This window comes from Quercus robur, chromosome 8 (genome assembly GCF_932294415.1).
Source record: "Quercus robur chromosome 8, dhQueRobu3.1, whole genome shotgun sequence".
NCBI classification, from domain to species: domain Eukaryota; kingdom Viridiplantae; phylum Streptophyta; class Magnoliopsida; order Fagales; family Fagaceae; genus Quercus; species Quercus robur.
In genome coordinates this window covers 19,404,317-19,540,000 of record NC_065541.1, presented here as the reverse complement: position 1 = coordinate 19,540,000, position 135,684 = coordinate 19,404,317, and the positions used below count along the sequence as shown (strand labels likewise).

Here is a 135,684-nt window from a genome sequence, read left to right as displayed (position 1 = left end):
CAGGATGGTTATTAAGAAACTTAAATTAAAAAAATAAAAATAAAAATCTAATAAAAAGATAATTTTATATATTGACCAAAAAAAAAAAAAAAAAAAAAAAACCCCTCACAAATACATAAAGTCTTACAATTTTCTTCCACGAATTTTCTTATTTTGAAATTGTAACATGATAGTTTCATTATCAAGCTACATCTCTTTCAAAATTTTATTTAAATAAAATTTCCTTGGGCCTTTTCTTTTTACTTGTAAAGACCTAATATGTTGTTTAGGAGACCAAAATTTGACTACAAACTTAGCTATAGTCTAAGACTACAACTTTCACTAAGCAAATTAACATAACTACATATTTTGAAAATCTAACTATTGAATTGCATGTCCTTTATATTCTTAAAACACATGTCAAATTTCATGCCACCTGGATGTTATTTAATATTTAATTCATAAACTTATGTTTCAGGTATAACTTTAGACTATAAAAACTTGAAATTTAAATATTTGATTGATAATATAACTATTGAACTTTGATCTTCTTGAAATTTTGCAAGTATGAAGAATATAAGAAAAAAAAAATAATGTAATCCAATAGTGAATTTGTCAAAATTCACATTAAAATATAAATAAATAAATAAAATATATATATATATATATATATTAAATAGAGTTGTAACTTTAGTTTACAAGACTACAATCGAGTTTGTTACCAAATTTTGTCCAAAGTTTAATTATGTTGGGTATAAAAAAAAAAATTTAGGGTGGTCACAAATTTTTTTTAAGGATAAAAAAATAATAAAATTTTAAAATTTATATATAATAATTATTTTTTTTCCAATTCAGGGTGGCCTTAGATGCAATGTAGAGTCGCCCCTGACAGGAGGGGGTAAAATGTTACACAGGTTTTAGTTTAATAGGCCAATTGTGCATTCTTATAGTTCAAGGGTGTTGGGGACGTTTTTGAAACAAGGGCCAAAAATGCGAAAACAGCCAAATCTCCCCTTGAGTTCTTTAGAAGTGTTTATTTGTAGAGAATCAAGCCCAAAATTCACAATATATAAAAAACAAAGGTTAATGGTGTTCTGACAAGAGAGAATCAAAATGCTAATAACAAAAGTGCAGAAAAAGCATAAAAGCATAACAAGTCTGAAACTTCGACCCACAGTTACGAGAAGAGGAAATTGAGAGAGGTTGTGAGGAAAAGAGGAAAGGTTCCCCTGTACCCATATTTCCACCCCTAAGGTTCAAAATTGTGAGAATGTTGACTAGTTGAATGAGTTTTTGCTCTGAAGTTTCAAGTATGTGGGTAGAACGTGATAGGTCCCTTTTGAATCTGATTGGGGCTTTTGTATCGAACTCGGGGTGCTCTAAGTGACTGTTTTTGGTCAATAGAAAAGGTTTTGAACCCTAAGGTATCAATCAAAGAAGCTATGGTCAAATTTGATTTAATTGGGTAAGAGGGATGCCTTGCTTTTTGCATAATTTGGGAAATAAAGTAGCCTAAATTCATGAGCTGATGTTACCTAGACATGGCAAGTCCTTGGAGATTGCATTTGATTGTTGTAGCAGACAAAGCCAGCCACTTAGGGTCATCTTTGTGTTTTAGGCAAAAAAATGGTAGAGCAGAAAAGTTGGGCCACAGTCACCCAGAGCATAAAAGCTGTTTTGGGGTGGAAATTTTGGATACAAGACCTCCTCTATGAGCCTAAGGTGCTACCAATGTCCCTTGCCCACTTGGTAGCATGCATGGGCTAGGCTCATGCAAAAGATCCGAAAGGAATCAACCGATACTCTCCAAACCACACTTCCTTAATTTCCTCCAATAAGTCACATGGGCTTGGACCATACTTAAAATAATAAAATATAATATAATACATGAATTGAGCCCATAAGGAAGTCGTGCTTGTACAAAATGTGTTACGAAAATGGGGTATCAACAAAGGGTAAGCATAAAATGAGGTATAATTTATGGGAAAAAAAGTGTAATTTCCCCCGTAAATTTAACATCTTAAGTAAATCTTCAAATGTTTGAATGTTTTTCTCTTAATTAACCCGGATACAATCACATTTATTTGGTTTTCTCTACATGAAATTGTAATGTTACAAGGAAATTAATAGGCAATAGAGTGACATTACTCAACTGCATTACACGAAAAGGGGAATCAAATACACTGTCAAATCATATTTGTTAAACTATTTACACAAAAGGAAATCATGACAATGAATAAAGGTTAAGAAACTCATTATCTATTTCTATCCACAGATGATGCTCATTTCTCACTGTCATACGCACACAAATCTTTAACCACAACTCAGATTTAATGACATGAAAAACAAGTAAAAAATAATCAAAATGGTTAGCATTGCCAACTTGGGAATTCAAACAATTGTTTAGTTGACATAATAAGAGGAAGGTTACAAATTTGGGAATTCACGAGATAGAGAAAAAAGAAGAAAAAAATGAAATTAATATATGGGCTACCTATCCAAGTTAAGTATAGAACTGTTAGTTTGGATCAAATTACTGAATTAGAGCCCAAAATTTATGGGCCTACTTTTATCATTTTCATGAATTTAACACCATTAGCTAAACTTGCTAGTCCCAACTCGTTGCTTGAAGATGATGATGTGGGTCTTATCCTGCGCCTCTACTGGTTATCCTACTCACTCTCTTCGAGCTTCTTTCAAAACCAAAGCTAAAGTTCGTTCAAGCTCTCAAGTCTCGGTCTCTTTGAGCACGCATCATCATCATCAACAACAACAACAGCAACAACTTCTTCTTCATCATCATCAAGACCATCCCTTTGTACCAGAGGTACTTTTTGCTTTCATTTGCGTTAAATCAAAACCCAGATTTTTATTTTGCTTAATGCTCTGTTTGGTACTTTGGTTTATGCAAATTGTAAAAAACTAACCTTTGAAGCTATGAAACATTGGCTCAGTTTTGTCTTGCTTGTCTTAAACTCTTAAAAAACCATACAAGAATATAATCTCAGTTTTCATGGGCTGTTATTTTCACTCTCAAAACCCAATGCTGTATAGCAAATAGTTTTCTGTTTGGTTGGTTAGAAAATGTAGGAAATGGAGAGAAAACCAAAAGTTTGTTATTTATTTGTATGTGGAGTTTTAAGTGTGTGTGTGTGTGTGTATATATATTCTGGGTGAGTGGGACTAATACCATGAATCATGATTGAATCAGTTTAATAGTTTTTGCAATTTTCGTGCCCTTTTGGCGAAACATTGCTGTAATTTATTCAACGAATCGTTTGGTTTTCGAGAAAATGCACGAAGTAGAGACAAACCCCATTTCTAGATTTTATCTATCTTGTATAAATATATTGGACTGGATAAACATATTTTTTCTTTTAAATGAGATCAACTATAACGGTTTCTTTTGGTTCTGGTGGCTTTTTAATTGTTTGGGATTCAAAACAAACTTAACACCTTTGCATTTTGAGTTTTCTTTTCATTCTTTTAGATGTATATCTTCAAACATGTCTTCTAATTTTGATCGGGTCATTTAAGCATTCATAAATACTTTTAAGTACTAATCATACATTTTACTTTTGGTTGCGGTGAATATGAAGCCTACTGTTTGTTTTCACGTGCTGAAAACTTTGATGCTTAGACCTTTGTACAAATTCCTTGAGTGCTTTTATTTGCAATGCAGGTTGTGAAAGCAGTGGACTCCTTATATTCAGAATTCAGAGCTGTGGATAATTTGGTGGCATGCAATACCGCCCGTGTTCTAAAAGCTTTCCAGAATGCTCGAGTTGGATCTCATGTAAGTTTGTTCTTGATTCAAGTATAATGTCCAAATTGATACATGACTAGTTTACTTGGATGTCCTTTAGATGTCAGGCAACATGTCTTGGTCTCAAGGCTTCTGGTATGTTCCCTACAATGGCAAAACACTTGAATTGCCTGCATGTTTTGTTAGATGCAGATATATATGCATCTTATGCCATTGTATGTGTTCATGCACACTCAAACATTTATGTGTGTGCTGTAAGTAACCACTAACAAAAGAAACCAAGATATTTCTGTTTCAGTGTTATGGGATATTCCCATTAGAATCATGAATATACGGAGTTGGCATGTACAAGCTCAGGATTAATCAAACGTTGAATCAGGATTTAGCTTCATCATAGCTTAAGTGCTCAATGTTGACTGAACAATCTCAGTACATAAAGCTTAGACTTGTTTGAGCCTGTCCCTGGCAGAATTTTTTTATTGTCCTAACATTCATATCCTTCTCAACAGGCAACCCTGCCTCATTCTGAGGTCTCTGTTAGATATTATAGGCTCGCAAAATTTATTGAATATTCTATCTATCTTTTGGACCTAAAATTACAGAACAAATTTTCTTGTATGTTATGTCTTCCTCGGGAAATTTGCACAAGGAAATTATGGCAGTATGCTGCTAACCTTAATCATCCACAACAATAATGGCACCTTGCAAGGTTATGCCAAGCTGGAGCTGTCATGTGGTTTTGCTTAAAAATAGGGTTGGCATTACTTGTGGCTAGACTCGAAAAAATTTGATATTGACTTCAGTAGATTTTATTTGTTTTCCAGCATTAGTTGTCAACAATCCTGCAAGTATGAAACATACATTAAATAAATGTAGGATTCACAGAAGCCTATAATTTAAGCCCTCATAGTCCTCCAATCTCCTCTCACAGACCAAGAAAAAGTGGGAGCTTTGTGCATTGAGTTCAACCTTTTTATATTATTATTGTTATAGTAGTCCTCCAAACTCTATAACACCAATATTTACAACCTTTTGTTTCACTTGTCTACTCTACGAGGTAAAGCTATTTGGGGGGTTTAAAAATGATACCGGTGAAATTTTGTTATAAGACGACCAGAAACCTCATAAATCTGTGATTCAAATGTCATAGTCAAGCATGAAAGCAAGAATTTTGCCGTTAGGTGCAAACTCTGCTGTGAAGGAATAATTTTTTTTTTACATAGAATGAGACATAGATACAGACTTATAATTGTTGAATTAAAGAGGGATGAAGGCAGCAAAGAAATGCATAATAGCCAATTATTATGAGCTTGAAGCTTGTAACAAATAGAACCGTAAGACAGTTATAAGGTTAGCAACGACTTGCAGTTTTTTATATTGATTTTGTGGTTTCTGTGTTCTAGCCAATTTTAAATTGTTGAGTTTGTGAGAAGAAAGACTGAAAAAATAATAATGATAATAATAATTTCTAACATATTAAGAAGAAAGCTTGCTGCCAAATTTTATTTTCTTGTGCTTTTTTCTTTCAAGCGAGGGAACCTTTTCTAATTTATATCTGCTTTTCAAGCTAGGAAAAATTAGAAAAATAACATGTTTCCAGTTTGAAAATAAATTAATTCCAGTTAATGAAATCTTGATGCATTCAACTTTAGTTTTGTGGATGCTGATTCTCATGCCCATAAGTTTTTGTTTATCTTTATTTTGATTAATTTTCTCCCTCAAATATTTGTAAGTACAGTATTCTGCAATTATGTTCTAACTTCCGTAGTTAGAACTAATGTAAATAATGCTAAATTTCTCTATTCAAACATCTCTTTAAGTTAAGCGGTGGTCATCTTCAGTACTACTCCTTAAGAGTAAATTTGTCATTGATTAAATCAGCACTTTGGCGGATGCACTGGCTATGGCCATGATGAAGCTGGGGGACGTGAAGCACTTGACCAAGCTTTTGCAGAAATTTTTGGAGCTGAATCTGCGATAGTTCGCTCACAGGTTTGTGAAATATAGTTGTTCTTATCTTCAATTACCAGTATTTTAATTAATTTTTAAATCATGGCTCCTCTGTGATCAGTTTTTTTCAGGTACTCATGCGATCACTTGTGCATTGTTCGCCTTTTTAAGGCCAGGGGATGAGGTGAGCTATTGTCTTGATGTTATCTGTACTTCAATCTCTTTTACAAATTTATATCTATAATATCATTTGGACTAATACGATTGTCAGCTTTTGGCAGTCGCTGGTGCTCCCTATGACACATTAGAGGAAGTTATTGGAAAGAGGGACTCCCACGGACTGGGTTCTCTGAAAGATTTTGGAGTGAACTACAGAGAAGTTCCAGTATGTTACTGATAGAAATTGAACACAAGTTTGCAGACTTCTCATTGTGACTTGTTATCTTTGTTTAACATTATTCTTTCAGCTTGCTGGGGATGGTGGACTTGACTGGGATGCACTTGTGGGTGCTGTTAAACCTCAAACAAGATGTGCACTCATACAGAGGTCATGTGGTTATTCATGGCGTCAGAGTTTAAGCGTAAATGAAATTGGAAGGGCAATTATGGCAATTAAGGTACGCCTTCAGAATGAGCGATAAAAGTGATTTGAGCTGTATATACTGGGAGTCGGTCAGTAAATGTTGGTCAATGCAACCCTTAAGGGTTTGATATTTAGTGGATGCATCATCCTCTGGCATTGATAATTTTCCCTGGCAGAAAGGATAGAAACTTGATGGAAGTGGCTACAACTGAAACCTTTAAATTAAGTTGGTGTTCATCCAAATTAAGTGTTTTCATGAGTTTTAACCCAATCATATGCTATGTATTTCATGTTTTACCTTTCAAATATATGTATATACACATATTTAATGTTTAGGAGGAACTACTACATTTCTCACCCCATCACCCCTAAGGATAAGTATTACTAGGACAAATCTATAGTTTTTTCAAGACTTTGTAAAATTTAATTGCTTAAAGCAGGCACTTTATTATTAGCAATTACTTTGAGTTGTCCTATAACTTCTGTACTCTTAGATTTTCATCCTGTTAATCTCCCCTGGCGTTTATGTTTACAGATGCAGAATCCTAATTGCTTGGTCATGGTGGATAATTGCTATGGTGAATTTGTGGAAAGCATTGAACCCCCAATGGTGGTATGTGACATTTTCTGCATACCTGGTTCTTTAGAAGGGCAATTTAATATTATCAATGCCTGCACAGGGTGCAGATTTGATTGCAGGCAGTTTGATAAAAAATCCTGGTGGAACCATTGCACCATGCGGTGGATATGTTGCAGGGAAGGAAAGATGGGTAAAAGCAGCTGCTGCTCGTCTCTCTGCTCCAGGGCTTGGGGTTGATTGTGGCTCAACTCCCGGTGATATTATGAGAGCTTTTTTCCAGGGGTTATTCCTTTCGCCTCAAATGGTTGGTGAGGCAATCAAGGTACTGGTTTCTGCATGTCAAGTTAATGTATTTTTGTTTCTTTTATGTTGCAGTAAATATTATTTGTATTCTGCAATAAAGGGAACCTTTCTGGTTGCTGAAGTTATGTCATCGAAAGGGTATAAGGTTCAGCCACTTCCTCGTGTCCAACGCCATGATATAGTTCAGGTTTGTCCTACTGTACTCATTTTACGTCCTCCCAAATGAACCTTAAATTATAATCATGGGTTGGTGAGATTTGTTCACATGGTGCAACCCACAACGAGTTTCTTCAGTTACTGACGACCTGTACTTTGAAAACTGATCTCCCCTTTTTGAACAAGTCTAAGGTTGATAATGTTATTGACTTTACAATTCTGCTTCGCCCTTTGGTAACTTGGGAAAAGTTATGCAGAAAGAAAAATCAAGATATAACACAAAAGCATTCTGTAATGATTTTCAGGCTGTACAGCTCGGAAGCCGTGAGTGTCTTCTTGCTTTCTGTGAGGCTGTTCAGAGAAGCTCTCCAGTTGGCTCATTTACTAAACCAGTCGCTGGTACAACTCCTGGATATGCATCAGAGGTCTGGCCATTTTTTAAAAATATTTTTGCACTCAATTGCATATTGTCTTGGGGATTCAATTCTGAAATTGTTTCACTTGCAAGATTTATGATGCTTTAGTGTGTGAAAGAGCTGAACTCTGTAACAAACTGAGTCCTCTTGATAATGTTAGACATCACATGCTCCTTTAGGCTTCTATTAGCATCAGGTGGTTTAAATTCAATTCATGTAAAGGAGTAGATTGTTATTCATATATTGTTTTCCGAGCAGCATATATGCAGGATGATGTGTGGTGTCACGGGTGGTGTCTAGTTTGCAGCTGCATTCCTATGGGGACATTAGTCAAGGGAATGATTTCAATTTCAAGTCCTAAATTATTACATAATATGGAGAATGGTTTATAATTTGATGAAATTGACACCCATTCTTAGCTTAACTATGTTGATTTGTTATCTAAAATATATAGCCAAAAAGGTGTTAATTTTCACATTATACCAGCTTTTTTTACAGATGATTTAGTTATAAGACGTCCTCATATTTGCAATGATGTTTATGAAACCCTTATTTCTATTAACCTGACTCAGATATTTTATTTGTTATTTTTCAGGTGATCTTTGCTGATGGAACCTTCATTGATGGGAGTACAAGTGAGCTCTCATGTGATGGACCATTAAGAGAGCCATTTGCTGTTTACTGCCAGGTATGTGCTTGTTTCATGATGGTTCTTTTTTCCACTTGAAATCTCTTGCATGCTCGCATATTCTGGTATTTTAATATTGAGTTGCCCAGGACTTGTCATCAGATAGTGGTTGACTACTTAATGCAATTATTGTATCCTTAATTTCTTATTTGCTTGGATTTTTCGATGCAGGGTGGCACCCATTGGACGCAATGGGGACTAGTTCTAGGAGAGATTTTGAAATCCATCTAAGCTAAAACCAGTTTCGGGTTGCGAGAGAAACAAGGTCTCACAATGATAGACTATTAGAGACAATGGCTTTTTTTGACCTAACTGACAGAATTTCAGTTGAGCTATAAAGTTGTAGCACTCTCTAGATTTTTTTGGCAAAATAGCTATCTTGACACAGAGGAGGTGATGTCTAACGCACGTCAATTTGTATCAGTATGGAGTTTCACACATAATTAGCGTAGGTCTATTCTTGAAGAACACTTCTACTTGAAATTGAATATCCTAAGTTATGGAACTGTTCTTTTCTGGGTCAGCTGTTAAGAACATTCACATCCCATTTTGTATACTTTCTCTATATTTGCTCTTTAAAAGGTTACATTTTTTGCTTTAGTTAGCTAACTACTTTAAGGAAGCGGCTATTTGAACTTTAAAGCATAGGCATAGAGTTAAGCACACTACTGCATAGGAGGCATGCAACTTTTCAAATTCTCTTGTTGTTTACGAGAGAATTTGATGTTTTACATTCATTATGTATGACATTTGTCTCTGACTAGTTAAGTTTCTTATATCTAGTGTTTCTTTGGATTTGATGTTTTACATTTTATCTTGAATGATCTGATACAGTAAACAAGGTTTTTTTTTTTAGATTGAAAATGTTAACCCAGAAAGTAGCAATGATGGTAATACTTAGAAACCAAAAATAAATAAATAAATCCCCCCCCCCCCCCCCCCCCCCCCACCAAAAAAAAAAAAAAAAAGAAAACCAAAAACAGAAAAGAAATCTTGCTGAGGACTCCATCTAAGAGGGGAAGATTTCAATTCACAACCGTGTTTACATTTTTTTTTTTTTTTTTTTTCCAGATCATTTGATTATCCTAATTTTTTAGATGCTTAATTAAGAACAATCAATTAATAATATAATTGTCTTGATTTAAAGTTAACATATAGAACATAGCAAATAATTTGAAATTTGAAAAAAGAAAACATTAAACGATCTTCAATATGATAATTGACTGTCTAAAACCAAAAGATTATAATTTATCACACACAGAAAATCATAATTTATAGTTGTAGACTTAATCAGGAAAACTCACATTGCTTGCTGTTTTTTAGTTTGGATCATATTCAGCAAATTTGGGTTGCTTTCAAGAATATCCTTGTCTTGTTGATGTTAGGCCTTAAGTGCCCTAATCTTCTCTTATTTAACCAAGATACAATGATATTTATTCTTTTTTCTCTGCATGAAACTAAGTGTTATGTGAAAATTAATAGAAAAAAGAGTGACATTACTCAACTGCATTACACAAGAAGGTGAATCATATACGTGGTTGACTCATATTTGTTAAACAACTGGTTATATAGAAAGAAATCATAATAATGAACAAAGATTAAGAAACTCATTTTCAATTCTTATCCATGTATGATGCCCACCTCTCCTTGTCATACGCACGCATATCTTTGATCATAACTCAAATTGAGGTTCGGCTTTAAGTATCCTAGTCTATCAATTTCTTTTTCTCTCTTTGTCCTTAATGCTTGACCCTTGGATTCTCAAAAAACAAAATGCTTGACCCTTGGATTCTCACAATACTCAAGATATGAGTGAAGAGAAGAACTAAAATCTTGAATAAAACTAACAATAAATTCTTACATATCCAGTAAATCTTCAAGGTTTGAATAGTATTTCTTTAAAGCAAACAAGTAAACAAGAATCGAATTAATTAGCATTGCCCTCTCAGGAATTCAAAAAATTGTTTTATTGGCATAAAAAGAGGGAGGTCATAAATTTGAGTATTCATGAAAAACAAATGACCTGTTTGGCAGAGAAGTTTAAATAATGTCGTTTGTATTTTTTTATTATATACGTGATGAAAAAATATATAAAAATACGTGTAATATTATTTAAAAATTAAAAATATGTGTTTGAGTATACTTATCAAACAGCCCAAAATGATAATAGGGGCTAGCTATCCTAGTTAGCATGGAACTTTTAGTTGTGTTCAAATTATAGCCCAAAATTTTATGGGCCTACTTTTACCATTTTTCATAAAAGTCCCAACTCGTATCGCACGCATTCACTGCTTATCCTACGCACTTCTCTTCGACATTCTTTTACGGTTCGTTCAAGCTCTCAAGTCTCAGTCTCTATGAGTACTCATCATCATCAATAACAACAGAAACAACTTCATCATCATCATCAAGGCCATCCTTTTGTACCAGAGGTACTTTTTGCTTTCATTCCTCTTTCATTTCAATAACCCAGAATTTTTTTTTTTTTTTTTTTTTCCCGATAAGCAAGAACCCAGAATTTTATTTTGCTTAATGCTCTGTTTGGTTATGGAATTGTGGGAAACTTTTAAAAATATAATCTTTTAAGCCTATCATACATTGGCTCAGTTTTGTCTTGCTTGTCTTAAAAAACCATGAAGTAAAGAAATGCAGTTTTCAATGTTGTATTTTGGATAGTTTTCTGCTTGTTAGGTGAGAAAAATGTAGTATGTGAAGAGAAAATCAAAAGCGTTTTTATATTTTTTAGGTGAATGAGGTGAGCTATTACTTTGATTTTATTTTATGTGCACTTCAATCTCTATTTCAAACGTGTATCTTCAATATATAGTATGATTTGGACTAATGTGATTATCAGCTTTTGGCAGTTGCTACTTGCTGGTGCTCCCTATGAAACATTAGAGGAAGTTATAGGAAAGAGGGACTCTCATGGACTGGGTTTCTTGAAAGATTTTGTAGTGAACTGTTGAGAAGCTCTGTCTCAACTATGAAATTTCTGAATTTCAAAATTCCTCATTCTTTGTCTCTGTTATCCCCTAGAAGAACCTACTCATTTTCCTCTCAAAAGACCCAGCTAAACAAACACCCTCTTTCTCACAAAACCTTCTTCCAATCCAATACCAAGGACTCACTCATATCCCACTTATGTGACCAAAAGCGCTTAAGAGAAGCTGTACAGTTGCTTAGTCAAATAGACCAACCGCCCTCTGCTTCGATATATTCGAATCTCATTCAACTTTGTGCCCAGCATCGTGCTCTTGAAGAGGGCAAGAAGGTTCATGCTCACACTAAAGCTTCCGGGTTTGTTCCCGGGGTTTTCATTTGTAATCGTTTTCTTGATATGTATGTGAAATGTGGGAGTTTGAGGGATGCCCAGAAAGTGTTTGATGAAATGCATGAAAGGGATTTGTGTTCTTGGAACACTATGATATCTGGGTATGCAAAAGTGGGGAAGCTTGATGAAGCTAGAAACTTGTTTGATGAAATGCCAGAAAGAGATAATTTTTCGTGGACTGCTATGATATCGGGGTATGTTCACCATGCTCGACCTAAAGAGGCTTTGGAATTGTATAGAATGATGTTAAGACATGAGAATTCAAAATCAAATAAGTTCACGGTAACTAGTGCTCTTGCGGCCTCAGCAGCGATTCCGAATTTACGTATGGGAAAAGAGATTCATGGAAATATAGTGCGGATTGGATTGGACTCGGATGAAGTGGTTTGGAGTGCTTTATCAGATATGTATGGGAAATGCGGGAGTATTGAGGAGGCTAGGCACATTTTTGACAAGATGGTAGATAAGGATGTTGTTTCTTGGACAGCAATGATTGATAAATATTTTGAGGATGGGAGGAGGGAAAAGGGATTTGATTTGTTCTCAGAGTTTATGAGATCGGGGATTAGGCCTAATGATTTTACGTTTGCTGGGGTTTTAAATGCTTGTGCTGATCATGCTGCAGAGGACCTGGGCAAGCAGGTTCATGGTTACATGACTCGGATAGGGTTTGATCCCTTTTCATTTGCAGCAAGTGCTCTTGTTCATATGTATTCAAAGTGTGGGAACATTGAGGATGCAAAAAGGGTATTTAAAGGGATGCCTCGACCAGATTTAGTTTCATGGACTTCCTTGATTGTTGGATATGCTCAAAATGGTCAACCAAATGAGGCTCTTAAATTGTTTGAATTGCTTCTCAAATCAGGTACTCAGCCTGACCACATTACTTTTGTTGGGGTTCTTTCTGCTTGTACCCATGCTGGATTAGTTGATAAAGGACTTGAATATTTCCACTCAATAAAGGAAAAACATGGATTAAAACATACAGCAGATCATTATGCTTGTATAATTGATTTATTGGCCCGAGCTGGCCGGTTTGGAGAAGCTGAGAATATTATTGACAAAATGCCCATGAAGCCTGATAAATTCTTGTGGGCTTCCTTACTTGGTGGTTGTAGAATTCATAGAAACCTTGAGTTGGCAAAGCGAGCAGCAGAAGCATTATTTGAGATAGAGCCTGAGAATCCAGCTACCTATGTTACCCTGGCCAACATTTATGCTACTGCTGGTATGTGGGGTGAGGTGGCAAAGGTTAGAAAAGCTATGGATGACAAAGGGGTGGTAAAGAAACCAGGTTTGAGTTGGATTGAGATTAAGAGAGAAAAACATGAATTCTTAGTTGGGGATAAGTCCCACCCAAAATCATATGATATACATAACTTTTTAGGGGAGTTGTCAAAGCAGATGAAGGAAAAAGGATATGTCCCTGACACAAATTTTGTATTACATGATGTTGAGGAGGAGCAAAAAGAACAAAATCTCTCCTACCACAGTGAGAAGCTTGCAGTTGCATTTGGAATCATTTCAACTCCACCAGGAACGACAATCAGGGTTTTCAAGAATTTAAGAACTTGTGTAGATTGCCACACTGCCATTAAATTTATTTCAAAGATTGTTCAAAGGAAAATAATAGTAAGGGATTCAAATCGGTTCCATTATTTTGAGGATGGGAGTTGTTCGTGTGGAGACTATTGGTAATTTCAGCCACCTAAAGATCCATGGCACATTTATAGATGATAAGAGGAACAATGTTCCTATGATCTGTGTATCTTCCAGAAATAATGCTGGATTCATTTATTAGGGGTGTTTGTGATATATCTCTTCCCACACCGCCCCGTCACTCCTTTTTTTTAAAAAAAAAAATTTGCGGCATCATGATAGTGTTGGAAGTTGTCCATTGCTGGACGTTTTGAGTGTTTAGATCAATGGATCAAGGGACCCATTTGTATGTGTGTATTAAATGTTTAGATCAAGGAAAAACATTTGTACTGTTCTCCTTTTCTTTTTTCCCCCTCCTCAATATAGATTAAAAGAACAGGAAAAAAGAATGCAATAGCTGCTTTACCTTACTTTTTCTTAAGTTCAGATTGATAATTGGATAGTTGCTCAATTACTGGAGGGTTTGATTTAATACTTAATGTTCTGCTTTTGCATGAACAGTTAGCTGCAGGAGTTGTTGAAGAACTCAAGCAAGGATAGGCATTTTGTCTTGATAATTGTAGATGCTTGCATCAACTGGCTTCTGCTGGTACTTTATTCTTCAGTTTTCAGTATTATTACAGGTTTTTGTTAAAATTTTTGTGGCTTGCTTCTGTTCAATATTGGATTGTATACAGTTTAACCCTGCAAGCTTGTCATGTACACGGCATGGGATATTAACACTTGCATTGCTGCCATATTTCATTAAATGTGGATATCTGTGCATCTAATGCCTCTATATAGTTGCGTGCACACACAAGCATTTATGTAGGGCTGTAAGTGAGCTAAGCCAATCGTGAATAACTCGAACTCGGTTCAATAAAAAATTCATTCATATTTGTTTGTTTATAAATAAACCAAGCTGGAGCCTTAGTTTTAGGCTCATTTAATAAACAAGTAGAACCCAAGCAAAAATATTTGTTCACGAACAAGCTCGTGAGTTATTAGGCGCGATACAAAACAATTCAAGCATGGGCTTATTTATAAGTTTATACGTGTTACGTGAATATACTTATTACACATATCTTAATAATGACATGACTAACATGGGACCATTACCCATTGCCTTAATTTTTTCATTTCCTCTAAACTGATCAAAAACCATTTTAGACTCTAGTTATATTTAAAAATAAGTAAGTTAATTAAATGGGCCACATATGATCATTTCCTATCAATCATCTAAAGTAAAATTATGAAACATGTTAGACTCTACCCGTTGCCTTGATTTTTTCCTTTCCTCTAAATTGATCAAGAACAATTTTAGACTCTTGTTACATTTAAAAATAAATTAGTGAATTAAATGGGCCACATATGATCATTTCCTATCAATCATCTAAAGTAAAGTTATGAAACATATATTTTTTCATTCATAATAGTTACAAGCAAGTGCTTTTCTAGTTTTTCACCATCTAATGTGAATGTAAAAATTGTGTTTTGAACAATTGCTAAAACTATAAACAACAAATGACGAATGGATGAATTTAATTATGTAAAATTTTAATTTAAATAATGGCTAATCATACGTAGAATTAGATGCATGATAAAATGAGTATACTATTTTTTTGCTCTTAATTTTAGAGATTTAAAGATTTAATAATGTAATTTTTTTAGATCTCAACCTCAAAAGCTTAATTTGAACACAAGTTTGAGCTTAATATTAAACTTGAACTTGGCTTGACTAAGTAATCAAGCCAAGTCAAGCTCAACTCAAGTTTTTTGGCTTTCTCACAAGCTCAAGCTCAAACACTATTTCTAGGCTTGTCACAAGCTTGAGCCAAGCTTGAGCTTTTGAATTTTCCTGATGAGCCAAGCTTGAACATGCACTACTTGACAAAACTCGGCTCATTTATAACCCTACATTTATGTACGTGTATATATGTTTTTGCCTGGGAATATTCCTATTAGAACCATGATTAGGGGTATACTGTCACGTATGGGCTCAAGCACTCAGGGTTAGTTGAACTTGGGATTGAGCTTTAGCTTATCCTAGCTTATTCAAGTTAGCTAAATTTCGGACAATCCAACCGGTTCTAGCATATATTTCTTAGTTGAGGCTGATGGTTTTTAGCTTTGAAAGGGATCATCATAAGATATTAGGTGCACCCTTTTTTTTTTTTTCTTTTTTTTTAGGAACATATTAGGTGCACCTGGAGAAGAACTACTATGCACATCTAGTAAACTATACTAAATTAACTGATAAAGTAACGAAAACTCTTTTTTCTTTTTCTTTTTTTTTTTGAGAAACCCCTATCAATGGGGAGTGTTATTGAGTAGTAAAACGAAGATCAAAATTGTAAACATCAGTCGTGTCTAGAGGAACAGACTCCATCCAAACATCCAAAGGATTAGTTACAGCTCGTCTAACTAGTCTATGAGCCACACAATTCCCTTGCCTCTTGATATGATGAAAAGATACATGACTAAAAAAAGAACAAAGAAAAGTAATGTCTTGTAAGATATGCCCAGACTCAGACTGAGTCATATTGCCACCATTGATTGAGTTAATAATGACTTCGGAATCACCTTCAACTATCAATCTTTGAAAACCCAACTCCTTTGCAAACCAAAGAGCTCGGTGCGCTGTTAGCACTTCCACCATCTCTATTGAAGCAAGTAGTGGAATCTGTTGTGTTAAAGCAGCCAGAACAAATCCATCATCGTTACAGATTATAATACCAAGGCCAGCCTTGTTTTCTTCTGCCTAATGCCCCATCAAAGTTAACTTTAAGTAGACCTGATGGTGGAGGGCGCCATCTGACTGACCTCGCTATGCGTGGGATCTTGGTATGGATTGGACGCAGTTGCTGATACTACTGAAGACCTTCACAAGCCATAAAGTTGATCTTCTCCAATGGGATTGTATCTTCCTCTAATCGAAGCTTGTTTCGACGCATCCAAATCAGCGAAGCCGTCCATGTAAATAGAGCAAAACGGGACCTATCCTGTTGTGCACACTGGAATAGGGATGGTCATAGATAGGGTATGGGTAGGGTATACCCATACCCAACCCAATTAATTTATTCATGGATATCCAATTACCTTACCCAATTAGTATCCATACCCAATTGTTACCCAGTTTGTTTACCTATGGATATCCATACCCTACCCAAACCCAATTTTTATAAAATTACCAAATATGCTCAAAAACCACTAAAAAGACCAAAATATCCTCAAAATCTCTAAAATGAGCAAAATACCCATGAAACCTCTAAAATGGCCAAAATACCCGTGATATCTCTAAAATCACCAATTATGCTAAAAAACCACTAAAATGACCAAAATATCTCAAAATCTCTAAAATGAGCAAAATGACCAAAATATCCCCGAAACCTAAAAACTTACTAAAACACCCCTGAAACTTGAAAATTACCAAAATACCCCTGAAACCTAAAAATTGACCGAAATACCCCGTAAACCTGAAAAATGACCAAAATACCCCCGAAATCTATAAAATGACAAAAATGCCCCTAAAACCTATAAAATGTCTAAAATACCCTCAAACCTATAAAATGACCAAAATAAGCCCTAAACCTGTAAAATGACCAAATACGCCCAAAACCTCTAAAATGACCAAAAATAACCCCAAACCTCTAAAATTACCAAAAACACCCCAAAACCTATAAATCGACCAAAATAACCCTAAACCTCTAAAACAACCAAATACCCCCAGAAAATAGCTAAAATGACCAAAACACCCTTGAAACCTTGAAAGTGACTAAAGTACCCCTAAACCTGAAAGATGACTAAAATACATTTGTAACCTCTTAAATTACAAAAATAGAGGTTCGGGGTATTTTGGATGTTTTGAGGGTATTTTTGTCAAGATAAAAGGTTCTAAGAATATTTTAGTCATTTTGTAGGTTTTGAGGGAATTTTGGTAATTTTTTTGGTTTCGGGGTTATTTTGGTCATTTTTTTAGATTCTAAGGGTATTTTAGTCATTTTTTAGATTACGGGGGCATTTTTGTCATTTTTTAGGTTTTAGGGGTATTTCGGTAATTTTTATATTTTGGGGCTATTTTGGTAATTTTATAGGTTTCGGAGGTATTTTGGTAATTTCAAGGTTTTAGGGGTAAATTTTTTATGTTTTAGGGGTATTTTAGTCATTTTTTAGGTTTGGGGGTATTTTGGTTATTCTTTAAGCTTTGGGGGTATTTCGGTTATTTTTTAGGTTTTGGGATCTTTTGGTCATTTTTTAGGATTGGGTGTATTTTTATCATCTTATAGGTTTTAGGGGCATTTTTGTCATTTTATAGGTTTCGGGGTATTTTGGTCATTTTTTAGATTTAGGGGGGTATTTCAGTAATTTATAGCTTTCGGGGGTATTCTTGTTATTTTATATGTTTATGGGGTATTTTGGTAATTTTAAGATTTTAGGGGTATTTCAGCATTTTTTAGGTTTAGAGGGTATTTTGGTAATTTTAAGTTTATAGGGGGTATTTTGGTCATTTTTAATTTTCAGGGGTATTTTGGTCATTTTTAAGGTTTCAGTGGTCTTTTGATCATTTTTTAAGTTTAGGGGTTATTTTGGTCATTTTTAGTTCCAGGGGTATTTTGGTCATTTTTTTAGGTTTTAGAGGTATTTTGGTCATTTTTAGGTTTCATGGGTGTTTCAATAATATTTTTTAATGTTTCGGCGGTTTTTTGCTAATTTTTAAGTTTTGGGGGTATTTCGTTCATTTTTTAGGTTTAGAAGGTATTTCGGTAATTTTAAGTTTATGGGGGTATTTTAGTTATTTTTAGGTTTCAAGGGGTATTTCGGTCATTTTTTAGGTTTAGAGGGTATTTTGGTAATTTTTAGGTTTCGGTGGTCTTTCGGTCATTTTTTAGGTTTATGGGGTATTTTGGTAATTTTTAGTTTTCGGGGGTATTTTGGTCATATTTTAGGTTTTGGGGGGTGTTTCGGTCATTTTTTAAGTTTCAGGGATATTTTGGTAATTTTTAGATTTTTGGGTATTTTGGTCTTTTTTTAGGTTTAGAGTGCATTTCGGCAATTTTAGAGGATTTTAGGAATAATTTGGTCATTTTCAAGTTTTAGGGGCAATTTGGTAATTTTGATTATTGGGTAATTGGGTGGGTTGAGGTTTACCCATAATAATTTGGTTGAGTTGGGTTTGAGTTAGATCTAATTAGTTAAATAGGTAATAATGGGTAAATGGGTAATATCCAAATCCTGCCCAAAATATTTGGAGTAATATCCAAACCCTACCCAATTACCTTCTATCCATTAAGAACTGGGTATTACCCAAAATAATTGGTTCGGATAGGGTTGGATATCCATTACCCAATAGGTATGGCCATCCTGGATAATGTCCAAAAAAACTCATAACTACCGCAATGAACCAAAACTAAAAATGAAAAAAGTCACTCACTGAGTACATACTTATTAAAGAAGACTGAGTTAGTTCTAAAGCCGAAAACCAAAAAGGCGAGGAAAGAAGAAGACTAACCAGTAGTTTGAAGAACAAATGGATAAATATGATTGAGACAAAAAACCAATTTGATCTTTCTTTCTTTTTATTTTATTTATATTTATTTATTTAAGCGGCAGTAATTTTATTCAAAGAAAAACAAACAATACACCAAGATGGAGGGAGACTCAACTGAAACAAAATGTCTAAGACGTATGCTCTAGTTCTAGAGCGAGTCCAAATCTCATGTACCAATCTTCCAGCTTTATTATATACTCCATAAATAAAAACATGCCACATATCCATCTATTTTATTAAATACTAAATTTATACCTTCTATTATTTCAATTACATAAATATGATGGGTTATTTATTTATTTATTCATATTTAGGAAATTGAAATAATAGAAGCCATAAATTTAGCATTTAATAAAATAGATGGATATGTGACATGTTTTTATTTATAAAGTATATGATAGAGCAGGAAGAGTGGAACAAAAAATTTAGACTACGCAACTACAAGTACAACAACAAATTTTAATAAATCAGATCTAAGTGAAATTAATTTGTAGATCCAAATGAACTTAGAAGGTTGGCACAAAAAATCAAGTGGAACACACTAGAGTCATATAATAATGACAAATCAAGAATCTCCAAAAACAAAACAATGACAAATCAAGTGGGGGCCATTCCCATCTCTCAAGTTTGTTTGATCAGAAGCTAGAGATGGTGGTGGGTTAGGTCCCAAGCCTTCGAATTGTTCTCAATAAAATGCATCATAATAAAATTATCAAATATACATTTAATAATCGTAATTATAAAAAATTAAGAATTCATGCGGTGAGCGTGGATCGAACACGCGACCTTCAGATCTTCAGTCTGACGCTCTCCCAACTGAGCTATCCCCGCTTGCTGATTTTTATAATCATTTACTTATATTATCCTTAAAGAATCCGAACCGTGCCTCGTATTGTAATTAATAATAAGACGAAATCATACCAAAAACAGCATCAATACAATCTTGAAAAACCATTCCTTATTAATTCCTATAAAACACCCGTGCTGATACAGTACTTTAGCAACCACATAGTCTTACTATAAGCCCTCCCACTGCCAATCCTTTCTTACCTTCCAATAATTGCATTTCGTTCAATACTCCTTTTACACAAATAAATTCAGCATCGACCCATCACAACTAAGGAATCCCCACCCCCACCCAAGTGTGATCTTTTTATACTTTGATTAATTCTCACAAAATAAATAAAACCCATTCCAATTCCAAATTGGTGTGTTATTAGTCAGTCAGTCCAACCTCTTTGAAATATAAATCTACAGAGTAAGTTTGTTTACTTAAGAGTTATTAGCTTTGTACTCAAAATCTCAATATTCCCAGGTGCTACAGCATTACTGCACATAATAATAAGTTTCTTTCTTTTCTTTCATTTCAACCCATATTGATTTCTTTCTTTGATGGGGAGTGAGTGTACATTTAGATATAAAGCTTTAGAGGATTGCTTTTTATTAAGATTTTGTTCTATGTTTGTTTGATGCACTTTACTGCTTATAGATCATTGATCAAGATGATTTATATTTCTGGTAATGGCATCCACAAGACACTGAATTAGCCTAGAAATTGATGCATCTTTTCGCTATGTCTCATGACCTTTTGGTGCCCGGTTTCGCTGAAAAATTGGAAGGGACTCACAAACCGCCCTCTATAGTCTCATGACCGGTGACGATGAAACTATGTGTAATTGTTTTGTACTCCAAGAGCAATGCTGCCTTCTCTCACATAATAGTGGGTTCCGTTTTATGTGAGAGTAGGAAGCATTGCTCCTGTAATATTGAATAATTTTCTTTTGAAACTATTATCAATCAATTTTGGACTAAATATGTGATTTGTAAAACTTTTGAGGAGCAGGCTTAGATGCGTTGTGGTTATAAAGATCTGGATATATTATAAGCTAATGTTTATGTTCTGTGTATTAGAATGTCCTTGCATTAGTGAAAGATCTCTTTTTCTAAATGTTTATGTAAGGCATTAGACTCTTAGGCCTTTGGTTTATATCCTAAAAACATTTTGGCTCTCTTCTGCAGGTCCTATATCTATCTTACCTCTGTGGTTAACGACAGATATAGATACAATGAATCCTGGACAAGTCATCCTGATAGGATCAACAATATGTGTGATGCTTACTGCGCATTTCTCAGTGCAACTTATCTCGGAACATCTTTTCCATTGGAAGAAGCCGAAGGAGCAAAAAGCCATAGTAATTATCACACTTATGGCCCCCATATATGCTATTGACTCCTTTGTTGGTTTGTTAGATTTTCAAGGGAGCAAAGCGTTCTTTATGTTCTTGGACTCGGTTAAGGAATGCTATGAGGCTCTGGTAAGATTTTGATATATGGAGGGAAATGAGATTTTTTTTTTATTTTTCTTGTTTTGCTTGGTAGTGAAGATTTGTTGGCATTGGTAATTCAAGACATATGTATCAGTTTCTCTGTTTGTTATGTGCAGGTGATAGCCAAGTTCTTGGCATTGATGTACAGCTACTTGAACATATCCATAAGCAAAAATATAGTGCCAGATGAGATCAAAGGAAGACAGATTCATCATTCATTTCCAATGACACTTTTTCAGGTGAATCACTAATTTCATCACTTAAGGGGCTTCTCTCTCTCTCCAAATAATATCTGACATTGGGACTTTGCTGTAGACTAATGAAACTCAAAATTTCTGATCCTTGCATTCGCAGGTTCTGTTAAGCAATATTTAGGGTAATGATCCTTTTCTTTTTAGAACAATAGGATTTAAATCTAAGAGTTAAGAACCTGTGGCATCAAGGTGATGATCCACAAAATAAACTAAGGGATCATACTCTGCATTAATTAAACTGGTTACCATTTCATGCTTTTCAGTTTTTCTCTTTTGCATGATTTATTTTATGCTTTAGAAATTACTGCTTTCTGCAAAGGTGATGTTTCATTTTGCCTCCGTCACCAAAGGGACTTCTGGTTGTATCCCTGTGACCAATGACGGGTCTTAGGTTATATACAAAGTAGTAATGGGGACCATTAAACAACAATCACAGCTGATGCCTAAAATCATATCAGGGTTTATCACCCCCTTTACAGCGATGACACCTTGTTTTTGAATTGGGGAACCCTTAGGAAGGGTATTGCCATATTGATGTGTTACAAAACCAGAATATTTAAGTTGCATCCATGATGGAATCAATAGGTCGCATATCAGTGCAACCAAAAAATATCTAGAAACCAATGAATATAGCTTTTGGAATTAATTATGCTATGCCCTTATTATATTGACACCAATTGGGTATGTTGCCCCATTTCTTAATTAAGTTGCTGAAGCTCACCTAATGACTTTATCAGGTTAACAAGTAGAGTACACCTCTTTAACTTATCTGTATTAAGCACTTCTTTTATTATTAAAGAACTCAAAGTTAGTTGCACATCAATCAACTGTTTTTTTTTGTTATGAATGGGACCCACCAGCTATTCAAATGCTTACTATTTCTCACAAGTAGCAGAGTGCTGGTGAAACTAGGCAGTGCCTTAAAACAGTTTTGTTAACTTGGCTATGTTAGGGTACATATTTGACTTTCTGATCATGGTATCTACCAATTGCAGCCTCACACTGCTCATTTGAACCACAATACATTGAAGCTTCTTAAGTACTGGACATGGCAGTTTGTTGTGATTCGCCCTGTGTGTTCCATCTTGATGATAACTCTTCAACTTGTTGGAGCATATCCCAGTTGGGTCAGCTGGACATTCACAATCATTCTTAACATTTCAGTATCATTGGCTTTGTACTCTCTCGTTGTTTTCTACCATGTGTTTGCTAAGGAGCTGGCACCACACAATCCTCTTGCCAAGTTTCTATGCATTAAAGGGATTGTCTTCTTCTGCTTTTGGCAGGTAATTTCTCACGCTTTCCCATAATTCAGATCATATTTTGAAATCAATTTGATCACATTAAACTATAAAGTTTCAAGCTCATGCTTCTATCAAATGTGTACTGTGGAGTGACTAGTGACTGAAAGCCATTTCTGATCAAGGTTCTTTGGAAAACCATTTTTTTGAAAGATTTTGTTTTACCTTCTGGCCATTCAAAATGTTTACCATTTTAACATATTCTTCTAAAAACCTTTCCAAATTATTTTATTTTATTTTTAAATGTCAGTTATTTTAAAAAATAAATACTTGCATATGGGAAGTTTCATCAAAGAGTGCTTTACATGAGTGATTGATTCTCACTGTTAATTAAAATATGTTCCCATCTAGAATTTCATAAAGCAGTATTGATCACATATGGAGGACAATATATTCTTCCATGTAATCCTTTTTCTGTATGTTCAGTCACTAGGAAGATATTGCATGTTTCTTCATGTTAATGTCTCTGATCTTATCAGCTCCCTTGTTTTCTACAATAAGCCAAGAGTTAGCCATTTAAGGACATCTTATATTGTCTTTTTTGGTACATGTTGGACACTTCATTGAGGCTCTTAACAGCAGCACGATGTGTGACAGATGCTGCATATTTGATTTTTGTTTCTTGAGATTATTAAAACGTAGAGAGTGAATTGTCCTTGTGCTAGCCTAGTGATACACATAGAGTTTACTTTGTGATGCGTAACTCATTTAGTGGTTTTGGTTCCACTTCGGGGGATGTCTCCATCAATGCATCAAGTTCCCCCTCGCTCATGCAGAAAGGCATTACGCAATGGGGGATCAGTTCTTGGCATTTCATCGATCATTTAGATCACCTGATTGGCCTCGAGAATTCCAGTTTTGTATTAGTAAACCTCGCATTTAAGCCCCAAACTCCATTTCTATTCTATTGCCAGTTCCTTGTTTCAAAATATTGATAGTTTTATGTTTTATCAATTGGTTTATGAAATCTTATATCTATTTTTCCTGAGAATTTTGAGCGTGCATATACTTGGTTGAATCAAGAACAGGGTTGCTTACACGATGTTCAAGTGTTTACAAAGCTGTTTCTTGGTTCTAATTTGCAGGGTATTGTGCTGGATATTCTTGTAGCATTAGGTATAATCCGATCTCATCATGTCTGGCTAGATGTGGAGCATATTGAGGAAGCCCTCCAAAATTTATTGGTGTGTGTGGAGATGGTTTTCTTTGCTGCTTTTCAGCAATATGCATACAATGTTGCACCATACAGAGACAATGACACATCAAGCGTGAAATTAGATAAAAAGAAAGAGTGATTGGAAGTTGGAACCCGCACCAATGTGGATGAGAACTTTGATGTACTGATAGAAATGAATGATGCTCGTTATAGCTGTTTCATGAGGAATGATGATATTTATTAACGAGACTAAACTTTTTTTTTTTTTGGAGAAACAAAGAGACTAAACTTAGTTGTTGTTGTTATACAATATGGTGCATGTTGCACCTTTATCAAAATGATTTAGAATTTTATTCTTTGAGAATAAATAATTAGGCAGCCTATGTGGCTATGTGTTGATTTCCCCAAATTTCAAGGAAGGGAAGTGTCATTTTTTTAAAGGTTTGAGACTCAGTGTCATTCTCCCAAACCTTAAGAGAGGTTTTTTGTAATTTAGCCAAAAAAATAAATGAAATACATGGAAGTTTATATAAATCTTAACAGTCAATCACACTGGAGAAATGTTAATGTGCTCATTATCATGGGACACCATGTAGCACACTAAAAGACACCTAAATGCCTAACATAAAAAGTAACTCACAAAATATAGTCAACCATGAATATCTTATTTTGGTTTATAGATCCCAATCCAATTTGATCAGCTCTTCCTTGTTTTGCATTAGTTTTTCCTCTCCTGAATAGGAACGGGACAAAGAGGGATTTTGCCTCTTCCAAGTGTGTGTATAAATAATTTATAAATATAGTGTTGTTCATATCAGACAATTCATTTCTAAATAAAGCAACATTACTAGAGTATGTGTGCGATATTTGCAATCCCATTAATGGTCAACGCATGACTCAACATATTTGCCCTAAACTGTTGCCTCAACACACTCCACGACCCAAATCATGGGATTAGGGATGGCAATGGGGCGGGACGAGTCCAAAGGATGGGGTCTTCACTGCTGCCCCGCATGGTTTTGTCTTACTCCATTCCCACCCCATCGCGCATGATGAGGAAAATTTTCTTGCCCCATCCCCGTCCTTTGGGGCCCCGCAAAGCCCTGTCCCACCCCGTAAAACTCTACTTCTTGTTAATTTGCCCACAACTATTGCAATTATTCTTAATAAAACCTGTTTCATTAATAAAAATATACTTAAAATTAAAAATAAATTTATCCCATCAAATCAAACTAATTTTTAGCAAAAATTGAATAATATTATTAAAGTATTTAACAAGACAATATCACAATAAAAACAAAAATCTCATAATACAAAATCAATGATTTAATAGTATATAAATTTATTTATAATAAAAACAAAAGAAAATGTTAAAATTGGTACCTTATTTCCAACCTTGCTAGAGAAAAAAAAAGAAAGGCAGAAATCTTTGTTGGGTAGAATAAAATAAGTTGATGATATGTTTGTTTAAATAATAGAGTTTTAGGGTATGAAAATTTTACAATTTAACCCTTATCAATGCGGGGTGGGGATGGGGTGGTACGGGGCGAGTTGAGTCTAAAAAGTTTAAACCAATCCTCACTCCGCCCCATAGTGCAGGACTAAAATCTCGCTCCATCCCCGCCCCCCACCTTTGCGGGGCAGGGAAAACCCTCGTGGGGCAAAGCGGGGAGGTATTCCTCATGCCAAGGCATGAAATTCCCAAACACACTCCATATATTTATTAAAAGTGCTAACTTTGGCATTAAAAAAGTTTTGTTAGGCATCACACACACTAGTGTCACTCTAGTCTCTATATGTGATTTTGTCCTCTTGCAAGTCCTATAATTCCATCTTTTTTTAAATAAACTTCTTATTACAAATTTACAAAACACTCATCTTTTTTAATATTCTCACTATTGTCCTCATTTCTCTCTTATTTCTCTTACTCTTAATCTGTTTGACTCACAACCTGATTGAGCCGACCTGTAACCCAAACGGACTCGCCCATTTTCCATATTTAGTGACTCATTCCTATTTAGATCTTGCATGTATTGATCCTTTAATGGATAAAGAGTTCTTATGAACATTTTATTACCTTTAAATGATCAACATTTACTCATTGTTTTGGATAAAAAATATTAAATGCTATTTACAATTTTGGATCCGACCCTAAACATCTTGGGAATGGGTTATGGGACCCATTTATTTGTCGTTCTGCCTAAACGTTAGTCGTTTAATTGGAGAGAAAAATTGAACAAATCATCTCATCCAAACTACAAACTGGCCACTTGAATCACACGTGTTACCTTCACAGAGGATAATACTAATGCATATGTCCATAGAGAGACAGAGAGGTAACTGTGTCTAGAGACTAGAATGTACAAGCGTTACCAAAGGAAATAAAGGCTGACAAGAAAAAATCTATTCCATAATTTCCATTTTAAGCTACATTGAAATTCCCAATAGTCTACCCCATCCAAAACCAGTGATATAGTTTTTATGGTTAACATATATTTTTGGATATTTTGCCATGACACCCCTTTTGCAAATCTCTCTTAATATTTCAGCCGTCAAGTTTGAATCTTTACTGAAGTATGAGATACGCAAGAAAAAACCCAGTAATTGTTACTCTCTATCAAGAGCAAAGCTTGGTTCTTTGCATGACAACAGGTTCAAGTTGAAGGCTTATGGGGAGAGGTGGTCTTTGTTGGGCGGGAGTAAGTGTGGGGATGGTATTTTGGTGAGAGAGGATGGCTGGAAGAGGAAGAAAAGAGTGGTTGTGGTGAGGTTTAATCAGGGGTTTGGGTTTAATGGTGGTGGTGGTGGAGGTGGGAGAGATGATGGTGCCACTGCTAGACTTCTGGGTAATCTTGCTTTGGCTATTGGACTGACTTATCTTTCATTTACTGGCCAGCTTGGTTGGGTTCTGGATGCAATTGTTTCCGTTTGGGTATTACTCTCTCTCTGTCTCTCTCTTTCTATATGTGTGTGTGTGGGTAGATTTAGTTCAACTAAAATATGAGTGTGTTGTGTACAATTTATTCAACTGATATATGGACTCCTTTATAGCATCCTATTCACTCATTTAGTTGTTTTAGCGTTACATAGTGTGATGGTTTGCTCTATATCCTGATGTTGTTGTTGGTGTTTGTTCAATTTATTATTCTTTGTTGCAACTGTTTAATAATAAGTCTCTATACCCGACTTGACTTTTCCAGTTCATGGAATTATGTGAAGTTTGAGTTGTCTGTTCTATTATGTTGTTGTACATGATTGTCTATTCATCAAGAATTACCTACTTTTTTTCCCAGCTTCTTTCACCTGGTAGATTTTGGTGTGTGTGTGTGTGTGTGTGTATTGACTGTATTCTCTACTTGTATGAATCTAATAGCATAACTGTCTTGCAAGGCCACTTTATAGATTCATGTTGACTGTGACATCAGTATATGTGGTTAAATCTAATTAGCTGATGCATTTTCACAAACAGCTCTTTGCAGTGCTTGTACCAATCGTTGGCTTGGGTGCTTTTCTCTGGTGGGCTGGACGGGATATAGTTCAAGGCACTGTGAGGCTTCAATTTTCTGCTTCTTCCTTTCTTGAAAATATTTGGTTTCTTCAACTGGCTATTTATGAGTTGTACAAAGCAGTTATTATCTTCATAAAATTGTAACTCAAAATTGTTACTTAATTTTTTTCTTTAATAGTTCGTGAACCTGTAGCTCATAACATTGGTTCAAGTACTGAAGATTATTTTTTACAACTGTTGGTTGAGCTGTGTTCAAATTTATCATTAAGGCCTTAGCATGTTGTATAAATATGCATTTGAGTGGATGGTTATATACTATGGGATTAATTAATTACGTGGCAACTGGCAAGTCATCACCCCTATTGAATAAACTAAGTTTACACTGCTTAATTCATTAGGGGCTTCTATTCATTAGGGATCCTAAACACATGGAGGATTGACTGTTTGTTCATCAGCTTTGTTTGATTTGTTTTGCTTGGAAATGAATAGCATATGTATTAGTTAGATGATCAGGATTTCTAATTTCTATATAATAGTTGCACCATTGACTGGATGATCTAGCTGGATAAACAGGATGCAGTGCTGGTTAATTTTGTTTCTCTATGGATGATGTCTAGCACGAACCAAATGTTTGATGCTCAAACCTTTCTTTCCATATCAGAAATTGTGTTAAAAATAAATAATGACCTATTTACTGAATACAAAATATATATATATATATATATATATATGTTCTTACAATGTGGAGTATGTAGTTACTTGTCATCTAATATTTTACAAACAATTTCCTGTGGGTATTTTTAGAAGGTAAAGGAATAATTATTCTTCTTCCATCTCATGACTTCTTTGATTTATTTTCCCCCTTTTTTTTGTGGTATATTTGCAGTGCCCAAACTGTGGAAATGATTTTCAAGTTTTCAAGTAAGAGTTGTTGAGACATTTAATGATGTCAAACTAGCTTGCAGAGACTTGGTTTTGCACTATTGTTGATGACACTGCAATATGAGTTGTCTGACATTACAGTGATATTATCCATTGCAGATCCTCCCTAAATGATGATTTACAGTTTTGCCCCTTCTGCACTCAACCTTTCTCTGGTAAAGTTAAATATGAATTTCCTGAATTCCTTTTATCAATTTGTTCCAGTAGTAGGGTGTAGGCATTTAACTTGCAGTGATACTTCTAATCATAATTTGGCAAAATTTCACTAAGTTGGTCATTAGTTGTGTATAATCATTGAGCTTTAACTTTTAGCAAGGCTTTAGAGTTGTCAAGTGGAACATTTGTATTTTACTGTTTGATATTGAAAATTGTCCTTTCATTCCTAGTGGCAGCTTTGACAAACTTAGTCAGGTGACTTTGCTGTTATCTTTTATTTTATTATTATTTTTTTAATTTACATATTTTTTAAATCCAGATCATGTAACTTTGATTTTCTGTTTTTATGTTATCCATATGTCATTATATGTAATATAGACTAATATTGTCATACTCATACATAATGATGTGATCAGAAGGGAGTTAGTTGACAATATTTTGTTGTGCTCCATTTGGTATGTTGATCAACTTCCAGTGCACTTGAAAGCGATTCAAACTAATTCCACTTCTCTGGCTCTCACTACTAATAATTAGGCTTCACCTTCTGGATTGTGGACTGGAGTTTATACTTATAGTTGTTCCCTTGATTGATAAAGCCAAGTCTAAGCTATAATCAGTCATACCTTTGCAGTTTGTCGAGTGACCTATATTAACACCCCCCCCCCCCCCCCCCCCCCTCCTCCCTCCCTCTCCCACCCCGTTCCTTTTTCTCCCCTTACCTCTCTGCCTACGGATAGAAAGGATTTTGCACTGATCATTGTGTTGTATAAAATTTCAAGGTGGCCCAAAACTGGAACAAACTAGGGAAGCTCTAAAGATGCATCAAACACAGAGCCCTGAAATATTCTTCTTTTAGACAAAAAAAAAAGTCCTTTATTGATATATGAAGATGATCAACAACAGTTAAGATATCTAAAAAATCTATTTAGACCCTTATGTGATTAATACGGTGGAATTATGGATTTATTGTTCAATTGCATGTTAAGTAATCCACAAGGTAGTACAGTTTCACCACAGATATCAATACCAAATCTATAAGCAATAAATAAATATGAAAGCAAATAAAAGCATGACACAAGATTTGGTAACGAAGTGGAAAACCAAATAAGAACCTCTTTGATGGAAAAACAACTTTGGGAACCCAATCTTTATAAAATTCACTAAGAAAAAATAGTTACAATAGTCTACTTAGAAAACCTTTCTATGGCTAGACTCTCTATTGCCACCTCTGCAAACACCTTGCTTGCTTTTCTAGCCTAGAACCTTTGGAATCTTCCTCAACAAATCTCCTCCACAAACTCCTCATCCACACAAACTAGAACCCCTGGCTCTCCAAAGAACCTCATTGAAATTTTTTCTGCAGTGATCCTTATTGGGAAAAGAACCAAGTGGTTTCAATCTCTCGAGCACTCTTTAGCTCACTAGATGAGTGAGTAAACAACTAAGGTTTTCGTAGTTTGACTTAATTGAAAAGAGGCACAAAGTATTCTCTCCATAACAGTGTGGCTGCCTCTACTCACTGGAAGAAGCGTGCAAATGTAGCTTTATATAGGTGCAAATTTAAGGTTTAAGAGATGGCACAAAACTAGTTCAAAAGTCAAAACAGAACCAGGGAAATGAATTTGGGCATTTTTGCTTGAGTGAGCCTTGAGCAAGGAACGGGCGAAGTCTCGGGTTCATTTTATCATTTCATTCAAATGAGATTATCTCTTTATTGAGCAAGTTACCTCATTCGCTTGAGCGAGATCCTTACCTTTGCTCACAAGAAATTCTCCAAATGAACTTCTTCAGGCAGCTTCAAGACAGCTTATAATAGACTTTTTACCATAATCGAATTACACCTACTTGAAATTTGATTACAACCAAAGTCATGGAAGTGAATGACACTAAAATCCTAACAAGTCTTATCAATGGCTCTATTTAGCAGTGTTATGGATTTTCTAGCCAACATCCTAGTTGTTGCAATTCATTTGTTTCTCATAGATTCGAATAAATTTGTTCTGGTAACTTATAGTATATGTATGTATGTCTTCATTTTTCTCATTTTGACAGTTGGCTTTATTTTCAGTGGTGGACAATAAGTTTGTAAGGGACTCTGTGCAGTTCTCCAACGAATCTACAACATTTGGGCAGGCTTTCAATGATTTTTCCCGTTCCAAGAAAGGTATTCTCTACAAAGCTTGCTGCTTTTTTTTCATTGAGGATTTATGCAATCAAATATGTAAGTTTTATATGTTATATTTTTATAATAATACTGCATTTTATGGATATCAGCACCCGCATATTTATATTCCTGAACATGTGTCTTTTCCAGGAAAAGATTCTTCTAAAGCAGTTGTTGATGTTGAAGCAGAAATAAAAGATGCAGACTGAGGCCTCGTAGCCATTATAGCCTGGTATGCAGTAAAGATCCTTGTGATGGTCTTTTCAAATTATTGATTTAATGTGATGATAATATAGGCTTTGTAGAAATATAATTATTGATTTAATGTGATGATAATATAGGCTTTGTAGAAATATTCTTGGTTGCCTTGTTTGAAAAAAAAGGGTTCTATTTTCATCTTGGAAAATTTTGTACTGTCACCTATTTTGTCTTTAAGTCCACTTTGTTTTGATTTGTGTCAGCATGTCTAATAGAATTGATATTTTAAAAACTAAAATAGGACTTAAACTATATTTTAGGAACAAAACAAAAAAAGAAAAAGTTGAGGTTCTATTGTTGTCTTTGACATATCATCCAAGTTTTTATCTTTGTCCTTGAAACTTTAGGAGCGGACAGAACGACAAAATGTTAACATTTTTAATTTTAAGGATGAATACAGAGCCTAGCTCTGGGATATATTTCAGGAACGAAAAGATTTATTTATTTCTTTTTTAACGCCAGCGGACATTTCTCCTTGCTCTTCAAGATAACTCTTCAGAAATTCCATGTCGGGGCCTCTTATGCAGGTATGATAGTGAACTGGAGACACCCTGAACGGACAGGGCCAACAATACTAGGGAGGAACGGTTAGCTAAGTGACATCACAAACTGTAATATAAGTTTTGACATTGATGTTTCTTGTGTTATATTTTTTTTGTAAATCATTTATTGTAACAAGTTTGTTGAGATAGAAACTAGTAGAATTGTAAAAAGGCTGTGTTATTGTTTACTTAATAGACGGACTCTCAGACGAGCTTGAAGTAAATTGTCTCACTTCCATCCAATGCTAACTCACACTTGCTTGAACTAGAATGACAACGTGCAAGGCATGTGCTAATCTTTCATTAGAAATGTATTTACTCTGTATAAGTGGTCATGCATGTTGTTTTGGTAAAAATTCTGTTCTAGGCATCTTCAGTGGAAAAAATAATTGTTACAATTTAAGGTTCGATTAGATATAACTTATTTTGCTGAAACTGAAAACTGAAAATACTGTAGCAAAATAATTTTTAAATGTGTGAATAATGCCATGAGACCTATTTTTAATGAAAAAATTGCTGAAAAATGAAGTTTGTAGATCTATAAACAGTGTATGGGTATACTGTTCATTGTTAAAAAGTCAAAACATGCTGCTTAAAAAAAAAAGAAAAAAAAGAAAAAGGAAAGAAACGCAAACCGGACCCAAACGGATGCTTACAAGTCAATTGTTGAAAAATGGGCCATCCTTTGTCATGGATGATCAGGGATTCAGGGTGGACTACTCCAGGGTGTGATCCAAATTTGGGTGGGCTAAGAGTTGGTTTTTTTTTTTTTTCTTTTCTTTTCCTTTTTCATCATAGGATGATCAGGGTGGACTCCCACACCTAATAGAGTTGGGATATCATAATTCTCTTTTGAACTTTCACTAAGAAGTTTGAGTTTGTTTCCACATAAATGTGTTCCAGAAAATTTTCCCTGATCTCGGATATTTGATTCGGTCAAAAATGTTGGTCAACCTAAAAATATTTTCAAACTTTAATGTTGGTCAGCCTAAAAATATTTTCAAACTTCTTTTTGGAAAGAGAAAAATATTTTCAAACTCGACTGTAAGATAAAGGGCATAAATTGTTTTGCGCCTCAGAAGTCACCCTCTGTGACCACTGACCAATGAAGAACCCATTGGAACATGTTAAATCGGAAACTGCAACTTTGAACTTTCAATGAATTCTGGTTATGTGTAGTGAAATCAATTGATTTTGGTATTGTGAATGCGTCCATTATATTAGATTTTGTGGAATTTTGCCTTCATAACCTTTTTATTTTCCACGTCTACTTTCCTCCGCTGGGCCCAAATTGTACGAGTTGAGCACATCTCCCAAATCTTAAACATAATAAATCTTCTTGAATATGAAGGTCTAAAAATGCATCAATCTACAAAAATTCCTGTGGTCCAGTGATAGAACTCAAGAAAAGGTGTATTAGATGAATCATAGTATCTAAACGACCATATCTGAGAGAGAGAGAGAGAGAGAGTGAGTGAGGGTGATAGCATTCAAAATCCATCATTTTTAGTATTCATGTACAACTAAAGCAGAACTCAAAACAAGCATGTCTCATTACACAACAAGGCCAAACATCCTCATTCAATAGATCGTTAAGCCAAGCAAGGATTTTATTTGCATGCAGAACTGCCATAGAAAATCTAGTGTGATGGTTCTTCAACCTTCTGCAAACAGGCATGTTAAGTCAGAGTCAACACAAAATAAAAAACGTTGATTTTTTAGACGCATAAAATTGTCCAGGAAAAAAATGAACAGCTAAACAAGTGTTTGTGGTTCATGAAGAATACCATTAAAAAATACACATTGTATAAGGAATGAAAACTGTATAGCAAGTGCTAAATGCCCTAGTTAATCAAATTGGTGGAATGCATAAACAATCATGAGATCCATGATAATCTTAACAAACAAATAATCTTTTATTATGGCCAAGTTTTAAGCTCCAGATTGAGCTCCTAGAATACAGAGTATCACAAGGAAAAAAGTTGGATACAAGGAAACTAAAACTTCATCCGGAAATTTGGATTAAAGGAATAAAGTTAACAAAAATCTCCCAACATCCCTAACAAAGTTCCTTTTTTTTTTTTTTTTTTTTAATTTATAATTTCAGAAAACAAAATCATTGTAATAGAGATGTAAGTCTCATGGCCAGTCCCAAAAGGTAATAGCAGCAACGCTACTCCACAAGGTGACGAAATATGAGACCACTTGTTGATGGAGGAGCTCCCCCAATAAAGGAAGAGGACCATCAACGTCAGCAAGCATTTATATGTGGCATTAACTTAGGAATTTGCAAACACTAAATAAAGTTTGCTCCTATCTCAAGTAAGGGATCTGATCTAAAAATCCCGTCATGTTATTATTATATAATTCTAATTCATTAACAGCATCAATACATACATACACATTCACACGGAAAAGAAATCCACATACAAACACATATTCACAGAAAAACAAATTAGGATTACAAAAATCAAAATTTGCTAACGTCATGATGTGCCCCATCAGAGCCAGGAAGATAGAGCAAACCAAAAACTTCATGAGTATGATTATTATGACATATACATACATACATACATACATACATACATATATATATATATATATATATATATAAACACCCTTTATCTTTGGGACATCTAAGAGCACTCATTTGTAAATCTGAACCAGACCAAAATTACTAACTCACATGGTAGAGCACCATGTTTCTTAACCGACAGGTGCCCAGAAAATCCCTAAAGTAAAATTTTTCTACATTAGTTGCAAAGTATGAGCAACTAATGTAACAATATTTTCGTTCATTTGCTACAAAATTCATTTTTGATTAGAAAGGATAATGTGATAAGCAAAATCATATCATAAATATGAAACAAACAAAGGTCATAAATCAAAAGGTAGAACACGATACCTCTTCCTTCTTGCCGTTTTTGCCTTTAGTGAAAAATTTGTAACCTCCATAGAAAAGTAACCCCCATCCAGTCAAAGAGGCAATCACAAACTGCAAAAAGTATTTAAAAAAAAAAAAATTGGTGAAACATTTCATTAACGATAAACAAAGTAATTCTTCAATCAGCTTGACCCTCCGTAGTAAGACTGTTACTGAAATGATCCCATTTTCTAATTCATTTCATGGTTGAATATATATCCTCTCTCACTACATTCTCCCTTGATCCCAAGCTCAAATTTGTACTACACCCATTATTATTAAAACTGAAAAGCTTTCTTTTCTTGGAGGCTAAAAGGATCCAGGACATCTCTCCCCCCTAAATGCTTAAGACAGCCTAGCATCGGTGATTTAGTCCCAGAAATCAGAGTGGCTCTCAGTTATGTCACAAGTCTTTCCAATGACCAACATAGTTATGAACACAAAATGTAGAAGAGATGATTCTCTTTCTTATGAGAAGTCAAAATATAGAGGAGAGATAACTCATTCTTTTTTTAATTGATAATTTGCATACGAACTCCTTTTTTTCTAGAAGCCCGCCCTTAACCTCCAACCAACCCGTTCGGATGAGAGAAGATGTGCCGTTTGAGGTAGACCTCAACCATAACATATAAAAAAATGAATAAAAAAAAGTAACCAACCATTACAATATGTATAGCATTTTTGTTTTAGTAAGTAATGGTGCATAACATTACTTTTTTAAAAAAATACTTATATTTTCAATAGAACCACAACTAAGTGTCTAGTGACATACATATGATACATGGTTACTTCTCCAGCACCATGAAAAAGTAATGTATAATCTTAATCTCACTGGGTCAGCAAGCAATCCCATCATAAGAAGAACACACATTGTAAAAAATTCCAAAAAAGAAAAGGACTTACATGTTCTTCTTTCCATTTAGATGGGCTCAATGGGTCTTGCCAAATGTTCACCTTTGGAGGTTCATGATGATCTGCAATATGCTCAAACTAAATATTGTTTGTAAAAGCATTGAGCCTAAATGCAAAGAACAAAGCACAAGCGTGCACATGACTAAAATAAAGCATACATTTTTGAAATATAAAATATAAAATAACCTTTGAAAGCAAGATTCAGTACATATTTTTATAATAAGTACAATAATTTTATTCAATCACCTCTTCCAGATCTCACAAAAATAGGAGTTTTGTGCACACTATGCATGACCTTTTAATAGAGGAAGTACATCAAATACACAAATTGTGCATCTGCTTACTACGAAACAATGCAAGATTCATAACTTATAATTTAAAAAAAAAAAAAAGTTATTAAATTTAAAATAAGAATATGTTTTGCCTTTTAGCTCAAATGGTTGGTTCAATGACACAAAAGTTAATTCAATTTCTTAATATTTTTATATTGCAAATTTGAAAACAATTGTCAATAATAATCTAGTCATATGAAGTTTGAACATAACATTTTATATAAATCTTTTACGCTTTATAAAAACATATAACGGTAATAGCTATGATTAAGAATATGGTTAAAACACAAAGATAAAAAATCATAAGAATAGTAAATTATTCCTGTTCATTCCATTTGATATGTGAACAAAAAATTGTATGTGTATACAACACCTTATATATATATGTGTGTGTGTGTGTGTGTGTGTGTACAATGGCTCATGTCAGTCTCTTCAAGATTGATTTCAAAGATTCTTATATTTTTAAGCAGAAATAAAAAAGCCCACCTAGGTGTGCTTTGTGCTTAATCAAAAAGCACCATATGCATGTTTTATAAAACCAGCTTTTGCTTCGGCCAAGCAAAGAGCTTAATCCTTGGGACTTCGAGCATTGAGCTTTTTAAAGCGCGCTTAAACATTCACAAATATAAACAAATAAAGATAAAAACTTAAAAAAAAAAAAAAAAAACGTTAGTAGAGCAATCTGATAATTGAATACCACAAGGGTCACATTCAACAACTCAAAAGCCCAAACGAAAGTTTCTCAAACAAACATTCCATCACACACAAACGTAAGAACCAAACAAAACCCAAGTACACGAATGAAATGACATACCAAAGTCTGAATTAGTTTTAAGAAAATTTACATTCTTTAATTTTTTTTTTTCTCAGCAACCAAACAAGGAGTAAAGAAAGTAAAAAGGAATGAATGAGAGATTACCGCCACCACCGGCGAGACCACGCCGATGGATGAGGGAGGCGGCCTGAGCAGTTGAAGGCGTTTTTGGGGAGGAAAGCCGAGCGAGATTCACGGCTTGGCGAGCCGCGCCTGTCCACGCCGCCATAAGAAGATGTTCGGTGTTCTTTAGTTTTGTTTTGTGTAGTCTTTGTTACATTGTTCCAGACACTGACTCAGTGTGTGTATCTGTGCTGTGTGTGGAAGTTGAGAGAAAGTGAGTTGTGTTGACACTTGACTGTTGAGTTTGAGTGTAATACGGTAAAAAATAACAAAACAAAACAAAAGGAAAAAAAAGGAAATCGTTTTTCCAAATTGTTTTTCTTTTTGGGAAGAGCTAGAGATGTACCAACTAAACAAGCGTCCAAGCCTATGTCTAAGTGTTTATTTTATTTATTTATTAAAAAAGTGGTATCAATATTTTCTAAAATGGTTTATTAACAAAAAAGAACAATTTTTACAAATTTTATAGAAAATATGTTTGGAAAACAACAGCTTAGGGATGATTTTAAAAAAATAAAAAATAAAAGATCATAAACGAATTGAGTGCAAGTCCAAGAATGTCTATTTATTTATTTTTCATATTTAAGTTGAATTGAGTTTTAAAAAATTTTATATATCAAGGTTTGATTCATTTAATTATCGAATACGAACACTAACCCATGCATCAGGGGTCGCACATGGATGTTTTTCTTTGTTAGAAAAATAAACTTTCATTAGAAACTAGTAATGATTGAGTTTTAATTAGTTTTATTGATAAAATATCTTATTGTCAAATAAAATACTTAAGTTCAAATCCAACTTACCAAAAAAAAAAAAAAAAAAAACCTATTAATCTCTTGGCTTAAAGGTATAAAGTAAATAGACCTATTTCTCAAGGAGTGAACACTATTTTGTACATAGCTCTAACCATTAATAACACCTAAATCATCATAAAATAAACCAAGAATAGAGAAACATCAGGATGATTTAAATAGACAATAAACTCTACAACCTGAGTCGTGAACACAGCAATATAGTGTTCTGTGTTAGATAGACTAATACAGAATCCACTTCTTTTTTTGAACACAGTACCATGCAACAAGATTGGAAACGAGTGCCTGAATTCATATGTTCCATATTTTAGCTTTGAATATATGAGGAGTCTTGTACTTGAGTTTTGCCAAACAGTTCAGATAATATCTGAACAACAAAACGTATGTACATCCAAGGTATTGCAAAATGCACAAACACACTTGTAAGAGAGGCAAGTGAATTCACAAGAGAGTTCTTCTATGTACAATTGGATACAGGGATGGACCCAAAATTTTAAGCTAATGGGGGCCAGAGTAAAAAAAAAAAAAAACAAATAGAAGTACATATAGTATTAAAAATTATAAATACTCAAAATTTTTGCTTCTAAATACATTTAGATGCAATCATTTATCAATAAAGATAGAAACAAAACCAAAATAATGTTTTTCTTTAATGCTAGGCTGGCTAGTATGTATATATATATATATATATATATATATAATTTCCTTTTTTGTTGAAGTTAAAGCATTTACAATGGCAGTGCTAAAACTTTAGCTTTTGGTACCTTAAAAAACTACTTTATCTATTTTACTATCTCACTTTACAATATATCCAATATTAAATGTTTTATTTTTTTTAATCGCTTCATTTGAAATAATATAAACAACTCATTAAAATAATAAAGGAAGTGAGATAATTTGAGTTTTTTAATTAAAGGAAGAGATAATCTTAATAAAATATTATCTTTTATTTTTAACAATTTGCTACAGTCAACTAGTATTTATACTAGTTTACTATAGTTGTGAAAAAAAAAAGTTTTAATTTCTCCAATAACATATAATTTTTTGGTTCTTTGGTGGTAAAATAGTTTTTTTTTTTTTTTTTTGGCTAAAATACAATCACCATTGTGAATGTTTTCATTGTTTTTGTTAAGTTTTGGGATTGGATAGTTGCCATTTGGGTGAGTCTAATTAGGCTTATTGAGGGGAAGAGGGGCCTAAGATTTTGAAAGGCGGCCCAATTACAAAAAAAAAATATATAACTATAAAAAAAAATGGATCTAAGGGTGGCCCAAGCCCTCCTGGGCCTGTCCCTGGTTGGATACTTGGGCCCCACTTGGGTTCACTTGGGTTCGTCCCTGATTAGATACATATTTTTGCACACACTTTGATACAACTTTCACATTTATTAATATATGATTAGATTACATCACTTACACTTAGAAACCCCACTAAAACTTGTGAAAATTAATCCAATCTCCACTTAGACGTGAACTTTTTGTAGTAAAGTGTGTGCAAAAGTGTCTTTAGAATTTTTGATTCACAAGGTTATCAACAATTCAAACTTATACTGAACAAGCACTTGATAGAGCAGAATGCATAAATACAAATCCTCAACATATTATTCTGATTCTATTACAATTACATGTTGACAGTACAATTAGTGATATTTCAGGCATAAGGTAGAGCAGAATGCATATACAGATCCTCAACATATTATTCTGATTCTATTACATTACATTTTGACAGTACAATTTGCAATATTTCAGGCATAAGGTAGAGCAGAATGCATATACAAATCCTCAACATGTTATTCTAAGTCTACTACCATTACATGTCGACAATATGATCTGCGATATTTCAGGCATCAAGGTCGTTAAACTCGTCCCATTTTAAAGCCGAGAACGAATAAAAACTCTTTTCTTATCCATTTTTGGAAGATGCAATTCCTTGTTGCCTTCGTTTGGTGTCTTCTTCTGAGGCTCTGGATTCTCTGATGTACTGACAGATTTGGCTGATATCTTATTTCCTTGCTTTGCTTTATGCATGTCTTCTTGCGTTTCCTCCATCACAGCTTGCAGCTCCTCCATTACTAATTTAAGATCTTCAGACTTCTTCTCATCATTTAAAGAGGGTGAAGGAGGTTGATGCTTGAACCCTTCCTGCACAATCTGATGCACCTGCTTCCTACCTGCAATACTCAAGTGTGAGAAGAGAGATTTTAAAGGTTGGGAAACAGAAATAATGGTGTATGACAATATACATCCTTATTAATTTTAAAGCTAAAGATGCAGTTAATCAAGATGACAGAGAAGATCTATTTACAAAAGACAGTATTGATAGTTACAAATTCAATAAAATGACTCTCAGACATTAAACCAAACATAACCCAAGATGGAGTCATAGCTCTACAAGAACAAAAGAACCAAAATGATAATTGTAAAGTTCAACTTGATTTGGACCATTAGCATATCCAAGTTGACAACCTGTTGTCTAATCAAAAGATGTGATCTTGCATTGTGTACTTTCCAAAGTTGAACCCATAACCCATGCTAAGAAAAGAGTGAAATCTACCCATAACCCATTAGGCCATAAAGGTATGAAATCTACACAGCTCAATAAAATTTATTCCAGCTGATCAGGTTTCACGACATAAACCTTTCGCTTGGTCAAATAATGGGTTAACACATGGACACCTTGGAATCACTAACAAGCATTATCATTTGGATAGTCAATAACTTCTTAATAATGCAACTGGAAAGAAAGCAATATCGTCAAATAAACACAGAAAATAACAGCTTCATGTAAAAAAAAAAAAACTGCATTTAATGTAGGACAAAGTTTGGCTACAACTAATAATAGGAAAGATGACATATGTTCTCGTCATATGCAATGCACATGACTTACTAAACCACATTTAAGTGATTGTATACAATCATTTTAAGCGAGTCATGTGCATTGCACATGTCATCTTCCTATTGTTAGTTGTAGCCTAGCCAAACCTTGTCCTTTAATGTAGAAGTAGCAGTCTTCTCATTGTTTTGAAGGCACCCATATGGGTATGGGATAGGCTATGTTCTAAGCTTGAAATGCTGCAGCATGTCCCATTTTTAGGTTTAACAAAAATTGGGCATCTCTCAACGATGCAATGTGCAGTGTCTGAGAGGAGCTCCAGAATCTTATAATTTTTCAAAAGTTATGTCATAAGGAACCCAGGATTTCTCGAGATGATGACTATGACTAAAGAATTACTACTGCATAAGACTGGCATTTTAAAACTAGTTTCAGCAAAGAAGCAGATATTCAATGAGAAACCATCAAAGATTGCCTGGGATATACCAACATCTTGGGAATTTGCACTTTACAGAAATTCATAGCAAATCATTAGGCTTATGCATCTCTAAAGAAGTTTATGGGGCAAAGGATTCACATCAGGCGGAGTAAATTCTTAGCCAAATTGTAGCTAAAAATCCTACTCTTTTTTTTAACTTCTTCTATATTTTAGCTTCCCACTTTTTCAACTACACCCCTATTGGACTCTCTATTCATTCTCTGTTCCATTCATTAATTTTTCTGTAAATGAATATGATTTTAGAACAGGTTCATACCAACACATGTATGCCTCCGATTTCCCTCCTTAGAAGTTCGCCTCCTTCTCGCATTTTATTTTATTCAACCCCTTTCACCACCACCTCTCCCTTTCCATTTCTATCTCAGTCTCTCTCATCCTTGGATGTAGCTACTTTCTAGCAATGGATCATCACCAGCACAGATGTGAGTCCCAAGCCTGAGACCAATCAAACAAAGAGCCCATAAACAAGGCCAAAAGCTAATTACCCAAACTCTCCACATCTTCAAATTTGCGATTATTAAGCTCCCTCCAAATGCACCACATCAAACATAATAGAGCTACAGAAGATCATCACTGACACATATTTAATTAGCTGGGACTATTGCAATTTGGCGGCATGGTGATTTCCTTTGATGGCTTGCTTAAGGAAATCTCTATATCTTAAATTGTCTTATTGGTGATCGTTGTTAGAGAGTTTGAAAATTTTCAATAAAGAATCAAAAAAGCAATGGAACACATCAAAACTAGTGTCAAATTTAACCAATTCCTAGGAGGTCAAAAAATTGCACAGTGAATAGCCAATAGCCTTGTAGCTTAGTGGCATAACCTAGTCTTCCTTATAAGAAGAACCGGGGTTCAAATCTGTCTTCTCCCACTTGTTGTAACAATATAATTATCAAAAAATTGCAGAGTGAAAGAAATGCATAGTATCATTATAAGACTAACCCAACCACTAAACAAGTTAAATAAATAAATGACGAAATTTACTCAATTTTACGTCGGTGAATCTAATTTGAACCGTATATTCTTCCAGTATCAAGCTCCTCTAGCTTTCTAAGGCTTAAAGCACCCAAAAAAAAAAAAATGACACTTACTAAAAAGTAGAATCATAACAATTTTAGAACAAGTCACACTTTCTAATAGAGCACCAAAGTCAACAAATCTAAACTAATAAAACCAACTAGGGATCGAAGCTTAATTTCTCCCCAAGAGTTCCCACTCCGACCTGATCCGAATAGGATGGGTTTTATCCTCCCCATTGAGTACTTCAGGGAAGGGGAAGTTCATTGCTCCACCTGCTGCTGGTTTGGGGCAGGAAACATGACCCAGGTATATTCAAAAAAACATTTCATACAGGTTATAGCCTTTTTTAGAAGAATACATTGTGATGATAGGTATGGCTAGGCACATTTGGGGTATACCCTAAAATGACCAGTCAAGTTACAATTGGGATTCATCGTGTACTAATTTGACCTTGTAAACACCCGACGTGGGGAAAAAGTATTTAGTATTAAATGATACTACGTCAACCGTATCAAAATCATCAATAATTAAGAGACATGCATGCAAAAATAACCATATCAGCATTCCACTGCTACTCCCAGGAGTGTTAGTGGGTGGTTATATTTGCACAAGCATCTCTCATTTATTAGATTTTGATATAGCTAACATTCTATCATTTGATACCAAATATCTTCTCCGATATGGGACTTAGCAAAACACACACTTAGATTTTGATATGGCTGAAATCGTATCATTTAGTTTTATGAGCAACTTCTAGGTACAAAGTACAAACAAAGCCTAAACGATGGGAGCACTGAACTGAACAAATCAAATTCAAACCTTATATAAAAATAATAAAAAAAAAAAAAATTAAAAATTAAAAAAAAAAATCACATATAAACGTAATAAGAGAGAGAGAGAGAGAGAGAGAAGGGACCAACCGTTAACGGCTTTGAGAGAGTCGTTGACGGCGGAATCAACGGCGAACTTGCCTAGGTCCGTTAGGATCCGGTTGACCTTGTCCCGTCGATCAGGATTGGTCGCTTGCTCTTTCAGCATACGGATTCTGTCAATTCTAACGGCGTCAGCCATTTTGTTTTCGTTCCGATTCAAACACGGTGGTGTGTACTTTGTAAAGTGTAATGGGTTTTGTGAGCATTTTCTAATTCCTATCGTATCATATCAATGTAATAATATATTGTCCACTTGTCTTCTTTTTTATTTTCTTTTTCTTTTTCATTTTTATTTTTTTAAATTCCTTGGTAGTTGGTACATGGAAGGATAAAGGGTTTTTTTTTTTTTTTTATTATTATTTTTTTTTAATTGGATACTTACAATTGGGGAGGGAGCATTTTAAGGATTTTTAATAGAGGCTATTTAGTACTTTAGCTTATATTAATGATACAAACAAAAACATTCTTACGTAGGTTTCAGCTAACTCAATTGGTAAAGTCTCTGATGGTTGAATAAGAGATCTGAGATTCAATCCCCGTCTATACCAAAAACTTATTAGTGTCTTGATTTGATAATAAAGATCTATCATCAGGAGCAAACGCCATATATTGAAACTTTCTCTCAAAAAAAAAAAAAAACATTTTTATTTGAAATACTCAGAATTTTTTCCAATAAATAATAAATAAATAGAAAAAAAATATTATAATATAATATAAAGGGTTCAAATCATTTTATCAACATGAGTGTTATATATCGAAAAAACTTTTTAAGTAAATTCTTACTGGTTCTTATTTAGGCCTATCGTTGATATCATTTTTTTTTTCTTCAATAACTATTTACCATATCAGTAGTTTGTAAAAAAAATTGTAACTTTAGCATTTTCCTTTAAGTAATGAATACATTTAGGAAAAAAATTTGCTTCTAAACATGTTTAAAATGTTTTTTTTTTTTTTTGGGTTAAAGTGTAAACTTCACCCTTAAAGTTTGGGGATCTTTGGATTTTACTTCCTTTTTAGATTTTGGATTTTATATCCTGAAGTTATACTCCATTTGCATCAGCGATCCTTCTATTTATATATTTCGTTAAATTTCACATAAGAGTGTCATACATGTTTAGTTAGTCCAATAGAACAATGCCACATCATTTTTTTAGCTTAACAAAACTTCAAACAATTAAAATAAAAATGACTTGGCATAATTGATTATGTGACATCATTTTATTGGATGAACTAAACACACGTGACATGTTTATGTGACATTTAATGGAAAATATGGACGGAGAAGCTACTTTTGCAAACCGAATATAAATTTCAAGGGTAAAATTCAAATTCTAATATTTCAGGGTATAAAATCCAAACACCCCCTAAATTTTCGTTATCATCATTGTCTATTATTTTGGAAAGATTAGTATGACTCAGCACACGTTCCCGTAGCACACACTAATCTAATCCAATCCACATAATCCGGGTATCAAATCCTAACTTTTAAAATTAACCATAAACGGAAAAAGGAATACTAAAACATCACTCAAAGGACCAAGCATTCACATTGCTGTTTTTGCTTTACTCTTTAGGAGTAAAATTATTCTTGATGACAAATGTTTTGTGTATATCCTCTAGTTGTTTACCTTTAATTATGTTTGCAGCTCTCTGGCATACTTGGTATAACAATCCTTTCCTTTGGGACAACTTGCAGCCTTGATGAGATCATAGAGAACTGCCTGATCAACTTTAACAAAATCAGCTTTGTAAATTGTAGTAGCTAGTTGAGTTTGTCCTTGCTGACTGTCTCTTCCACATGCTTCTTGGACCACTATAACACCATGCCAATGGAATCATGTCATAAGTGCAGCCATCCTTGATCCTATTCTTGGCAATAAGCATTTTAATTAATACTTATAAAGAAGTAAAATAGCTGGTCTAAAAGGGGCATAAAATAAATAAAAATGATTAGCTTACAAGAAACGAAGTAAAAATAAGAATAAGATGAAAAGAAACAAATATGTGTGATACCTACAGTCCTAGTCATTAATTGGTTAGCCCAAGTAAACCTGGAGTTGTTGAATTTGTTAAGTTATTGTTAGGCAGTTTAGTTAGTATAAAAACTGAATTTGTTAATCTTGTAATTGTGTAAATTAGAGAGGAGAGACTCACACCTCTGTATATAGGGCCAGGCTTCTCACGTTGTTTTGTGAAGTCATTGTTTCAGTTCTCTTCTCTGTAATAATATAATTTCTCTCGGCTCTTTATTCTTCATTACTCTGATTCTCTTTCTATTTGTGATTTCTCCAGACACTTGCTGTGCTATATCAATGTGAGCTTGAGGAAGAGAAACTAGACAAAAGTGGGATATTGATGACTGTGTTTAAATAAATAGAACTAACCATAGAGTGAACAGAGCCATACCCAGTTCCTAAGAACATCTCACACTGTTCATTGAAGTTTACACAAAGGTGAAGGATATTTTAGAACTATTCGAAAACAAAATTGAGCATAAAGCAGAATCATACAAATGCTTTTGGTAAACACTATATTATTTTACCAATATTCACCTATAAACTGTACACCAAGATGAATTTCTCTCAATCAACACCTCACCATTTGTGGGGGGCAGAAGCTTATAAAAGAACACACACACACAAACAAATGAAAAAAAAAAAAGCCCAATAAAGAATGATATGCTTTATGTTAAAATTCAGTGGTAAAAGATATATCAACAAATACATTTGGAGAATTCAAAGAGCAAGACTAGTAACCTGAAGGGGCTATAATTAGAAAAAGGACTCTCAATGCAAAGTAAACAATTTGAACACGTCCAAGTTGGTCTAAAATTCTAAAGGGGAAAATTTTCTTAAATTACAAATAAAAGTGTGATGGAAAGAAAGAAATTATCAACATGGGGATGTTACACAAATCGTGTGAATTGACAAAAGGGTTGAAGTAAATTCTTGGCATTGGGATGGTCCCACTCCAGTGATTCCCACCATTGTTCTGGAAATGCTTTAATTATTTGAAGAGAGGGATGTGGGGACGGTTGACCATCAAGCAGGGGCAGTGAGAGAGGGATCCGCTTAAGCTTCCGGCAATAGCGTACTATTATTTCTTGGAGGGAATCACAAACTAGTACTGCATTATCATTGCAGATGCTCTTCAATTGTGGTAGATCCCACAATTGCAAACACCTTAATTTGGGGAGAGTGAATATGGTAGTGCCAAGGCCTTTGTCCTTATTTTCTTCTACTTCATTATCATCAGATGCTGCTGCCACTATTTCTTCAATTTGGCGACAATCTTCTACGTGAATCTCTTCCAAGTTTTGGAGGCACATCAACAACCTAGGCATGAATAACTTCTTTATATTTGGACAGTTATATATTCTAAATTCTTTGAGACAGGCTAAGGTGCCTGATGGTGGAGATTGTGATAAAGCTCTGTCACATCTAATAAAGTCACTTAAGTTTTGCAAAAATGCAAGCCGTAGTGTCTCAAGGCTTTGGAGAGTGAGAATGGAAGAGGGGGATGAATAATGAGACAACACATGCTCTACTCTATTGCACTTCTTAATTACACAGGCCTTCAAGTTATTGGCATTTTTCAATGATGAAATACCACATAAACTTCTTAAATCATTGCACTCTTGAATATATAGGAACTCAATATCTTCTGGGAGCAAAAGGGAATCTTCTCCTCCACCTCTGCTTGTACTTAAAATGCACCTTTTTAAGATTACACGTTTGTCAAAGGTGTCACTTTCAATTGGTGTGACATCTGGATCATCTAATCCCATTTGAAGTAGGTAATTGCTAGGTCCTCCCACTTTTAGGGATTTGACATATGCATTAAAGTTTTGGAGTTCACTGAATTGTCCACTAAAAGTTTCCAATCTTTTCAAGTGTGCTACCTCCTCTCCATTCACTTTTAATGTTTCAGATGACCGGTAAACAACAAGATATTGGAGATGAGAGAGTTTAGTGAAAGTCCCAACAGGCAACATCTTTAGATTGGGTGCATAGAGATCCAAGTATCTGAGGTTGACCAACATTTCCATACCATTAGGTACTTCACTAATTCCTGTATGCCAAAGATCCAACCTCCTCAAAGCAGAAAGCTTTGCTAACGAAGGGACATGTTCTATTTTATCACATTCTCTAAGCAGCAACGATGTAAGATTCTCCAAGTGGGAGAGTGAATTTGGCAAATAGTCAATGCCATTATACGATAGATCGAGAACCTTGAGCCCATGCATATGCACAAAAAAAGAATCTGGTATTCTTCTTAGACTATTATGTTGAAGCATCAACGTTGAAAGTTTAGGACACCTTGGTGATAAACTAGAAGGAATTTCAGATATTTTGTTGTGCGTCAAAGAAACCTTCTCAAGATCCTTTGTCCATTTTTCTTCATCTGGTATATTCTCCAACCCAACGCCAGCTTCTACCATGAATCGAGGACTCACAATCACAATTTGGAGTGCCATGTCCCTAACCAAATCATGCATCTTGACGCACTTTTTCTCATTTGGGAAATCTTCTATAGTGCCCTCCAATAAGCAAGAATTTTCAAGTTTATTCAGAATAGTGTGACCCCTGTCAAACTCTACCTGCCTGCTCTTCATTTTGTCAATGAAACCTTCATCAATAAACCTTTCTATCAACTCCTCTCTTTTAATTTTATAATCTTCAGGATATAGTGAGCAGTATAGAAAACAATGTTGCACTTTTGAATCATTCAAGCTCCAATAGCTAAATCTCAGTACTTGAAAAACCTCAGTTTCCATGTCATCCTGTCCCAGTTTTGATTCTTTCAAAATCTCCAACGCATTCCTCCATTCACAGATGTCATCCACTCCTCTCATGCTTCCAGCCAGTACGGTTATGGCAAGTGGCAGACCTGCACATTCTTTTGCAACAGACCTTGCAATATCTTTTACTTCAGGAGAAAGTGAAATTTCATTCCCAACTTTCTCTAAAAATAAGCTCCAAGCTTCTTCCTTTGAAAGGGGCTCCACTTTGATTTTCACTCGGCAACCCATCCTTCGACACACATCATATGATCTCGTGGTTAAAATCAATTTGCACCCATTGACTCTGACAGGAATTCCCACCTTCTCTAAAACAAAATGATTCCAAACATCATCTAAAATGAGTACAGATTGTTGTCTTCTCATCAAAGCCTGGGCCAATTTTGCTGCCCTTTTCTTTTCATCATCCATGTTTGAAAGGTCTAGATTCAGTATTTTTGCAATATCATTTTGCAATTTATGAATGCTAAAATCTTGTGATACTGTGACCCAAAAAACATGATCGAAAGTGTTTGGATTTTCTATAAGCTTGTTATGGATATGAGTCACCAACATTGTTTTCCCCACTCCCCCCATTCCATAAATGCCAATGATTAAGACCTCATCCTGCATTAGGCATGTCCAAATATTATCCATATTTGTTTGAAATGTTTGACCCACCAATTTTGTTGTCAACAATGCATCTCCTTTGGTCTCATGTGCTTCAAATGTGAGCCCTCCAGGAAATCTTCCTTGATCCACAAGTTGTGTCACTTCTCCGGTCAGCTCTTCCACTCGTTTCCACAACTGTACACGCCCAAGCAATCTCCTTTCTTCCAGTGTTTGCTCCAGGCTATGAACTTGCCTGTTTATTCTCTCTACATTCGTCAACCAGTTTTCAACTTGCCGCCTTCGTTTCTTTAAATATAGTGACTCTGCATATTCTAGTTCTTTATTTATGTCAGCTTCCCTGCTGCTCAGATCTTCCAATTTTCTTTTTAGTTTTTGCATCTTTTCATCAAGGCTATTGCAAAAGCATAGCTGTTCCCCCATGTCAATTATTTTTCCCAATTTTGCCATACCTAATACCAAAGAGGCAAAATTTAGTCTTTCACATTTGACTTGGGAATGAAATCAATCTAAAAGAAAGTTTTGTACACAACAACACATTGTTTCCATGTGAGATGTTCCATACACACACACACACACACAAAGGGATCAACGTATTAAGCAAAAGAATAGGAGAAGTACTTTTTTGCTAGGTTGACAACATGCCTATTAAGAGGGAAGATGAAGTAAAACAAAATTTGATATTAAGGACCAATTCTTTATGGCTAAGATATCATTACAGCTCCAAAAATAGTCATACTAAAAAGTATATAAAGGTATAAAGAAGAAGATGGTACTATTCTTCCATGATTTAAAATAAATTTTTAGCCTATCTTAATTTTTAATGAAAATAAATTAATTAATAAAGTCCTATTCTATTTCATGATTCAAAATATCATCATCTCTTTTTAAGGAATTGCTGAAAAGAATAGTGAATGATTGCTGGCAATGTGGCTTCAGATACTCAGTTCAACAACTGATGCATAAAGAGCTATCTTAACTTGATGTAATTAACAGCCTGCATAGATAAGTTGACCACAGGGCATATAACAATGGAGATGCAATGACAACTTGGCAACATTCTAAGACAGATAAGGCTGTCTAAGATTACTCAAACAGAATTTACAGAGGACCTAGCATCAGCATAGAACAAATATTGGTCTAACGAAGATTATCTTAAAAGTGAGCAGAACAGATTCTGGTCTTCCTTAGCATGAATTAGAATGGAACAAGATTGTGAGATGGAAATTTTCAGAATTAAATGGTGTCTTAGAGAAGGAGTGAACAAAACTACAATGTACTGATGGGAAGAAACATACTTGCACTAATAGGCCAATTTCTCCTTTCAAGGATCTTTAGTTATGAGAATTTACAATACTTTAATGTTGTAGTATTAATATTGTTTTATAGAAAAAGGGCTAAAATTACAAATTACACCATATAATTTTAACATGTTTTCAATTCAATACTTTTACATTTTAGTCCTTTATTTTTTTTCAATTTATTATTTTAACATTCAAAAACGATATTGTTTTGGTGGATTTAATGGTGCTGATTGAACAGAAGGACTGCATTAAAAATGAATGGAAGTTAATTGACTGAAATGGAAAATAAATAACTGAATTGAAAACAGGTCAATGTGAGTATAGGACAGGTATACATTAACATTATTCCAACATCTTACTGTCATATTTTAAGCCAAGATTTCATTTTTCTTGGAGCTCAATCGCAACAACATTTAACAACATGTATTCTGCTTTAAATACTATCTGGAATGGGTAAAGAAGTTAAACAATTCATGCAAAGAAGCAAAACTAAAGATGTGAACATATATAGTCAAAAACAGAAACAACGTTCATGCAAGAGAAATTTTGGTGTGATTGCTTATTTCTTGAGGCACTAAAAGCCCTGGACATAAATTTCTATTCATCTTTGTGGTTAAAGGGTAATCAAATATGAGTGCTTTAGGAAAAAAAAAAAAAAAAAAAAAAAAAAAAAAAAAAAAAAAAAAAACTGAAACATGTAATATAAGTCTCATAAATTGAATTGTTAACCATAATATTGATAAGTCATCTTGAAGAATAACCAAAACTTCTTATTAAAAACAAATTAGCGCAAAACAAGCTTATTGGTTGTTTTCCACCAAGAACTAGAAGAAGAAGAAGAAGAAAAAGATACCCAACACGAGAGAATTAATTACTCCAATCAATAGAGCAAAAGAAAGAAACCAAACATAAAGGCATCCAGATAATTTATTGTAATAAAGCTTGAGAAGCTGGTACTCACTTGAATTGGATGGTTCAGAGTAGAGACGATGAAGAATGAACTGTAAACTTGTATTTCTCTGGCAAGAATGAATGAATGATTAGCAATTTAGCAGTTTAGTCGAAAACTCAAAAGAGTGCAGAAGCTTTTGGATATTATATTGCACAGATAGCATGTGGGGACGGTGGTCATGCAAAGTGATCTTTTACTTTACAAACAAACAAAAGCAGGGATTGGTCATATACTAATATTGTACGACCAAGTCAAAGTCTCATTGCATGACTTTCGTAGTCAATTGGTTGGAAAATCTGTACATTGACCTTTCCTTCAATTTACAAAGTGCTGAATTATTTCAAAATAAATGATATAATTGAAATTTAAAAATATTTGTGAACATTTTTTTTCTAAAGAGCATAAATCAATTTTCTTAATCCTATTTTATATCCTATCCCATCATCACAAAGCATAATCTTTTGTATATCAAAATATAGATGCGGTCACGCAGGTGAATTGAGGGTACGAGAAACAGTGAGATGATTGAATGTTTTAAAAAATAATTAAGTTGCAATTTGCATCCTTGTATTTTGAGATAATTTTGATTTTGATTTTTTTTTTTTTTATAGTTTCAAAATTTGGATATGTACCTCTACTGTTATAGTTTGCATTTAAGTCATTTCGTTAATGTTATGTGATGAGATATCTATTGAATACCAACTAAGATCAAAAGAACTTTTTTTTTTTTTTTTTCTCATTCAAAATTATGTCGTTTTGAACCCTATTAAAGTCCTTTCAAATATTTTTTGAAAAATTGCAATTTATACCCTTAAGTTTTTGGATAGTTTAAATTTTCCCCTAAAAATTTCAAATTTTGGATTTGAAAAACTACTTTATTTTGAGTTGAGATGACACTTAACGGACACCTCATCACAACGCATCAACGAAATGGCTTAAATCCAAAATATATGTAATGTTAGGAGTACAATCAAAATTTTGTAACTTTAAAAGGCAAAATCAAAATTAGACCAAAATTTAAGGGTACAAATTGCAGTTTTGTCTTTTAAATTAAGTAAGGGGAAGCGAAATAGATATCCTTCCCCTTAATTTATATATTTTGAAAATTAAAATGAGATAAATATGAACCCTCTTTTGTTCAATTTAAAACAAATTGATATCATATGGACCAAATGGACCAATGGACCATTTAACTTCTTTGGTAACTAGAGGGACGTTAATCAATGCATTTTAAAGGTTCAATTAAAAAGAGTTTGCACAATCTATTTTGGAATTGAAATTGCTTAGAAAATAATCTCCTAGTTCATAATATAGAGTTCTCTCTTTTTAGGACTTAGGATCATCCTTTTCATTAGACAACTTATTTATATACAAATCCTTTTTTTTTTTTTTTTTTTTGGTGAACTGGAATTTCATTAAAACAACTAAGGAATACAAAGTCTAGGGTACAAAACACCCCAAGCGTCAACTAAGAGCTAGTACAAAATACAAGGAGGATTGTAATGAGAAACAAGGGAGTTTGGATTAAGCGCTCCTTCTTTAGCCAAAATATCCGCGCAATGATTTCCTTTGCGGTGAATGTGGTACAGGTGAGCTTCCTCAAAATGACGGAGGATGGACTTGCAATCAGAAATGAGACCATTATAAGGGTGTGATGAGTTAATGCTACAAGAGGTAATAATATTGACAACGACTTAGGCATCAGTTTTGATCAACAATTTTTTAATGTTTAAGCTTCTTGCAAGAGAGAGGCCAAGTCTAAGGCCCCAAAGCTCAGCAGCCAGTGAATGCATGTGCCCTATGGCTCTGATGAAACTTCCAATCCAGGAGCCTTTGTGATCTCTGATTACACCACCAGCTGAAGCCAAGCCCGGCCGGGTTAACTTTGGCATAACCATCGATGTTAAGTTTGTGGAATCCAAAGGGAGGGGGCTTCCATCCAACATGAATAACATTGCTCTTGGTGTGGGTGGACTTGGCAGGGAGGGTGTAAAAAATTTCTTGAGATGTAGTCCTTATTCTGTCGATCACAAGTTGGGAGATAAAAGACTGGCCTTCCATAACTAGCTTGTTGCGGCGGGTTGACTAAATGATCCATGCAGCCAAAGGGAAGGTTGTTCTCTAGAGGATGTGTGGGAGGCCTGGGGTTATGGATGAGGAGGTTGCCATAAGTTTGAGCCAATTAGGGAGGTTCAACGTAAGAAAATCGAGGGGGAGGGTGTGGTTTGCGAGGTCATTCTAGATGGGAAGAATGATAGGACAGTCTCAGAGGATATGAATGACAAAGGGGACAGGAGTCTTCACAAAGGATGTGTCGAGTAACAAGGTGCGCTTTAGTGGAGAGGCAATTGTGGCAGGCTAGCCAAAGGAAGGTCATAACTCTAGGGATGGTGGGAACTTTCCAAAGCCATTTCCAAGATTGGGTATCACTTATTGGCTGAATCTCGGCTGCTACCAGATAGGCTAAATGGGAGTCAAAATGGCCATTCGGGGATGAGTTCCAGGTGGGAAGGTCGCTCAGGGAGGAGGAGAAGGGTTTAGGAGTTGCTCGGATGATGTCGTGAACCAGAAAAGGAATCTCAAAGGATAAGTCTCCAAATGACTAGTTGCTTAAGGTGTCCTATATGTCTTTCACCTTTAGGGAAAGGTCATTTGCATGGAGAGGGCCATGCAAGGGATTCCTTAGGGGACCATGACTGGTCAAGTCATCAAACCAGAAGTGTGTTGTCTCCCATTTCTAATTAAACATTTGGTTACTTTTTCATAAATGACTTTTGCTTTTTGGATGTTGGACCAGGCAGGGGATTATGCTTTATGGTGTTGGAGGTTATGGGGTATTTTTTCCTTAGAGTTTCGGCCCAAAAATTGGGAGAGTTATTGTTCAGGGCCCAAGCCTGCTTGGCTAAGAGGGCTTTATTGCACGCCATGCTTTTCTTTATACCTAAACCTCCCAAGTGTTTTGGCAAAGTGATGATATCCCAGTTGACAGCATGCATCTTCTTGCTTGAGGTCGCATCACCCCAAAGAAAGTTGCGGTTTATTTGGTCAAGGTCATTGCAAATCCTGGTGGGAAGAAGGTTGCACTGCATTATGTGGGTAGGGATCACTGAAGTGACAGAGTTGACGAGAGTGAGTCAGCCAGCTAAGGATAATGATCGAGCTTTCCAGGCAGAGAGTTTTGTTTAGATTTTATTGATGATGTAGTCGAAAGCTCTTTTTTCTTTCTTATCCGTGATGATGGGCACTCTAAGATATTTCCCGAAATTGTTGGTGTGGTGCATTCCTAACTCATTTTCAATGAATTTTTTCCTTTCTTCCTGCAGTGCATAGTGTGTAGTGTTTCATATGCTATCAACACATTATCAGTAATAAGACACCCATGGACAAAAGCACTCTGAGTGGAAGATATGATACTAGGTAACACCTGCTTCTATTTGCTAATACTTTAGAAATTATTTTGTAAATCACATTACACAGACTTATGGGCCTAAAATCAGACATTTTCTCCAGATTCTTCACTTTAGGGATCAGCACAATGTAAGTATGATTAATATCAGGAAACATATGACCATTATTCAGAAAATCCAACACAACATCAACTACAGTATCACCCACAACATGCCAAAATCTTTGGTAAAATAAAGCATTCATACCATCAGGTCCAGGTGCCTTTGTTGGTCCCATTTGGAACAACGCTATCTTAACTTCATCAGCACTAAACTCACTAGACAGGGTATCATGCATCTCCGGTGTCACTTTCCTGGGGACCGCATTGAGACATTCCTCCATCTGGTCACAATTACCTGCACAAAATAAATTGTCAAAAGCCACAGTAGCTATCTCCTCCATCTCCTCCACCCAGAGCCCTTGTTCACTTCGAATTCCCTTAACATAATTTCGCCTTTGGCTCTGGGAGGCTTTTGAGTGAAAGTATTTAGTATTTTTATCTCCATGTTTAAGCCACGGGATCCATGACCGTTGTGCCCAGTAAACTTCCTGCTTTAGTAGCAAATCATCCAGCTGTTTGCTAACACTCAAATATTCGGCCTTTGATTCTTCAGTCACCACTTCAGCACTATTTAATACCTCCAGCCGGTTTTGGAGAGTTTTAATGGCTACATCATTCGGCTCTGACTTTGAAGATCCCCAAGCTTGCAATCCCTCACCACAGAACTTAATCTTCTCCTTTATTGAAGCTAAACCCGACACCCCCCCCCCCCTCCCACCATCTCCCAAGCATCTTTAACCACTTCGCCACTATCCTCCCACAGTAACCAATTTTCTTCAAATTTAAACCCCTTTTTAATTTTTTTTTGAAACCTCTAAACACTCTTCACATGCACCAAAATTGGCAAATGATCCGATGCATGGGGTGGAAGATGAGAAACTGTAGTTATCGGAAATTTTTCCCGCCATTCCATAGTTGCCACAGCCCTATCAAGTCTTAATTTGGTATTAGCTTCACCAGGCCTCTTATTAGACCACGTGTAGGTATACCCTCTGTATCCCAAATCCTCCAAAGAACAGGAATCTAACACAGTCCTGAAAGCATCAATCTCTGCTGAATTAGGAGGCCTTAAACTTAACTTCTTTGCACTATTTAGAACTGCATTGAAATCTCCTGCACAAAGCCATGCACCATTAACAAAACTCCTCAGATGTTCCAGCAAATGCCAAGATTTTTCTTTATTTTGAGACTCAGGCCAACCATAAAAGCCAGTAAAAAACCAGACAAACCCATCCTCTTCAGTGACCTTCATCATAATGTGATTAGGCGAATAATTAATCAGATCCATCCCAACTTCCTTCTTCCATAGTAAAGCCAACCCACCTCCTGCATTTGGTTGTTTAACTATAATTTTATTCTGAAATTGCAGGTCTCCATACAAATTATCAAATCCTTCCTTATCCAGGCGTGTTTTCATAAGAAAACACACAGTGGGAGCTTGTTCCCTCACAAGTTTGCGAAGGCTTCGACCTGTCCAAGGGTTCCCAAGCCCTTGGCAGTTCCAGCATAACAACCTCATTGCTCCCGGCAAGGGTGGTCATCCACCCCCGCTGATCTCTCAAACACAGAAGCTTCCCCATTCTCTAATTTCCCCCTCTTAGCTCTTCCCTCATCTCCCTTAAAAATTTGGTTCCCATCAAAGTCTACTGGCATTGGCCTTTTTCCATTGGACGGTAACAACATCTGTTGCAAGCTCCCAAGCCCAAAGTCCATCCTTTGGAATCTAGTCCAAGATGACTTGGGCTTACTAGCATTTAGCCCATCTGAATATTTTTCACAGCCAACCTCATCACTACTTAAGCCCAACACTTTATTTTCATGTGCTTTGCTTACCAGCCCACTAGATAAGTCAGCCACGTTTTTTATCAATTCTTCCTTCAGCTTAGTTACAGGATTGTGCATGTCAGCAGTGCCACTCACCACGAAACCTACATGGGCGTGATTACCTTCCTGATCGTGCGGCGTGATTCCTGAAAATCCGGAATGGCCTTCATCCTCGTATCTAGGGTTTTGACACTGTTCGTCGTCCGCCGCCACAGCTCTGCTATGTTGCAGCGCCTCTTCACACCTAATCGGATCTCCCTTCGACCTGTACCGACCAGCGCCGGACGTTTCACCACCCCCCTCTGGACTGTATTCAGCCCCCCCTGCCTTTCTTTCAACCGGACCACTTCTTGCTCGACCTCCTATAGCTTTAAGAAATTCTCCATATTGGTAGTCGACCATGCCTCCATTCTTCGTCGCTGCAAAGTGTTCTGCACAATTCTTTACATCATGGCCAAGCAAGCCACAATAATGGCAAAACAACGGCAACCGTTCATATTTAAACTTCACCCAATGTTTTCCTCCCTCAGACCCTGCAATGAAGCTTCCTCTGCAAATGGGCTTTGAGATAGGTAGTGCCACTCTAACCCTCATGAAGTAGTGCAACTCGTCCTAACCTCTTCTCTGTTCAACTTCCTCAACAGTCCCAAGTCTACTCTGCACTTCCTTAGCAACTTGTGATGTAAACATGTCAAGCGGCGCCCCCCATATCTGAATCCAAAGAGATGCCATCTCCATGGTTATATTCTCAACAGTCATGCCTCTCCTCCACCGCTTAAGCAATAGTAATTGGTTATCAAAAGTCCACGGGCCGCCTCTGAAAACTCTGTTCAAATCAAATTCAGATGTGAATTTAAATTGAAACAGATTTGGCCCTACCTCTGTGATTCGTAGACTATCCTCTAAACCCCAAGCCCTTCTCATAGTATGCTTTGCGGCTTGCTTGTTCAAAATTTTGTATGTCAAAAACTTACCCATCAAACTAAGGGTGCAGTCCTCAATGGCTTCCAACCGTCCTTCGTTAAAGATGGGAATCACCTCTTCCTCCTCTGTAGTCAACTTAATGTTCTCCATGCCATGCACGACATCATCCGCCATGGGAAACAATATCGCTCACACAAACTCACTGCTGAAAAAAAACCAAGATGCCCTAGACCTAAGTCAAGGGAGGGAGAAACTCGTATACATGAGAGAGAGAGCTCCACAGGGCAGAGTGTAGGGTTGTGAACAATTTTTTTTTTTTTTTTTCTAAAGAGCATAACTTAATCCTATTGTATATCCTATCCCATCATCACAAAGCATAATCTTTTGTATATCAAAATATAGATGCGGTCACGTAGGTGAATTGAGGGTACGAGAAACAGTGAGATGATTGAATGTTTTAAAAAATAATTAAGTTGCAATTTGCATCCTTATATTTTGAGATAATTTTGATTTTGTTTTTATAGTTTCAAATTTTGGATATGTACCTCTACTGTTATAGTTTGCATTTAAGTCATTTCGTTAATGTTTTGTGATGAGATATCTATTGAATACCAACTAAGATCAAAAGAACTTTTTTTTTTTTTTTTTACATCATTCAAAATTACGTCGTTTTGAACCCTATTAAAGTCCTTTCAAATATTTTTTGAAAAAATTGCAATTTATACCCTTAAGTTTTTGGATAGTTTAAATTTTCCCCAAAAAATTTCAAATTTTGGATTTAAAAAACTACTTTATTTTGAGTTAAGATGACACTTATTGGACACCACATCACAACGCATCAACGAAATGGCTTAAATCCAAAATATATGTAATGTTAGGAGTACAAATCAAAATTTTGTAACTTTAAAAGGCAAAATCAAAATTAGACCAAAATTTAAGGGTACAAATTGCAGTTTTGTCTTTTAAATTAAGTAAGGGGAAGCGAAATAGATATCCTTCCCCTTAATTTATATATTTTGAAAAGTAAAATGAGATAAATATGAACCCTCTTTTGTTCAATTTAAAACAAATTGATATCATATGGACCAAATGGACCATTTAACTTCTTCGGTAACTAGAGGGACGTTAAATTGATTAACTTGAAGTTACCAAGTAAAGATGGGAACTTTTATAATCAATGCATTTTAAAGGTTCAATTAAAAAGAGTTTGCACAATCTATTTTGGAATTGAAAATGCTTAGAAAATAATCTCCTAGTTCATAATATAGAGTTCTCTCTTTTTAGGACTCAGGATCAACCTTTTCATTAGACAACTTATTTATATACAAATCCTTTTTTTTTTTTTTGGTGAACTGGAATTTCATTAAAACAACTAAGGAATACAAAGTCTAGGGTATGAAACACCCTAAGCGTCAACTAAGAGCTAGTACAAAATACAAGAAGGAGGATTGTAATGAGAAACAAGGGAGTTTGGATTAAGCGCTCCTTCTTTAGCCAAAATATCCGTGCAATGATTTCCTTCGTGGTGAATGTGGTACAGGTGAGCTTCCTCAAAATGACGGAGGATGGACTTGCAATAAAAAATGAGACCATTATAAGGGTGTGATGAGTTAATGCTATGAGAGGTAATAATATTGACAACGACTTGGGCATCAGTTTTGATCAACAATTTTTTAATGTTTAAGCTTCTTGCAAGAGAGAGGCTAAGTCCAAGACCCCAAAGCTCAGCAGCCAGTGAATGCATGTGCCCTATGGCTCTGTTGAAACTTCCAATCCAGGAGCCCTTGTGATCTCTGATTACACCACCAGCTGAAGCCAAGCCCAAGTTAACTTTGGCATAACCATCGGTGCTAAGTTTGTGGAATCCAAAGGGAGGGGGCTTCCATCCAACATGAATAACATTGCTCTTGGTGTGGGTGGACTTGGCAGGGAGGGTGTAAAAAATTTCTTGAGATGTAGTCCTTATTCTGTTGATCACAAGTTGGGAGATAAAAGGCTGGCCTTCCATAACTAGCTTTTTGCGGGTTGACTAAATGATCCATGCAGCCAAAGGGAAGGTTGTTCTCTAGAGGATGTGTGGGAGGCCTGGGGTTATGGATGAGGAGGTTGCCATAAGTTTGAGCCAATTAGGGAGGTTCAACGTAAGAAAATCGAGGGGGAGGGTGTGGTTTGCGAGGTCATTCCAGATAGGAAGAATGACAGGACAGTCTCAGAGGATATGAATGGTGGTTTCCGTGTTTGAGTGACAAAGGGGATAGGAGTCGTCACTAAGGATGTGTCGAGTAACAAGGTGCGCTTTAGTGGAGAGGCAATTGTGGCAGGCTAGCCAAAGGAAGGTCATAACTCTAAGGATGGTGGGAACTTTCCAAAGCCATTTCCAAGATGGGGTATCACTTATTGGCTGAATCTCGACTGCTACCAGATAGGCTGAGTGGGAGTCGAAATGGCCATTCAGGGATGAGTTTCAGGTGGGAAGGTCGCTCAGGGAGGAGGAGAAGGGTTTAGGAGTTGCTCGGATGATGTCGCGAACCTGGAAAGGAATCTCGAAGGATAAGTCTCCAAATGACTAGTTGCCTAAGATGTCCTATATGTCTGTCACCTTAAGGGAAAGGTCATTTGCATGGAGAGGGCCATGCAAGGGATTCCTTAGGGGACCATGACTGGTTAAGTCATCAAACCAGAAGTGCGTTATCTCCCCATTTCTAATTAACCATTTGGTTACTTTTTCATAAATGACTTTTTCATGTGACGAGGGAAGGTGGGAAGTGGGTTCACGCGCCTTGGGACCACGTGTTTGGGGATAAGCACGTGGATGTTTGGAGTGGTCAGAGGAATGTGTGGTCGGAGTGGCTGTGCTCGGCTTTGCTCTGTGCTCGGTTTGAGTGCTTCATTCTCAAGGTTCACTATTTATCGGCGAGGATACGGAGGGAGGCCGGATGACGGTGGGGTAGGAGGGAGTTTTGTGGCCAATGCATCCACACTCGAAATAGATGGACGATATTCCTTCGTATTGAACGGGTTGCATCAGGGAACCGATTCGAACTTTAGAGACGAGAGGGGAGTCCAAATCCACTTGGATGCAGAGCCTAGCAAAATGACCTCTGACATTGTCAATGGTGCGAACATCTATCTTGAGGAGGTCACCCAGTTGGTTTCCAATCCGTTGGAGGATGGAGTTATCATAGAACTCTACGGGCAGTTCCGGAAGTCTCGCCTAATAGCAGTTGTGGTAAGCTTAGCCTCAGAAGGCTTAAATCCTGATGACCACTATCGGACGGAGAGGTTGCTGGCAAATGAACCAGGGACCTTCCTTCAAGACTTTCCAGTAGTCTTCTTTGAGCTTGAATCGAATGAGGAAATAGTCCAGGCCGAGAGCTATGCATTGGAGTTCTCCTTATGGCTTCCAAATGGCAGGGATTTTATAATCAACGTATTTGAAACCCAAGGATTTTCCAAAAGCCTTGATTATTAATGCCGATCTCTACTGGGCTCTAATACGTTGCTTATCTTATTTCGATAGCAAGATTAAGGGGCATGAGTCGTTAGAATCATGGTCCTGATCAGAGTCAATATCCATGTCTTTAATTCGAAGGTTTTGTAGGGAGTGGTTCTCCCAGTCCCGAGTTGGCTGAACTAGAGAATCCTTGTAAGAGCGGAGGGAGCGTTGGGGGCAGAAAGTCTAAGAGGTGGCTTTCTGCTTCTTCGTGCTGCGGATGAGTAGATCCGATTCTTTGGATGAGAGTGTGTTAGGTTGCTCTACGTCTATTCTTTCTACGTTCCAAAGATCAATTCTAATTTGAAAGTTACAGAGTCAAAACACACTGCTATGCATTCAACATGTGAACCCAAGCTTTGTCTTGATTTTTTGCTAGTCCAAATCCTTTTAACATATGAGTGTCTCCTATCACATCTTATCTACAAACTTTATATTTTGAAAAATAATGCAATTTACAGAATAAACTACCACATTTATGGATTTTGTTAGTTTAACTTTGAATGTCAATGTCTTCTTAATCAGCTTTTTCCTTGATACTACCCTCATTTGGAGCCAGGAAAAGACCAATTTGGTTCAGAAATCTGAGGACTTTATTGGAGGACACAAAGCGCATAAATAAATCACCAAGTACACCCTTTTCTATAACAAAATTATAGTCAATTTCAATGTGTTTTGTGAAGGACTAGATTGATAGAAAGATGCAAGGTGGAGATATTATAACTAAACTGAGAAGGGGCTGAGCTAGAAAAGCACTAATGTCTCTAAGAACAAGGAGTACCTTGTGAGCTTAGCAACAGTTGAAGCAAGAGTGCAATACTTAGCATCGGCACTTGAGGAAGCAACCGTGTGTTGTTCGTAGCACACCATTAAATGCAATTACTGCAACCTAAAAAGAAGCAAAATCCAGTAGTGGACAACAACCTCAGTCTGCATCTGAAAAGGCATGAAGCTCCATTGTGGAGTGAGCAAAGCAAGTGAATAATGACATGTGAACTTCAAATATTGCAACCCTCCAACAATGCTCCGAAAGAGATGTGGATCTAAAATGGCTCATTCATAGGATTTGAATAATAAGTATTAGCAACCATAGGAATGGAAATGGATTTACAATCGACTGTTTAGGTATGAATGAGAAAATCACCATCATATTTTGTAGATTAAGAAAAAGACTATCAAAAAAGTGCTGAACTTCAATGCCTAGGAAGTGGTGTGAATACCTAAATTATTAATAGCAAACCCAGTCAGACGTTGATTGATTAAGTCATGCAAAATATTTGAGTTATCATCAGTGAGGATGATATCAGCTACATACAAGAAAGTAGAATAGTGCCATTAGAACCATGAGAAATAAGTAGAGATGGATCACAGAGCTGCAAATATATCCAGAATCGAATAGGAAGGTGCTAACGTGATTGAACCATTTCCTTGGAACTTGACGGAGACTATAGAGTGCTTGTTTTAGTTTGCATACAGGGTTTGATCATAGAGATTATTTGAACCTAGGTGGTTTCTCCATAAACATGGTATGTAAAAAAGCATGGTCTACGTATTTATAGTAATATCATGATGATATTCTAATATATTCTAACTGTTGTGTTAACCAATTTTAAGGCCAAATTGCTACTTAGTCAAATTATGAATGGTCCTTGGTTATGGAAACAACACTGTAAGGTTGAATTTCTTCAACTATGTGTTGGCTTTATTCTGTGTCAAATTTGCTTGTAATTCAACATTTATAAACCCTGTATTTAGGTGGGAATAATGTAAGGGTTGTGTGTGAGAGGCTTCTCGCGATTGGACCTTGCGACTGACTTGCGAGTGGTGACTCGCCAGAATCCAGCACACGTGTGAAGCATGCCAGAAGTTGAAAGGTCAGGACAGCTAGATCACTATAGGACAAAAGGTACAGTCTGGCCTTTTTGTTATCTGGCGACTGGAACTTGCGACTTGTCCCAATCGCGAGTGACTCGCCAGTGCACCTTGTTTTGCAGAAAAATTACTTTTCACATTCCTTCTCATAACCTACTATAAATATGCTTATACCCACGAAATGTGGAGAGCTTCTAGAGAGAATTTTGAGAGATAAACCCTAGAGAACAACAAGATTGACTCATCCACAATCTTATACCTTTGATTCTCCAAATTCCTCTACTCTCACCCTCTCCATTGTCATACCCTTGAGAGTATCTATAGCCAAATCCTAACCTCACTATATTCATATCAATGAGAAGCTTCTTGGTGTTTGGGAAGCAGTTTAAGAGAGAACCAATTCATTTTGGTTGATGCAATTGGCTTATTACGGGATCCGGTAAGCTAGAGAAGACAAGGTTTGGCTTAATCCTGTTGGAGCAAGAAGCTTGGAGAGTTTAGGTGCACTGGGTAGATTAGCCTTAGAGGGTCTATTGCTATTCATGTATCCCAACTGATTTTCTAGTGGATCATTTTACCACTTGGAGGGCGGCAGAAAGGTTCTTCGGTTTCCTCTCTCTATCTCTTACTCTTTGGTTTTACACACTAAGTGAGCTTTCAAACACCAAATTGTGTAATCAAAATAAAGTGCGATACAGAACACATAATATGGTAACCCTCCAGAAATGATACAAAAGGTTCACAAACACATGAATGTTCTTTAAATTTTAAAGCATTCTGGAGTTACAAGTTTGCATAGAACAATACTAGAGTATGTAGGGAGCATATATTGATTAAGATAAAAAAGAATCCTAAATGAAAAACCTCTTGAATGATTAAGCATTTTCACAACACATGGAGCATGGTGCACTACAGCTTGTGTACTGTATAAAATGCAAACAAGCATACTTAAAACTGAATGTTAGATTGCAGTAAATTCAAGTAGATTTTCCCGGAAGCCTGAAGCTAAAAAAGCTAAAAAGTTGAAAAGACAAAGAAGAATAACTTCTTTATTGATCTTTCTCCTCAATACTCACATTGTTTTTTGGTAATCAAATGTCTTACCCAAAATAATAGAAAGAAAAAAAAAGAATTAATTGCATAGTGTATGCCCTACCCCAGATAATCAAACGAAAATATTTCATTTGATTGTTTTGTCCCTGCTTAACACATAAGTACACCTTTAGAAAATATATTTTAAAGCCTTGTCTTGTGCATAGCAATGGAACATAGATTCTAGTACAATAGGTCTTATCAACTTGAAGAGAAAATTTTTCGCAGTAAAATTATACAAATCTAGAAATTTACTATCTGCATTGTACTTTATGCTTCTCGTTCTCCACATAAATACAAGAAAAAAATTCTCTGAATATATGGGTTGTGAAAATACTTGCAATATCAAGTAAATCACAAAAATTCACTAACATTAGTGTAATTTTCAATCCTTTCCCCTTTCACCTTTTTATAATTTTTTTATTATTAATTATTAAAAATAGTTCAACTAACATTATTGAAAAGAACAGAACTACACATCTTAAATTACCAAACCACACATATAGAACGAATCATGAACTAAGTTGTATTAGTGGGAGGAATCAAATAAATATAAATTCAATGACATTCAATCACCCAAAAGGAAGGCTGGTTACCAACACCAAAAGAATAGAGATGCTTGCAGCATAAGCACACTAGTTCCCAGATTATCAAACCACACATATAGAACATATCTATACCTATAGTTACAATGTTAGGCTCTAAAGACTTAGGAACTAATGTATTTAGAATTCTCATGTGTATTGTTGACAAACCATGATCAAAACAAGTTGTTTAGTCTTGTTTAGACTTGCTCAAAGTTGTGTCTTTTATGTAAAGTTGGATTCACACTGATGCAAATTTAATAGAGCATTTTGGCCTGGTTCGATCGATCGAAGCTTAGGCTCGATCGATCGAAGCTTAGGCTCGATCAATTGAAAATTTGGCAGAATGAATTTTTCTATAGAATTCCAACTCAGCCTTAGTTCATTAAAACGTTTAGGGTTTTATATTTTTGCCCTAGGTATATAAGGCAAACCCTAGCCACGTTTAGAAGTTGCTCATATTGCTGTTTGTGTAAATCTCTTGTGAGATCTGTGAGGAGCTTTCCTTTACCCAAGCTTAGGGTTATCAAGAGGAGATTCGTTCAAGAACTTGATGATCATTTAGTTGCTGCCATAGAAGCTTAAAAAAACACAAGCGGGTGTGCTTGTACTTGCTGGAGAATCCAAGAAAGAAGGAGTCCATAGTCTCGGAGCTTGCATATAGTCGTGTCAGTAAATTTCTACTGGTGGGTAGCAATAGGATGTTAGCGGTCTAAGTCCTATTGTAAAATTTCGATTCTTTCATAGTGGATTCAGGTTTACCTTGAGGATAGCTAGGTTAAATCCTCCCCAGGTTTTTACGGTTTGGTTTCGTGGGTCATCATATCTTTGTGTTATTTATTTTTCCGTTACTTTGCATGATATGATTGTTTGATTCTGATAACCTAGATTTGGAATTTGGACTAAGTAAATAACTTGGCTAATTAACTAGGTTAATACAATTGTGTTTTAAAGGGTCTAAAAACATACATGTGGTATCAAAGCGGGTTGCTCTCTTGTTGTTGATCTTTTGATCACTGAGCTGATCCTTGACCCCTGTTGTCATGGATTTTTGGAAAATCTTTTTGCTTATCTATCAACTTGCTTATTTGTTGTCTGTGTCTCTTGTTGCTTTTGTTAAACCTTCCTTGAGTTTCTTTGTCTTATCACATGTGATAATAATTACTTGTGTTATACTGCTTTAACCGCCCTAAAGGCACGTGATTCTTGTCTTTGGTATTTGGATAGTGGTTGTTCCAGGCATATGACAGGAAACAAAGGATTATTCAAGGATCTTGTTGAAAGAAAGATTGTGTGTCTTGAGTATATCCCCACTGAACGACAGAATGCTGACATCTTCACTAAACCTCTTGATAGAAGTAAGTTTGAGACACTTCGTCAAGTAATTGGTGTGATTTTGTGTCCTTGATCTGTCTTGGCTTTCTTGGTCCTTGTGTTTCATTGCTATTCTTTGTGATCATTGTTCTTTGCTTTGTTGTTTTCTTTGTTTCTAGGATTTGCATTGCATAACATTCATGCATTTCATTCTAGGTTGTTTTTGGTTTTTTTTTTTCAAAATTAAATAAAGAAAAAAAGAAAAAGGAAGCAAATTGTGTTCTTTGCACTATTTTTCTTGGTTTTGAAAACAGGGTTGGTCAATTTATTTTCACATAACATGTCTTTTGTACTTTGTTTAGTTTTGATGAGCTTACTAATTCCACTTTACTAGTTGAAGCTTTGTAGTGCATGTTGTGTGGGAAAGATGTTTATGGTTTTGATCACTTTGTCTTGATCTTGAAGTCACATGTCTTTGACTATCGAACTTGAACCCTTTGAGAAAGGCATAAATAATCATCTAACCACTGTTCAATAGCCAATCATGAACACCTTAGTGCATATCGTAAGATTTTATGCTCGAGAAAGTGTAGCACATGCACAAAAAGATCATAAATGTAGCCTCGGTTTAAATGCTAAAATTGGTGTGTACATTATTGGACTTAAAGCTAAATCAAATAAATGTTAAAATTGGTATGTACATTATCCCGGCTATTTTAATAACTTTCTAAATAATTAAAATTTGTGTGTACAATATGAGGCAAAATCAAGAAACTTACATGATTCAGGCTTATGATCTAGGAGATGTGGGAGTTATATAATGTAACTCTTTTGGTGATAGTCTCTTTTAAATTCTGTGTGATGAATTTTGTAAACTTTGTGTTTAATTGCTATTCACATATCACCTCACATGTATCTCAAGCTTTTGCTAGTTGCATACACTACACAAGTTATTCTTTGTTAAACATTGTACATGTTATTGTATGTGTTTTGGGTCTGACCAACCGAGTTTGCAAATGCTTTGAGTTTTTGTGCAAAACAGATTTGATGCTTGTGTACTGATGGAAAATCCTTGAAAACCTTAATTTTGGGAAAACTGGGTTTAAAACTGTTGTTTTTAAAAAATATTTCATCTCATACTCATGCATTTTGTTCATCAATTTCAATGTTTTGAGGTGTCTCTAAACTGTGTTTTGTCTTTTTCAAAAAACTATGTTTTCTAAAAAACTTTGTTAGCCTATTGTAAGGTTGATTTTATTCAACTATCTAATTGGCTTTATTCCGTGCCAAATTTGCTTGTAATTCAGCATTTAGTAACCCTGTATTTAGGTAGGATTGTTGTAAGGGTTGTGAGTGAGATAGTGTGAAGATTGCTCAAGAGTGTGCAAGAAAACAGAGTGTCGCGGCTGGGACTCGCGGGTGGACTCGCGGCTTCAACCCGCCAGAAGATGCACACGTGCCAAGCATGCTGGAAGATGAACAGTCATGCTAGCTGGAGCACTACAGGACAAAACAGGACAACTGGCCATACGGTTAACTCGCGACTGGATCTCGCGACTTAGTCAAGCCGCGAGGTCAAGCCGCGAGCCACCCCTGTTTTGGAAAAACCTGACGTTTCGCATTCCTCTTCACTCCAGTATAAATACCCTTTTAACCCACGATTGAAAGAGAGCTTCCAGAGAGAATTTTGAGAGAGAAACCCTAAAGAAAAACCAGATTGTTTCACCCACAATCTCTACCTTAGAGTCTCATCAAATTCCCTCACTCTCTTCCTCTCCATTGTCAAATCCTTGAGAGGCATTATACCAAACCTGGTTCTCACCATTATCATCTCTGTGAGACAGACGTTTGGAGTTCTGGGAAGCAGTTAGGAAGGAGCCAATCTTCATTGGTTGATGCTACGGTGTAGTAGCGGAATCCGGAAAGCTAGAAAAGAAAAAGGTTCGGCGCAACCTCGTTGGAGCAAGAAGCTTGGAGGGCTTAGGTGCATTGGGTAGATTAGGCTTGGAGGGTCTATTGCTGTCCTTGTATCCCAACTGTATTTTCTAGTGGATTGATTACCGCTTGGAGGGCGGCGGAGAGGTTTTTCGCCGAGGTCTTCGGTTTCCTCTTCGATAACATATCTGGTGTTATCCCTGTGTTTGCATCTTCCTTCCTCTCTATCTCTGCCTTTACATTATCTGCTGTGGTTTATTTTGTTGTGGCTTAGATAGTTGTTTAATCAATTCTATATTATAGCATATGTTAAGTTTCCGCACACTAGTTGTTTGACATATTGCTTGGGTTGGTTAAGTTGGTTTTTGGGGGTCTAAACGTTCAAAAGTGTTTTTATACACGTTTTTGAACTCTCAATTGGTATCAGAGCGGGTACACATCTTTTTGGTTTCAGTACCATTGTGTGATCCTTGACTCCTTTTTTTTGAGATGGATAGGTCTCAATCCCTTAATGCACCTCCATATTTTGATGGAAGTAATTATGCATTTTGGAAGGTTCGTATGAGAGCCTTTTTATGCTCTATTGATGAATCCGTGTGGGATGCTGTTGAGATTGGTTGGGCCAAACCTGAGGCAGCCAAATCCACATGGGATAAGGCAGCACTTGCTGCATCTAATGCTAACAGTAAAGCACTAAATGCTATTTTCTGTGGTGTGTCTCCAGATGAATTTCACAGGATTTCTCACATTACTATTGCCAAAGATGCATGGGAGATTCTGGAAACAACTTATGAAGGCACGAAGAAGGTGAAAGATACCAAGTTACAAATGCTGACCACTCGGTTTGAGGAGCTCAAGATGAGTGAGGATGAGTCTTTCGACTCGTTCTATGGGAAGTTAAATGAAGTGGTTGTCAGTAAGTTTAACTTGGGGGAGAAGATGGAGGACTCTAAGATTGTAAGGAAGATCCTTCGATCATTGCCGGAAAGCTTCCGTGCTAAAGTGACAGCCATTGAAGAGAGCAAGGATCTTGACGACATCAAGGTACAGGAGCTGGTTGGATCTCTACAGACCTATGAGATGTCGCTGCCAAATCAACGGAAGGGTAAATCCCTTGCTCTAAAGACTGTTAATGAGAAGGTGGAAGATCAAGGCTCATCGGGAGAAGATATGGTGAACAAAGATGTAGCCTATCTTGTTAAAAATTTCAGAAAGTTTTTGAAATTCAAAAACAATGGAAAATTTGATGATAAGAGAAAATTCCAAAATTCTGGAAGGGAGAAGAGGGATTTCAACAGGAAAGATGGAAAAGAATCCCCATCCACACAAGGTGTCACTTGTTTTGAATGCAACGGGCATGGACACTTTAAGAGGGAATGTCCGAATTATTTGAAGTCGAAAGGCAAGGTGTATGCCACGACCCTGAGTGACTCAGATTCGTCTGACTCAGAATCTGAAGAAAGCTGTGATGGAGAAGGGAACTACTCAGCTTTCATGACTATTGCTCATGTTGAGTCTTCGGATGAATTGAATTTGCTTGTTCAAGACCTTGGAGAACATAGTGAGGATGACTCACTAGGAATTGTTGAAGAATCAGAAGCTAAAGAAGAAGAAAGCACAGCTACTCTTCAAGAAAATTACAACTCACTTTTGGAGAAATCTGGTGAATACACAAGGGTGGCCAAGGCTGCTGTGAGAAAGATGAAGAAGGCTGAGGAGGACTACAAAAGTCTCCTAATCCGGTATAGGGAGGCCAAATGCGAGATTGAAACTTTGAATGGTGAGCTCTCCGAAGCTTACACTAAAGTGAGATTTCTTGAAAGTGAGGTTATTCAAGCAAATGCAAAAATAGAGAGGGTCACCACCAAGAAGCTTGACGATGTTATATCTTCTCAAAAGAGCTTCTCAGACAAATCCGGACTGGGATTTACCGGAGGAGGTAATTCAACCGGAAATGTCACCAAAGAAGTGAAGTTTGTCAAAGCCAAAGATCCAGTTGTAGCTGACCCTACTGATGTGAAGCTCGAGGTGGAGGAGAAGAAGAATGTGGTGGACCAACGGATGATGAATCATCGTAATCAGTATGTGGGAAGGTCTGAGTCTCGTGCCAAGTCACGTCCACGACCACAAAGAGGTCCTAGAGGAATGTATGTGTGCCATTATTGCGGACTGCAAGGGCACACTCGACCAAATTGCCAAAAGCTGAGAGCAAAGAACAGTGCTACTCCTCAAAGGTCAGGAGGACCAAGAATTGATAGGAGAACTTGGGCAGGGGATCAACCTAGAGAGCAAAATGGAGATCCCGGAATGATGGACGTGATGAAGATGATTGGTGCATTCACCAACTGCTTGGAAAGCTTCTCACGAAGGTTTGAAAGCCCTAACTCCCGTACCCAATCCTTTAAGGAAATCACCCCAAACGCAAGTGACGTGTGGGTGAAAAGGGGTACTCATGCATAAGCATTACAACATGTCCATGCATTAATACTTCCTATGCTTTGTGACTATGTTTGTTTGGTATGCTTGTTGTTTTTGATTTTGGTTGTTTGTTTGTGAATATTTCTTAATTGTGTTTTATCAATCTTTTTGTTTCTTGAGTCAAAAATCCAAAAATTACATAAAAATTTGAAAATCAAAAAGCTTGATTGACTTTGTTGAGTTTTTGTCTTAAAACTCGTTTTGCCTTGTACCTTTGTGCTAATGGCTTTGTGCATTTTCGAGCATTGCTTGTTTTCATGCACTCATATCACTTGGGAAAAATCTGGAAATCTATGTGATTGTTGTAAATAGATCTTCAAGCTTGTCATGAATGATTAGTGAATGGTTATGTTGATCTTGAAACATGCATAGACTTGTGTCTATATCTCTTCCCACTTTTTATTTTTTTTTGCTAAAAAGAGCTCACCAAATGTAAATCTCCAAATGAAAAGAGATATTGAGCTGCAAAAGCTTGTCGCACATTCTAGTATTTGACTAGGAAAAAGGGTAAGCGACCTTATATTAAAAGTGAAATTTCTTTCAAAAAGGCCAAAGGCCTGTTCTTCAAAAGAGAAATGTTATATATCCCTCTTACAATGAGAGATGATTGCCTCAAAAGATAAAATGTTAAGGCTGAAAGTGGAGTCAAATGAAAAACTCCAAGTTATGATTATCAAGTTATGTGGGAGGTCATATATTCATATTTCTATAATTGAGATTGGTCACATGATCTAGTGCTAATTGTGTATGCCTTGGTTGAATTGATCATTGAAGCTTCACATTAGACAAAGGACTATCTCATTGTTGATATCCACACACAACACACAAGTTTATGTTCAATAAATGCCTTATTCATTTGTGTGATTGTACTTGATAAAATGTGTTTTCACATGCTCAATCTTTGTTAATTCAAGCACAAAAAGATTTTTGAGTATTTTAGGTGTTTTTGGAAAGTGTTTTGTTGGAAAAATCTGAAAATTTCAAAAATACAGTTTTGCCCTGTTTTGGCGGCTCAGTCGCGGGTATGCCAAGTCGCGAGCCTCAGTCGCATCTTCGCTGGTCATGTTTGGCGACTTGTTCGCGAGTGGAAGGTCCAGTCGCGAGGATCACTCAGAGATTTTCGCGGCTCAGCTCGCGACTCACTCGCGGGTAGACCTTCCAGTCGCGAAAAACACTTAGAAAAATTTTTCAAAATTTTGTTCTTATGTGCTTTGGCGGCTTGAGCTGGCGACTGTGTGGCGACTTAATCCAGTCGCGAAAATCGCGTGTTTTGTAGAAACAAGAGCAGTTTTTAAACCTCTTTCAGTTTTCCCTCGAACTTTTGTAACTGTTCATCTTCTCTTAAAACTGTTGTTTTCTCCCAAAACTCTTCGTGAATCTATTTTTCAAACCCTTTTGGTGCTTCGTTTCTTCTCCAAATCATCAAGAAAAGGTATGGGTTTTGCTTTCTCAATCTCAGTTTCTTTTTCCTGCATATTTCTGTTACTGTTTGGACTGGTATTGTGTTCGTTATTCTTATCTCTATGTGTATTGGGTATGGAGTGTCCTGTTTTGATATTGTTCTCACCTGTTTTCATGCTGAGCAGTCACAATGTGTATTTCATTGTTCTGTTTTTTTTTGCCTCTTATTGAATCTGAGAATCTTTTCTGAAATGGGTTTGGTGTTTATCTGTCTTACTCATTACACTTGCCTGAATATTGATGTTGGTGTTTGTTTTTGGTCACTGAGTGGTTTTGATATCATAATGTATGTCTCTCATCCACGTGCTCCCGTGTGGATGTTTGGTTTCTTCATGATCGAAATATTCTCCCTATGTTCATTCCTCTGATGAAGTGTTTTATGCTATCAGCTCAAAATGTTCAAATGCTGTTTCTAATTGCATATCATGGTCATGTTAACCTGACTCAATGACAGTTGTGGTGTCTTTCTTTGTCTTGGTGCACTTTTACCAAGTTTGTTGCTCGTATTAGTTTGTACTTCTGTGTTTTGTTGGAAGGTTTGGTTGGGTCTGCACTATATTAAGTCTGGTTTTCATATTGAAATACTGTTTATACTGAATCTTGTTGACAATTTTTTGTGGGGTATTGTTGCTTGGTTCTTTTTTGTTGGCCTGTTCTCTTGCAGATGTCTCGTCGATCTTCCAGGGGTAAAGACACTGTTGCTGACGAACCAGCAACCCCAGTTGCTAAAAGGACTCGTCTATCATCTCAAGCATCTCAAGATCCCAATGAGGATAGATTCAGAGTTCCCCTGAACTCACACGCCTACTCAAATGTGTTTGACAAGTCAACAACTATAGTGGAGCGGGTAGTAGAGTTCAACACCTTAGGGACTACATTCATCCCTTGAATCTTTGAGAAACGAGACTGGGCAAACTTGTTCGGAAACTTTGATGATCCAATGGATGAGCTGGTCAAAGAATGCTTCTCCAATGCATCTGATCTTGGACCTGTCCTCGTTTTCTGGGTCAGAGGAACAGAGTTTAGTGTTACCCCAGACTCCATCGCAGATCTTCTCGGCATCACCAGATCTCAGAATGTGAATTTAACTCCCTATGATGAACGAAATCCAGAGGTTGGGGAAATTATACAAATCCTAGGACACGATCATGAGGTGTCTAGTGCAGGAACTTCCATCAGCACCGCAAAGTTTGCACCTGAGTTGACCACACTGAAGTTGATCATGTTCACCAATCTCTACCCACTGTCCAACACTACATTCATCAATCTTGGGAGAGCTATATTTCTGTGTGATCTCATTACCGGAGCCCCCATTGATATATGTGCTCACATCTACTACAACTTGAGGAAGACCGCTTGTCGATCTAAAGCTCGAGGAATCATTCCATTTTGCAGTCTCGTCATGAAACTCATCCTTAGTGCTGGCATTACTCCTCCTGCAGATGGTAAAATGTTGACTCGTCAACGTCCCATTTCTTTGCTCACTCTTCAAGCGAGCAGAAGTCACTCCTCCAAATCACCAAGAAGTGCTCACATCTCTCCGGTTCCTTCATTTGCCCCTGACTCAGAGACACCTGCACATACCACATCTGCATCTCGTGATGTTCCTGAAGCTTCATCGGCTGGTGTTCCGCAAGCACAAACTGCTTCTCATACTGACAGAGTTGGCAATGTTCTTGAGCATATTCAGAAACGTGTTGATGAGCTTGTGGCACTTCTCTACTCCACAAACAACCATGTCCAAATGCGACTCGAGACTATGGAGAATCAGCTAGATGAGATTCAACGAAAGTTGGACGAGAGTCTTTAGCTATTCGTGACAAAAAGGGGGAGAGCATTCAGTAAGGGGGAGAAAAGTTTAAAGGGAAGTGTGCATAGTGATAGGGGGAGTACACACATACTTTTGTTTTTCGTCTTATCTTCTAATATCTTCTAAACTTATGGTTCTTTTGGTTTTGATACACTGTGTTTTGGTGTATAACTGTTTCTAACTCTCTTCATATACTCTTGGATAAACTTTTATATATGTTTGATGATGTTATTCAGGTATTTGTTGGTTTGTACCCATATGCTTATGTAAGCTTTTAGGGTTATTGTTTTATGCATAGTTTGTAGGCTTTATGGTATGTACCATGCTTAAGTGCAGCCTTTATGCTATGTTGAAATCAGTACTTTAATCTAAATGTTCTGCATTGTGATTGTTGTACTGTCACTCTTGTGCCCTTGTAGGATTGTTCCTAGATGCATATGCCTTGTGTGCTATGCATTGGTTGAGTGTTGAACATACAAGTGTCTTGCCTTGTGCTTGTTAACTTGTATGTCCTTGTGTTCATTCCAAGTGTGAATGAACACTGTGATCACTACCTTGTGGTGTTCACTTGGTTGATCAAGCCATGGTTTTTTATTAACTCCATCTTTGCTTGATCTCATATTGCCTGTTTCATATGCATTTATAATTTTCTGCTTACAATGATCATGGTGTATTGTTGTGTTTCAGGAGTTTATGTTCATATGATTCAAGTGCTTCACAGCTTCTAGAGTTAGGTGTGAGTGAGTTTTGTTCAACTGTTCCCAACTCACATGTTAAGTCTAGAGTCTGTTTTAGGGTTTTGTCACGGAATAGCCAAAGGGGGAGATTGTAAGGTTGATTTTATTCAACCATCTAATTGGCTTTATTCCGTGCCAAATTTGCTTGTAATTCAGCATTTAGTAACCCTGTAATTAGGTGGGATTGTTGTAAGGGTTGTGAGGGAGATAGTGTGAAGATTGCTCAAGAGTGTGCAAGAAAACAGAGTGTCGCGGCTGGGACTCGCGGGTGGACTCGCGGCTTCAACCCGCCAGAAGATGCACACGTGCCAAGCATGCTGGAAGATGAACAGTCATGCTAGCTGGAGCACTACAGGACAAAACAGGACAACTGGCCATACGGTTAACTCGCGACTGGATCTCGCGACTTAGTCAAGCTGCGAGGTCAAGCCGCGAGCCACCCCTGTTTTGGAAAAACCTGACGTTTCGCATTCCTCTTCACTCCAGTATAAATACCCTTTTAACCCACGATTGAAAGAGAGCTTCCAGAGAGAATTTTGAGAGAGAAACCCTAAAGAAAAACCAGATTGTTTCACCCACAATCTCTACCTTAGAGTCTCATCAAATTCCCTCACTCTCTTCCTCTCCATTGTCAAATCCTTAAGAGGCATTATACCAAACCTGGTTCTCACCATTATCATCTCTGTGAGACAGACGTTTGGAGTTCTGGGAAGCAGTTAGGAAGGAGCCAATCTTCATTGGTTGATGCTACGGTGTAGTAGCGGAATCCGGAAAGCTAGAAAAGAAAAAGGTTCGGCGCAACCTCGTTGGAGCAAGAAGCTTGGAGGGCTTAGGTGCATTGGGTAGATTAGGCTTGAAGGGTCTATTGCTGTCCTTGTATCCCAACTGTATTTTCTAGTGGATTGATTACCGCTTGGAGGGCGGCGGAGAGGTTTTTCGCCGAGGTCTTCGGTTTCCTCTTCGATAACATATCTGGTGTTATCCCTGTGTTTGCATCTTCCTTCCTCTCTATCTCTGCCTTTACATTATCTGCTGTGGTTTATTTTGTTGTGGCTTAGATAGTTGTTTAATCAATTCTATATTATAGCATATGTTAAGTTTCCGCACACTAGTTGTTTGACATATTGCTTGGGTTGGTTAAGTTGGTTTTTGGGGGTCTAAACGTTCAAAAGTGTTTTTATACACGTTTTTGAACTCTCACCTATGTCTGTTTCGATTGATCAAGTCCGTTCTTCGATCAATCAAAATTGTTTTCAAAAATTTAGGGGAGCCTCTGTCTATTTCGATCAATCAAAACTGATTTTTGATCAATCGAAAATCGTGAATCAGGTTTTTTAAAAAAAAACTGAGTTTGACTTGTTCAAACTCACTTTTCAAAAGTTTTTCAAACTTTTCTCTCTCTCTCTCTCTCTCTCTCTCTCTCTCTCTCCGTTTTGGACAAGGCTCATCATCAATTTTTTGTCATTTTCCTCCGATCTTTTTGCAAGGTTTTTCTCTCTCTAAGCTGGTAAGTCCATTATACTCTTCCTTTTGCATTTTATTTCATGTTTTCATGCATTTATTCATGCATTTCATTGGGATTTTCGGAACCATTCAAATTTGGGTTTTTGTTGATTCAAGCCACTTTTTCTGAAATTGATCATTGGGTTTTGTTTCTATAATGTTATAAACATGATCTATGATGTTTAATTTGATCAATTTGGTGTTTTGTGAGAAATTGAAAATTCTAGGGCTTGTATTTATCCGAATTGGGGATTTTGTTCAATTAGGTCCAAATTGATAAAATTGGCTTGTTGAATTGATGTATTTGATCATTATAAACTGTGTTCTATCTTGTGTGATGATCAATTGATCAATTTTTTCAAATTGAACAAGTGGTTCTGTATAATTTTTTGGGGTTTTTGTTAGAAACTATATGCTCAAGCCAATGTTGTGAATTTGAACTTAATTTCACTGCATTAGAGCATGCATCATGACATTTACCTGTTCATGCATCATATAGATTTTTGTTCTATATTTGTTTTGTGCTAATTTGCAGTCTGCCCTTCGTTTTTTCTTTTGTTTTGCTTTGTGTCTTTGTCCTTATCCTAGCACCATGCCTAGGAAGACTAGAGCCCATAGGACACCCTTCACTTCCTCTGAGTCTCCCTCTAGGAGTGAGTTGTTTAGGAATGACAAAAGCAGAGAGGTTTATGAGAAACTGAACTGTAAGAGAAAGATTTGGGCTGAGCATTCTGTTTGGTTAGATGAGGTTGATCCTGCCATTAGGGCAAACTTTGAGAGTAGAGGTTGGCTGTCTTTGTTAGAGGTAGATCATCCACCACCGACAGCCCTGATTAGAGAGTTCTTCTCTAATCTCTCTTGCCACATCTATGATTCCAGCACCCTTGTTAGGAGTTGGATATGAGGTGTTGAGTTCACCATTACCCCTAGGATAGTGGCTGAAGCTCTTGGGGTTCCGGTCGTTAGGGAGCCTGTCTATCCTTATGAGAAGTCTCCACCCCTTGATGACGTTATGTCATACATCACTGAGTCTTCTATCTAGTGGGGTTCTGATCCTTGGATCACGTTTGCTGAGCTTACTGAGACTACCTATCTCTTCTTTAAGATAGCGTGTCATTCTTTGTGGCCTATTTCTCATCTTCACACCATCCCTCTTGAGCGATGTGTCTTTTTGTACGCCTTTGTTTATGATGCGTCTATTAGTTTTCCTCATCTGTTTCTTCGTTCTTTGAACGAAGTTCATAGGAGTTCTACCGTAGCTCATGCCCTTATCCATCCTATTTTCATTTATAGGATTTTGTTGTTTCTCGGTTTAGTTGATTTTCCTGCTGGTGAGCCCATTCATGTTATAGCCCCCATAGGTGCCACCTTCCTTAGGCAGAGGGCAGCTCACTTAAGAGTTGGCTCTTCGCGTCCTAGAGGTGAGTCTTCTGGTGCTGTACCCCCACCTCCCATTGGCATAGTTTCGACGATCCTCACCACCACCTCCTTTTGATGATGGATTTTGATTGCCCTTTGGCATTTCGTCACAAAAAGAGGGAGTACATTTAGGGTTTTGAGACACTTGTAAAGTGTTTTTTTTTTTTTTTTTTTTTTTTTTTTTTTTTTTTTGTTTTCAAGGGGAGAGTTTTTTATTGGAGCTTGTGGAGATTAGATTGTATCTAGGTGCTTCACTTTGTATTTACCTTTTTAGATCTTGATGTATTTTTTGTTGGGTTATTCATGATAGGGGGAGATACATTTATTTTTTCATATGTTTTCTTGTTTCACTGCTTATTGATTTATATTTATGAGTTATTCATTGATATATGTCTTTATTTTGTGTTGAGTGAAATCAAGAATTTATTTTCTTTACTTGTATTTTCCACACATGCGGTTATGCGTTTTGTTTAGTGTTTCAGGAAATATACAGGTTGATTCAATTGAGCTGCTGTCTACACTTGCAACTGATGGATAGTAGTTAGAATTGGATTTGTGATAATGAGCATTTTTTTGTAAAGGGCTTTTCTTTGTAAACTTTGAGCTTTTAGTTGTGTTTTGTTACGGATTGCCAAAGGGAGAGTTTGTTAGGTTCTAAAAACTTAGGAACTAATGTATTTAGAACTCTAATGTGTATTGTTGGCAAACCATGATCAAAACAAGTTGCTCAGTCTTGTTTAGACTTGCTCAAAGTTGTATCTTTTATGTAAAGTTGGATTCATGCTGATGCAGATTTAATACAACATTTCGGCCTGGTTCGATCGATCGAAGTTTAGGCTCGATCAATCGAAAATCGTGTAGAATGTGTTTTTCTGCAGAATTTCAACTCAGCCCTAGTTCATTAAAACGTTTAGGGTTTTATGTTTTTACCCTAGGTATATAAGGCAAATCCTAGCCACGTTTTAGAAGTTGCTCATATTGCTGTTTGTGTAAATCTCTTGTGAGATCTGTGAGGAGCTTTCCTTTACACAAGCTTAGGGTTATCAAGAGGAGATTCATTCAAGAACTTGATGATCATTCAGTTGCTGCCATAGAAGCTTAAAGAAACACAAGCGGGTGTGCTTGTACTTGCTGGAGAATCCAAGAAAGAAGGAGTCCGTGGTCTCGGAGCTTGCACATGGTCGTGTCAGTAAGTTTCTACTGGTGGGTAGCAATAGGATGTTAGCGGTCTAAGTCCTATTGTAAAACTTCAATTCTTTCATAGTGGATTCAGGTTTACCTTGAGGATAGCTAGGTTAAATCCTCCCTAGGTTTTTATTGGTTTGGTTTCCTAGGTCATCATATCTTTGTGTTATTTATTTTTCCGTTGCTTTGCATGATATGATTGTTTCATTGTGATAATCTAGATTTGGAATTTGGACTAAGTAAATAACTTGGCTAATTAACTAGGTTAATCCAATTGTGTTTTAAGGGGTCTAAAAACATACAAACAAGATCTGAACCAATTTTCTACATTGTCCAAGGGTGAGAAACTGAGAATGTTTGCTTATTATTCCAAAATTCCAATTGTTAGGTTAAGAGTTTCATGCCAATTGCCACAATAAGCACTAGTGAAGCTTTTTTCTGAAACTACTAAATATTTAAATAATTATTTCATGCACATGACATATCACCCCGGCATAAATATTTACCATCATGCTACTGAAACTCAGTTTTGAACTTTTGAAAACACAATTTTTCTATTCTCGGTTTCCATCACTCTCACTCAAAACTTTTGAGTTTTGAGTGATGGAAAGTGGAAACAACACTAGGAAACCAAGCCAAACACACTTTTTTTGTGGGTCCCACGAAATTTGGATGATGAGTGATGGAAACTGAGTTATATAACTTAGTTTCCATGTAATCTAAACAACCTCTTAAATTGAATGATGGTTTCATGCAGTAAATAAGTTGTGTTCTGTACATATTTTGTTTAGCTACTGCATTCTTCTTGGATGAAGTAGTCTTTTTAATAAAATCTTTCTTACTTATTAGAAAAAAAAAAAAAGATTTTAATTTGGGGAAATACTTGATCTTCTCTTGATTTGACATACTTTTTGCAGAGACCATAATTCCATTTGATCTGATCAAATTTGGTTTTTTTTTTGGTTGCAGAATCACAGATTTGGGATTCATCCATCCCTATTCCCTGGGAACACTTGGTCTAGACCTCATGGTTAGTGTACAGAAGCAATGCACGCTTTTGGCATGCTGATGTTCAGTGGTTGTGAATATCTTTCATACCTATTCCTAATTGACATGCTCTGTATGTATGATTTGATAATCTGTGGGAAAAAAAAATATGCTGATGATACAAGCTTCTTTAATCATCAATTTTTCTTTACTTCTTTGCATCATGTTTTCAATTCTTTTGGGTTAATTTGTTGAGAAGTTTTTTGGTCATCTACCAGTATCTCTGTTATTCCTGTGTATTCATCATGAAATTATTCGTGATTATAAATGGTATTATCCTTATATTTATATCCATTCATTTTTTTTTTCTTGTTTTGTCCTAATTTATGATTCTAATTGATTCAAATTTGGTTTCATCACAACTTGAATGCTGTATAATCACTCTCAAAATAATTGGTGCAACCTATATTAAATTGACTTGAGACCGAGAATATCAATCTCCACTAGAGGTCCCTTTTAACTGTTTATTTGGTATATTAAACTTGATTTAAGCTCTATAATTTACCTCCTTTCCCTTTTGAATAAATAAGCTCAATGATGGTTCCTAAATGTCTTAATTTTTGACCTAGTAGTTGGAATTTTAAAAGTAAGTCCCAAACCTTCATTTTGTTTACAAAGTGTTTCCATCCACTACCAATTCTACCATCCATACTGTGGCTTAACTTAAGTTGGACTTTTATCTCGCTAACATTAGGCCCTTCAATACCCAGACCATGGGACTCATGAACTTGTGTGACATACAGCATTTGCAGTGGTCCAAGCTGAAATCCAAGCACAACCCAACAACTAAAGTTATTACAAAAACCAATGCATTGGAACGATCCTTCTCTTATGGATTTTTTTTATTTTTATTTTTAAATTACCACCTAATTTTTGTGGGATCGTTTTGCTTGATTGATGTTTACATTAAACGAGTTTGGGATTTTAAGGAGGACTCGAGCAAAATAAAGTATGGATCTAAGATGTCATCAGATTAAATTGAGTGCATGTGTGTGTTTGAATAGACCTATAAATCGGACTGCCCCACTTGGAAAAAAAAATAGTAAGAACATTGGCAATAGAAATCTTTTAGTCTGCCTCATTCTTTACTTGTACTCAATTTTGACCCAGCCCAACCATCTCTATATGTCAAATCTCTATTATAAAATTTAAAGATTTAATTTTATAGTAGCCCATTTCATATGCTAAAGTTATATTAAATTTTCTATATTAATAGGAGAAATAGTAATGACATTTCTTATCAATTTGATGTGCAATTTTGAAGTATAAATATTTTTAATATCAGATCTACATTTTTAAGTTTATTATAGATTTTTTCCTAATTATCTACATATATATATAAAACCGAAGCCTCTGCTGGCACCACAATTTTCCTCGTCAGCACAATATTTAAAAAATAAAAATAAAAACATTATAACTCCTTAAAACCCTAGCAACCTTACCCCTCTCTCAAGTTAAGAAATATAAAGCCACGGTTTCTGCAAACTCTCTCTCTCCAAACGTAAATATCAAATTCCACCCCTTTAGTTTCTCTTTATATGTTTGAGGCTTCTATAGAGTTATAGTGAGTTATGTTCATTTTGTTTTTTGTGTGTGTGTGTATAGATGGTCATAATACTCCAGTATTACAAGAGAAGTTTGTGTTTTCGTTAATTGAAGGCCTTAGAGAGATAAGTGTTGCAGTTTGGAATAGCAATACAGAAGACGGTTTCATTGGCAGCGGAAAGTAATTATTTTGTCTCATATTTTTGTTTTTTGAATTGATTTTGTGTGCTTTTTAGACCCTTTTGGATCAATTTTGTAAATTGGGTGTTTTTTTTTTTTTTTTGATAGGGTCCAATTGGGGAAGGTTCATTCAAAGGGTTAAGACGACCGCACTTGGTGTCTGTATACAAATAGTGGGGGTAAGTGCTATTAATTACTAACCCTTTTAAGCGTATAATCTGTTACTAACCCTTTTAAAGTATAGCATGAAAGATAATGGAATTAATTGTTGTAATTTTTATTTTCTTTCCATGTTTTGAATTTCCTCTATATTATTATTACAATTGAGCAAAGATTGAGAAAGTAACATTACTACTCTAATTTGAAGTTTAATGCATCCTTCTCAAGTCATGGTCTTTATTTATATATTTGCAGTTTATATTTCTAATCGTTGATGAGAAATTAAGACTCAGTTGCACAATATGTGTAAATTCTTCAGAAGGCTACTTTAAATAGTAAGTTAATGTGTCTTTTACATTTGGGTATTGGTTAGAATTATTTTCCAATGATTGTACCAATAAAAGTGAATGTGTATAAATTTTGTTTAAATATCCCGTGCATCTCGCACGGGTTAGCGACTAATTTATTTTATTATTAAAGCTTTATACAGTTAGTTATACTTTTAGGTGATTTAACATTTTATTTGTTTCATTTATAACAACTGTACACATTTCTTTCTTCTTTTGTGGTATTATCATACTAGTAGACTTATAGAATTAAAAATTATTATAAACTTAAGTATTATGTATTATTCAACTTTTATTTTATACTATTTTCATTTGTATAGAAAGAAATAAATTAAAAAAAATTCCAACGGTGTGCATATAATTTATTTGTACGTGAAAAAAAATTGAAACTATAAAAAACGAAAGTGAAAAAGATCCTTGGAAGGTACAATTAATCTTGACCCTAATCAACAAGAACTTTGGGAAGCTGAATTTGAATTTTTAAGGCTCGTTTGGTAGTGTTGTTTTAGTAACATTGTTTGTATTTTTTGAAAATATGTGTGAGTGAAAAAGTGTGTAAAAATACGTGTAATGTTACTTAAAAATTGAAAATTGTTGATCAAAGACACTTACTAAACAGCCCTAAGTCTGTTCGATTTCTTTTTCTTTTTTAACTTAATATTTTTATCAAAAAGAAAACTTCTGTGGGGGTTTGATTTTTATCTTTTTCGTGAGTGGGAATATAATAATAAAAAAAAAATCTTTACTTTGGTGAGTGGTGGTAATAAAGTCATTCCAGACACGTTCTTTAATAAGACTTTACTTAAGCATGAAGCGTTAGATCATAGCCTTTTAGTTCACATTCTGCGTTTAGAGAAAGAGAGATAAGAACTTCTCTAGCGGATTAAATAAATTTTTGTATTATTTGGAGAATGAATAATGATTTTTATCTTTTATCTATCTACTTTTTCAAATACACTTTCCAACAGATTATCTTTCTCATTTTCTATCTCATTTAAATATTATTTCTTTATTAATTATTTATTCTTTTTTTAACAACTACACATCTTATAACATTTTTTTATTCAATACCTTATTATTATAATAGAAAAAATATTTGAAGAATGAACAGTAGCCCATCAGACTTGATGAGCTACTATTCATGAGCCAAAAAAAATTTCAGGTATAGAGAGTCTGTTGGAGATTTATTTTGTAGGTTTACTCTCTACAAAAGAGAGGATTTTGTATTTAGAGAATCTATTGGAGATGCTCATATGGGGACATGGGATTATAAGGGGCCGTTTGGTAATGTTATTCTAGTAACGTTATTTGTATTTTTTTTAAATACATGTAGGTAAAAAAATGTGTAAAAATATATATAATATTATTTAAAAACTGAAAAATATTGATTAAAATCACGTACCAAACCGCCCAAAGTCTCTTCAATTTCTTTTTCTTTTTTAACTTAATATTTTTATCAAAAAGAAAACTTCTGTGGGGTTTTATTTTTATCTCTTTCGTGAGTGGAAATATAATAATAATAATAAATCTTTACTTTGGCGAGTGGTGGTAATAAAGTCATTCCAGACTTGTTCTTTAATAAGACTTCACTTTAGCATGATGCGTTAGATCATAGCCTTTTAGTTCTTTTTTTTTTTTGAGCCCAGCCTTTTAGTTCATATTCTGCGTTTAGAGAAATTGATAATATGGGGATATGGGACTATAAGTCTATTCGATTTCTTTTTCTTTTGTAACTTAATATTTTGGCAAAAATGTAAAACTGACCTTCTAACTTTCAGCTCTTTTCATTTGAATCCTCTAACTTTCAGTTTTGTCATTTTAGTAATTTAACTTTCAATTATTGTCAATTCGGTACTCCGTTAGACTTTAGTTATCTACTGCCGTTAAGTGAGTCAAAACGACTCGGGCTATCCCGTCCGAGGACATCTGGCGCCCTGCTCGAGGGTGTAATATAGCCATAAAAGCCCCCATTTTTCTTTTTCTTTTTCTTTCTAAAAAAAAAAGTGAGTCAAAACGACCTCGTTTTGGCTCTCTTTTTTTTGTAATTAAAAAAAATTAAGAAAACTGTTATTAAAAAAAAAAAAAAAAAAAAACATCCTTGCCACCGCTGGCCTCCACCTCTCCACCTCTCTCTCTTCGTCACTCACTCCACCAAAACCTGAAACCCAAAGGCTCATATCCCCTCCCCACTCTTCCACCCTCACTTTCCCTCTCCCTTTCCCGCACCCCTAGAACCATAAACCTCTCAACCAAACGCTACTCCTTTCTCCCCCTCCAAAACGACGTCTTCAAACTTGAAGAAGAACTCATCATCGGCGACTGTGTCGTATTCGAAGAAGGCGTATTCGACGACCTATATCTCCAAAATGACATTGAAGAAGAACCCCAAACTCCCAAACCAAACAAAAAACACAATAAACCCATTTCAAAAATCGAGCCAGAGAATCTAGTCCCTAAAAAGTGGAAAGAGGTTCAACCTGAGATTAACATAACGAAGAAAGAGAGGCGAAAGATTGCTCAGGACTTGGAGTTCGGTGGCAAGGAGGTTATGGGTGGAGGTCGGCGGCGGCAGTGAGGCCTTGCACCACGGCACTGTGAGACAGAGAGAGAGGATGAGAAAGCAAGAAAGAGTCTGGCGAGAGAGAATGAGAAAAAAAAAATGAATGTTTTTTTTTTTTTTTTAATAACAGTTTTCTTAATTTTTTTTAATTACAAAAAAAAAAAAAAAAAAAAGTCAAAACGACGACGTTTTGGCTCACTTAACGGCAGTAGATAATTGAGGTCTAACGAAGTACCAAATTGACAACATTTAAAAGTTAAAGGACTGAAATGACAAAACTAAAAGTTAGATGACTGAAATGAAAAAAGCTGAAAGTTAGAGAGCCAGTCTTACAGTTTTGCCTGATATTTTTATCAAAAAGAAAACTTCTACAGGGTTTTATTTTTATCTTTTTCGTGAGTGGGAATATAATAATAATAATAAATCTTTACTTTGGTGAGTGGTGGTAATAAAGCCATTCCAGACTCGTTCTTTAATAAGACCTTACTTTAGCTTGAAGCGCTAGATCAAATACTTCACGGTCTGCGTTTGAGTGAGAGAGAGGGTTCTTCTCAAAAAAAAAAAAGAGTGAGTGAGAGAGAGAGAGAGATCATATGGGGATTTGGGATTATATTTCCTCTACAAGCAATTTGGTGATACAAAACGCACCTGATCTAAAGACTGTTGTTGCCAAGGTTGATGACGTCGTTAGGACGAAGGTGATCCAGTCCATGCAAGACGAGGAAACTCGTTCCAAGGCCGGTCGGATTGCTACCAACTTTGCTAAAAGCGCTGCGGTTGTTGCTTGCGAGGAGGGCGTCAAAACCATCCCAGGTCTATCACTCCAACTACCTACACTATCACACTGCCCCCCCCCCCCCCCCCCCCCTAATTTTGTTGTGCTCCGCAAAAAAAAAAAAAAAAAAAAAGGTTTAGTTTTGATCAATGTATAGATAGTTCTAACTTCTCCAAACTTAACTTTTAAAGGTTTAATCATCATAATGATTAATAAATAATAATAAATAAATCCTAGTTGTTGGTACTTCAGTTAGATTTAATAGCATTAGATATAATCAAGAATTTAGCATTAATATAGTGAAGTAAGAACATTATTTTGAATGTATATTGTATAGACTCAAATATGAATGAAAATTGATATATCTTAAAAAAATCAACTAAAAAAATTCTAGAGATAACAAGATTAAAATTTTTGTTGATGAGAAGAGGAATTGGGAAAGACAGTTACGTATTCTTGCTATGGCATGATATAGGGCAGTGGTAATGTGCGGTTGAAAGGTTGAAAGATATTCGATAATCGTTATAGAGTGGTGTTGTGAGCATGAAAATATTTGATATGCAGTGGGATTCTGCCAATAGTTACAATATTTGATATTGCACTTGTTGATAAAACTTGATAAAAATTACTTCTAGGTTGGTGCATTTTGCATTTGTTGATGCGTGTACATTTACTTTGTATTCATGAAATTTCTCTACACTATTTATGTGAGAATGACAAGCTGCAAGGGAGAACTCTTTACCCATTCCAATATAAAGGATTAGTCCATCAAATAATAGATCGCAATTAGTTTGTCAAACAACCTATTTTCATCACCATCAATACTCTATGTACATTTAGTTATATTCCGTAAGGCATTTTGCACCTTTATAAATATTGTTGAAGTGAAAATCCATTACGTTATTTGATAATTTGATTGTTGAAAGTGGAGGAGGGGGACTTGAACCTTGGTTTTCCTCATAAAGGAGATCAAGAAATGCCACTAAACTACAAGGTTTTTGGGCGAAAATCCATTAGGTTCTTCTTTCTTACTTTTTGCTACTTTTTGGTTTCTTGATTAGCATATATACTTATGTTACCATTCTTGTCGTGGAATTACATGGTGCTTTCGAGAAAGATATGGTCTCTACTTATCATGGACGAATTAATACCCTGTAATCTTTTATTACAATACGATCAAAATATCACATAAACATGCACTTCTTCTTCTTATTAAGTCACTTATCCCTTTCAACAACCATATAAATCTCCCGAACTTAAAATTCATAGTTTAGAATTGTGAGGTTTAACACATGGGATGTCTAGTGGTTTTTTGGCTTCATGGCTAGACTCTTTATTTTCACAAAGTGCTTAGCCACCATATTTATTTTTATAGGATTTTTTGGGTTCCTTCATTAAAAAAATTACATGTTGAACATGTCAGTTTACATTCTTGAATGCAATACACCCATATTTCAACTTCTCAATACTTGGAGGATAATGTATTACACCCTTTTAATTCTTAATTGTATGTATATAATGAAGCGAGAACTTTAAATGAATCCAATAATTTTGATTTTAGAAAACTACTTTCGTGAAAAGGCCTATTTATCATAAATATTGAGTTTGCAAATATCAAAGCAATTGGATTTATATAAACTCCACCAATTATATCTCAAGTGAAATATTATTTTTATTTGTTTTGATAATTCAAAAGTTGGGGGAGGGGAAATTTAAACACTAGACGTCTCCGTTATAAACACCATGAATTGTCAATTGAGTTACAAAGCTCTTGGCATCTCAAATGAAATACTTATATGCTTAGTTTTTGGAATTCTTATGACATTAAGTAAAATGTCCTTCATGGCCATTATCATAATTCCTTGATTAATAATGTAAATGATGATATTCACATGTATATGTGGGGAAGATATTCGGAGTACATTATTCATTAGCACAAATGTACTATAACCCTCTCACCAGATATTCATACTAGATGTCAACATTCACATTAAGTTTGAATTGCATTGAATACTTTGCTACAAGCCTTGTAGCAACTGAATCATATTAAAACGATTTGACCACCATCCATATCAAGATTGGAATTGTGTGCCACAAACAGATTATTATTTTAGTCTTTTGCATGAGTAAAATAAGCTTACATATGATCCAGGAGAACCAAATCCTTGTAATCCTACCACATATTGTTCTTTTGTCTTAATCTTCTTTTGTTTCTACTGTAATTGTAGGTGGATCATTGTTTTATAAGATTTTTTTGCAATTTCTCCATAACGAAAAGAAGTCTGGGGAGTAATGACGTAGAGACAAAGGCATTGCAAGCTAAGTAGAAGACAATTTCATTTCAAGGAGACAAGATGGGTGGAGTGATGAAATAATTGTTAACTATTGGGATGATAAATATTTTTATGTCTTAGATTTTATGTAATTATTGTGGAACCCCCCTCCTCACCCTCGTTTGGTGTTTGTTTTGAGTTGTGGCAGAATTGGGTGTGATGAGGAATGATGTATGCTGTTAAGTATTGGAGTGATGAATTTATTATTAAGTACTTGGATAATAAGGATTTGTATGTCTCAAATTTTGCAATTTTGTGTAATTATTCTTTTCTCTCTCTCTCTCTCTCTTTGTCCCCTCCCCCTAAACCACCTCTTTGGCCTTTGTTTCAATGTGGAGGAATTGGGTGATTAGGAATTATTTATGTTGTTAATATACTAATCTTTAAGGCTAAATTTGTAAACCACACCCCTAAAGTTTGGGGGTGTTTGGATTTTAAATCCTAAAGTTTCAGAATTTAGATTTTACCCTTTGAAGCTCTGTTACGTTTGCATCAGTTGCCCATCCAACCATATTTTTTGTTAAGTACCACAAATTTGCCACTATGCTTAGTTTATCCAATAAAATGATGCTCTCATTATTTTTGTAGCCTAAAAAATTTTAAATTATTAAATAATTTAAAATGAAACTACGAAGCAAATAATTAATCCCAAAAGAACTGAAACTATGAAGCAATGAAGCAACCCAAATTGATCAACGAAGATTGTATCATTAGAAGACTAGTTCTCAGATTTATCAAACCATACAAACAGACATGCTGATAGGAATATCTACAAAAGATATCCACAATCACTAAACATCAGATCCTGAGATGTAGACCATGTCTAACCAGGGACAGAGAAGTCCTTGCTTTATGATTCTGCAACAAAAAACACAAATTTGGTCAATTGGATTTATGGTCTCCGCAAAAGGAATGTTTAAAATTTTACAAAGGAGACCAAGCATCTTCACCAGACTTAGCATTAAAAAGTAGAACAGAATGTACAACGGAACTTTTATTTTAATTTTTTGAGATATAACTTATTTACTTGCATAAAACCATGATTCATGTTGTATATTTAGTGCCTGTTTGTTTCAGCTTTTCCAACCCAAAAAGCACTTTTTGAAACCAAAAATGTATTATATGCGTTTGGTGGAAGCTAAAAAGCAACTTTTCAGAAAAAGTTGTATTTAGCTCATGTGAAGAGAATGCGTGTTCTCTTAACGAAGCTGTGAGGAGCCTTTTCCAAAAGCTCGTGCATGTTAAGAAATCCTACCGTTGGACTCTGGGTGAAGTTACCAAATTGCCCTTCACATTTTATTGAAAATCTAACTTTACCATTTGATAAATCAAAAGATAAGTTTCATGCCATTCCTCATTCCTCTCATCTTTCTGCTCTGCCCTTTGCCCTCTCAATAACAAATTTCCAAATCCAAATACAAAAAAAAATCTATAACAAATTCCCAAATCAGCTAAGGAAAAAAAAAAAAAAAAAAAATCAATCCCTTGCAAATTAGGATTCCTCAAAATGCACAAAAAAAAAAAAAAAAAAAAAACCATCAGAATATAGCAAAATCTTTCAAATGGAGTTTGTACCCATCTTGCGGTGGATGGATTATGGAGGTTTGGAGAAGAAGTTGAAGAGTCTCTAGCTCCAAGAGGACGGATGAGTTCTTGCAAGCACTTATTGATGAGCAAAGGTGTAAGGAGGAAGAGGGTAACACTATTATTGACCATTTGCTTTCGTATGCTCTGCTCTGATCCAATCTTCCCAATCTAAATCATCCCGTTTATGAGTGGTTGAATTTAGAGAAAAAGAAAAGAATCAAGAAGATCAGGGTGAAGAAGTGCATGGGTGTTACAGATGAAGTGCTAAGAGAAAAGGGAGAAGGAAAAAAAAAAAAAAAAAAAAAGGAGGAGGAAGAAGGATAGCTCTGTGGAACGTTCTCAAGTTTGGAGGAAGTGGTAGGGAAAAAAAGAGGAAAGAAGGAAAAAAAAAGAAAAGAAAAGAGTAAGGGTACGTGTGTGGAGGAGAAAAAAAGAGGGGAAAAAAAGGAAAAAAAAAGAAGGAAATGCGGTACATGTGTGGAGGAGAAAAAAAGAGGGGAAAAAAAGGAAAAAATAAGGAAATGTTATCACGATATTTTCACAATATTTTACAATAAATTTTAAGTGGTAGGTTATTATTAGCTAATGTTGGTGAGAAAAAAATAATTTTAATTGTACGTTTAAATTAAAATCAATATCAATTTTTATCACAATATTTTCACAATACTTTCACAATAAATCTTAAGTAGTAGGTTATTATTAGCTAATATTGGTGAGAAAAAAATAATTTTTTTTAGAATGAGAAAAAAGTAATTGCAATAGTACGTTCAAATTAAAATTAGTATCAATTATTACAATATTTTCACAATACTTTCACAATAAATTTTAAATGGTAGGTTATTATTAGCTAATATTGGTGAGAAAAAAAAAATTTCACAATATTGATTTAAGTATGAAAGAAACTCCTTTTTCTACACATTATCCTTTTTGGTAATTTACCACTCAAACCACCACTTTTATAAGTGCTATCCAAATACTCAGCTTTTTTAAAAAGAACTTTTTAATTGTTTTTACCAAACACTCAGCTTTTACAAAAAGCCCTGTTTCATACCGCATTTTTTGAAAACCCCACTTTTTCAAAAAGCCTAGTTTCAAAAAGCTGAACCAAACTCACCTTTAGTGATTCAGAAATGTACACCACTTTTTGACGCTTGTTGCCAAGCCTAATTTTTTTTTTTAAACAAACAATATTTTAATTTCAACACTCCACTTGAGTGTAGATTTACCAATATTTCTTATTAATCTAGGAGGAGTATCCTTTGGTCTAGAGGGACACAGTTAACTGAGGTTAAGTGGGACCTTAGGGATGGTACTAGGGGTGTGTAAAAAACTGATGAACCGAAAAAATCGGTTGAAACCGATCAAACCAAGTTCAATTTTTCAGTTCAGTTCCGATTCGGTTCGGTTTCGGTTTGAATTTTAGAAAACCGAAATATTTCGGTTCGGTTTCGGTGCTGGATTTTTTAAAACTGAAACCAACCGAACCGACCGATTTATATATATGTATATATTTATGTAACTTTAAGAAGTAAATGATTAGTAGCTTAGTGGTATGCTTCCTGTGTTTTGGCTAACTGATCCCCAGTTCGAGCCTTCGCGCGTGGGTTTTGCTATTTAATTTTTTAAAACCCTAATAGTGGCATGATATAAATACCTTCTTTTCTTTTCTTTTCTTCAGCCGTCCCCTTCCCCAAATTTCTGTGTCTCCTTTCTATCCTTCACGCTTCATTCAGCTTAGCGCCTCCTCATTATTATTATTATTTTTTTTCTTTCTTTCTCTGAGTCCATGCCCTCCTATTCTTTTCTTTTCTTTTCTTCAGCCGTCCCCTTCCCCAAATTTCTGTGTCTCTTCTCTCTATCCTTCACACTTCAGTGCCTCTTCTTCATTTTTTTTTTCTTTCTTTGAGTCCCGTGGTCCTTTCTTTACCTACCCCCTTCCCCAATTTTCTGTGTCTCTCTCTACCCTTCTTGGCATTCTCGCTTCAGTGCCTCCTCATTCTTTTTTTATTTTCTTTCTTTCTCTGAGGCCATGGACCATGGCCATGCCTCTCTCTTCTCTCTGAGTCACATATCTCTGTTCTTTATTGAAAAATCACTACAGAGACATATGGTGGTAGGCTCAAGCATGGTGTTCTCCTGCTATGATGCGGCAACGGTAAAGTTCTGTGTGGACCCTTCTGCTAATTCAAAATATTTTCAATTTTATGTTGGAATTTGTTTGTAAATTGTTGAACAAATATTTTTGGAAGTTTTTCTTTCTCTATTGTTCTAATTTGTTCAACATCTCTCTCTGTTGCTCTATTGGTTTGTTTTTTATATGTGATTAAAGTTAGGGACTTAGGGTTTTGAAAATCCCTCTTTGGAAAACCGAAAACCGACTGAAACTGACCAAAACCAAAATACACCAAAATCAATTGATTTCCAGCCATTTCGATTGATTTCGGTTGAGAATTTCACAAACCGAAATATTCGGTTTCGGTTGGCCATACCCATGAAAACCGACCGAAACTGAACCGAGCACACCCCTAGATGGTACTAACATTCCAATTGACCATTTCTTTGGCCTAGTTTCAGAGTTGGGAACAAAGGCACAGAGGCCGAGAAACTTTCTTGTGTGACTGTTTGACTGATCAGATGGACAAGACCTCTAGTCTTGGAATTAGCAACTAGTATTATCTATGTATGATACTCCTTTGCCAAACTCTGTTGAAGTATTCTGGCCGTATACTAAGTTAGGTTCTTATGAGGCTAGGGTGGGATCTTGTAAGATACCCTACAAGATTATTGTTTTAGCTTTGAAAAATATTTGGTGAATGTTGTGCCTATGAGGGACATTGTTGTTTCTCACAGCTATCCTCTATGTAAGGCTTGTGAGGAAACTCTTGGTCATATTTGAAGCCTATGTTCTTTGGCTCAAGCTGTGTGGTTTGGTGATTTATTAACAATCCTAGTCGATAACTAAGTTCCCAAACTCATTAAGGCTTGGGGGTATCTACTTGGTTAACTAGTAATAAGCTGAACAATATGTTTTGGATTGTTTTTTTTATAATGCTTCAGCTACTATTTGGCCATTACGAAAATTCAAATGTAAGGTAGCCATGGAAGGTGATATAGTTTCATCAACTACTGTCTAACATATAGTCATTACAAGTCATCTATATGAAAGCAAGGGTGATGTAGAACAGACAACACATTCCTTCCTAGAGCAGTAGAGGCGCCGGAAGTCACAACGCAAGGTCAAGGGGGGCGCTAGTAGTGGCCATTAGGACGACAATGTCAAAATTGCATGAAATTTGATAGGTTGAAAGGAAATGACATTTTGATCCAGACTCATGACCAATGCCATGAGCGTCGCTTAATTAAGGCAAATTCATTCGTTAAGGCCCTAAAAATAGTGTTTTTGCTATTTATAGTAATATTTGTTTTTCCTTATAATTTTTAGTTTAAAAGTCAGAATAAGGTCTATCTGTTTTGAGATGACCCTTAATGTTAGTAATTTATGATTTTGCATTTAACTCAATTTTGCTATTTGTAGTAAATTTTGGAATTTTGTCACCTAATCGCATAATTAGTGCGAATTAGGGTTTTGGATGTTTCCTAGTCGTCCTAGGGTTTTACTTTTTGGTATTTATATGTTTTGTGGCTATCAAAGGCAAATCAGACTATTATCAATAAACACAGACTTTTTGTCAAATTCTGAAAGCTCGAAATGTGTGAAAACACAAGAGCTTGTTTAGATCCCCAATTCAAATTACGGCTTGATTGATTTTACACTAACTTAATACTAAGTGCGGAATAGTGTAAACGCAAGCAACCATGCAAGAGAGCTACTCTAATTCATATTTAAAGCAACACAGCAGTAAAATGAAATGAATAAGAGTAGGGAAGAGAGATGCAAATACAAATAACACCGAGACGTGTTATTGAAGAGGAAACCGAAGAACTCGGCGAAAAACCTCTCCGCCACCCTCCAAGCGGTAATCGATCCACTAGACAATCAGTTGGGATACACATGTAAGCAAGAGACCCTTCAAGCCTAATCTACCCGATGTACTTAAGCCCTCCAAGCTCCTACTCCAACAAGGCTTCTTGGAACCGTGTCTTGTCTAGCTCTCTGAATCCCGCAACAATCTCCATGTAGCATCCACCAACCTTGGCATCTTCCAATGCTTCCCAGCAACACCAAAAACACTCACTACACTCTGAAAAGGTGTAAATTATGTTTGGGTACAAATCTCCTCTCAAGGTATGATAATAGGAGAGGGAAGGAGAAGAGGCTACAATTAATTCTCACTAAGGATGAGTAGCTCTCTCTAAAAAAGATGGGTGTGTGTGTTGTAGAAAACCTATCTAGGGTTTTTCTCTCTGAATGGTCTCTCTTACATATGTGAGTAATGAGGGTATATATAGTATGAGTGAAGGGTAAGGAATTCACACATAAAAATCCTCCAGGCAGAATGTTTCATGACTGTCTTGCGGGAAGGTCTTACCCGCGAGACACTCGCGAAAACGATAGCCTGGCACGACTCTTCAGCTTCGAGTCATGTGCTCCTCACATGCTCTTTCGCAGCTTAGCTTCTCGCGAGCTTCTCGCGAAATCCACTGATTCTTCATTTAAGCTTGAGTCTTCACCAACTTAATACTAAACCCAATACAATAAAATCCCACAAAATACAAGGAACACATTTAGAGCAATTACAACACTTTTTGTCATGGAATAAAGCCAACATAAAACATAGTTGTACATCACAACTTTACAAATTCTTTTTCTGGTGGATTCCAGTTTATCTTCTTATGAATTCAAGGAAACCCCTCGTGGAGTCGAGGTTTGCTACCAGAAGCTAATAATTTAGTCTTTGTTCTATCAAGAGAGTATCGTGTGTGCTTTCTTCAGGTTTCAGTGACATAACTACTAAACTATTTAAATTTTATGATGGCTTCATGCAGCAAATAATTTGTGTTCTATACATATTTTGTTTAGCTATTGCATTCTTCTTGCATGAAGTAGCCTTTTTGATAGTTTCTAGACCCCTTAAAAACACAATTGGATTAACCTTGGTAATTAGCCAAGTTGTTACTTAGTCCAAATTCCAAATCTAGGTTATCACAATAAAAAAATCATATCATGCAAAACAGCGGAAAAATAAATAACACAATGATATGATCACCCAGGAAACCAAACCGATAAAAACCTGGGAAGGATTTAACCTAGCTATCCTCAAGGTAAACCTGAATCTACTATGAAAGAATAGAAGTTGTACAATAGGACTTAGACTGCTAACATCCTATTACTACCCACCAATAGAAACTTACTGACACGACCATGTGCAAGCTCCGAGACCACGAACTCCTTCTTTCTTGGATTCTCCAGCAAGTACAAGCACACCCACTTGTGTTTCTTTAAGTTCTTATGGTAGCAACTGAATGATCATAAAGTTCTTGAACGAATCTCCTTCTTGATAATCCTAAGCTTGTGTAAAGGAAAGCTCATCACAGATCTCACAAGAGATTTACACAAACAGCAATATGAGCAACACTAAAACGTGGCTAGGGTTTCCCTTATATACCTAGGACAAAAATACATAACCCTAAACGTTTTAAATAAACTAGGGCTGAGTTGGAATTTTGTAGAAAACGCATTCTGCCCGAATTTCGATTGATCGAGCCTAAGTTTCGATTAATCGAACTAGGCCGAAATGCTTTAATAAATCTGCATCAACTTAAATCCAACTTTACATAAATGAACCAACTTTGAGCAAGTCTAAACACGACTAAACATCTTGTTTTGATCATGGTTTGCCAACAATACACATTAGAGTTCTAAATACATAAGATTCTAAGTCTTTAGAACCTAACACTTTTTAATAAAATCTTTCTTACTTATTAGAAAAAAAAAAGAAAAAGATTTTAAATTTGGGGAAATACTTGATCTTCTCTTGATTTAATATACTTTTTGCAGGGACCATAGTTCCATTTGATCTTTTTTTTTTTTTTTGGTTGCAGAATCACAGATTTGGGATTCATCTATCCCTAGGAACATTTGGTCTATTCCTCCTGGTTAGTGTACAAAAGCAGTGCACACTTGTGGTATGTTGATATTCAATGGTTGTGAATATCTTTCATAGCTATTCCCAACTGACATGCTTCGTATGTATGATTTGATAATCTGTGGAAAAAATATGCTAATGATACAAGCTTCTTTAATCATCAATTTGGCTTTACTTCTTTGCATCATGTTTTTGACTTTTTTGGGTTAATTAGTTGAGAAGTTTTTGGGTCATCTACCAATATGTAGCAGTTTTCTTCCCATATCTCTATTGTTCCTATGTATTCATCATGAAATTATTCGTGATTATATATGGCATTATCTTTATATTTATATCCATTCAATTGTTTTCTTGTTTTATCCTAATTTATGATTCTAATTGATTCAAATTTTGTTTCATCACAACTTGATTGTTGTTTAATCACTCTCAAAATGATTGGTGCAACCTATAAATTGACTCGAGACTGAGAATATCAATCTCCACTAGAGGTCCCTTTTAATTGTTTATTTAGTATATTAAACTTGGTTTGAGATTTATAATTTACCTCCTTTCCCTTTTCAAAATATGTTTAGCCAAAATTTTATTGAGGTTGCTTAGGAGATTTTCAATAAATAAGCTCAATCATGATGGTTCCTAAATGTCTTAATTTTTTACCTAATAGTTGGAATTTGTTCAAATATGTCCCACAACTTCATTTTGTTTACAATGAAGTGTTTCAATCATTCGGCTTATCTCAAATTGGACCTTTACCTCGCAAACATTAGGCCCTTCAATACCTAGACTCATGAACTTATGTGACATACAGGATTTGAAGTGGTCCAAGCTCAAATCCAATCACAACCCAACAACCAAAGTTATTACAAAAACCAATGCATTGGAATGATCCTTCTCCTATGGATTTTTTTTTTATTTTATTTTTATTTTTAAATTACCACTTAATTTTTGTGGGAGCATTTTGATTGGTTGATGTTTTGATTAAACGGGTTAGTGATTTTGAGGAGGATTTGAGCAAAATAAAGTATGGATCTAAGATGTTATCAGATTAAATTGAGTGCATGTGTGTATTTGAATAGACCTATAAATTGGACTTGTTGATAAAATTTGATAAAAATTACTTCTAGGTTGGGGCATTTTGCATTTGTTGATGCATGTACATTTACTTTGTATTAATGAAATTTATCTCCACTATTTATGTGAGAATGACAAGCTTCAAGGGAGAACTCTTTACCCATTCCAATATAAAGGATTTGTCAATCAAATAATAGATGATAATTAGTTTGTCAAACAACCTATTTTCATCACCATCAATTCTCTATGTACATTTGGTTATATTCCATAAGGCATTTTGCACCTTTATAAGCATTGTTGAAGTGAAAATCCATTAGATTATTTGATAATTCAATTGTTGAAAGTGGGGGAGGGGGACTTGAACCTTGGTTTTCCTCATAAAGGAGATCAAGAAATGCCACTGAACTATAAGGTTTTTGGGCGAAAATCCATTAGAATCTTCTTTCTTACCTTTTGCTACTTTTTGGTTTCCTGTTTAGCGTATATACTTATGTTACCATTCTTGTTGTCGAATTACATGGTGCTTTTGAGAAAGATATGGTCTCCACTTATCATGGATGAATTAATACCCTGTAATCTTCTATTACAATACGATCAAAGTATCGCATAAACATGCACTTCCTCTTCTTATTAAGTCACTTATCCCTTTCAACAACCATATAAATCTCACAATCCCGAACTTAAAATTCACAAGTTAGAATTGTGAAGTTTAACACATTGGATGTCTAGTGGTATTTTGGCTTTATGGCTAGACTCTTTATTTTCACAAAGTGCTTAGCCACCATGTTTATTTTTCTAGGATTTTTTGGGTTCCCTTATTAAAAAAATAATAATTACATGCTGAACATGTCAGTTTCCATTCTTGAACGCAATAATATTTCAACTTCTCAATACTTGAAGAATAATGTATCACACCCTTTTAATTCTTAATTGATGTATATAATGAAGTGAGAACTTTAAATGTGTCCAATAAATACCAAGAATTGTCAATTGAACTACAAAGCTCTTGGCATCTCAAATGAAATACTTATATGCTTAGTTTTTGGAATTCTTATGTCATTAAATAAAATGTCCTTCATGGCCATTATTGTAGAACTAGACTTTAAATCATTTTTCCTTGATTAATGATTTAAATGATGAGATTCACATGTATATGTAGAGAAGATATTCGCAGTACATTATTCATTAACATAAATGTACTATAACCCTCTCACCAAATATTCGTACAAGATGTCAACATTCACAATAAGTTTGAATGGCATTGAATACGTTGCTATAAGCCTTGTAGCGACTGAATCATATTAAAACGATTTGACCACCATCTATATCAAGATTGGAATTGTGTGCTATGGGATAGATTATTATTTGTGTTTTGTGTGAGTAAAATAAGCTTACATATGATTAAGGAGAACCAAATCCTTAATATCCTCCGACATTTTGTTCTTTTGTCATAATCTTCTTGTGTTTCTACTATATTTGTAGGTGGAACGTCATTTTATAAGACTGTTTCACAATCTCTCCATGAAGAAAAGAAGTATGGGGGTAATGAAGTGGAGACAAAGGCATTGAAAGCTAAGATAAGCAAAATGGAGGAAGAAATCACAGAATGCAAGAAATTAATTGAACGAGCAGAGAAACATAGGCCTTTATGCAGATTTCTAGCTAGAGAAAATCTCTTCCTTCAAATCAAATGTGGATAAAAAAACATAGGATGTGAGTAGAGAGTCTTCATGAATTTTTGGATGATTTGATAGTTCCTACCAACACAATAACTAGGAAGAATTTTAAGTAGAAGGCAATATCATTTCAAGGAGACAAGATGGTGGAGTGATGAAATAATTGTTAACTATTGGGATGATAAATATTGTATGTCTCAGATTTTGTGTAATTATTGTGGAACCCCCCCTCCTCACCCTATTTTGGTGTTTGTTTTGAGTTATGGCAGAATTGGGTGTGATTAGGAATGATATATGTTGTTAAGTATTGGAATGATGAATTTATTATTAAGTATTTGGATAATAAGGATTTGTATGTCTCTCTCTCTCTCTCTCTCTATCTCTCTCTCCCTCCCTAAACCACCTCTTTGGCCTTTGTTTTGATGTGCCGGAATTGGGTGATTAGGAATCATATATGTTGTTAATATACTAATCTTTAAGGCTAAATTTGTAAACTACACCTTTAAAGTTTGGGGGTGTTTGGATTCTACACCCTGAAGTATCACATAAACTTGCCATGCGTGCTTAGTTTGTCTAATAAAATGATGCTCCCATTATTTTTGTAGCCTAAAAATTTAAATTATTAAATAATTTAAAATGACATGGTATAATAAAAATGATGACGTCATTTTTAAATATAAAAAATCAAGCCTTTTTTTTATACCTTCACTCCATTATTTGTTTATTATACCATCACTCCATTATTTGTTTAAAATGACATGGTATAATAAACAAATAATGTCTATTCTTAAACAAATAGAAAATCAAGCCTTTTTTTTTTTTATAAACCCACGCAGCCTTCTCCCAAGCCTTTCTAATCTATAAGATGGCATTTGGTACGGAGGAATCCACATTACTCCTGGCATCTAGATTCCTAAGAATGTAGCTATTCTTATGTTTGGTTTCATTGGGAATCTCTTAAAATTCCTAGGAATGTGAGATGATAATGTTTGGTTTATTCCTAGGAATCTTAAATGAATTATTTATTTTTCCCATTCTATCCTTAGATTTGAATGTGAACTACCAAGTCCTTTAAAAAAAATCTTCCTCTAAATAAATAATGAAAAACCAAATATAAACTATTAATTATAACCAATTCATTAAAATTGTAGTCTAACATTTCAAAATGACAAGTACAATACAAAAATAACTATTTAAATTCTCAAATGCTTTATTCTTAATAATAATTTTTAAAAGAGTTTAATCCATAACAAAACAACCTAACAATGTTTAGGTCTATGAGACCATAGAAGTAGCAATAAAAGTAAAAGTAGTTCATCAACAATGAAACAAATGCGATCTATTACGTATACAATGTATTAGCAATGAGTAAAAATAATCACATTTACGTGTATCAACTATAAGCGATTCTCCAACTTTGATTCTTTCTGATATAGACAGTCCTTTGATTATCAATAGCTCATTGAATACTTTCATTCTTCTCTCAGCTTCCTCTGACTCAATCTTGAAGCAAGATGCAATGGTGGCCATATGTCCATTAGTTTCTTCATACTTCTTTCCAAAGTCTTTCATTATCTCCATTAAGGTCTCAGTTAGTTCATCATTGGATCTTGGCCTCTTCTTATTTAGATTCTTTGAGCTAGCACCTTGATTGGGTATTTGTGTTTGGGAACCATAACCATAACCATTTCCATTGATCTCTTCTATACCATCATTGTTTCTGTCTTAGCTTCATTTGTAGGAGCTTGGTTTTCTTGTCCTCTAGCTAACTCCTCTGTTGCACCTGTAGCATGTTAAGCTCTATCCCCACTGGCCCTATCTTTACCAAACACAAGTGCTAATTCATCAAAATGAGGGAAGCGCTTATTCCACAATCCCCTTAGCATCTGGATGACCCTGATAGGAAACAAAATTATTTATATTCAATAATAAAATAAAAATTGGTCGTTAAACATGAATGACAAAAAAATAAATAGATTACCTTGACCCAAACATCAAAAATTTTCTTCTCAACCACAACCATTTTCTCATTATCATTCCAACGAAAACCACTGGCATTTGGACCAAGCATGTCAGCTATTGCCCGATATTGTCTTCTTAAAGTTTCGTGTCTAGATTCTATATGTGGACTTGCCTTTATACCACATCCTGGCAATTTCTTCTCCATCAATTCCTATAATTTATCTGTAAATCTAGGCTTAAAACCATTGTCTGCTTTCAATTTAACATCGCCAGTTAGTTCCAATAAACTCTCAACCAACTTATCATCTTCTTTAGCTGTCCATTGAAATTTAGTTCCTTTCTTTCCTTCATTGACAGGTTCACTATTTGTATTTTCCATGTCTATGCAAAAGTTGAACATTCTACATAATTATCCAAATAAAAATGTAAGTACTGCATTTTTAAGAAAAAAATTATACAAGAAATTCATGATGGTAATTAAGGTCAACAAACTTTGTAAAAGAACAAAAAACAAGACAAAAAAATACCACCAACTGAAATTATATTATAAAAAAATTCATAGAATTTTTAAATAAATAACAAAAACCATATTTCAAATTGAACATAAATTGTAAATGAAAAAATTACAAATTACGTAACTATAATGTCAAATTGAGTAGCACCTAACTATATAATAGAAAGAAAAGATACCAAGTAAACATCATCTCCAATTCAATGCCTAGAGGCCCTCCATTGTTCATACATTTCTTCAGCCAACTTATCTCTCCAATCACTCCATGCATCAGATGTCTCCATACCTTATATGCTCACCATCCAACTCTTCAGCACTTGAGTTGTCAGACAAGGGAGAGTTCTCTTGAGGGTCAAGTGTCATCTCTCTTCTTATATAGTTATGGAGTAGTGTAGAAGCTGAAATGATCCAACATTGGGTCTTGATTGAATAAAATGATCTACTCCTAAGTATTGCCCATCTTCCTTTTAGTAGGCCAAAGGCTCTCTCAATGATATTCCTAGCAGAAGAGTTTCATATTAAAAAAAAATCTTGAGGAGAAGTAGGTTGGCGACCTTGCCTCCAATCATTTAGGTGATATCTCTGTGCTCTATAAGGTGCAAGAAATCCCTCACCGTTGGTGTAACCAGCATCACACAAGTAGTAGTAACCTAACACCATTTTTAAACTATAAGAATATAAATAGACGTGTCCAAAAAAAAGTAGTGATTAATAAGTATTTATTTACCTTGAGGGTCTTTCAATCCATTTCTCCTAGAAATTGCATCTCTTAAAACTGTAGAATCTACAGCTGAACCCTCCTAACCAGGCAATAGATAGATAAATTGCATATCGTGAGAACACACTCCCAGCACATTGGTGGCTATTTCATTTCTCTTGATTTGATATCTAGGCCTGTCTTCAATTGACACATTGATTGGAATATAGGTTCCATCTAGCGCACCTAGACAATTCTATTATAGGACTTATTCATTAAATTTAAATCAATAATAAGAAATACATAGAAACATTCTAATCTAAATAGTAATGTACCTTAAACCATTTCCATCTTTCATCAGTACAATTCTCAGGTATAGGCTCCAATTTCTTAAAAAGGATGCTATGAAGATGAAGGAGCATGCAATACAGCATTGAAGTTTCTACTTATACTCTCACCTGACCGAGCTAATTGTCGTGCTACAACTCTATTTTTTGCATGATGTGCAAGTACATGTAGAAAAGATGCTACCATCTCATCCATTTCCATATTCTTAGATGGCCTCAAACCCCCATGTATGTGGAGCATGTCACAAAGTTTTCTAAATGCTCTCCTGTCCATTCGTACATTGTTTATGAATGTTGTATCATCCATCCAAACCATTTGATTCATATTCACAACTTTCACATTTGCTCTCTCTAATATTTGGTCACCCTAACCTCCAATTCTTCCAACTCTCCTATTCCTAGAAAGAATCACTGTTGCACACATGTGCACTAACATCATGCACATTTGACGTAGTAAATCTAATTAATGTAGCAATACAACTAAAATTTTCTTTTTATGATTCCTTGATGGTCGAGCCATCACGGCAATCATACACAAGAAATAAAAACTTGACATTTAAGAAAATTACAAATTATTAAAACAACTGCTACTAGACTAGCTTCCAATGTGACATATAGCTATGTAACTAATATAATGGAAGAAAACTACTCGGGATACTAATAAATTCTTATTAGTTAAAAAAATCTATTGTTTTTAATCTTAGATTAGCTATTGCCCGTAAATGACCAGTGCAAAAAGAGTAAAATGAGTTTACTTCATTATATATTCTCACAGTAATATCAAACCACACATATAGAACATATCTATACCCATAGTTATAGTGGATATTGACAAGATGTTCACCAATTTTGTACATTGAGAATAAGGCATATACCACATTTTTCCAATGATATTGAAATCCAAGATTTGATATTCCATAATAAAATCACAAATTAGATCAGTTGGAACTATGATCTTTAAAAGTAAGAGATATCTAGAAAGGTTAAGCATCTTCACCAATCTTTAAAAGTAAGAGATATCTAGAAAGGTTAAGCATCTTCACCAAATTTAGGTGAAAAAGATTAATTAGGAATAAAACATACACATCATAAAAAATTTCTCTTTATTATTTTTCTCCACAAGCCAACAGAGAAAAGAGAAACAGAAAGTGAGTATCAAAACAAATTACGCAGAGTATTGATTATTACAGAAGATTGTTCAACTTATTGAAAGAGAAACACACGTTCATAACACAACATAGTTTATAATAATAAGCAAATAAGAAGGCGAGGAATAAAATCACACAAAAATACTTTTTAAGAGTGAAGTTCTCCTTGCTCGTAATCTCACTTACACACACCACGGAAGCATTTCATGTCAGCTTTAACTTGGCCACATATCCTAAATAAGACCAAAACAGGAAAAGAAACCGTTGGTGAAATCAGTTTTACAAGAAGTATAAAGCATATATACATACTTATGTGGTCTGTCTTACAGGGAAGATGTGATTAATAGCTAGTTGGGAGCATTAAAGGGATTTAAAAAAGGAAAAGAAAAAAAAGAGAGAAGATATTAGATAAAAAATAAGGAGGTAAAAGTAGGTAAACACTACAATTGATTAATGAGTCCATAAAAGATAAATCAAAGATGTGAGAGTGAAGAGAGAGACATCCAAAGTTAGGAAAACCTACGCTCAGTGAAAAAGGGTTGAAGGACATTCTTAGTGTCGGGACAGTCCCACTCCAGCGATTCCCATTGTGCACTAATCTTTTGAAGAGAAGAGGCAGGAGATAGTTGTCCATTAAGAAGGGGTAGAGAGAGAGGGAGTCTATTCAGCTTCGGACAATCTTATGTCTAAATTATTTCAAGAGAATCAAAAACTATTACTTTACTGTTACTACATATTGTCTTCAGTTCCTGTAGCTTCCACAAATACAAGACCCTCAAATTTAGGAGAGTGATTTTGGTAGTGCCATTCCTTCCTCCTCTTTGTTATTGTTCTTCTTCTTCAAATTCATCACTTGCTTATGCTATTATTTCCTCTACTTCCCTACAACACTCCACTTGAGTGTAGACTTACCAATAGCTCTTCTTAACTCTACCTGCCTACTCTTTATTTTGTCAATGAAACCTTCATCAATAAACCTTTCTATCAACTCCTCTCTTTTAATTTTACAATCTTCAGGATATAGTGAGTTGTATAGAAAACAATGTTGCACTTTTGAATCATTCAAGCTCCAATAGCTAAATCTTAGTACTTTAAAACCTCAGTTTCCATGTCATCTTGTCTCAGTTTTGATTCTTTCAAAATCTCCAATGCATTCCTCCATTCACAGATGTCATCCACTCCTCTCATGCTTCCAGCCAGTATGGTTATGGCAAGTGGCAAACCTACACATTCTTTTGCAGCAGACCTTGCAATATCTTTTACTTCAGGAGAAGGTGAAATTTTGTTCCCTACTTTCTCCAAAAATAAGCTCCAAGCTTCCTGCTTTGAAAGGGGCTCCACTTTGATTTTCACTTGGCAACCCATCCTTCGACACACATCTAATGATCTTGTGGTTAAAATCAATTTGCACCCATTGACTCTAATAGGAATTCCCACCTTCTCTAAAACAAAATGATTCCATACATCATCTAAAATGAGTACAGATTTTCGTCTTCTCATCAAAGCCTGGGCCAATTTTGCCGCCTTTTTCTTTTCATCATCCACGTTTAAAAGGTCTAGATGCAATATTTGTAAAGTTGTGATTTACAACTATATTTTATGTTGGTTTTATTCCATGACAAAAAGTGTTGTAATTGTTTTTATTTTGTTCCTTATATTTTGTGGGATTTTATTTTATTGGATTTAATATTAAGTTGGTGAAGACTCAAGCTTAAATGAAGAATCAATGGATTTCATGAGAAGCTTGCGAGAAGCTAAGCCGCAAAAGGGCCACATGAGGAACACATGACTGGAAGTTGAAGAGTCGTGCCAGGCTATTGTTTTCGCGAGTGTCTCGCGGGTAAGGCCTTCCCACGAGGCAGTCGTGAAACATTCTGCTTGGAGGATTTTTGAATGTGACTTCCCTACCCTTCACCTATACAATATATACCCTCATTACCTATAAATGAAAAGAGGTCATTCAAAGAGAAAAACCCTAGATAGATTTTCTACAACACACACACCTATCTTTTTGAGAGAGAGTTACTCATCCTTAGTGAGAAATAATTGTAACCTCTTCTCCTTTCCTCTCCCATTGTCATACCTTGAGAGGAGGTTTGTACCCAAACACAATCCACACTTTTTTAGAGTGTAGAGAGTGTTTTGGAGCTTGGGAAGTTTTGGGGAATTGCCAAAAGAAGCCGGTGAGGCTTGGCGGATGCAATTGGGTGGATTGCGGGATCCGGAGAGCTAGACAAGACACGGTTCCGAGAAGCCTTGTTGGAGTAGGAGTTTGGAGGGCTTAGGTACACCGGGTAGATTAGGCTTGGAGGGTCTCTTGCTAACCCATGTATTCCAATTGATTGTCTAGTGGATCGATTACCTCTTGGAGGGCGGCAGAGAGGTTTTTCGTCGAGTTCTTCGGTTTCCTCTTCGATAACACATCGGTGTGTTATCTTGTGTTTGCATTCTCTCTTCCCTTACTCTTGTGCTTTAGTTTTAATGTTTGTTGTTCATGTTTATGCACTAGAGTAGTATTGGTTTATTGCACTTCATTTACTTTTGTTTCCGCACTTAGATAAGTTAAAGTAAAAACAATCTAGCCATAATATTTAATTGGGGGTCTAAATAGCTCTTGTGTTTTTAACACATTTTAGAGCTTTTAATTGGTATCAGAGCGGGTACACTTGTTTTGGTTTCATTATCTAAGTGTGATCCTTGACCCCGTGTGTGTTTTGCCATGGTTAGTGCTTTGTATGCTTCTATGAATATTGTTGATTGTAACATGCCATGTGTTTGTGAAAAATGCCTCTATGAGTGTTAATCCTCATAATTGTGATGACATGTTACTTGAATCCATGGGTCTTGTTGACAAACTCTTGAAGAAAGGAGCAAAGAAGTTTCATAAGAATTTGAGCAAGTTTCGTTGTGAAAAGGATGATTTGATTGCTAAGCTCAATGAATCCAATAAATTGGTTGAAAAGTATAAGAAGCTTGCTGAAAATTATCTTGAAAAGCTGAAAGAGTTTGAATGTTTAAATATGGACTTGGATGCTAAACTAGTTTTGTCTAACAAACTTGTTGATGATCATAAATGTGAAAATGAATCTCTTAATATGCATGCCAAGTGTTTGATTGCTAAACTTGTTGCTAAAAAGAAAGATAATATATGTTGCAATCATGATATGTTGCCCGATTTTGTGCTTAATGTGAGTTCTACCTCTAAAGACAAATCGGTGTACATTCCTCCACACAAAAGAAACCAAAAAGTGGAGAGAAAGGCTCTTAAGCCTAAGCCTTTGTTTAGGTCCCATCCTAGGGAATTGAGTGGATCTAAGTTTGTTCCTAATTGCCAACATTGTGGTGTGATCGGTCACATAAGACCTCAATGCCCCATGTTGAAGAAAGAACAAAACCATGGTGATAAATCTCTCCATAAAAAGCCTAGTGGACCTAAACACATTGTTTGTCACCATTGTGGTGCCTTGGGTCATCTAAGACCTCATTGCTCTAAGTTTTATGCTCTTTAAAGAATCAAAAGAAAAGAGAAACTTGAGTTTCTTGAAAGTTGTGCTAAAAATGGTAAACTAGATTTGAGTGAAAATAGCATGTTTTTAAAGAAAATGTTTAATGCTCTTAACTCCTTGTCTCTGTGCATCTCTAGTTCTCATTCTTCCAACCCTCGTCTCACTTTTCATGAGACACTCATTCCAAACAATTGTTCCGTTTGGATGAGGAAGGGTTCCTATGATTGAGCTTATGCTCTTTTGATCCTTGATCTAATTCTTTCGATCTTTGTAGGACCCTTCATGCATTAGATGCTTCATTGTCATGCATTTATGCATCATGCATTTATTTGTATGCATTGTTTTTTGTTTTTGATCTTACTTTACTGTTTTTGTTTCGTGTGAGTAAAAATCCAAAACCACATAAAAAGTGAAAAACTCAAAAATTTTAATCGTATATGTTTGAGCGCATGTCATATGTGAGTTTGGCCTAGTACCTTCGTACTAATGGCGTAATGCATTTACGAGCTTAGCTTGTTATGTATGCACATTTTTCTATGTAGGAGAAATCTTGAAAACTATGAGTGATTGTTGTAAATAGATCTTTAAGCTTGTCATGAATGATTGGTCAATGGTCTTGATGGTCTTGATACTTGCATAGACTTGTGCCTATATCTCTTCTCACTTTATTTTTATGTTTTTGTAAAAGAGCTCATTAAATGTAAATCTCAAAATGAAAAGAGATTATGAGTTGTAAAAGCCTGTCGCATATACTAGTATTTGACTTGGAAAAAGGGAAAGCGACTTTTAAATTGAAATATATGGTGCTCAAAAAGTCAAAGGCTAACTCTCAATATTGAAATATCAAAAATTTCAAGCACCGATCTTAAAATGAGATGTATTGTTCAAAAAATGATCAAATGTTATGATTTGTGCAGAAGCTAAATGAAAAGCTTCTAGGATTTGTAATCATTTTCTTGTGGGAGGTCATATATGCTCATTTCTATAATTGAGGTAGACCACTTGACTTAGTACTTGTTGTGTATGATTTGTTTGAATTGATCGTTGAAATTTCACTCTAGACTAAGGACTATTCCACACTTGATTCACACACACAATACACAAGTTTATTGTTCAATGAATGTTTATTTCATTTGTGTGATTGTAAATGTTCAAATGTGATGTGTGTGTGTTAAACCATATGTGGATCAAACCGAAAGATTTTTTTTTTCTTTTTGTTTGCTTTTGGAAGTGATTTGTATCACCCATGTTTTTCAAAGCTTTTCAAGTTGTTTTTGTGTGAAAAACATGTTTTCTGGGTGTTTTTGTGACCTATTTCATGTATAAGCTCAACTGGGAGTTAAATGGTCCAATTTTAAAGTTTTTTCAGCTTTGGACAGAGAGTTTCGCGAGTAAGGCTTACACACAAAAAATTTCGTGAGTACTAATAGGCCACAAACTGAATGACCCCTTGTGATAGAAATTAATTAATTAATTAGCCAAGTTATTAATTAATCAATTTATCATGTAAACGCGTGGTAGCACAAACAAATCACCAATAAATTAATAATGCAGCGAAAAATAAATAACACGGTGATTTGTTTACGAATGGGGAAAACCTAATGGCAAAAACCCCACCGAGTGATTTTTAGGTCACCATTCCCGAAATTCCACTATTATCACAACAAGTGGTTACAAGTAAAGGAATCCAAGTACCTTACCAACCTATAGTTGAACCCTTATTCCAATACCCAATTGGACTTGTTTTGTAGTGACAGTTCCCTTTTCAGATGCACGACTCCCAGTACGTAACTAATTAATTGGGCGGATCCCAGTACGCAACTTCAATCACCAACTAAGAAGGTTGTTGGTTGCAAAGTTCTTCAGTTCATCCGAACGATGAAAATCAAGAAGATGCTTGGTCACAAAACCCTATGGTGCACATACACAACAACTTCTTCACTAGAAAGAGATGAACTAGGGCAAGAACTTCGTCTTCGGTCACAATTTGCTTGAACAGAGTTTGCTCAAAGCTTGTGCAACTTGTGAAGACTTTGACAGCCCTTAAACCGATCTTTTTATATGTCTAGGTTTAGAAGAAAAGAAGGCCCAAAGACATATTCATGGATCCCAAGAAAATCATATTGAAATTCTGAAAATCTTAAACCTCAACAGATAGCAGGTGTCAAGCAGGTATTGAGCACACCGAATGAAGAACAGCTTCCTTAAGCTCGATAGATGCAGCTGTCGAGATTTAATGATTTTGCACTCTGAACTTGTTTTTTTGAACAGACTTGAAAGTTTCAATACTTGATCTTGAAACAAGGTTTCTTGAAGTATTTAAAACATCCTAAATCTACCCAAATACAAGTAAAGTGCATTTTGTCAAAGGATAAGCCAATTACATAAAATCATGACATATGTTCTTAACAAGTGAAACACATATATCCTAACAAGTACTTTCGCGAGTCAGCTTCCCGCGAAAATTTCCAGATCAGCTTTTTAAAGGGCATTTCATGGGACATTTGTTTTAAACTAATCCTATCTTCTCCCAAACCCCTATTTTAATGCTTTAACATCAAAACCAATTTCAAGTGTTTTACATTCCATAAACATATCTAAGGTAATCTTTAACTCTTTTCATCATTTTTTATCCTTAAATTATGCTTTTGGGGGTTTTATGTTCATAGTTGAGATTTTTTCAAATGGGAGTTGGAAAACTTATTTTTTGTCAATCTTTTTGATTGGGTCTTGTTTTAAATGATGATTTGCTTTGGATGTTGGCCTCTTGTGGCAAAAATAACATGTATTTAGGCAAGATTTTCATATGTTCATGCATTATTTAACATATATGTGTAGTGTGTGCACTCTAAGTGTTTAATAAAATGCCCAACTGACATTTTCTCGTTGTTTTGGACTCTGATGAGTATCAATTTTTGGGGATCACCATAATTATTCATGTTTATCATGTTTTGATCATTGGTGGTGTGTTTTATACATTTTACCCCATGAGTGCTTATTCATGCATTAGTCATGCATCTCACATGCACACTAGATGCACTTTTGTTGCATATACTCTAACACTTGACATATTTTAAGATGTTATAAGCCTTTTTGCACTTATAACATGTTCTTGTGTCTATGTCATGCCTAAGTTCCATCATCCTTAGCATGTCTTGTATACTTTATGCCTTTTAGCATGTTTTAAGATGTTTTTGCTTTTCGTTTGAGCTTTTTTTCTCATTCATCTTGCACCCCTCATGCATCATACCCTTGCTTATATCTTCTTTTCTTTCCCTCCTTCCTCTTGATTGATTTGTCTACTCGTGACAAAAAGGGGGAGGGTATACCGGAGAGTATACCGGTTTGTATCGTCATTTCTATATGACTCATATGCACACTCTTAGGGGGAGTAATTCTACCTCGTGCACATTCGTAGGGGGAGAAAGCCATAAAGAAGATGCATATACTAAAGGGGAGAAGACATTCATTTTTGAGAAAACCTTGTTTTGTTTTGTTTTACATTATGCTTATTTTCTCTTTGTTTTACGGTGCTTTGAGTCATGATTAGTATCTATGCTTTGCTGCTCTCATCGCATCATGTTTTAGTGTTGGACATGCTTTTATCCTTATGCTATTGTGCTTTATTGGTTGCTTGTTCGGATGATCATTTGCTTTGCTATATGATCATTGTAGTCATTTCCATATGACTGTTTTGGTGTATGATCAAGTTACTCACATGTTTTACATCATGTTTACTTGATCGCAATTTACTTGTTACATTATACTTGTCCTTTTATCACTTGACTTACTTTGAGGGTCTAATGTGTTTTGTGCAAGTATTTCAGGTTATAGGTATAGATGTTCCAAGTGCTTCACAACTTCTAGATTTAGGTGTAAGTGAGTTTTGCTATTGTTCCCAAACTCACGTTTAAGTCTAGAGTCTGTTATAGGGTGTTTTGTCACGGAATAGCCAAAGGGGGAGATTGTAAAGTTGTGATTTATAACTATGTTTTATGTTGGCTTTATTCCATGACAAAAAGTGTTGTAATTGCTTTTATTTTGTTCATTGTATTTTGTGGGATTTTATTGTATTGAGTTTAGTATTAAGTTAGTGAAGACTCAAGCTTAAATGAAGAATCAGTGGATTTCACGAGAAGCTCGCGAGAAGCTAAGCTGCGAAAGAGCCACGTTAGGAGCACATGACTGGAAGCTGAAGAGTCGTGCCAGACTGTCGTTTTCGAGAGTGTCTCGCGAGTAAGACCTTCCCGTGAGACAGTCACGAAACATTCTACCTGGAGGATTTTTTAGTGTGACTTCCTTACCCTTCAACCATACTATATATACCTTCATTATCCACAAATGTAAAGAGGCCATTCAGAGAGAAAAACCCTCGATAAGTTTTCTACAACACACACACCCTTCTTTTTGAGAGAGAGCTACTAATCCTTAGTGAGAAATCATTGTAGCCTCTTCTCCTTCCCTCTCCCATTGTCATACCTTGAGAGGAGATTTATACCTAAACACAATCCACACCTTTTCAGAGTGTAGAGAGTGTTTTGGAGCTTGGGAAGCTTTGGGGAATTGCCAAAAGAAGCCGGTGAGGTTTGACGGATGCAATCGGGTGGATTGCGAGATCTGGAGAGCTAGACAAGATACGGTTCCGAGAAGCCTTGTTGGAGTAGGAGCTTGGAGGGCTTAGGTATAGCGGATAGATTAGGCTTGGAGAGTCTCTTGCTAACCCATGTATCCTAACTGATTGTTTAGTGGATCGATTACCGCTTGGAGGGCGGGGGAGAGGTTCTTCACCGTGTTTTTTGGTTTCTTCTTCGATAACACATCAGCGTGTTATCTTGTCTTTGCATTCTCTCTTCCCTTACTCTTGTGCTTTAGTTTTAATGTTTGTTGTTCATGTTTATGCACTAGATTAGTATCGGTTTATTGCGCTTCATTTACTCTTATTTCCGCACTTAGATAAGTTAGAGTAAAAGCAATCTAGCCGTAATATTTAATTGTAGGTCTAAATAGCTCGTGTTTTTAACACATTTTAGAGCTTTCAATATCATTCTCAATTTATGAATGCTAAAATCTTGTGATACTGTGATCCAAAAAACATGATTGAAAGTGTTTGTATTTTCTATAAGTTTGTTATGGATATGAGTCACCAAGGTTATTCCCCACTCCCCCCATTCCATAAATGCCAATGATTAAGACCTCATCCTGCATTAGGCGTGTCCAAATCTTATCCATATTTGTTTGAAATGTTTGACCCACCAATTTTGTTGTCAAGAATGCATCTCCTTTGGTCTCATGTGCTTCAAATGTGAGCCCTCCAGGAAATCTTCCTTGATCCACAAGTTGTGTCACTTCTCCAGTCAGCTCTTCCACTCGTTTCCACAACTGTACATGCCCAAGCAATCTCCTTTCTTCCAGTGTTTGCTCCAGGCTATGAACTTTCCTGTTTATTCTCTCTACATTCGTCAACCAATTTTCAACTTGCTGCCTTCGTTTCTTTAAATATAGTGACTCTGCATATTCTAGTTCTCTTTTTATGTCAGCTTCCCTGCTGCTCAGATCTTCCAATTTTCTTTTTAGTTTTTGCATCTTTTCATCAAGGCTATTGCAAAAGCATAGCTGTTCCCCCATGTCAATTATTTTTCCCAATTTTGCCATACCTAATACCGAAGAGGCAAAATTTAGTCTTTTACATTTGACTTGGGAATGAAATCAATCTAAAAGAAAGTTTTGTACACAACAACACATTGTTTCCATGTGAGATGTTCCATACACACACACACAGAGGGATCAACATATTAAGCAAAAGAATAGGAGAAGTACTTTTTTGCTAGGTTGACAACATGCCTATTAAGAGGGAAGATGAAGTAATTAAAACAAAATTTGATATTAAGGACCAATTCTTTATGGCTAAGATATCATTACAGCTCCAAAAATAGTCATACTAAAAAGTATATAAAGGTATAAAGAAGAAGATGGTACTATTCTTCCATGATTTAAAATAAATTTTTAGCCTATCTTAATTTTTAATGAAAATAAATTAATTAATACAGTCCTATTCTCTTTCATGATTCAAAATATCATCATCTCTTTTTAAGGAATTGCTGAAAAGAATAGTGAATGATTGCTGGCAATGTGGCTTCAGATACTCAGTTCAACAACTGATGCATAAAGAGCTATCTTAACTTGATGTAATTAACGGCCTGCATAGATAAGTTGACCACAGGGCATATAACAATGGAGATGCAGTGACAACTTGGCAACATTCTAAGGCCGATAAGGCTGTCTAAGATTACTCAAACAGAATTTATAGAGGACCTAGCATCAGCATAGAACAAATATTGGTCTAACGTAGATTATCTTAAAAGTGAGCAGAACAGATTCTGGTCTTCCTTATCATGAATTAGAATGGAACAAGATTGTGAGATGGAAATTTTCAGAATTAAATGGTGTCTTAGAGAAGGAGTGAACAAAACTACAATGTACTGATGGGAAGAAACATACTTTCACTAATAGGCCAATTTCTCCTTTCAAGGATCTTTAGTTATGAGAATTTACAATACTTTAATGTTGTAGTATTAATATTGTTTTATAGAAAAAGGGCTAAAATTACAAATTACACCATATAATTTTAACATGTTTTCAATTCAATACTTTTACATTTTAGTCCTTTATTTTTTTTTCAATTTATTATTTTAACATTCAAAAACGATATTGTTTTGGTGGATTTAATGGAGCTGATTGAACAGAAGGACTGCATTAAAAATGAATGGAAGTTAATTGACTGAAATGAAAAATAAATAACTGAATTGAAAACAGGTCAATGTGAGTATAGGACAGGTATACATTAACATTATTCCAACATCTGACTGTCATATTTTAAGCCAAGATTTCATTTTTCTTGGAGGTCAATCGCAACAACATTTAACAATATGTATTCTGCTTTAAATACTATCTGGAATGGGTAAACTAAAGAAGTTAAACAATTCATGCAAAGAAGCAAAACTAAAGATGTGAACATATATAGTCAAAAACAGAAACAACGTTCATGCAAGAGAAATTTTGGTGTGATTGCTTATTTCTTGAGGCACTAAAATCCCTGGACATAAATTTCTATTCATCTTTGTGGTTAAAGGGTAATCAAATATGTGTGCATTAGGAAAAAAAAAAAAAAAAAACTGAAACATGTAATTTAAGTCTCATAAATTGAATTGTTAACCATAATATTGATAAGTCATCTTGAAGAATAACCAAAACTTCTTACATTACATATTAAAAACAAATTAGCGCAAAACAAGCTTATTGGTTGTTTTCCACCAAGAACTAGAAGAAGAAGAAGAAGAAAAAGATACCCAACATGAGAGAATTAATTACTCCAATCAATAGAGCAAAAGAAAGAAACCAAACATAAAGGCATCCAGATAATTTATTGTAATAAAGCTTGAGAAGCTGGTACTCACTTGAATTGGATGGTTCAGAGTAGAGACGATGAAGAATGAACTGTAAACATCTATTTCTCTGGCAAGAATGAATGAATGATTAGCAATTTAGCAGTTTAGTCGAAAACTCAAAAGAGTATAGACTGACGGTTTTTAGACCCCTTAAACAATTGATTAAACCTAGGTAATTAGCCAAGTTGTTACTTAGTCCAATTAAACAAGTCTAGGTTATCACAATATAAAAGATCAAATCATGCAAAGCAGTGGAAAATAAATAACACAAGATATGATCATCCAGGAAACCAAACCGGTAAAAACCTGGGGATGATTTGACCTAACTATCCTCAAGGTAAACTTGAATCCACTATCTTGAAAGAATCGAAGTTCATACAATAAGACTTACAAACCCCCACGCTCGACTTCTTATTGCTACCAACCAGTAGAACTTACTGACACGACCACGTGCAAGCTCCGAATCCACGGACTCCTTCTTTCTTGGATTCACCACCAGTTACAAGCACACCTGCTTGTGTTTTCTTTGAGTTTCAATGGCAGCAACTGAATTGATCATCAAGGTGTAGATAAATCTTCTCCTTGAAAACCCTAAGTTTGTGTAAAGGAAAGCTCCTCTAGATCTCACAAGAGATTTACACAACCCGCAAATATGAGCCACACTAAAACGTGGCTAGGGTTTGCCTTTTATACTTAGGACAAATAAGAAACCCTAAAAACGTTTTAAAACACTTAGGGCTGAGTTGGACGAATCTGCAGAAAAACATTCTGCCCAAGCTTTGATCGATTGAGCCTATCTTTCGATCGATCGAGCCAAGCCGAAAGGCACAATCATTTCCTGCTTTAATTCGATTTCAACTTTACATAGACGCACAACTTTGAGCTAGACTTAAACACTTCTAAACACATTGTTTTGATCATGATTTGCCAACAATACAAATTAGAGTTCTAAATACATGAAATCTTAAACTTTAAAACCTAACACGGAAGCTTTTGGATATTATATTGCACAGATAGCATGTGGGGACGGTGGTCATGCAAAGTGATCTTTTACTTTACAAACAAACAAAAGCAGGGATTGGTCATATACTAATATTGTACGACCAAGTCAAAGTCTCATTGCATGACTTTCGAAGTCAATTGGTTGGAAAATCTGTACATTGACCTTTCCTTCAATTTACAAAGTGCTGAATTATTTCAAAATAAATGATATAATTGAAATTTAAAAATATTTGTGAACATTTTTTTTCTAAAGAGCATAAATCAATTTTCTTAATCCTATTGTATATCCTATCCCATCATCACAAAGCATAATCTTTTGTATATCAAAATATAGATGCGGTCACGCAGGTGAATTGAGGGTACGAGAAACAGTGAGATGATTGAATGTTTTAAAAAATAATTAAGTTGCAATTTGCATCCTTATATTTTGAGATAATTTTAATTTTGTTTTTATAGTTTCAAAATTTGGATATGTACCTCTACTGTTATAGTTTGCATTTAAGTCATTTCGTTAATGTTTTGTGATGAGATATCTATTGAATACCAACTAAGATCAAAATAACTTTTTTTTTTTCATCATTCAAAATTAGGTCGTTTTGAACCCTATTAAAGTCATTTCAAATATTTTTTGAAAAATTGCAATTTATACCCTTAAGTTTTTGGATAGTTTAAATTTTCCCCTAAAAATTTCAAATTTTGGATTTGAAAAACTACTTTATTTTGAGTTGAGATGACACTTAACGGACACGTCATCACAACGCATCAACGAAATGGCTTAAATCCAAAATATATGTAATGTTAGGAGTTCAAATCAAAATTTTGTAACTTTAAAAGGCAAAATCAAAATTAGACCAAAATTTAAGGGTACAAATTGCAATTTTGTCTTTTAAATTAAGTAAGGGGAAGCGAATAGATATCCTTCCCCTTAATTTGTATATTTTGAAAATTAAAATGAGATAAATATGAACCCTCTTTTGTTCAATTTAAAACAAATTGATATCATATGGACCAAGTGGACCATTTAACTTCTTCAGTAACTAGAGGGACGTTAAATTGATTAACTTGAAGTTACCAAGTAAAGATGGGAACTTTTATAATCAATGCATTTTAAAGGTTCAATTAAAAAGAGTTTGCACAATCTATTTTGGAATTGAAAATGCTTAGAAAATAATCTCCTAGTTCATAATATAGAGTTCTCTTATTTTAGGACTCAGGATCAACCTTTTCATTAGACAACTTATTTATATACAAATCCGTTTTTTTTTTTTTTTTTTTTTTTTTTTTTTTTTTTTTTTTTTTTTTTTTTGGTGAACTGGAATTTCATTAAAACAACTAAGGAATACAAAGTCTAGGGTATGAAATACCCCAAGCGTCAACTAAGAGCTAGTACAAAATACAAGAAGGAGGATTGTAATGAGAAACAAGGGAGTTTGGATTAAGCGCTCCTTCTTTAGCCAAAATAACCGCGCAATGATTTCCTTCACGGTGAATGTGGTACAGGTGAGCTTCCTTAAAATGACGAAGGATGGACTTGCAATCATAAATGAGACCATTATAAGGGTGTGATGAGTTAATGCTATGAGAGGTAATAATATTGACAACGACTTGGGCATCAGTTTTGATCAACAATTTTTTAGTGTTTAAGCTTCTTGCAAGAGAGAGGCCAAGTCTAAGGCCCCAAAGCTCAACAGCCAGTGAATGCATATGCCCTATGGCTCTGTTGAAACTTCCAATCAAGGAGCCCTTGTGATCTCTGATTACACCACCAGCCGGGTTAACTTTGGCATAACCATCGGTGTTAAGTTTGTGGAATCCAAAGGGAGGGGGCTTCCATCCAACATGAATAACATTGCTCTTGGTGTGGGTGGACTTGGCAGGGAGGGTGTAAAAAATTTCTTGAGATGTAGTCCTTATTCTGTCGATCACAAGTTGGGAGATAAAAGGCTAGCCTTCCATAACTAGCTTGTTGCGGGTTGACTAAATGATCCATGCAGCCAAAGGGAAGGTTGTTCTCTAGAGGATGTGTGGGAGGCCTGGGGTTATGGATGAGGAGGTTGCCATAAGTTTGAGCCAATTAGGGAGGTTCAACGTAAGAAAATCGAGGGGGAGGGTGTGGTTTGCGAGGTCATTCCAGATAGGAAGAATGACAGGACAGTCTCAGAGGATATGAATGGTGGTTTCCGGGTTTGAGTGACAAAGGGGATAGGAGTCGTCACTAAGGATGTGTCGAGTAACAAGGTGCGCTTTAGTGGAGAGGCAATTGTGGCAGGCTAGCCAAAGGAAGGCCATAACTCTAGGGATGGTGGGAACTTTCCAAAGCCATTTCCAAGATGGGGTATCACTTATTGGCTGAATCTCGACTGCTACCAGATAGGCTGAGTGGGAGTCGAAAGTCTAAGAGGTGGCTTCTGCTTCTTCGTGCTGCGGATGAGTAGATCCGATTCTTTGGATGAGAGTGTGTCAGGTTGCTCTACGTCTATTCTTTCTACGTTCCAAAGATCAATTCTAATTTGAAAGTTACAGAGTCAAAACACACTGCTATGCATTCAACATGTGAACCCAAGCTTTGTCTTGATTTTTTGCTAGTCCAAATCCTTTTAACATATGAGTGTCTCCTATCACATCTTATCTACAAACTTTATATTTTGAAAAATAATGCAATTTACAGAATATATTACCACATTTATGGATTTTGTTAGTTTAACTTTGAATGTCAATGTCTTCTTAATCAGCTTTTTCCTTGATACTACCCTCATTTGGAGCAAGGAAAAGACCAATTTGGTTCAGAAATCTGAGGACTTTATTGGAGGACACAAAGCGCATAAATAAATCACCAAGTACACCCTTTTCTATAACAAAATTATAGTCAATTTCAATGTGTTTTGTGAAGGACTAGATTGATAGAAAGATGCAAGGTGGAGATATTATAACTAAACTGAGAAGGGGCTGAGCTAGAAAAGCACCAATATCTCTAAGAACAAGGAGTACCTTGTGAGCTTAGCAACAGTTGAAGCAAGAGTGCAATACTTAGCATCGGCACTTGAGGAAGCAACCGTGTGTTGTTCGTAGCACACCATTAAATGCAATTACTGCCACCTAAAAAGAAGCAAAATCCAGTAGTGGACAACAACCTCAGTCTGCATCTGAAAAGGCATGAAGCTCCATTGTGGAGTGAGCAAAGCAAGTGAATAATGACATGTGAACTTCAAATATTGCAACCCTCCAACAATGCTCCGAAAGAGATGTGGATCTAAAATGGCTCATTCATAGGATTTGAATAATAAGTATTAGCAACCATAGGAATGGAAATGGATTTACAATCGACTGTTTAGGTATGAATGAGAAAATCACCATCATATTTTGTAGATTAAGAAAAAGACTATCAAAAAAGTGCTGAACTTCAATGCCTAGGAAGTGGTGTGAATACCTAAATTATTAATAGCAAACCCAGTCAGACGTTGATTGATTAAGTCATGCAAAATATTTGAGTTATCATCAGTGAGGATGATATCAGCTACATACAAGAAAGTAGAATAGTGCCATTAGAACCATGAGAAATAAGTAGAGATGGATCACAGAGCTGCAAATATATCCAGAATCGAATAGGAAGGTGCTAAAGTGATTGAACCATTTCCTTGGAACTTGACGGAGACTATAGAGTGCTTGTTTTAGTTTGCATACAGGGTTTGATCATAGAGATTATTTGAACCTAGGTGGTTTCTCCATAAACATGGTATGTAAAAAAGCATGGTCTACGTATTTATAGTAATATCATGATGATATTCTAATATATTCTAACTGTTGTGTTAACCAATTTTAAGGCCAAATTGCTACTTAGTCAAATTATGAATGGTCCTTGGTTATGGAAACAACACTGTAAGGTTGAATTTCTTCAACTATGTGTTGGCTTTATTCTGTGTCAAATTTGCTTGTAATTCAACATTTAGAAACCCTGTATTTAGGTGGGAATAATGTAAGGGTTGTGTGTGAGAGGCTTCTCGCGATTGGACCTTGCGACTGACTTGCGAGTGGTAACTCGCCAGAATCCAGCACACGTGTGAAGCATGCCAGAAGTTGAAAGGTCAGGACAGCTAGATCACTATAGGACAAAAAGTACAGTCTGGCCTTTCTGTTATCTGGCGACTGGAACTTGCGACTTGTCTCAATCACGAGTGACTCGCCAGTGCACCTTGTTTTGCAGAAAAATTACTTTTCACATTCCTTCTCATAACCTACTATAAATATGCTTATACCCACGAAATGTGGAGAGCTTCTAGAAAGAATTTTGAGAGATAAACCCTAGAGAACAACAAGATTGACTCATCCACAATCTTATACCTTTGATTCTCCGAATTCCACTACTCTCACCCTCTCCATTGTCATACCCTTGAGAGTATCTATAGCCAAATCCTAACCTCACTATATTCATATCAATGAGAAGCTTCTTGGTGTTTGGGAAGCAGTTTAAGAGAGAACCAATTCATTTTGGTTGATGCAATTGGCTTATTACGGGATCCGGTAAGCTAGAGAAGACAAGGTTTGGCTTAATCCTATTGGAGCAAGAAGCTTGGAGAGTTTAGGTGCACTGGGTAGATTAGCCTTAGAGGGTCTATTGCTATTCATGTATCCCAACTGATTTTCTAGTGGATCATTTTACCACTTGGAGGGTGGCAGAAAGGTTCTTCGGTTTCCTCTCTCTATCTCTTACTCTTTGGTTTTACACACTAAGTGAGCTTTCAAACACCAAATTGTGTAATCAAAATAAAGTGCGATACAGAACACATAATATGGTAACCCTCCAGAAATGATACAAAAGGATCACAAACACATGAATGTTCTTTAAATTTTAAAGCATTTTGGAGTTACAAGTTTGCATAGAACAATACTAGAGTATGTAGGGAGCATATATTGATTAAGATAAAAAAGAATCCTAAATGAAAAACCTATTGAATGATTAAGCATTTTCACAACACATGGAGCATGGTGCACTACAGCTTGTGTACTGTATACAATGCAAACAAGCATACTTAAAACTTAATGTTAGATTGCAGTAAATTCAAGTAGATTTTCCCGGAAGCCTGAAGCTAAAAAAGCTAAAAAGTTGAAAAGACAAAGAAGAATAACTTCTTTATTGATCTTTCTCCTCAATACTCACATTGTTTTTTGGTAATCAAATGTCTTACCCCAAATAATAGAAAGAAAAAAAAAAAGAATTAATTGCATAGTGTATGCCCTACCCCAGATAATCAAATGAAAATATTTCATTTGATTGTTTTGTCCCTGCTTAACACATAAGTACACCTTTAGAAAATATATTTTAAAGCCTTGTCTTGTGCATAGCAATGGAACATAGATTCTAGTACAATAGGTCTTATCAACTTGAATAGAAAATTTTCTGCAGTAAAATTATGCAAATCTAGAAATTTACTATCTGCATTGTACTTTATGCTTCTCGTTCTCCACATAAATACAAGAAAAAAGTTCTCTGAATATATGGGTTGTGAAAATACTTGCAATATCAAGTAAATCACAAAAATTCACTAACATTAGTGTAATTTTCAATCCTTTCCCCTTTCACCTTTTTATAATTTTTTTTATTATCAATTATTAAAAATAGTTCAACTAACATTATTGAAAAGAACAGAACTACACATCTTAAATTACCAAATCACACATATAGAACGAATCATGAACTAAGTTGTATTAGTGGGAGGAATCAAATAAATATAAATTCAATGACATTCAATCACCCAAAAGGAAGGCTGGTTACCAACACCAAAAGAATAGAGATGCTTGCAGCATAAGCACACTAGTTCCCAGATTATCAAACCACACATATAGAACATATCTATACCTATAGTTACAATGTTAGGCTCTAAAGACTTAGGAACTAATGTATTTAGAATTCTCATGTGTATTGTTGACAAACCATGATCAAAACAAGTTGTTTAGTCTTATTTAAACTTGCACAAAGTTGTGTCTTTTATGTAAAGTTGGATTCACACTTATGCAAATTTAATAGAGCATTTCGGCCTGGTTCGATCGATCGAAGCTTAGGCTCGATCAATTGAAAATTTTGCAGAATGCATTTTTCTATAGAATTCCAACTCAGCCTTCGTTCATTAAAACGTTCAGGGTTTTATATTTTTGCCCTAGGTATATAAGGCAAACCCTAGCCACGTTTAGAAGTTGCTCATATTGCTGTTTGTGTAAATCTTTTGTGAGATCTGTGAGGAGCTTTCCTTTACCCATGCTTAGGGTTATCAAGAGGAGATTCGTTCAAGAACTTGATGATCATTCAGTTGCTGCCATAGAAGCTTAAAGAAACACAAGCGGGTGTACTTGTACTTGTTGGAGAATCCAAGAAAGAAGGAGTCCATAGTCTCGGAGCTTGCACATAGTCGTGTCAGTAAATTTCTACTGGTGGGTAGCAATAGGATGTTAGCGGTCTAAGTCCTATTGTAAAACTTCAATTCTTTCATAGTGGATTCAGGTTTACCTTGAGGATAGCTAGGTTAAATCCTCCCCAAGTTTTTACGGTTTGGTTTCGTGGGTCATCATATCTTTGTGTTATTTATTTTTCCGCTACTTTGCATGATATGATTGTTTGATTGTGATAACCTAGATTTGGAATTTGGACTAAGTAAATAACTTGGCTAATTAACTAGGTTAATCCAATTGTGTTTTAAAGGGTCTAAAAACATACATGTGGTATCAAAGCTGGTTGCTCTCTTGTTGTTGATCTTTTGATCACCGAGCTGATCCTTGACCCCTGTTGTCATGGATTTTTGGAAAATCTTTTTGCTTATCTATCAACTTGCTTATTTGCTGTCTTTGTCTCTTGTTGCTTTTGTTAAACCTTCCTTGAGTTTCTTTGTCTTATCACATGTGATAATAATTACTTGTGTTATACTGCTTTAACCGCCCTAAAGGCACGTGATTCTTGTCTTTGGTATTTGGATAGTGGCTGTTCCAGGCATATGACAGGAAACAAAGGATTATTCAAGGATCTTGTTGAAAGAAAGATTGTGTGTCTTGAGTATATCCCCACTGAATGACAGAATGCTGACATCTTCACTAAACCTCTTGATAGAAGTAAGTTTGAGACACTTCGTCAAGTAATTGGTGTGATTCTGTGTCCTTGATTTGTCTTGGCTTTCTTGGTCCTTGTGTTTCATTGCTATTCTTTGTGATCATTGTTCTTTGGTTTTTTGTTTTCTTTGTTTCTAGGATTTGCATTGCATAACATTCATGCATTTCATTCTAGGTTGTTTTTGGTTTTTTTTTTTTTTCAAAATTAAAAAAAGAAAAAAGAAAAGAAAAAGGAAGCAAATTGTGTTCTTTGCACTATTTTTCTTGGTTTTGAAAACAAGGTTGGTCAATTTATTTTCACATAACATGTCTTTTGTACTTTGTTTAGTTTTGATGAGCTTACTAATTGCACTTTACTAGTTGAAGCTTTGTAGTGCATGTTGTGTGGGAAAGATGTTTATGGTTTTGATCACTTTGTCTTGATCTTGAAGACACATGTCTTTGACTGTCGAACTTGAACCTTTTGAGAAAGGCATAAATAACCATCTAACCACTGTTCAATAGTCAATCATGAATACCTTAGTGCATATCGTAAGATTTTATGCTCGAGAAAATGTAGCACATGCACAAAAAGATCATAAAGTGTAGCCTCGGTTTAAATGCTAAAATTGGTGTGTACATTATTGGACTTAAAGCTAAATCAAATAAATGTTAAAATTGGTGTGTACATTATCCCGGCTATTTTAATAACTTTCTGAATAATTAAAATTTGTGTGTACAATATGAGGCAAAATCAAGAAACTTACATGATTCAAGCTTATGATCTAGGAGATGTGGGAGTTATATGATGTAACTCTTTTGGTGATAGTCTCTTTCAAATTCTGTGTGATGAATTTTGTAAACTTTGTGTTTAATTGCTATTCACATATCACCTCACATGTATCTCAAGCTTTTGCTAGTTGCATACACTACACAAGTTATTCTTTGTTAAACATTGTACATGTTATTGTATGTGTTTTGGGTCTGACCAACCGAGTTTGCAAATACTTTGAGTTTTTGTGCAAAACAGATTTGATGCTTGTGTACTGATGGAAAATCCTTGAAAACCTTAATTTTGGGAAAACTGGGTTTAAAACTGTTGTTTTTGAAAAATATTTCATCTCATACTCATGCATTTTGTTCATCAATTTCAATGCTTTGAGGTGTCTCTAAACTGTGTTTTGTCTTTTTCAAAAAACTAAGTTTTCTAAAAAATTTTGTTAACCTCTGTCTGTTTCGATTGATCAAGTCTGTTCTTCGATCAATCGAAATTGTTTTCAAAAATTTAGGGGAGCCTCTGTCTATTTCGATCAATCGAAACTGATTTTTGATCAATCGAAAATCGTGAATCAGGTTTTTAAAAAAAAACTGAGTTTGACTTGTTCAAACTCACTTTTCAAAAGTTTTTCAAACTTTTCTCTCTCTCTCCGTTTTGGACAAGGCTCATCATCAATTTTTTGTCGTTTTCCTCCGATCTTTTTGCAAGGTTTTTCTCTCTCTAAGCTGGTAAGTCCATTATACCCTTCCTTTTGCATTTTATTTCATTTATTCATGCATTTCATTGGGATTTTCGGAACTATTCAAATTTGGGTTTTTGTTGATTCAAGCCACCTTTTCTGAAATTGATCATTGGGTTTTGTTTCTATAATGTTATAAACATGATCTATGATGTTTAATTTGATCAATTTGGTGTTTTGTGAGAAATTGAAAATTCTAGGGCTTGTATTTATCCGAATTGGGGATTTTGTTCAATTAGGTCCAAATTGATAAAATTGGCTTGTTGAATTGATGTATTTGATCATTATAAACTGTGTTCTATCTTGTGTGATGATCAATTGATCAATTTTTTCAAATTGAACAAGTGGTTCTGTATAATTTTTTGGGGTTTTTGTTAGAAACTATATGCTCAAGCCAATGTTGTGAATTTGAACTTAATTTCACTGCATTAGAGCATGCATCATGACATTTACCTGTTCATGCATCATATAGATTTTTGTTCTATATTTGTTTTGTGCTAATTTGCAGTCTGGCCTTGGTTTTTTCTTTTGTTTTGCTTTGTGTCTTTGTCCTTATCCTAGCACCATGCCTAAGAAGACTAGAGCCCATAGGACACCCTCCACTTCCTCTGAGTCTCCCTCTAGGAGTGAGTTGTTTAGGAATGACAAAAGCAGAGAGGTTTATGAAAAACTGAACTGTAAGAGAAAGATTTGGGCTGAGCATTCTGTTTGGTTAGATGAGGTTGATCCTGCCATTAGGGCAAACTTTGAGAGTAGAGGTTGGCTGTCTTTGTTAGAGGTAGATCATCCACCACCGACAGCCCTGATTAGAGAGTTCTTCTCTAATCTCTCTTGCCACATCTATGATTCCAGCACCCTTGTTAGGAGTTAGATACGAGGTGTTGAGTTCACCATTACCCCTAGGATAGTGGCTGAAGCTCTTGGGGTTCCGGTCGTTAGGGAGCCTGTCTATCCTTATGAGGAGTCTCCACCCCTTGATGACATTATGTCATACATCACTGAGTCTTCTATCTAGTGGGGTTCTGATCCTTGAATCACGTCTGCTGAGCTTACTGAGACTACCTATCTCTTCTTTAAGATAGCGTGTCATTCTTTGTGGCCTATTTCTCATCTTCACACCATCCCTCTTGAGCGATGTGTCTTTTTGTACGCCTTTGTTTATGATGCGTCTATTAGTTTTCCTCATCTGTTTCATCGTTCTTTGAACGAAGTTCATAGGAGTTCTACCGTAGCTCATGCCCTTATCCATCCTATTTTCATTTATAGGATTTTGTTGTTTCTCAGTTTAGTTGATTTTCCTGCTGGTGAGCCTATTCATGTTATAGCCCCCATAGGTGCCACCTTCCTTAGGCAGAGGGCAGCTCACTTAAGAGTTGGCTCTTCGCGTCCTAGAGGTGAGTCTTCTGGTGCTGTACCCCCACCTCCCATTGGCACAGTTTCGACGATCCTCACCACCACCTCCTTTTGATGATGGATTTTGATTGCCCATTGGCATTTCGTCACAAAAAGAGGGAGTACATTTAGGGTTTTGAGACACTTGTAAAGTTTTTTTTTGTTTGTTTTGTTTTTGTTTTTTTTTTTTTTTTTGTTTTTTTTGTTTTTTTTTGTTTTCAAGGGGAGAGTTTTTTATTGGAGCTTGTGGAGATTAGATTGTATCTAGGTGCTTCACTTTGTATTTACCTTTTTAGATCTTGATGTATTTTTTGTTGGGTTATTCATGATAGGGGGAGATACATTTATTTTTTCATATGTTTTCTTGTTTCATTGCTTATTGATTTATATTTATGAGTTATTCATTGATATATGTCTTTATTTTGTGTTGAGTGAAATCAAGAATTTATTTTGTTTACTTGTATTTTCGACACATGCGGTTATGCGTTTTGTTTAGTGTTTTAGGAAATATACAGGTTGATTCAATTGAGCTGCTGTCTACACTTGCAACTGATGGATAGTAGTTAGAATTGGATTTGTGATAATGAGCATTTTTTTGTAAAGGGCTTTTCTCTGTAAACTTTGAGCTTTTAATTGTGTTTTGTTACGGATTGCCAAAGGGAGAGTTTGTTAGGTTCTAAAGACTTAGGAACTAATGTATTTAGAACTCTAATGTGTATTGTTGGCAAACCATGATCAAAACAAGTTGCTCAGTCTTGTTTAGACTTGCTCAAAGTTGTATCTTTTATGTAAAGTTGGATTCACGCTGATGCAGATTTAATACAACATTTCGGCCTGGTTCGATCGATCGAAGCTTAGGCTCGATCAATCGAAAATCGTGCAGAATGTGTTTTTCTGCAGAATTTCAACTCAGCCCTAGTTCATTAAAACATTTAGGGTTTTATGTTTTTACCCTAGGTATATAAGGCAAACCCTAGCCACGTTTTAGAAGTTGCTCATATTGCTGTTTGTGTAAATCTCTTGTGAGATCTATGAGGAGCTTTCCTTTACACAAGCTTAGGGTTATCAAGAGGAGATTCATTCAAGAACTTGATGATCATTCAGTTGCTGCCATAGAAGCTTAAAGAAACACAAGCGGGTGTGCTTGTACTTGCTGGAGAATCCAAGAAAGAAGGAGTCCGTGGTCTCGGAGCTTGGACTTGGTCGTGTCAGTAAGTTTCTACTGGTGGGTAGCAATAGGATGTTAGCGGTCTAAGTCCTATTGTAAAACTTCAATTCTTTCATAGTGGATTCAGGTTTACCTTGAGGATAACTAGGTTAAATCCTCCCCAGGTTTTTATTGGTTTGGTTTCCTAGGTCATCATATCTTTGTGTTATTTATTTTTCCGTTGCTTTGCATGATATGATTGTTTCATTGTGATAACCTAGATTTGGAATTTGGACTAAGTAAATAACTTGGCTAATTAACTAGGTTAATCCAATTGTGTTTTAAGGGGTCTAAAAACATACAGACAAGATCTGAACCAATTTTCTACATTGTCCAAGGGTGAGAAACTGAGAATGTTTGCTTATTATTCCAAAATTCCAATTGTTAGGTTAAGAATTTCATGCCAATTGCCACAATAAGCACTAGTGAAGCTTTTTTCTGAAACTACTAAATATTTAAATAATTATTTCATGCACATGACATATCACCCCGGCATAAATATTTACCATCATGCTACTGAAACTCAGTTTTGAACTTTTGAAAACACAATTTTTCTATTCTCGGTTTTCACTCAAAACTTTTGAGTTTTGAGTGATGGAAAGTGGAAACAACACTAGGAAACCAAGCCAAACACACTTTTTTTGTGGGTCCCACGAAATTTGGATGATGAGTGATGGAAACTGAGTTATATAACTTAGTTTCCTTGTAATCTAAACAACCTCTTAAATTGAATGATGGTTTCATGCAGTAAATAAGTTGTGTTCTGTACATATTTTGTTTAGCTACTGCATTCTTCTTGGATGAAGTAGTCTTTTTAATAAAATCTTTCTTACTTATTAGAAAAAAAAAAAAAAGATTTTAATTTGGGGAAATACTTGATCTTCTCTTGATTTAACATACTTTTTGCAGAGACCATAATTCCATTTGATCTGATCAAATTTGGTTTTTTTTTTGGTTGCAGAATCATAGATTTGGGATTCATCCATCCCTATTCCCTGGGAACACTTGGTCTATACCTCATGGTTAGTGTACAGAAGCAATGCACGCTTCTGGCATGTTGATGTTTAGTGGTTGTGAATATCTTTCATACCTATTCCTAATTGACATGCTCTGTATGTATGATTTGATAATCTGTGGGAAAAAAAAAATATGCTGATGATACAAGCTTCTTTAATCATCAATTTTTCTTTACTTCTTTGCATCATGTTTTCAATTCTTTTGGGTTAATTTGTTGAGAAGTTTTTGGGTCATCTACCAGTATCTCTGTTATTCCTGTGTATTCATCATGAAATTATTCGTGATTATAAATGGTATTATCCTTATATTTATATCCATTCATTTTTTTTTCCTTGTTTTGTCCTAATTTATGATTCTAATTGATTCAAATTTGGTTTCATCACAACTTGAATGATGTATAATCACTCTCAAAATAATTGGTGCAACCTATATTAAATTGGCTTGAGACCGAGAATATCAATCTCCACTAGAGGTCCCTTTTAACTGTTTATTTGGTATATTAAACTTGATTTAAGCTCTATAATTTACCTCCTTTCCCTTTTGAATAAATAAGCTCAATGATGGTTCCTAAATGTCTTAATTTTTTACCTAATAGTTGGAATTTTTAAAACTAAGTCCCAAACCTTCATTTTGTTTACAAAGTGTTTCCATCCACTACCAATTCTACCATCCATACTGTGGCTTAACTTAAGTTGGACTTTTATCTCGCTAACATTAGGCCCTTCAATACCCAGACCATGGGACTCATGAACTTGTGTGACATACAGCATTTGCAGTGGTCCAAGCTCAAATCCAAGCACAACCCAACAACTAAAGTTATTACAAAAACCAATGCATTGGAACGATCCTTCTCTTATGGATTTTTTTATTTTTATTTTTAAATTACCACCTAATTTTTGTGGGATCGTTTTGCTTGATTGATGTTTACATTAAACGAGTTTGGGATTTTAAGGAGGACTCGAGCAAAATAAAGTATGGATCTAAGATGTCATCAAATTAAATTGAGTGCATGTGTGTGTTTGAATAGACCTATAAATCGGACTGCCCCACTTGGAAAAAAAAATAGTAAGAACATTGGCAATAGAAATCTTTTAGTTTGCCTCATTCTTTACTTGTACTCAATTTTGACCCAGCCCAACCATCTCTATATGTCAAATCTCTATTATAAAATTTAAAGATTTAATTTTATATTAGCCCATTTCATATGCTAAAGTTATATTAAATTTTCTATATTAATAGGAGAAATAGTAATGACATTTCTTATCAATTTGATGTGCAATTTTGAAGTATAAATATTTTTAATATCAGATCTACATTTTTAAGTTTATTATAGATTTTTTCCTAATTATCTACATATATATATAAAACCGAAGCCTCTGCTGGCACCACAATTTTCCACGTCAGCACAATATTTAAAAAATAAAAATAAAATTATTATAATTCCTTAAAACCCTAGCAACCTTACCCCTCTCTCAAGTTAAGAAATATAAAGCCACGGTTTCTGCAAACTCTCTCTCTCCAAACGTAAATATCAAATTCTAGCCCTTTAGTTTCTCTTTATATTTTTGAGGCTTCTATAGAGTTATAATGAGTTATGTTGATTTTGTTTTGTGTGTGTGTGTGTATAGATGGTCATAATACTCCGGTATTACAAGAGAAGTTTGTGTTTTCGTTAATTGAAGGCCTTAGAGAGATAAGTGTTGTAGTTTGGAATAGCAATACAGAAGACGATTTCATTGACAGCGGAAAGTAATTATTTTGTCTCATATTTTTTGTTTTTTTGAATTGATTTTGTGTGCTTTTTAGACCCTTTTGGATCAATTTTGTTAATTGGGTGTATTTTTTTTTTTTTTTTTGATAGGGTCCAATTGGGGAAGGTTCATTCAAAGGGTTAAGACGACCGCACTTGGTGTCTGTATACAAATAGTGGGGGTAAGTGCTATTAATTACTAACCCTTTTAAGCGTATAATCTGTTACTAACCCTTTTAAAGTATAGCATGAAAGATAATAGAATTAATTGTTGTAATTTTTATTTTCTTTCCATGTTTTGAATTTCCTCTATATTATTATTACAATTGAGCAAAGATTGAGAAAGTAACATTACTACTCTAATTTGAAGTTTAATGCGTTCTTCTCAAGTCATGGTCTTTATTCATATATTTGCAGTTTATATTTCTAATCGTTGATGAGAAATTAAGGCTCAGTTGCACAATATGTGTAAATTCTTCAGAAGGCTAATTTAAATAGTAAGTCAATGTGTCTTTTACATTTGGGTATTGGTTAGAATTATTTTCCAATGATTGTACCAATGAAAGTGAATGTGTATAAATTTTGTTTAAATATCCCGTGCATCGCACGGGTTAGCGACTAGTTTATTTTATTATTAAAGCTTTATACAGTTAGTTATACTTTTAGGTGATTTAACATTTTATCTGTTTCATTTATAACAACTGTACACATTTCTTTCTTCTTTTGTGGTATTATCATACTAGTAGACTTATAGAATTAAAAATTCTTATAAACTTAAGTATTATGTATTATTTAACTTTTATTTTATACTATTTTTATTTGTATAGAAAGAAATAAATTAAAAAAAATTCCAACGGTGTGCATATAATTTATTTGTACGTGAAAAAAAATTGAAACTATAAAAAACGAAAGTGAAAAAGATCCTTGGAAGGTACAATTAATCTTGACCCTAATCAACAAGAACTTTGGGAAGCTGAATTTGAATTTTTAGGGCTCGTTTGGTAGTGTTGTTCTAGTAACATTTTTTGTATTTTTTGAAAATAAATGTGAGTCAAAAAGTGTGTAAAAATACGTGTAATGTTATTTAAAAATTGAAAATTGTTAATCAAAGACACTTACTACACAGCCCTAAGTCTGTTCGATTTCTTTTTCTTTTTTAACTTAATATGTTTATCAAAAAGAAAACTTCTGTGGGGGGTTTGACTTTTATCTTTTTCGTGAGTGGGAATATAATAATAAAAAAAATTCTTTACTTTGGCAAGTGGTGGTAATAAAGTCATTCCAGACACGTTCTTTAGTAAGACTTTACTTAAGCATGAAGCGTTAGATCATAGCCTTTTAGTTCACATTCTGCGTTTAGAGAAAGAGAGATAAGAACTTCTCTAGCTGATTAAGCAAATTTTTGTATTATTTGGAGAATGAATAGTGATTTTTATCTTTTATCTATCTACTTTTTCAAATACACTTTCCAACAGATTCTTTTTCTCATTTTCTATCTCATTTAAATATTATTTCTTCAATAATTATTTATTCTTTTTTTAACAACTACACATCTTATAACATTTTTTTATTCAATACCTTATTATTATAATAGAAAAAAATATTTGAAGAATGAACAGTAGCCCATCAGACTTGATGAGCTACTATTCATGAGCCAAAAAAAATTTCATGTATAGAGAGTCTGTTGGAGACCTATTTTGTAGGTTTACTCTCTACAAAAGAGAGGATTTTGTATTTAGAAAACCTATTGGAGATGCCCATATGGGGACATGGGATTATAAGGGGCCGTTTGGTAATGTTATTCTAGTAACGTTATTTGTATTTTTTTTAAATATATGTAGGTGAAAAAATGTGTAAAAATACATATAATATTATCTAAAAACTGAAAAATATTGATTAAAATCACGTACCAAACCGCCCAAAGTCTCTTCGATTTCTTTTTCTTTTTTAACTTAATATTTTTATCAAAAAGAAAACTTCTGTGGGGTTTTATTTTTATCTCTTTCGTGAGTGGAAATATAATAATAATAATAATAAATCTTTACTTTGGCGAGTGGTGGTAATAAAGTCATTCCAGACTTGTTCTTTAATAAGACTTTACTTAAGCATGAAGCGTTAGATCATAGCCTTTTAGTTCACATTCTGCGTTTAGAGAAAGGGAGATAAGAACATCTCTAGCTGATTAAGCAAATTTTTGTATTATTTGGAGAATGATTAGTGATTTTTACCTTTTATCTATCTACTTTTTCAAATACACTTTCCAACGGATTCTCTTTCTCATTTTCTATCTCATTTAAATATTATTTCTTCATTAATTATTTATTCTTTTTTTAACAACTACACATCTTATAACATTTTTTTATTCAATACCTTATTATTATAATAGAAAAAAATATTTGAAGAATGAACAGTAGCCCATCAGACTTGATGAGCTACTATTCATGAGTCAAAAAAAATTTCAGGTATAGAGAGTCTGTTGGAGATCTATTTTGTAGGTTTACTCTCTACAAAAGAGAGGATTTTGTATTTAGAGAATTTATTGGAGATGCTCATATGGGGACATGGGATTATAAGGGGCCGTTTGGTAATGTTATTCTAGTAACGTTATTTGTATTTTTTTTAAATACATGTAGGTGAAAAAATGTGTAAAAATACATATAATATTATTTAAAAATTGAAAAATATTGATTAAAATCACGTACCAAACCGCCCAAAGCCTCTTCAATTTCTTTTTCTTTTTTAACTTAATATTTTTATCAAAAAGAAAACTTCTGTGGGGTTTTATTTTTATCTCTTTCGTGAGTGGAAATATAATAATAATAATAAATCTTTACTTTGGCGAGTGGTGGTAATAAAGTCATTCCAGACTTGTTCTTTAATAAGACTTTACTTTAGCATGATGCGTTAGATCATAGCCTTTTAGTTCACATTCTGCGTTTAGAGAAATTGATAATATGGGGATATGGGACTATAAGTCTATTCGATTTCTTTTTCTTTTGTAACTTAATATTTTGGCAAAAATGTAAAACTGACCCTCTAACTTTCAGCTCTTTTCATTTCAATCCTCTAACTTTCAGTTTTGTCATTTTAGTCATTTAACTTTCAATTGTTGTCAATTCGGTACTCCGTTAGACTTTAGTTATCTACTGCCGTTAAGTGAGTCAAAACGACTTGGGCTACCCCGTCCAAGGCCATCTGGCGCCCTGCTCGAGGGTGTAATATAGCCATAAAAGTCCCCATTTTTCTTTTTCTTTTTCTTTCTAAAAAAAAAAGTGAGTCAAAACGACCTCGTTTTGGCTCTCCTTTTTTTTTGTAATTAAAAAAAATTAAGAAAACTGTTATTAAAAAAAAATAATAAAATAAAAAATAAAAAAAAAATCCCTGCCACCGCTGGCCTCCACCTCTCCATCTCTCTCTCTTCGTCACTCACTCCACCAAAACTTGAAACCCAAAGGCTCATATCCCCTCCCCACTCCTCCGCCCTCACTTTCCCTCTCCCTCTCCCGCACCTCCAGAACCATAAACCTCTCAACCAAACGCTACTCCTTTCTCCCCCTCCAAAACGACGTCTTCAAACTTGAAGAAGAACTCATCATCGGCGACTGTGTCGTATTCGAAGAAGGCGTATTCGACGACCCATATCTCCAAAACGACATTGAAGAAGAACCCCAAACTCCCAAACCAAACAAAAAACACAATAAACCCATTTCAGAAATCGAGCCAGAGAATTTAGTCCCTAAAAAGTGGAAAGAGGTTCAAGCTGAGATTAACATAACGAAGAAAGAGAGGCGAAAGATTGCTCAGGACTTGGAGTTCGGTGGCAAGGAGGTTGTGGGTGGAGGTCGGCGGCAGCGGTGAGGCCTTGCACCATGGCACTGTGAGACAGAGAGAGAGAGGATGAGAAAGCAAGAAAGAGTCCGACGAGAGAGAATGAGAAAAAAAAAATGAATGTTTTTTTTTTTTTTTTTTTAATAACGGTTTTCTTAATTTTTTTTGTACGGCACCGAGCTCCCAAAGCCCATACTGGCCTTGGGCCCAAACCCATCTAGGCCCCGGGCCCAAGCCCATACCGGCCTTGGGCGCAGGCCCAGCAGAAAGTTCCAGTAACCTTATGCCCTTCTTGAAACTGCCTTAGAGCCAAAAACAAGTTTTGGGTATTAAGTTCCCGGGGTTGACCGGTTAATATTTCCCGGTAGAGCGCATGAGTCATATCCGGGAAGGTCATGATATGCACGGGAACGTGAGTTGCCGAACATAATCGGTGAAAATGGAACCAAGTTCCAAGATCATAAATGCTGCACCGCCCTTTCACCTAAACAACCACTTTAACCAGATAATACTGGACCTTCAATAGCACTAACGGTGAGTGTAATCATGATTTCCCCACTAACCTTGGCTATAAATAGAGGAAAGTTGGTAGAAGAAGGGGTTCAGAAAAATTGAGAGAAAATAGTCAAGGAGAGAGTATCAACTGAGTGTTGCTTTGAGTCCCTCTGCCGAGAACGACCCATTGTAGGAAATCCTTAAACCCACTACAAATAAATTGTGAGCCCAAGTAATCTAAGGCCCAGAATTCTTGTACTTGGTTCTTACAATTGGCGCCCACCGTGGGGCCATCCTACGAAGCTGTGGTTCAAGTGAGACTCAAGCAAAGAAGATGTCTGAGGAGCGTTCAGGAGGGCACGTTCCGAGCAATTCCGCAGGATCTTCTCGGGGATCGACGTGGAGGGAGAGAAGGCAGAAGCGGCTGGAGGATAGGGAGCATCCAAGAGGAGAGGAAAGGTCCGGATTGGGAGAAGGATCGGCCCAGACACACCGGACGATTTCGAACGTTTCAGCACATCGGCAACATGATGATAGAGACCGGGAGCTGGAGCGATTGCGCAGATTGGTAATGGACTTGGAGCTGGAAGCAAGGGGTCGGCGCCACGGAAGGAACCACAACCCCCAACCCAGGAGGAACCGTGGCGAGGAAGGTTCCAGCCGATCTGTTACACAACAACGCCAAGACCGATCACGTTCTCAAGAGTCACGTCGTCACTCCCGGGAGACGCGTCGTAGACAGGACCGTTCCCGGTCGCATGGATATGATAACCAAGGGTCAGAGTCGCCAGAGGAGCGACCGCTCCACAACGCCGCGATGGACGCCATGAGCAGGGCTTTGCGGATGGCATCCCGGTCCCCATTCTCTGATGAGATTGAACGGGCACCCATGCCGAGCAGATTCACGCGTCCACCATTCAATTCCTATGAGGGGAGGACAGACCCCGTGGAGCATGTCAGTCATTACATCCACATGATGTCGTTGCATGCGCACAACGATGCATTGATGTGTAAAGTATTCCCCTCTAGTCTCGGCTCTACCGCACTGAGATGGTTCAATGGGTTGTGGAAAGGTTCTATACACAGTTTCGCCGAGTTGATTCAGGAGTTCGGCAGCAGGTTCGTAACATGCAGCCGAGTGCAACAACCGGTCGACGCGTTGCTTTCCATGAAAATGAGGGTCGGGGAAACCCTTCGGAGTTATGCCAGCCGATACTGGGAACTCTACAATGAGATTGGTGGGGGAAACGAGAAAATCGCGGCTAGCACCTTCAGGATGGGGCTCCCCGAGGATTCTGAACTGCGGGAGTCGCTGACGAGAAGACCCCCGGAGGATATGAGGCAATTGATGAGACGCATAGAGGAGTACAAACGCCTGGAGGATGACCGGCTGCAAAGCAGGGGGAAAGCCCCTTTTACGGGGAGATCTCGGCAAAGCATCTTGCCGCCAAAGCTGAAAAGGGACTTCAGAATGCAGGAACCAGAGGTGCAGATCGAAGGGGTTAATGTGTTGTTTAAAGAGCCCGTGCACAAGATACTGGAACGGATAAGGAACGAGCCATTCTTCAGATGGCCGAACAAAATGGGGGGCGACCCATCTCGGAGGAACCAAAGCCTATACTGCACTTATCACAGAGACAAGGGGCACACCACCGAGCAGTGTAGGGTATTGAAAGATCATCTCGGGCAGTTAGTGAAGGCAGGGCACCTGAAAGAGTTTGTAGCAGATTCCATTGACCGGGAGACTGAGCAGGGCGCCCAACAGAAAAGGAATCCCCTTCCACCACCCCGGGGGGTAATCAACGTCATTCATGCCGTACCGAGAGGGGCCGCAGCGGCAAGGACGGTGATGACAATGGCTTGCGCGGAGGGAGAATCATCCAAGAAGCAAAGGAGAGTTGGACGGCTAGACATCTCGTTCGGAGAAGATGATTTCGAAGGAACCATCCAACCTCACGACGACGCTTTGGTGGTGACAGCCCGGATAGGCGGATTCCTGGTGAAGAGGGTGATGATTGATCAGGGTAGCGGAGCTGACGTCATGTACCCGGATCTCTTCCAGGGGCTCGGGTTAAAAACCCAGGATTTGGCGAAGTATAACACGCCATTGGTCTCGTTTAACGGGAGAATTGTGATCCCCGAGGGGCAAATCTCTCTCCCAGTGGACATGGAGGGCAAGGAAGTTGTAGTTACATTCATAGTAGTCCGATCATTCGCACCTTACACCGCAATCCTGGGTAGGCCGTGGATTCAAGCCATGGGGGCTGTTCCGTCCACCCTTCACGTAAAAGTAAAATTTCCTACTGAGTACGGAGTTGTAGAGGTAAGGGGGAATCAGCAGGTGGCGAAGCAATGCCTCGTAGCCGCGGTCCAGTGGGAAAAGGAACAGCTCGGCCAAGCTGAGCACGACGAGAAAGAGACTGCATAGCAATTACAGATACCCCAGGAAAATGGGGCGGACGTTGCCGAGGAGATGCTGAAGGTAAGAATTCTCCCAGATAGTGACAAATACTTCCAGATAGGTACAAGCATGAATGACCGGGAAAGGGTAGAAATGTTGTTGTTCCTGTTAAAAAACATAGATGTCTTCGCGTGGAACCCGTATGAAGTGCCCGGCGTAGACCCCGAGTTCATTGTTCACAAACTCAATGTGGACCCATCGTTTCCCCCGAAAAAACAGAAGCCGAGAAGAGCATCAAAGGAGCACGTCGATGCAGTAAACCTGGAGGTCCAGCGACTGAAGGAAGCCGGGGTCATAAAAGAAATATTCTTCCCGAGATGGCTAGCAAACACTGTCGTAGTAAAGAAGAAGAGCGGGAAATGGAGAGTTTGCGTGGACTTCACCGATCTAAACAGAGCGTGTCCCAAGGATCCATTCCCGATGCCCAAGATTGATCAGCTAGTGGATGCCACGTACGGGCACCCGAGAATGAGTTTCCTGGACGCCTTCCAAGGCTACCACCAGATTGCCCTGGCGCCCGAGGACCGAGAGAAGACAGCATTTATATCCCCGAACGCAAACTATCACTACGAGGTCATGCCGTTTGGGTTGAAGAATGCCGGGGCCACCTACCAGCGTATGATGACACGGATGTTCCGGGAAAAAATTGGGTGCACGGTTGAAGTTTATATCGACGACATGGTAGTAAAAAGCAGAAAAGAGTCGCTGCATACTGAAGACCTTCGGGGAGTATTCGAGATACTACGGCGACACAGGCTGCGCCTCAATGCCGAAAAGTGCACTTTCGGAGTGGGGGCTGGCAAGTTCCTGGGTTATCTGATCTCCACTCGGGGAATAGAGGCTAATCCCGACCAAATAGAGGCCGTCAATCGCCTCCAACCATCGAGCAATCCTAAGGAGGTGCAAGTGCTCACCGGGATGTTGGCCGCCCTGAACCGATTCATCTCCAAGTTTGCCGATCGCTGCCGGCCATTCTATCAACTTCTGAAGAAGTGGAAGGGGTTTCAGTGGGACGAGAGCTGCGATGAAGCTTTCCGAGAACTAAAGGAATATTTGGCAAAGGCGCCGAGGTTGACGGCCCCGGAGCCCGGGGAGGATCTGTTTATGTACCTTGCAGTCACTGATCATGCCGTAAGTGCTGTGTTACTAAGGGACCGGGGAGTGCAGATGCCGGTGTATTACGTGAGCAAGACCTTGGTCGATGCCGAGACAAGGTACCTGCCCCTTGAAAAGTTGGTTCTGGCCTTGGTACACGCCATGAGGAAGTTACCACACTACTTCCAGGCACACACAGTGTTCGTCCTCACCGAGTATCCATTGCAATCACTGTTGAAAAGATCCGATTTCACAGGACGGATTGCTAAATGGGGGACTCGGTTGGGATCGTTTGACATAAGATACCGACCTAGAAGCTCGGTGAAAGGGCAGGTCCTCGCTGATTTCATCGCGGA

General features: G+C 35.8%; 7 protein-coding genes, 1 long non-coding RNA gene, 1 other non-coding gene and 1 pseudogene across 18 annotated transcripts; 5 read left to right on the top strand and 5 right to left on the bottom strand.

The window, feature by feature from the left end:
- The first annotated feature begins 2,565 nt into the window (after positions 1-2,565).
- LOC126694920 (uncharacterized) lies at positions 2,566-9,021 on the top strand. Of its 2 annotated transcripts, XM_050391468.1 has the most exons (12): positions 2,568-2,806; positions 3,662-3,775; positions 5,627-5,737; positions 5,817-5,879; positions 5,967-6,080; positions 6,163-6,312; positions 6,814-6,891; positions 6,959-7,180; positions 7,262-7,348; positions 7,623-7,742; positions 8,329-8,421; positions 8,593-9,021. In XM_050391468.1, exons 1-12 carry the CDS (start codon positions 2,612-2,614, stop codon positions 8,650-8,652), a joined length of 1,407 nt encoding a protein of 468 aa, XP_050247425.1. In that variant the 5' UTR covers positions 2,568-2,611; the 3' UTR covers positions 8,653-9,021. The 2 variants fall into 2 exon arrangements, with proteins under 2 accessions (XP_050247426.1, XP_050247425.1); XM_050391469.1 differs by lacking the exon at positions 7,623-7,742 and having other exon boundaries at positions 2,566-2,806.
- Positions 9,022-10,689: 1,668 nt separating this feature from the next.
- Positions 10,690-14,028, top strand: LOC126694918 (pentatricopeptide repeat-containing protein At4g37170). Of its 2 annotated transcripts, none has more exons than XM_050391467.1 (2): positions 10,690-10,853; positions 11,286-14,028. In XM_050391467.1, exon 2 carries the CDS (start codon positions 11,405-11,407, stop codon positions 13,448-13,450), a length of 2,046 nt encoding a protein of 681 aa, XP_050247424.1. In that variant the 5' UTR covers positions 10,690-10,853; positions 11,286-11,404; the 3' UTR covers positions 13,451-14,028. The 2 variants fall into 2 exon arrangements, with proteins under 2 accessions (XP_050247424.1, XP_050247423.1); XM_050391466.1 differs by having other exon boundaries at positions 10,693-10,853; positions 11,276-14,028.
- A 5,668-nt stretch (positions 14,029-19,696) lies between these two features.
- TRNAF-GAA (transfer RNA phenylalanine (anticodon GAA)) lies at positions 19,697-19,769 on the bottom strand. Its single transcript has one exon. It is a non-coding gene; the product is annotated as a tRNA-Phe (tRNA).
- A 165-nt stretch (positions 19,770-19,934) lies between these two features.
- LOC126694917 (uncharacterized) lies at positions 19,935-24,510 on the top strand. 4 transcript variants are annotated; one of them, XM_050391463.1, is made up of 5 exons: positions 19,935-20,080; positions 20,958-21,253; positions 21,382-21,504; positions 22,515-22,805; positions 23,906-24,510. In XM_050391463.1, exons 2-5 carry the CDS (start codon positions 21,005-21,007, stop codon positions 24,113-24,115), a joined length of 873 nt encoding a protein of 290 aa, XP_050247420.1. In that variant the 5' UTR covers positions 19,935-20,080; positions 20,958-21,004; the 3' UTR covers positions 24,116-24,510. The 4 variants fall into 4 exon arrangements, with proteins under 4 accessions (XP_050247420.1, XP_050247421.1, XP_050247422.1 ...); XM_050391464.1 differs by having other exon boundaries at positions 20,043-20,196; XM_050391465.1 differs by lacking the exon at positions 19,935-20,080 and adding an exon at positions 20,235-20,253.
- A 1,788-nt stretch (positions 24,511-26,298) lies between these two features.
- On the top strand, positions 26,299-31,770 carry LOC126694915 (uncharacterized). Of its 3 annotated transcripts, none has more exons than XR_007645935.1 (7): positions 26,299-26,908; positions 27,446-27,523; positions 28,371-28,405; positions 28,526-28,581; positions 30,651-30,746; positions 30,897-31,042; positions 31,088-31,460. XR_007645935.1 is itself a non-coding variant. In XM_050391458.1 (7 exons), the coding sequence occupies exons 1-6, from the start codon at positions 26,489-26,491 to the stop codon at positions 30,953-30,955; spliced, it is 744 nt and encodes a 247-aa protein (XP_050247415.1). In that variant the 5' UTR covers positions 26,300-26,488; the 3' UTR covers positions 30,956-30,978; positions 31,532-31,770. The 3 variants fall into 3 exon arrangements, 2 of the variants coding, with proteins under 2 accessions (XP_050247415.1, XP_050247414.1); XM_050391458.1 differs by lacking the exon at positions 31,088-31,460 and adding an exon at positions 31,532-31,770 and having other exon boundaries at positions 26,300-26,908; positions 30,897-30,978; XM_050391457.1 differs by lacking the exon at positions 31,088-31,460 and adding an exon at positions 31,467-31,770 and having other exon boundaries at positions 26,300-26,908; positions 30,897-30,978.
- A 1,168-nt stretch (positions 31,771-32,938) lies between these two features.
- LOC126694916 (uncharacterized) lies at positions 32,939-36,940 on the bottom strand. Of its 2 annotated transcripts, none has more exons than XM_050391461.1 (4): positions 36,633-36,940; positions 35,373-35,443; positions 34,452-34,541; positions 32,939-33,207 (listed from the first exon to the last, which is right to left on the bottom strand). In XM_050391461.1, the coding sequence occupies exons 1-4, from the start codon at positions 36,754-36,756 to the stop codon at positions 33,187-33,189; spliced, it is 306 nt and encodes a 101-aa protein (XP_050247418.1). In that variant the 5' UTR covers positions 36,757-36,940; the 3' UTR covers positions 32,939-33,186. The 2 variants fall into 2 exon arrangements, with proteins under 2 accessions (XP_050247418.1, XP_050247417.1); XM_050391460.1 differs by having other exon boundaries at positions 32,939-33,210; positions 36,633-36,935.
- A 2,097-nt stretch (positions 36,941-39,037) lies between these two features.
- On the bottom strand, positions 39,038-42,969 carry LOC126694914 (uncharacterized). Its single transcript, XM_050391456.1, has 2 exons — positions 42,737-42,969; positions 39,038-39,632 (listed from the first exon to the last, which is right to left on the bottom strand). Exons 1-2 carry the CDS (start codon positions 42,885-42,887, stop codon positions 39,334-39,336), a joined length of 450 nt encoding a protein of 149 aa, XP_050247413.1. The 5' UTR covers positions 42,888-42,969; the 3' UTR covers positions 39,038-39,333.
- A 2,550-nt stretch (positions 42,970-45,519) lies between these two features.
- LOC126694908 (disease resistance protein SUMM2-like) lies at positions 45,520-112,570 on the bottom strand. Of its 2 annotated transcripts, none has more exons than XM_050391455.1 (2): positions 112,503-112,570; positions 45,520-48,610 (listed from the first exon to the last, which is right to left on the bottom strand). In XM_050391455.1, exon 2 carries the CDS (start codon positions 48,606-48,608, stop codon positions 45,654-45,656), a length of 2,955 nt encoding a protein of 984 aa, XP_050247412.1. In that variant the 5' UTR covers positions 48,609-48,610; positions 112,503-112,570; the 3' UTR covers positions 45,520-45,653. The 2 variants fall into 2 exon arrangements, with proteins under 2 accessions (XP_050247412.1, XP_050247411.1); XM_050391454.1 differs by lacking the exon at positions 112,503-112,570 and adding an exon at positions 50,424-50,658.
- LOC126694910 (uncharacterized) lies at positions 83,868-86,750 on the top strand. Its single transcript, XR_007645929.1, has 2 exons — positions 83,868-84,204; positions 86,395-86,750. It is a non-coding gene; the product is annotated as an uncharacterized LOC126694910 (long non-coding RNA).
- Positions 98,741-110,700, bottom strand: LOC126696004 (disease resistance protein SUMM2-like; annotated as a pseudogene).
- Positions 112,571-135,684: the final 23,114 nt, after the last annotated feature.

Coding starts and splice junctions, on each gene's coding strand:
- LOC126694920 (XM_050391468.1), top strand. CDS start 2,612: ATGATGATGTGGGTCTTATCCTGCGCCTCTACTGGTTATCCTACTCAC. Junction 5,880..5,966: donor TTTTAAGGCCAGGGGATGAG/GTGAGCTATTGT, acceptor TACGATTGTCAG/CTTTTGGCAGTCGCTGGTGC. Junction 7,181..7,261: donor TGGTTGGTGAGGCAATCAAG/GTACTGGTTTCT, acceptor TCTGCAATAAAG/GGAACCTTTCTGGTTGCTGA.
- LOC126694918 (XM_050391467.1), top strand. CDS start 11,405: ATGAAATTTCTGAATTTCAAAATTCCTCATTCTTTGTCTCTGTTATCC.
- LOC126694917 (XM_050391462.1), top strand. CDS start 20,586: ATGACCGGTGACGATGAAACTATGT. Junction 20,611..20,957: donor CGGTGACGATGAAACTATGT/GTAATTGTTTTG, acceptor TCTCTTCTGCAG/GTCCTATATCTATCTTACCT. Junction 21,254..21,381: donor AGGAATGCTATGAGGCTCTG/GTAAGATTTTGA, acceptor TGTTATGTGCAG/GTGATAGCCAAGTTCTTGGC.
- LOC126694915 (XM_050391458.1), top strand. CDS start 26,489: ATGACACCCCTTTTGCAAATCTCTCTTAATATTTCAGCCGTCAAGTTT. Junction 26,909..27,445: donor ATGCAATTGTTTCCGTTTGG/GTATTACTCTCT, acceptor TTTCACAAACAG/CTCTTTGCAGTGCTTGTACC. Junction 28,406..28,525: donor AATGATTTTCAAGTTTTCAA/GTAAGAGTTGTT, acceptor TATCCATTGCAG/ATCCTCCCTAAATGATGATT.
- LOC126694916 (XM_050391460.1), bottom strand. CDS start 36,756: ATGGCGGCGTGGACAGGCGCGGCTCGCCAAGCCGTGAATCTCGCTCGG. Junction 34,542..35,372: donor CTAAATGGAAAGAAGAACAT/GTAAGTCCTTTT, acceptor TACTTTTTGCAG/TTTGTGATTGCCTCTTTGAC. Junction 33,211..34,451: donor AAAACGGCAAGAAGGAAGAG/GTATCGTGTTCT, acceptor GCCTGTTTGCAG/AAGGTTGAAGAACCATCACA.
- LOC126694914 (XM_050391456.1), bottom strand. CDS start 42,887: ATGGCTGACGCCGTTAGAATTGACAGAATCCGTATGCTGAAAGAGCAA. Junction 39,633..42,736: donor CTCTCTCAAAGCCGTTAACG/GTTGGTCCCTTC, acceptor TGAGTATTGCAG/GTAGGAAGCAGGTGCATCAG.
- LOC126694908 (XM_050391455.1), bottom strand. CDS start 48,608: ATGGCAAAATTGGGAAAAATAATTGACATGGGGGAACAGCTATGCTTT.